Genomic DNA, 144,179 nt, shown 5'->3' on the forward strand with positions numbered 1-144,179 from the left:
TTATTTCATCAATATCAAAACACTACAGCCATCTAGTATTTCTACGCGGTAATAATATTCTTTTTACTTCGCTGAACGCGTCCAATACGCTGGGGAAATCCTCGTCTTTGTAGCGGGTACTTCCAAAGGAATCCCTGAATGAATGAAGTGTAAATAATTCACTACATTCTATTTACGTCGAAAAATAAACATTGGCCTCATTTAAAATATATTAAATTTAATTACGTTGATATTTAATAGTTTATGAGTGTGTTCTGATATTTTCGCGAACGAATAAGACTTTTTTCATATTAACATAAACACTTATTTATACAAAGGTAAACTGAATAAAAAGCTTGTAAAACTATATTTTTTTAAAGGTGGGGGGCCTCATTCAACATCGCCGCCCCGGGCCCCTGACGGGCTTAGTCTTCACTGCTTAATTACTCGTTAATTCCACATAGTATTATATTTTGAACCATTTGTTACATATTACAATAATGACTGACCTTACAATAGACCCTGACTACTGAACTAGTGTTACTGACCTTGAGTTTGAAGTCAGATAGTATATTTATTAAAAACTTGTTGTTGCCCGCGGTTGCACATGCTTTGTATGGGTTGGTCGTCAGGTGTTCAGTTTAAAAAGTAGCCGTTAGTAATTGTCCTTGAAGTTAAAGCCTGCTTCCTATCTAATCTCATCAAATTCGGTTCAGTAGTTTTGCTATGAAAGAGTAACAGACATACAGATAGATAGAGTTACTATCGCATTTATGATTATTACAGATAATATATCTATTTATTTAAACTTCTGTAACATTATTGAATAGATAAGCATTATGGTCAGTTCAGAATATGGTTTATATTTAAATTATTTAAATTACTTATCCTCCTGCATTTCTATTCCAGAACGACCATAAAGAATAAAATGTAGCCATCATGAAAAAAGAAGGATGTCACACCGCAATAGATCCAATCGTTTAAGGTTTTATATCTGCGTTGGCCCAACGAATTGAATGCAGATGTTTTTATAAGATACCATATATATCTAGTTTAGACGCGGGTGATCGTAAAATGGGAACCAATATACGAATGTGAACCCCAGGTTATTCCAGTTGATAGCGTTATTTGTAAGTGTAACTTATAGTTAAGTTAACAAGTATTTAGATATATATCTTACATTCTATAAATATAAATAAAACTTCGGTACTACCTGGGTTGAATGACTCGTCTTTGATAAATCAAACAGATTTAATTGCCTTGTTAACTACTAAACTTAGTCACAGTTCTATGGATGCGATCCTGAGGTCTGGATATGAATTATAATTTGACAACATTTATTCTCTGTCAGTGAAAAGATTGAGCTTGTGCTTGTGCAATAGCTTGGCTCTACAAAATGCCCGTACTGTTAGATTACCACTAAACGACAAATAAGATTTTGGATTTCAAGTATGGACGGTTTTAAACTTGTGGCCGAGCGTTGTGTTGAATACTTCCAATCGGTGGAAATTTGCTCGGAATGAAAAAGAAAAATAAGCATTTTGAAACGGAAGAGTTGTCTCACTTTGTGGATATTATGAATTAGATTGCTTTTTTAACATTTTAAATTTTAATTGATTATCTAATTGACGAATAGATCCAGACATGGCCAAGAATGAATACAGCAGGCATTCAATAAACTAATTTTAAATAAAAAGTTATAATATATTATGTTCAATTGGATCGCGATGTGGAACCTTTATAAGAATATTTAAACTAATAGCTACTTCTTAAGATTCGGAATTTATTGATTATAAAATTATTTATTTTAAAAATCTAATATTAGTTGACATTCTATCTTAAACATTAGTTGCATTACGTTTTTAAATCATACAAATAAAAATAGCAACAAAGATAACAGAGCGACGCAGGAAAACGCTAATATTATTGTAGTTTTACATAATATATTTTTTTATATCATATCTACACATATTTGAGCAATATCGTCATAATTTATTCAATTCCTACCGTTCGAGTACATTTGACCTATAAGTTTTATGTACCTACATGTAACCTCACAGTGGGCGCTTGGCAGAGGTTACGAAGTTTACGTCATTATAAAACCGCTTGGTATACTGGTTTATAATAAACGCTTTTACAATGTCTGTGATATAGTTTTCGACCGTTTAGTAATAAGTAGTTTGAAGCTCGAAAATATTTGAACGCGGGATATTAATTGTGAAAAACTTTCATTCGATATATGAACGGTATTCTGGCGATGTTTTATTTGATAAATCAATGGTACTCTTTAAATCTCGATCTTGTTTTAAGACGGTCCCGACTTCGTCCCAGTGAAATAAGATTTTATTTATTCTTCGATCGCAACGGGTAACTTACCGGGTCCAGTTTAAATCATTCATGGACCCACAGGAATACACATAAAAAAATTCATCCAAATCGGTTTCATCCAGGTTCAGTAGATCCAGGTCCAGGTTAGTAGTAGATGTTAAGTTATGTATATACGTACAGAAGATTTATTTTTATGATATTTACTTTGATTACCTTTAGGTATACCTTTTAACTAAAATTAATAATTATTAGAAAATAATTTGCGGGTATTTTAGGCTGACCATGAGATTTAAATTATTCATTATTCAAGTAGGCTTTTACAAGCACTTTTGAATCGTTATTTAACAAACTATATTAAGTGAAGCTACCACCGGTTCGGAATGTAGATTCTACCGAGAAGAACTGGTAAAAAACTCAGTAGTTACTCTATTTAGACACGAATTTTGATGGGACACGATTACTCGATGCCTTACTCACTCTTCAAACCATAACACAACAATACTAAGTTTTTCTGCTGACTTAGACGGGCTTGCACAAAGCCCTAGGAATATCTTCTAAATATTTGAAGAAACTTTAACTTTAAAACTTAAACTTTAACGATAATCATTTGATTGTCGAACGAATTTAGAAGTTATTTATTTTAAGTCTTGTAGTTTAAAGTCGAACATCAAACTATATAATGTTTAAGTTAAAGATCAATAAATAACATATTTCGACGTGAAATGATCATGTGAATAAAATATTAAGATACTTTTACCTCAAAATGATGGAGCTTAATAACCGACCTCACGGGGGTTATCGACCAAATGTTTTGCGATCAAATATTAAAATCAATATTTAATCGAATAAAGTTTAATATAAAACTACTGAATGTAAATTATTAATTAACGTACTATTTTTATTTGCATTGATAGGTTCTATATTAATGATTATTATATTATATTGTATTGGACATAATGTATTCATGTATTATTAATACCAGCGCAACAGGAAATAAACAGCTCAGTCACAGACGCGTGTCAGTTCCGCGTCCATCGCGGATCTTGTTATTTATTATCTAACAATAAAATAGCATCGGTCGTATTAATTAAATGGCGTATGTCACCGCTCCCCTCTTATATTCATTGATCTACAAAACCCCCACTTTAGGAGGGCAGTCATTGCCCCCCTATAACGGTACAGGCGGGGCTTGTGCCGTTCACGCCAATCGCCGCGAGTGCTGCGCGCGCGCCGATGATCTAAGCGAGTGATCTAGCGTACATGTCATTTCGCGAGCACCCGATTGGTCGATGATAAATTTCGCCGCCGCTCGATTTCGGTGATCTAGTTTTGTGCGCCAGCGCTGATTTATCGCTCGTTAATGTCAACGCAGCTCATTTACGTTCTTGACTTTTTGTCAACTTTGACCTAATTTCATTTTGGAAACGCGAGTCATAAAACTTTATGTCGAAACAATGAGTTTCATAATCGTAAACAACCGTTATTCGACCTGGAAGCCCTTTAAAATAAGCGGACACACCTATACCGGGCCATCAATAAAATATCGAGAGAGGCACCTGCGCTCAAATAAATAAATTACCAAGAAGCATCGGCGGCTCGACAAAATAGCGCGCGTCATACGGTACGTGTTTTATGGTACGACGCATAGAGAAAGTAACGGTAACTGTGGACGCGACCTTCCCACCCGGTGTCCGCGTGCCGACTGACAGATGAGCGCGGTTTAACCTCTGATAATAAGAGGGAGGGGGACGACGATAGATCACGACGGGTGAGCGAGAAGGACAGCGAACGTGTCTTCTTCGGTGATCGTGAAGTGCAAGATGAGTGTACAGTCACACACGGGCCACATCCGAGTGAGCCTCGGGGACGGTTTGAAAAACGAATCGGGTGACTCGCGTTGCGCGTACGCACGGACGCGCGCGCTCCAATTTTGAATTCGCGCGATTTATATCGGACATTTTTTTTGCTAATAATTATAGAAATAGTACAATTACATTTCTGTGTTCCGGTAATTGTGCGTAAAACTAGTGTGAGTGAAAACATGATATGATATAAAACAGTTGAGTGAAAAACGATCAAACTTTTTTTATGAAAACATCGGAGTTGGTGTTGTTACCAGATTTTCCAAACTTCACGGTAAGTTTTACATATTATAATCAACTTTACAACGTAATTATTTCGTTTAATAATTTATTATTGGGTTATTTATTGAATTGATTGATACGTGTTAATATCATTTTATAAATGAAACCTAAAAATCTTTCGATAAAATATTTACTTTATGAAATGAAGTTATTTAATAAAAATGAATGTACGTCAATGTACTCAGAGAGGTAAAAAGTTTTTTTAATTATTTTTTTAATGTTAAGTACATTTGTTTCCTTATTCTTCATTGCTACTAAAATATATCATTAAAAATATAAATTAAATTAGAAAAAAATATACAATTTTAATATCGCATCTTTTCCTTGAAATAAAACACATATGTATTATATCGAAACTCCGACCCTAATATTTCTATTACACTTTCGTGAATCGAATCCGTGACCAGATGTAATCAAGTAATGTTTGCATTGGATAATCCCTATCACAGATCACATCATAAATGATTGATTACGATACCATCGTAAGCATATTACCGTAATTTTTTTACACGTAACCTCAAATTGGCCTTGTAGTTACACAATACTATATCATTTTCAATATATATCTCAAACAAATTGTTTCATATTTTAAAATATGTACTTAGAATATATAGCATAGTTACTTTTGAATTTAAATCAAGAACAATACAATGTTAACAATTCTAAAACAAAGATGCGTTTTATTGTTTATATAAATGTATAATATGTTATATTATAATTTAAATACAACTTTCTATAAGTACAAGTTATCTCAATAGTAAGTTATTTATTCATTCTTGATATAAAAATGTTATTAAAATTATATCTATATTATTTACGTGAAATGGATGTACCGAGATGATGTCTTAGTTTTTAAGACTATACGAGTCACGTTGTTATTTATCTTTAACGTTATTGAAGTACTAGCGACCACGGCGAGCTTCGCACGGGTGCTGTTTATTAATATATAAAATAATATCATACATCTTATACCATATAGCACTCAGGATTAATACAGCTTTCTACGAGTGAAAATAATTTTAGAATCAGCTCATTAATTCCGTAGATTATCTAAGTCGTTAAATCTTTTTAATATTAATATACTATTATATGATGTATATAGATCATATTTTCTTGTGTGTCAGGGTACCAACAAATTCTTCGCTACTAACGTAGAGTATTTTTTTTTTTTTCTTATTAGTAATTTACCCACAAACTGCGCCCGTGGCACTTTTTTGAGATTTAATTTTTTTTCTTTGTCTCATTCCGTTCCGTTAATTTGGAATTTTGTCGTATACATTATTATCTACATATATAATTATATTTAATGTCAATCTTATACTTAAATGTTAATTATACGAAATAGACGTTATTTATGAATAGTTACACGTCAATTATGAATGCTAAAATAACTTAAAGTCACAGCCATTCAATGAAATACTGTTTCTTTCTCTTTTCTTGAGGAAATGGTTTCGAGCCTAACTACCGTGATTCTCTACTTCGTGTTGGTTACACATGAAACAGGGAGATATGCTACATATGCATTCTTATGATGTCTTTATTAATCGATCAAGATATTAATTATAAATACAAATTTAGCGCATGAAAACTCAGTGACGCTTATCTGGATTTGAACCGACTCATCTTCGTTGAAGATTCACGTGTTGTCAATTTACCAATAACGGTAGCAATTGTGAATATTCAAAATATCAACAAATGAAAAAATATTTAAAAACGTAAATAGGTACGTTCCTATTTACGTTTAAGGTACGTAAGTTACACATGAACCTAAAGGTTCAATCTCAAAATAATTTTAAAATTAAATATATCTCCGTTGATTTTTGTAAGGCACATTTCGAGTGTCACGTGAGAATCGCCAATTTATTGAAGCTTTTGATTTTAAATCAAAAGATAAAAAATATTTCATTTGGTATATATAGTATATTTTAAGAATATTATTATAAAAATCATATGCGTATTTACTTTTATTATTAAGATGTATTTTTATAATTGTTCTTAAACATGATTAATATATTTTTACTTTTATTTTATTTAATATTAATAATTGTCAATTGTTAAGATCATTTTATTTAAGTTTTTTCCTCACTTGCATATCGTGGATGACAGTTGACTTACTAAGTGAAGCAGAATACAATTAATATTGTAATATTATTGTTAAGACTCTACAAATAAATATTAAATCATATGCGACATGTTATATTTTAATCTAACTATAAAATTTTATTAAGATATACTAATTTTAAGCTGTTGTTTAAATATTATATGCAAACATTGAGGTTTTAAAAGTATTATAGTTATATAAATAGTAGGTATATATAGTTTACTCACAACTTTGCTTGTACTTTGTAATTTCTACATAAGTCCTTCTTGGTACATACATTGTACATACATAATTAAAATATTGATGAAATTCAGGAAAATAGAAAAGTGAGATTTTTCAAATTAGTTTTCGTCCATTTATTTCCATCTCACGCAATCATTTCAGCACAATTGCACACACTTATATTGTTTGCTATTTGTGACATTATAATCTAGTATCCATACAAAATATTATTATAAGTATTTAATACAAGAACAATGTGAAATATAGATTTCATAGTTTTATTGTTTTTAATGATTTTCGTTTTAAAGAAAATAATATATGTATATATTTAGAATATAATATAACTTATTCTTAATATAACAGCAGAAATAAAGTTGCATATAATATTCCGAATGTTCCTTCTGTAGGAACCTTTCCGCCAACCCGCATTGGAGCAGCGTGGTGAAATATGCTCCAAACCTTCTCCTCAAAGGGAGAGGAGGCCTTAGCCCAGCAGTGGGAAATTTAGGGTGCTAATGCTAATATGTAATGCTTCTGTAGGATTACAAAAAAACTCATAAAATAAACCTATGTCATGATCAATTTGTTCTGGTTAATAATTTTCAAGTAATAATGCTCAATTTTATAATGTAATTCAATTTGTATGGTTATGAATATTGATTTCACAATAAATAATGACCTTACCATATTAGGAGTAGGAACCAGGTGGCGTTAGTCTATAATAAATATTTTATTTATATGTTAAAAATTTTATTTTCATTAAAATATATTCGGAATAAAAGATACATTATTATATTTTCTTTAGTTGTAAAACCTAATGAATTCCGTTACTGCTCTTATAAAATTATGTTACAAAAAATATATTTTATTATAATATATTAATAAGAACTCTCTTAATATATATATCATATATGGCTTTACAGAGTAATAGGTTGCGAACAATAATATGTTATTGTCCATTAATCCCGAGACATTGATATTTTTTTTCAATATAAATAATCTCTTTGTTTTACCTTTCACAATTTGTCATTTAACTTGATCGTAAACTTATGCTGGTAGTCAAGACGAGAACATAACACGTACCGTAAAGTTTACGTTCAATGTAACTAGGCATCGTACATATCGTTCGCAATTACAGAGATATATAAAATATAAACGCTTTACTTTAACGATACGTCGTTAAAATAAAACATTTAAGATATAGAACGCATGAATCAAATTACGCGTATATGTATGTACAGTCATTAAATTATTTTAACGTGATGATACTTTTGATACGATAATTGATTTGATAAAATGTATTTTTAATAGAATTATATATATTACACTGGACTGTGAAATGAAAGGTTTTTGAAGCTCATTTTGTAGTAGCAATATAATATATGTACCAATCATAGCCTTTTAACTCAATATGCTTTCATAAAATCAGTCTTGGATTTTTGATTGATGATCAAACGAATAAATAGATAGTTTTTCGTTAATATTATACGACATTTAAAAAGCGTACGATGAAAATAAAGCGTTGCACGGTAAATGAAGGAACGGCTAGGATTGTTAAGTGCACTTTATTATGATAGCATTACACTTATAAATAGAAATTCATTGGATGAGATCTAAGCGTTAAAAAAGTTTACAAAACTAGTTAGAATTTAGTAAAATATATAATTCTTTTATAATCTGTGTGTATGTGTATACGGAACTTATATCACACTCAATAAATCATAATTTGTCCAAAAATTATATAATGAATAAATCATCTTAAATTAGTTTTAGTTAAAGGTTATCGAATTAAATAACAAGTAGGAGGTGGAGATGTCAAATTGTAAGGTTGTCTTTGAAGATCAATGTTATTGGTTGAGAAAACCGACGAAGATTTTAGTGTCGTTTCGTCTCAGCGTTTGAATCAAAACAAAGGTAACTCTATCTGATTTTATAATCATAGTCGTACAAAAAAAACATGTTTGTTGTTTTAAGTTATTTATCGTAAATTAAAAAGTATGAACAGTTATTTGATTTCGTTTTGTAAATGTATTAACAGTTTTTGATAAATATTAAATATGAGCGCACGTATCAATCTCCATCGTGCCTTCTTCATCAGATTCAGTATTAGCATTATAATTTGTGTATATATAGCTGTAAAGTGATCGGAATATATATCTTTTCAATACATAGCATTGATCACTTTGATAAAATCAGTGATAATCATTGTATGTGCACAACAATTAAGGATAAACTTAGAACGCCAAGTTTCCGACTCCGCAAAGGCAATAAATCATTCTTGGGGCAAGGCATCCATTTTTAACTTTGCCGTTTCATACATTTATGTCATTTGTAAAAAATACATTGGTAAAGAAGGCATATTATTTGATACAAGATTACATAGATGATAAAAAAGCGTGGAGTCAATGCTTGTTGACTTCCAGGCAGGAGACATACATACATATATATTTGTAGTTAACTAACATGACTGTATTTTTAAATGTTGAAAAAGAGTAACTACTGAGTTTCTTGCCGGTTAATCTCGGTAGAATCTACATTCTAAACCGGTTAAAATAGTTAAATGACCAAAAGTGACTGTAAAAGTCTGTTTTAATAAAGTATATTTTCATTTTGAATAACTATTTAAGAAACTTAACAACAGATTACAATTTTATATTACATAGATACGTATCATTTATATACATAAATAATTTATATAAATCAATTTATATTTTAACCCTCATAGCGAAATAGTTTTAACGAAAAATATAGCCCATAATAATTGTATTAATCAAACATTTGACAATTTAAATATCAATATGATGATTAAAACTCGTAGTTATTGTGTATAAACCTTGTCGTTGTTTGACATTTAAATTAATTTACAAAGTTGTGCAAAATTATTTAGTACATATATAATTTTTTTATGCATATTTTGAATTTCTTTAAAGTCATTTTTACCTCTCTTCGCATAACATAGATAAGTTCGGATCGATAAGATCAGGCATAAAAAAAAGATACAGAAACGGAATGTTTTAATGCGGAATGTTTTTATTTATATTAATATTTCAAAAATATTTCGATGTTGTAGAATATTGTGCATCATAATTTAAAGGATTATCAATTTAAAAGGTCAGTCTTGAAATTGACGGAATATGGACGAACGCGTTGAAGTCTTTTATTTGCACAAGCCATTCGATAGCGTATTTAAAACTTGCACTTTGTAATAAATGAAGATATATTATAATAACGGTGTCACTATGAATTATTTACTCGATATTAATAAAGTTCATTTTTATAAAAAATAATATGTGATATTTAATATTAGAGAAATTATTTTTAAAGTTCTTATTATATATTTCAAGAAGGACTACAAGGGTTACTAAATTAACATCTGTTTTTTTTTCATAATAAATTTCGATGACATTTATAAAAATCATCAATATAACAAGATAGTTCTTTTTCACGATCAGTCGTTACAATGTTTTAAAACATTTTTTTTCTTTTTTTAATTATTGATCCGTTCGAAAATATCAGCTCAAATGTAATTGCAATTCCATTAACTTGACTAAACTAACTAAACTGTTAAGTATTGTTATTAAATGTTGACAAAATTATTATTATACCAATGTAATGAACGTAGCTTAAAAGCTTACCTTTGACATAATCACATATTAAGCTATACGTATTGTGTGATAATGAAAAATATAAATTATACAAGTTTAATACCGTAACTTGTATCTAGGAACTTCTTGAAATTAATTCTCATGTGAAATTCAAACAGCCATCAACATCACGACAAGTTTCGAAACACTTAAAAACATTTAGTCTCAGTGGGACGTAAAACTGTCAGTACTCTCACGGAGAGTAATTTTCCAGTGCAAGTTTAAACGGAACCAATAAAAAAGGCCGACATAAAGAGGTGAAAATATGTCCCCACTGACCGACACACCCTGTTGTAAAAACTTAGACGCAAAACTTTCTACTTTGTTCTGATGTGTTTCGTCCCAAGCGATGAGAAATAGCGTTTTAATAAAAATATTCATGTTTAACTAAATATATGCAAATGTTAAAATAAAATGCATCTATTTATATTAAAATTTCAATTGAGTCAAACAAATATGACTATTAAAAATATTATTTATGAATAAACAGGAGAAGGGGATAGAAAAGACCGTCTTACTTTTCTCATTTTAAAAGCCAATTTTGATATATTAGACATAAATTTCTGAACCAAACAGTGCGATTAAATTAACATTTTTTTGATGAAATGTAATTGACAACTAGTTACTTAAAATCCGAAATTCACTCGAGAATTTGCCTGCGCGTGATCTGATGTTAGATACGTTATGTCCTCTTCTGCACCCTAATAACGTGCATGCAAAATCTTGTTATGATATGTTTCGTCGTTAGGGCGTAAAAGCATAACAAACAAAGTGATTCGCATTCATTCGCATTTTGTAGTATTAGTATTAACTATTAATTGTATTTATTTACTGTCTGTTACTTGATTTTGTTGGACACAACACTAAAAATAATACAACACTTCATTTTTAATATATTCTCACTGTGTATTATTTTTATAGCTTTTCACGTATTCAATAAAATAAAAGGTTACATAAATATCTTGTCTCGACCATGATTTGTTTAATTATACATATTGCACGGCAAAAATTATTTAATATCGAAGTCTTTATATCAACGTAGCGTAACCATAATGGAGTCTTTGATTTTATTGACTTGACCATAAATCGCCGAGACTTATATTACAGAATGCCTCAAATTTTAGAATCGAATCAAATCACGTAGTTGAAGCCTCGGAAATTGGTCTAAACCAATAAATTCGATGTTTGGTTTAATTTAAGCGACTATTTGCGTACTTAAACTTCAATTAACAAATAAAATATATTGTCGGCAAGACCAACATTTGGTCAAATATTGATCGTGTTCTTTGCTATAACAAATATGGCTTTGTAAATACGCTACCGATGCGGTTGCGTATCACCAATAGTCACATGTTGGTATTACCAGAAAACTAAATATGCTTCGGAAATTAAGTGAAAGGTAATTTATACAGATATGATAAACGTACCAACAGAATAACTAAGCTTCGCATAGTGTTAACTCTTCTATCACTTATAAACCTATATATTTCTGTTTCATTTTTTGAGTCTAACTTTCAATTAGGATCTTAGCAGAAGGTGGTGAAAAATGTTTCGTAAGTGTGTTGAAAAGTAGGTAAGATTTTAATTCAGATTTTTTTTAAATAGTAAATAGTGTCCAATTTATCAACTGGTATTTTATTTTATCATTAAAATGATTTTAATAATTAATAATATTTTTATTTCACATAAAAAACATATATAAATACAAAAAATCTATAGATTTTATTATATAATACCTGTCTTGTTACATTTCTTGTAGATTAAAGCTAAATAAATATTTTATTATGAATTACAATAAAAATAACAGCTTACAAAACAAGACTATTCTAAATGTATTTTGTTTAAACACCACTTAACACGTAAATAAATTATCTAATGTAATGCAAATGTAGTTTCTGGTTAAATTTATAAAGTTAATGATTTATTAATAAAGCGTAATCCAAATGTTCTATTTGTGTCTATTCTATAATACGCACTATCGATGTTAGGATAATAATTCATTAGAGTTATCAATCAAAACATTGTTATTACCAAACTATTATAGCTATATTTTATATTTAACGCTCCAATTTCGAATCAAATCAGAGCCGCACGTTCACACGTGTCTGACATGCCATGTCATGACACGATCCATCAGAGGTCGCTCTTCGTGAAATATGCACATGACCCGGATCGTTTAGTCAGAACGTTTAAACACTGACGTTATGAAATTAAATTAATATATTCGAAATTATGATTTGTATGTATCAGTTCGAATAATTCAAGCTTAAGTTACCTGAAAGTTTTAAATTATCTAACGAAGAAATCAAACTTGAATCACAACGATGAAGGAAATATATCACGCATTTATATGAGCAATGAGCGTCTGTAGCTATTTGTTTTGATAAAAAATGCACTTTACTCATCTGAGAATCACTTGACATATACTGGTATCATGAGTCATGTTGACCCAACATACTTCGTTGCGCACAGTTAACAATCACTATACTAAGATTATATATATATATATATAAATATTTTTTAATAATAATAAATAAATAAATATTGGACAACATCACATACATTACTCCGATCCCAAAGTAAGTAGCTAAAGCACTTGTGTTATGGAAAATCAGAAGTAACGACGGCACCACTAACACCCAGACCCAAGACAACATAACTAAAGATTTTTTTCTACATCGACTCGGCCGGGAATCGAACCCGGGACCTCGGAGTGGCGTACCCATGAAATCGATGTACACACTACTCGACCACGGAGGTCGTCGTCGGATATTATTATAATGATTCATTTTAAAATGATAAAATGATCTTATTCTGATCTTCTTCCATATTAGTTTTCATTTAATCTGTAATCTAATTTAAATTATATGATAAGATCACGAGAGAAATGTTTATCGTCGAAGGCTAAACGGTATTTTTTCTCCAAGCCACAAGCACACAAGACGTGCGGGCACGATGATGTATCACGTCAAATCTACCAACATTCTAGTGATGGACGAGTTAATTTAAACGATTCGAATGCATCACATTATTTATTTCATCGTATTATTAATAATAATTAATTTTAAAATGTTATGCAAACTGGGAAATTTGCATTTTATGATAAGGGCTAAAATATACTTCCTTCAAGGCTTTTACAAGCACATCGTTTATAAAAACATGTTAAGTGAAGTTACCACCGGTTCGGAATGCAGATTCTACCGAGATGAACCGGCGAGTAACTCAGTAGTTACTATTTTTCAACATTTTAAAATAAAAAGTCATGTTAATTAAATACATTTATATACCTATGTATATAATACATACTGAATAGAAGTCAACAAGTATTAGCGCCAAGCTTTTTTATCACCTATATAATCTTATATTGAATAATATGCCTTGTATTTTTTACAAATGATTTGAATTTATGAATCGGCAAAGTTAAAAATATCCGCAGAATTTTATTATAGACACGGATACCAAGAAGGATTTATTGACTTTGCAGAGTCGGTAACTTGGCGTTATAAGCTTATCCTTACGTCTCGTGCACATGCAATGATTATCACTGATTCTATCAAAGTGATCAATGTAACTGCGAATATATATTAACCATCCCTTACTTCGACAATGCTGCAATCTTCGAAAGTAAGATGTTATGTCCCTTGAGCTCGTAGTTCACTCTTTAAACCGGGGTACAGCATATTAGCTTAGTATTGCTTTTAGCGGTATCTATGAAATTCGATTATAAATAGATTATAAATAGTCTGAAATATATTTATTTAACCCATTAACAACTTAGCTCAGTGCTAATATTTACAATAAATATATATAACAATTATTTTACATAGAAAATGTCACACTAAGTTATTATAAATATAATGTAAATTAAATAAAGCAATGCTAAGCAACTCAAGTTCGATGAATATTACCCTCCGTACTAGGTGAACTGTATGACGGTAGGAGCACATTTCTCGATCGCGAGTCAATAGCTGCATAGTATATCCAAATTTACATGCTGCTTCCAAAATTGTTCTAATAATACAGAACACTTATTTTAATTTAGTATTAATTTGAATATAATATTATATTGATAGCGTAATTTTGTATGTATATGTGTAAGCATTTATGTACATAAGTGCCCGAGTTTTGTGTGCGCGCGTGTGTGTGTGTGTTTGCGTGTAAGAAGAATTTTCTATTTTTAGATGAGTCAAGTTCTGAAATGAAGTCAGGTTTTAACAATTTTTCAGTATCATATGATAAAATTTTAAGAAATTTATGAAGTGATATATTGAGATTATATTTAGTAAGGTCCTTTATAACAATTTCCATAGATATAGTACATAGGGGACTTTTTATCCTCTTCACCTCTATCTTTTATAGAGGCGACGTCTCGGACGAAAACTAGTATATCGTATAAATCGTAACCATTTAAGTTTAATGCATGAGCTCTTTGAATATAAAGACCCATAAAAATGTATTATACAAAGTATATCACCATATAATAATACGAAACTAAAACCAGCACGTTTTTATTAACACCCTGTATCATTTGAATGATAAAAATTATCGCAAAATTGTAAATAGAAAGATGAATTTAAATTTGATATGACAAAATATTCCGTTTACGTAAGTGTGGATTATCACGAAACAATAAAACGATATAGAAACGTCATAAACGGTCAATCGTTATTTTCCTTATTATCTAACATTACAAACATTCGGACGACCACACGTACAATGTATGAAACGAACATAGGAATATTGCACGTTAAGAAAACTCGAGAATAACAATAGAAAAGATCGTAAAACAGTACACAACCGCCAACACTTTCTTTGAGTCGTAAAACAGGGAAACTTCAGGCTTGTAAAATGATACAATGAACCCGTAAAGTTTGTTGCAATCTCTACGCGGACATGCAAGTTTGTACTGCAACTTCGCTTTCGAACATGGAAATGCGAAACTCCAATTATTCCCTGAAAATTTAATAGACCTTAATAAAAATTCTTATTTATTTTAAATTCGGGGATATGTTATGGCTATTGCGATTTATAGAAACATCTCATCAAACTTTAGTAAAATTAGTTTTATGATAATTGAAGAAACAAAACAGACGAATAATTAAATTTTACTTGGTGGTAGGGCTTTGTGCAAGCCCGTCTGGGTAGATACCACCCACTCATCAGATATTCTATCGCCAAAATACAGTACTCAAATATTTTGTTTATAGCGGTTTTAGCTTGAATTGCAGAAAAAGTATTTCAAAATTTGTTCATAAAATAATTCATTTAAGCGTGACAATTAACTTAATATTCATAATATTTTATATTGCTTGGTGTTAAGACACGAATATAATGAGTATTATTTCGCTAAAATGTTATTGATATTATGATCACGACTCAAGTAATAACAGAAAATGGGATACCATTATTTTATTATTGGTAATACGAGTAAATATGAAGTCATTAAAAACGTACCGCAGTTTTGACTCGTCAATAAATTGCTCGTATAACATATAATATTTTAATAAGGTATAAACAACAGATATTTAATAAAAATTAAATATTATCGAAGAAATTATTGAACATTCGTATATAAATTTTCTTTGCATTATAACTTGTGTCGTGTAATTTTATTATAAAGAGGGGTCGCCATGTATATCCCGTACATGACTCCCCCCCTTTATAAGAGGCACGTAAACATGTAAGCATGGAAATTAGCTACCATTTAACGACATATTAAACTAAAATAAACTTAAATCGAGGTTAGGCGACGTCGAGAACCCATCCGACCCGACGGTTATACGTTCGTTCTTTATGGACAAGACGTATGGCGTAATTTATAAACTGTTTTAAACTGTCAGTAAAGGATAAGCATTATTTTCAACAGTTGAGGACAGTTACGTTGCACCCTGAAATCGTTAAAATCTTCTCAATAAAGTATAAAAGATATGGGAAGATTCTAATATATTTATAATAACTGAGATGTCGAAGGATTGGAAAGTATAAATCAATTTTAATATTTTTAATTTTGAACACTTAACTGTAATCTTTTATACATCATTTTGAACTCTATGATAACGGCTTCGGCTTTGCCGTAGAAATGTATCTACTTTATTCTATAAAATTTATAAATACTTTTACATTTTTTTTTATTTTAAAGTATAATATAATAGAGTACTATTTCTATTTATAAATTAATGTAGGTTTAATTCATTGGTACTTTTACTATCACACGAAGCATGGTTTTCATAATTTATCTTAGAAATAGAGATAATTAAGGAATACATTATACAAAGAGGTATAACAGCATATTATACCAACTGCCTACCAATATATTCCAGATATGTTGACCTAGTGCCTAACGTAACCTAATAACCTAACCTAACTTATAGGGCTGTACATCTGAATCCTTGGTATTTTAGTAAAATGCCTATTTGATTTTTATCGAGAAAATTTCTATAGCAGATCAGAATTGGGAAGTCAATGTTTTCATTCTTTCGAGACTTAGAAAGCGCGTCAAACTTATAGTACTTTACCTGAAATCATTGAATTATCAAAGTGAAGGAACAGTGAGAGCAACTGTGTTAACGGATATACTTGTGCACTATAAAATATCCTACGTGTTTGGTTATAGCTATATTCTCTAACGAGGGTACAACCTTAAGATAAATTTAATGTTAAATAAATTACTTTTTAATAAAACAAAAATAATCTAATTTGTAACTTTACTTTTGGTCAAGGGGCTATCATCATTTTAATATATGCATGTATGTCATCATTATATATGTATAGAATTATTTACATATATAAAAGCTCTACCATTCCAATTGACCTCAAGGGGTCAGGGATTGAACCTGCGGCTTAACATCGCTAGGCGTCTCGAGAACCATTGCGCTTTAAACATATCCGTTCCTGACTTAAACCACACCCATTCTTAAGCTTCAACAGCTAACTGCTTATTGTTACGGACAATTAAAGGTTTCCTAATTAGTTTTAGCTACAGTGGCACGCGGTAAGAGTAATGCATCTTGAGTCTTTGAGATCACAGCTTCCCCTTTTATGGAGCTGAAAGATCAGGCCGACATTCACTGTGTATGTTCGCTTAAGTTTATCGCGCAACGATAACCTTTAAGGTTTTATATTAATATTTTTTCAAGGAATCCTTAATTGTCTCTTTATCAACATCAGGATATACGTCATTTGACTCTTACGAGAACTTTTGATCATTTTACATTATAAAATGAATATTAATCCATCACCAAACGAACGCTAAGGAAATTAGTAGTCACTTTTGTATATAGTTCGTTAGTTTCGTTCGTTATTAATATTAGTTAGTTATCCTATATGAAAATCAAAGATTCTAATACGGCGTCGTATTAGTAGTAATAAAAGAGCTTTCTTTTATCATGTATATAAACTTGTAAATTATAAAATATATATTAATATTTTATTATATAAACGAATATACACATATGTGTATATACATATATGTAATATATAAGGATATAAGGAACGATAATGTTAGTATTTAAATGTTTGAAACGCAATGTTGTCATACAAGTTGAAATGAATGCGGTTGTTATTTAAAGTCTCAGTGCGAAGTCTAAGTCAGCCATTAATTGTTTTTTTATTTATGTGTCTTATTAAAACGTTCATAAAGTTTATTAGTTGACTTCAACTTCGACTTCAAGTTATTGATTCAATTAATTTAATTGAGATACGAAATTATATTCAGTTAATTGACTTCAATATTACATTCGTTTTTATACATAACACACACATGTAAGCAAACAGCCTGTAAATTTCCTACTGCTGGCTTAAAACCTCTTTTCCTCGAGAAAAAATCAGCGGTGCTTGCTCGTGATTGAACATACAATCTTCGGTAAAACTTTACGAGCTGTTACACGTTTTAATAATTATATAAATTTAATTTTGTATTTAACTACTTACTAAATTACATACGAAAATTATCACCAGTTTACAAGTCTCAAAGAAGTGAACGTAAGTTTCGTCAATTGGACAGTATGTATTGTAATTTGGCACTTAGTTTGACAGGAACCTTCTTCTACGTCTACTTCACCATTACTTCAATGGTACGAAATATTATGTACCTATATATAATAAGCAATTTCTATTTAATGTTTCATAAATAAATACTTTACTATTTCTCGTAATAATATACTACTGGCTACAAAAACAATATTATTCGGTAAAAATAACAGGTTCAAAATTACATTATTAAGATCAAGCATTATTAGCGTTAGAGTTAATATAATAATATAAGATATAATTGTAAATAATTAATACAATTTACATTGATAAAAAGTGTAACTATATATATATAATGTCATTCTAAAAGCCCGTCGAAAGCTTTTAGAATGACTATGCAAAATTTTAAGAACCAACTTATGTTTTGTATAAAACAGTAGTTTCATCGCAAATAAACTTTCGTGCGTAAATAATGATATTAATTATAATTTAATTCGACATGTTACATAATTAATTCGATTGAAGCGATACCACCGGTTCGGAATGTAGAGTCAAACGTTACGCACCGACAAAAATAAACTCAATAATTACAACTCCTCTCGAATAAAATTGTATATTCAACTATGTACAAATAAATTAATACATTTTATATGGAAATTTACGCATACTAAAATAAGTCATTGTCATATAAACTGTCAATTAGAGTTAAAAAAATATATTGTTAAAAATAGACAGTTAAAAAAATATGTCAACTATTACCAAGGTTTATAGCAAAAGTATGTGAACTATGTAACTGTAAAGCTAGGCCCATACCAGTGACCTCACTGTTTCGTAAACCTGTTGCTAATTACGATAGAGAGTTTAGACCTAATGAAGATCCACTCGTCCTCGGACTGTGAACTTTCTAACATGTTAAGAAGCATATTGTTCGTACGATTTTCATAAATTGAATGTTTCGTTTCAATCGATTTAAATACAAATTACGTACAAAATAAAAATCTGCGTGTATTGATGTTTAGAAGAATGATATTAACATGGTCATATTTGCATAATGGTCGCATATAGTATAAAAGTGAGTATATTCCATAAACGTCCCGCTGAAGAAACGATTCCTCTTTTCAAAAGAAGAATTTTTGGAGCTTATACCACTATGATATTTTACCACTTTTAAGTATTATTTAATTGTCTTACACGAACAGGATACCATACGATGATATTCTTTCAACACCGAGCTTAAGATACAATATAACAACATACATATAATTGAACATAGGTTTGTTTTCTATATAATTTATATCGTGTGTTGCCAGTATAATAAAAAATAAGAAATAAAGATCCGCGCATTTGTCGCTGAACGATTAAATTATCAGTGACTGGTATTTTATTTTAAATTAAGAATAGTTTGTTTTTTTTTAATTTAAATGTCATTGATAGATCTTCTTCTTAATGTAAGTGACAATCAGAATGAACGTACGGGACGTTCGACCTGCAACCCGCGCGTGATCTCTGCTTTAGGGTCTCGTAATGAGACAACGAAAGCGACTCTGTGTTGTACTGTGTTGCAATTTCGTTTGCATTTGACGAAATATTGCGGCTTAAAGATGCTCTGTTGGAAAACGTTTAAGCATTTATTCTTAACATACGACAAATTAAAATCGAATATTAAGTTTAGTAAGTGGGTGGTATGGATCCCGATGGGGTTGAACAAAGCCCTACCACAAAGTACTATGTCATAGGTCACTTTGTCGTGTCTTATAATTAAATACTTAAATGCAGAATTGTAACACAAATTATAATTATTCGATGATATTAACACAAGTTTAGCGTATGAGTTCGATTCGAAAATAAAACCAGTTAAACAAGTAGTAACAGCTAGAAAATACTTAACTGCTGCGATTTACACAGGCCGCTTCTCCTTTTTAGAAGAGAGTGATACCCGAAACATGCCTGTTTCCTCACGATGTTTTCCTTGATGCCGAACACGTGATGTAATATAAACACGACTGAAACAAATGGAACAGTCAGTTTTTCCTTAAAATAAAATCTAATTAATTTAATAGTTTACTGGTCAGTTTGTTTATAAAATATTTGTATATTGTGTTGTGTAATCGCTTCTTTACCGTATAACTAATTAGCTGCGGCTTTACCCTCGTGAAATTTATAGAACACAAACTTCCAACTCCCGTTTCATAAAATCTTATCGGATGTCTACACCCTATATGGAACTGCAAAATTTCAAGTTCTTAGGTGTTATGGTTTCTGAGATTTCAGTGAGTGGTATATTACTTTTATATGTATGTATATAGGTCAAAATATATAAAGCCAGTAGTGTTATTAGGAATTTCCCCTCCAGTCTCCTTTTCTTATCTTAAATCGTTATTTTACTTTATAGTTATGATCATTTTATATGAAGCTTATAAAGATCATTAGATAAATGACATATTAATATATTTATGTCTTTTTGACTCGACTATTTAAACTACTTCTTGAATAATTAAATCTTATTTAATAGACCCGAAGAATTTTCCTTTTACGATATAATATATGTTTAGTTAAGAGATAAAAGCTGTTTTATATATGAGGTAATGTTTAAAGATATTTTAAATAAATACATTTTATTATGAAGCTTTGAAATGAAGTTACGTGTGTTCATTGTGTTATATGTTAGAGGATAACATTCAAAGTGAAATCCGGGTTAAGTTATTTATGTAAAGATACAGATTCAATTTTGACCATCATACACAGAGAGATTAGTTATCTGTATTGGTGTTTTTCGGCTTGAAGGGTGAGTTGGTCAGTGTAACTACAGGCACAAGGGACATATCATCTAAGTTCCCAAGGTTAGTGGCGCATTGGCAATGTAAGGAATGGTTAATATTTCTTACAGCGCCTTTGTCTATGGGCAATTTTTACCACTTACCATCAGGTGGACCATTTACTCGTCCGCCTATCTATATCATAAAAAAACCATGATCAGTACAGACGATCCAGATATAATGGTGGGAATTAAAGCTTTCGCAAGGAATAATATCATGGCTTAGAAACATCTGGAAATGAAAAGCTGACGTGGTACAACGTCAGACGTTAGTAGAGAGGCACAAGATGAAACCACCGCCGTTGAACACGAGATGAATTACAAACAAAAATTAAGCACATGATGTTCAGTGGTGTTAGCCTGGGTTCGAACCTGTAATCATCGGTTCACTCCATCTCTGTTGTATTACCAACATACTCTTATTTCTTCTAAATATTCTGAATTTTAATAATACGACTTTAACCAATAATACGTCTTTAATGTTTAACTTATTTTATGGTTTATTGCAAATATATTATAGACATTTTAATGAAATGAACATAAAAATAAACTATAAGTAATTTAAATTCGTTTAATATTGTTTTGAAGTATCCGCTAGAATATTTATTAGCATTAAAATAAAATGCTTAAGTCAGTGTTAATATAAATAGTATTACTAAATAAATACATTTAAAAAAAACAATATTGAAGTAGGCTTTTACAGGCAAATTATAATACTAAGTACAGTATAATGTTTAAGTTTCGACTTAATATTTGGATCTAGATACTTATCCTAAATTGTTACCGTTTATACTTATAGAATTATGATGTCTATTGATGCGCAGAGGTGAACGACATTAAGTCGATTCAATTAACTCATTTTATTTAAAAACATGCAGTTGTTTTAAAAATATATATAATTTTTATCGGAAAACGATATTAAAAATTAAAAAATTAAAAAATAGGAAGGAAATATTATGGTAAATTTATTACATAATATACAGGGCTTCATTGTTGTAACAATGAGCATAATTTCGTCTTCCCCCTGTTTAGCTTAAATAATATCAATAGTAATATTAAAGATTTTAAAAATTTATGAACTTTGAATCATTTTGGGTTAATTTGTTTACAATGGCGACTTACTTATAAAAATACAATTTCGTTGTTCGGAGTTCACCCCTGGGTTAATCTGGGTCTTATATTAAAAAAATATTGAGATATTCTCTGTAGAAGCCCGAAGAGAACTTGGGAGTTCTTATTCTCCTGTGACTCAGAAGATACGTTACTCATATCCTGAGTTTGAATTCTGTCGGCCATTCGGATTACGAGAGAGAAACTCGTATAGCGTATACATTTGAGTACTATTTACTACGTCAGTTAATAAATTCACATAATTTTATGCATAAAAATGTAGAAAAACTAAACTAAAAAATTATTAATAGTCTGATATTTGAAACACTGACCGCTTGAAAAATGGATATAAATATTATTTAATGGTTTTTTGTATAAATGTATTTGTAATATAGCTGTATTTAACTGGGTTTTACCAAATATTTTTCTTTTGTATAAAATTTCTATAAAATATAACCGAATGGCGTGAAATCTGTCGATTAAAATCATTATTAATTGTTAATATATTATGTTTGATTTTAAATATAGTTTCGTAAATGCCAAAGTGAGCTCTATTTTAAGGGCATAAAATATATTTTGAATTAATATAGAATTGTAATTTATTAATCGATTTAAGTATAAACACCAATTTATTTGCAGGTTAGTATTCGTTACAGATATAAGATATGACTCATCACAGTTTATCATCACTTAAAGTTTATACTTGCGGATAATTTGTCGTACAATAAGATGATTTTGTCTTGACTTTAATGAATAAATAAATTAATTATCATTATACAGAAATTGTTCAACAGATATACCAAAAAAAAAAAAAATTATGTTTACATATATTTAAAGTTATATTAAAATTACAGTAAAGACAAGTTACTAATCATCCAAATATCTATTAAAGGTTTAAGATATTAGTTGAATGAAACACAGGCGACAGTCTTGTCGCTTTGACCGTTCGTATAGGTCGCACTGTAGTAGATCATAAAATGGTATAAATTGAAATTTTATGTTGATCGATAAACTATTTTTGAGTTAGGTTTTTAAAAGGCCTGTCCTCACAACTCATTGGTTGATAACGGAAAAAGGTTACGGATATACAGTTATATAAATAAATTAAAAACTATTGTGTGATTGTGCAAAATCACCTAAGTAATATTATTATATTACAAACATCAAAATTAATTTCAAAAATCCATTCATAAGATATCATTATTGATAAAAAAGGGTTTTGATTTGTGCTGTGAAGGTGAGCTATAAAAGGTAACCTTTAACCCGGGTCGTTTCTGGAACTTCTTCGAGTTTTTATGGCTAATCCATGGAATTCTTCGTTCCGTTTAATAGGCTATTTGACAGTGCGAAAAATAAAGTGTCAATTATTGTAATCAGTATATATTATGAGCTTAAAAATGGAAAATAATAATTAATTTATTCAAAAATCCATAAATAAAAATGCATTTTTATTAAACTTTTGTCACGTGACACAAAACGCTCCTGATTGATCGGGTTTATGATGACGTCACTTGCTCGATAACCTAGTTTGCATACCATATGTGCCGCAGATTACAATACAGGCAAGTGACGTCACCGACCCCATTGCAGCGCCATATTGTCAAAGTAGCGTTTTCGCGCGCTATTTAAATATTGAATTTTTAATTTGATATTTTTCAGCAAATATGTACTAGAATTAACAAACACATTTTACTGGGTTCCTTAACCTCTACTAAATAATATAAACTGGATTTTAAAAACCATTCAAATAGCCTATTGGAAATAGAAAAATACCTCAGATATAATATTTAGTCCGTAACATATTTATTAATATATACATAGTTATGTATATATTAATAAATATATATTATTATAATAATTTACAATCGTCCTGATCCACAGTGACACCTACTATTAAGAAGTCAAAACACTCAACAATAAGATCAATATATACCGGCCATATCTATTCATTTATCTCATAAGATTTAAATTGTAATTTTATTCGGAATATAATTTTTTTTATTTTCTCAAGGATAAGTGCTTTTTAGTTTTTTTTTTTTCTTATAATTTCATTTCATTCATTTAATTTATTTTAATTTTCGTGTGCGCGCGTGTGTTTTTATGTTCGCTCAATAGTCAGGGGCCATCTGAAAATTACTGTTGTGCATTAGCACAGCATATACTGAGATGAACCCCTTGCTACCTGCACTGTATTCCTTGAATTTAATTGTTTCCTTGTGTACAATCGTTGTAATGTATGTATAGCAGAAATAAATGGTTTAAATATATGCACATTTAACATGTGTCCTTACATGGCCTCTGGTCTGAGGAGACTTTCCGAACTGTTCGTAAAGTGTCCGTAATCATTGAGCAAGTACGCTTTTGTATTGAATCAAGACTTCGATTTGTTTGACTGATCATGATGTCTTTTCGCATCCATAAACCGTTTTCATACAAAAATTGTACGCTGGTGATACGCAGTCTGTCCGTGTTAAGACAAAACTTAAGAGACACTCAATATTAGCAAAGAAATATATAAATAAATAAATATTCGTTACATGTGAAACTAAAGCCGTGGAAAAAGAAATTCGAATTAACGGAATAATATTTGGACCACAGGTGGTCATTTATAATATTCATTAAATAATTCTAATGTAATGCGAAAATTAATTTATTAATTTTCTATATCAGAAGATACGAGCTTCGAAATTAATATATGTTTTAAGTGTCATTATAACTATTAATTTACATAATTAAGGCTTTGACGGAACTCGGATCGATTTGGTTCGGAATTGGAATTAATAACGTACCTACTGGAATATGATTATATTTCGCGATACAATTTCATAATACTGTTATCGTACAGTTGTTGTTTAAATATTGATAGGCGAACGAGAAATTGAGTCACCTAGTGGTAGGTGGTCACCACCGCCTAGACTTACGCACTGTAAGAAATATTAACCATTCCTTACATCGCCAATGCGTAACCAACCTTGGGAACTAAGATATTATGTCCCTTGTGCTCGTAGTTACACTGACTTACTCATCATTCTAACTGGAATTCAACAATTCTAAGTATTGCTGTTTGGCGGTAGGGCATTTTATAAGTGGGTGGTATCTACCCAGTTGGGCTGGTATTGAGTCCTATCATCAACAGAAGTACAGCAATAGTGTTATGAATATAAAAAAAAAAAACCCGTGTATATATTTTATGTTTGACGACCTCCGTGGTCGAGTAGTGCGTACACCGGTTTTCATGACTACGCCACTCCGAGGTCCCGGGTTCGATTCCCGGCCGAGTCGATGTAGAAAAAGTTCATTAGTTTTATATGTTGTCTTGGGTCTGGGTGTATGTGGTACCGTCATTACTACTGATTTTCCATAACACAAGTGCTTTAGCTACTTACATTGGGATCTGAGTAATGTATGTGATGTTGTCCAATATTTATTTAATTATTTATGTAAAAAGTGCTTCAATTCTACTTAAAAAATATTCCATCTTTGTACTTTTACTTTCCTTTTCGATCATTTTACTTTCATCGTTGTGTTTGTGTAACTCAAACATTGTCTCTGTACACACTAACATACCTCTTAAAGTGCTTCTAGCACTTAGATGTGCTCTTGACCCTATACTTATCAATCTTCTTATTTTAAATACAAGCTGAAATAAAAAAAATACTAAGGATTGTTTTATCATATATACTCTGTGTATTTTTTATTATCTGATAAAAAATACACAGAGTATATATTAGTTAATCTCAACAAAAAAAAACTTAAAGAGAAAAAAGAAGATTTAATTAGCAACTGCTGTGATCGTGTTCCGAATTGGTGTAAATAAATATAACTATTCCAATTGATAGATATATTACCGCAAAGTACTTTAATGCACTTGTTTTTTGTATGGAATTTTATTGAATATATATTTTTTTTATACTAGTATTTTTAAGGGGCCTTTATAGGCAGCCTATATATGTCGGCCCCATTTTTACACGCATTGAATTATTTTAATAGCATATAATATTTAAATACAATTTTGATACAGTACCACTATTATGTTTATATGTTAATTTAACTGTAAAAGTTCATTGGTTAAGGCTACATTATTTCAGAGTGCAAGAGGGTGTAAATTATATTTATATCCCACTAGCTGAACACGCAGCTTTAACCACGCGAAACTTATAAAAAACAAACTTGCAACCACCGTTTTAGTTTTGTCAATTTCAAATTACAAACTTGGTGTTATAGTTTCTGAGGTTTCGTGATCATTCAGTGAGTTGTATTTGGCGTTTATATATAGATAACTTTCTTTATGAATAACAGCTAATACATTACAATACCATTAAACTGAAATTATATTAATAACTATAAATGATTATCATCACAGAACAAAGTAATTTTCTTATAAAGAAGAATAATAAATATACTGTAATACAGATAAATAAATATTGTATTCGGTCGCAATTAAATTATATCTGACCGCTTAAGGGTTCGCCACGTAAATAAAGATTTACAAGAAAATAACATGTCAATTGTCGACCCAGAAACAGTTCCCATATAAGTGTATAATCGCGTCATACATCACAATCATTGTCTTTTAAATTTATTATAGAACCAGTCCATAAAAATTGACTTCTGGTCTCAACTTCATTGTGTTTAAATGGCGTAATATTCAAATAATGCACTCTTAACCCCGTATGTTACAATATTAACCGCTTCGTCCGAACCGGTTTATTTGTTTCCGTATAAATATATTTTTTATTCATATTGTGTTATTGTAATGAAGGTAATCGGTCGAAATGAGAACGGGGTTGTGAATAATGAAATCTTCACAGTACAAACTCTCGAGTGTCACAAAAAATGTAAACGGGGTTCGTGTGGTGTGTTTTGTTATTGACTAGCTAATGGCCAAGGTTTTTGCTTCCGTGAATTTTGTTAAGATAAAAAAATTAGCCTATGTCACCGTATAGACTGTCTCCTTGCAAAAATCAAGTATAGGTTAAATTATTATTATTACGTACATCCGATTATAATGATCTCTGTTGCCGCGAGAAAGAAAAAACAAAAAAATAATTCTTATCGCATTTTATAAATTTCTAAATTAAATATTGTAAATGCGAAAGTAACCCTGTCTGTATATCTGTTGCTCTTTCACAGCCAAACAATTGAATCGAGTTTGATGAAATTTAAAATGAAAAGACATAGACTACTTTTTGATGTCTAACACTTAACTAACCCCTAAAACGCGAGCGGAGCTGCGAGCGACTACTTAGTGAATATAGGATACAGTAGGATGTGACGATCTTATTAGTGATATAATTTATTGACACATATTTTTCCCAAGCAATGTTTAGTGAACATTAATTAAATTTATAAAACTGTGAACATTACAATTTATAAAATTGTAAGCTGATTTAAATCCCACCTTTACTGTAGATCGTTTTATTGACTGTCTCATTTGATGTTCCTTGTTTATATGAATTCATTGTTAACTACCAAATTCGGAACAATATGACTTATTATATGGAAAGCGGTATATTGTTTACAGAACACCTGAATTCGGATTTAAAGTAATCTTGCAATGTATGAAGTATTGTGTAAGACATATTTACAGAAGTAAGTGTTAAAAAAATTTAAACACCCACAAGCAGTGATTTGCTTTTTTTTTTTAATTTGTAAAGCCACATCTATGACGCTGCATTAATACCTTCGCCTTATTGACACTCGGAACCGTGACGGGATATCTTGTCATTTTATAAAAAGCTCATAGATATTAGTTTTTTTTTTTAGTATAATCTATTATGATTTCATGATGTGTCCGATCACCGTACGACGTCTGTAACGGTTCAAACAACATCAATGCCAAAATCATGTCATATTATACGAACGATTTCATGTTTAGAGAATAAAAGTTTTACTTATGCTTAGAATTCATTTGTCAATTTAGAGACTACTATTTTATTTAGTAGCTTATCAGCTTCATAAAATTTGCTTATAGATAGATAAACATTAGAAGATTTTTCAAATCATCATTCATTTTGCAAAAAATCATCCCCTGAGAGGTTTAAATGGGGAATGAAAGTTTTATTTCTGATGTTAATAATTTAGAAAAACGGTAATATATTAAATTATATAGGCTTATGCTAATGAGTAAATTATAACTGTTGAATCATTTCTGAAAATTCATCATCTAAGAAGAATAACACTTTGAATAGAGGTTCGTCATTTAAGAAGAATCGATCGGTCGTGTCGTGTTATAGGTTTTGTATTCAAAAGATAGATATAGTATTTTACAATGATATATCCCATCGAGTATACATACATATATATACATAAAATAATACCCACCCAAAAGCACTTCTCAATTTGGTCGGCTTATAATTTTTAGGATTATCATTTCCATAAATCGGATACGTAATTATTAAACTTAATAAAAATGACAAAGCAATAAAAATCCAGCGCCAAACAAGACGTAATCATCAATCCTTTGCGAGAATGAATTTAGGGCGCTCTCGATCTGTATCATTTTATTCAACAACAATGGGAACAAATCCATTGTACCGCAACAGGAGTTTACCAACAAACTGTTGTGTCGCGTGATTAATTTTACAAGTACCGCTTTGTGCACCCCATTTCATTGTAAGGTTTTATCATAAAAAGCATTGTCGGTACTTCCAGCGACAATCCCCTCGACTTCTTACAGAATCGAGGGACAATGTTTGAAAATATTTCGTTGTTTACTTAAACTATTGTCGGACGTTTAAAACATTTAAATTGCTGATACGTTCAGAAGACAATTTTTGACATTTGACACTTTCATAATTTTGCTGATTGGTTTTATACTTTTATTGAAAAATAGTAATTTTATAAATCAAATAAAGTAATTGATTATGATATATTTTCATGTGTTCAATTAAATATCTGAATTAATAATTAAAATATGGTTTTATGTACTTGCTTGAATAAAGAATGATTTGATTTGATATGAACATACGAAAGTATTGCAAAATTAATTTAGATCATTATACTAGTTTTCTATTGCATATAAAATGAAAGAAATGTCGGTCTGTTACTTCATAACATAATTCCTTTCAATGCTGTTTATAGTAATGTATATTAAAATCTGAGATTAGTTTATTTATATGGAGAGATATTATAGCGGCACTTCCTCTTATGTTCTAGAAAAAGATAGAAAAACATTGAAAGTTTGTCTTTCATCTGGCAATGTAATTAATAGCTTCGACTTTATCTCAGAGTCTATTTAAATATTAAGAACATTATTTTATTTATAATAATTATTAGCCAGAGTAAGGTTCTTAGTAGCAGCAATATTAATAATACTATTTGTATTATTGCTAAATAAAAAATATGGCGAACTATTTAAATTTCCATTAAGAATCTTGATCATTACTCACCCTAAGGATTTGCACGTCAATTGCACAAAAACAGTTGACGCAAACAAATTGAATATTCCCACATAAGAAGGTGAAAATCCTAAGGTAAATATGGGATCACGTTGATAATAAATGATCATAGATATTATTGATACTATTTAAATCCCTATAACTAATTGTATAGATATCAAAATCGTTTAAAACGATACCAACATCGTTAAGGAAGAAAGCATTAAAGTTTACAATCAAAACGAATTTTCGTGTGATCCACTGAAAAGAATAGTCGATCCGCATGTGTTCTATTTGATTAATGATGTTGCTCTCGAAACATAACCAAAGCCGGAGGAAGCAGGACAATTGTCAGTATAATACAATCGTGTGACAAAAAAGACTACCGTGACTCTTTGCTGTCAGTTACTTAGAACAGCTTTTAAATGATCCTTATCGTCTTGTAATACAGTTCAATTTTCATCTATAGATTTTTGCATAGTTATTTCGATTGACATTCCGGTGTTAATAAAAAAGTTGACTAATGATTTTGGTTTAGGATCAAATATTCATGGATTTTTTTTCAATTTAGCGACTCGTTTTGTTACACTTAACGCTTTTTACTTCGAGCATCTGTTTAATGATATAACGACATTCCCTGTGTTCAACTTTTATTGAATTTACTTTTTGTGTATTTGTTTTGTTTGATTGTTTTATTGCGTATCAAGACATACGTGTTTATTCACGTAGGCTTTAATGTTTAATAGGACGTTTATTCTGGAGTGTAAGGTTATTTGTTTTATTTTAAATTAGAAGTATCATTGTTATTGTGAAAGCCGATACATCATGACGCATTCATACTGTATTTAGTTTGTCTAAATTTTATTCCGGTTTATCAAAAAATACCCAGATTTGAGATTTGGAAGCAAACTCAAAATTAAATTAACGTAGATGATAAAAAATAACATTTTCATTGTAATTTGCTGGAAAACTTACTAATACTTCCGCGCATGTTTGAGAAATTTTATTTATAGCATTGAATGTTAATGACCTTAAATAACTTCAAATTATGGAAAATGCTTATCGATGCTTATGACTTTCCCATCTAAATCATTCTAATCTACATTGGAAGTAAATTGCAAAGATGGTCACTCTCATGTCCTAGTTACCACGGTCTGGAGGCTGAGTCCACTTGAAAACCACAACTTACAAGCAATTTATACGGGTGAAAACAGAGGATCGTATTGCGATGAAATAAAGATCAAAATGCAACAAAAATTTGAAACCACTTTCCATTTTACCGTCACAACTAACGAATACCGATGACAGTGTATTCAAGCTTTATAAAATAGAAATGGACGTAATTTTTAAGATCATTCCGTTTGACGCTTTAAAAAATCCACTTATACTATAACTTAAGATATACGTCTGTAGATATAATTACATATTGTTCCAAGTGAGATTCGAAATACATAATACGAGTAACATCACTTTATTATTTTTTGATCCATTACATTACTTTCCTAAAGTAAATTCCTTCTTAAATTCTTAATTATGAATACTATCTCCATGAAAAATATAAATCTGTCAACTTTTATGGCAATCGATTAAATAAGCGTCGAAGCCTATTTACCTTGAACTTGAATTTATTTTGATTAATTGAAACATAAGTTTTCTGGATAACATTCTATGCTTCAATATTCAATAAAACACCATAACTTATAAAATAACCTCCACCGAAATAAATACTAAGACTTGACAAGTAAATTTGGCGTATTTTAATGAGGTTCAAGATACGGGTGAGGCTCGTAAATAACTGTTATCAATGCTTTATATTTGTTTTACACAATATATAGTAGTTTGGATGCAATAAAATCTCTTATGTCGATTACATTGGCGTTAAAGTGTTTACGTTACTTTACGTGGACGTTGAGTATCGATCAGATTTAAATGGTATATTTTTATCAGTTTCAGCTTCTGGACTTGTTTATTTTGTGGCTGAAATTGACGTTATTGCTTTAATAATTATATATTGTTAACTGTTACATGCATGTATCCTGTAAATTTTGATGATTCATTAAAAAAAGGTTTCGTGGTAAATAACGATTGGTGATTAATGGTTTTATCTGCTCTTGAGGGGCAGGCTTGGAACATATTCAAGCGTGTTGGTTTAATACTTTCTTACGATGCCGTAAGAAAGTATTAAACAAGTAGGCGGACGAGCAAATGGGCCACCTGATGGTAAGTAATCACCACCGCCCATAGACAATGGCGTTGCAAGAAATATTAACCATTCCTTTCATCACCAATGCGCTACCAATCTTGGAAACTAAAATATTACGTCCCTTGTGCCTGTAGTTACATTGGCTCACTCACCCTTCGAACTGGAACACAACAATACTGAGTACTGCTGTTTGGGGGTAGAATAACTGATGAGTGGGTGGTACCTACCCAGACGGGCTTGCCCAAAGCCCTACCACCAAGTAAAAAATCTGAATTTTTTACTTGGATTCAATGAAGATTCTTATATATATATTATTCTTATATATATTCGAACAAGTAGGCTCTCGACTCTAATAACTAATAAACATTTGTAGGCGAACTGTCCATTGACATTGGCGCAATAGGCAATTAAAATCAATTCTTACATCACAAATGCGCCAACAACCTTGGGTACTAACATGTTATGTCCCTTCAAATCGGAATATAACAATACGAAGTACCGCTGATTGACGGTAGCCGATTTAAAAAATATACATTCGATCATTTAACCACACAAACTTGCGGATAATATATTATAACATTAGTAAGTCACATTAAGCCACCTCATGGAATTTATTAATTTAAAAGAACACAGGGAACTTAACTTCATTAATAATGATACCTAAAATTTCAATATTCATAAGCTTAGCGGTCTCATCTGAAGGAATATTAGAATTAACACGTAACATTCTAAGATGCGATATGACCACAAATCTTATATAGAACCTCTTCATAAAATATATGTGACAGGCAACGTATTAGGAGGGAAATTTGTAATTTGTCTCTTTTTAAATTAGTCGGATATTAATGATGCAATATTGTGGGAAATGATAATCTACTTAAGTTGGTACATGTTTTCGATATATTTTATTTATATTCTAAGTAAGCAGGCAATTCATTAAAATTTCTGTTTTAAGGCTGCTTACTTAAAAGAAGATTAAGATGGTTATCCACTATGTTGAATTAATAAGCTTAATAATAACTTGCGTTTGAATTGTTTCAAAATTTTTAGGGTTATATTGAAGTACGACATAAATGACTATAAACTAAACTCAAACTCAGTATTGCTCACTTTATATATAATATGTTTAGGAATTTTATGATTTATTTCTGACAGTTTGAAGTTACTTTTATGTTCGAAACTTAAGGCCTATTAAATATGAGTTACGCTACTTCGTTTTAGTATATTCATTAATTACTGTGAGGTTATTAGGTTTTGCGTTTTGTACGGGAGGAATATAAAGTCTTGTTTTTTTTGTAAAATAAATTTAATTAGTCAAAGTATGCACCGTTGTTATCTATGCACTTTTGCCATCTCATAGGTAGTCTGTTTCTCAATTTTCGTTTAGGGCAGGATATGGCGGGGTCTCCAGGGTTCAGTCATTGGGACGAGCGCTTCCGATTATCGTATAGTATCCACTTTTAATCACAAGTAATGATTCGATTGAAAATCCCTTCATTATAGTGTCGGTTGAGCAAAGTAACACAGCAGTCGATGCGTGTTTGCAAGCTCGATTCACTCAATTCATATTTATTTACTATCCCGATTTGCTTCAAGTGGATTAATACAGTTTTAGCACTTACCCTGAAGCCTGCAGCTATCTCTGAAGTATTTGGTGATGGATCCGCTTCCACAATAGCCTTTAATTCCACTTTGGTCTCCGGCCCTCCACGGGGTTGGTTCTAAACTTAATCGAATCTATTATTAGCATCTAGGTTTAATAACCTTACCAAAATTATCTAGCTATCCGATATTACCCTAAAAGACTTGGACGACTTTATCCTGTACAAAAATGATACGACTCCAATAACCATTATTTCCATAACTAGAAAATTCTTATTGAATTTCCGATACGTATCAAAAAGATTTATAATTTAAATTGGTCTATACGTAATTAATGATTCATCCATTGAAATACAGCGTGGGTTTTTTAATGACTGTCATTGTTTATTGGTCTGTTGGGATAACGCTAAGATTTACTGGTCCATATTTAAGTGGCTGGAGATTACCTAGTGAAAAATATTTAAAGTTAAAAACTAAAGGTTGTATAGTTTTAAATTTGTTTTAACATTTTTATATATATATAGTTTATAAATGTATATTTTACATAGTATATCATAAAGATATTGATATTTTTGGACGTAATTTTATATAAAATTTATTGCAGAATTTTCACAAACTCCAAACCTTATGTATATCTATAAGTTTTTCTCTGAGTTTTGTTGGATTGGAGTCTCCAAAAACGATAGACTTAACGAAGCGACAAATATTTTTCAAATGGAAGCAATTTACGTTCTAACTTTATACTGAATGATTTAAAAAATATATATTTGTATTTGTTTATAACGATGACGAAATCCTTGATATTAACCAAATTTCGGAACTTTAGCAAGTTAATTTAACAGCCTACTTAATATTTGCTTGATTAATGATTTATGTTATAAATGTGGGTGGTCACCTTAAACATAATATTCTCTATAATTTATACTAACGAAGGAAAAAAATCTGTCACCGAACCAATACAACACGTCATGACGGCAGTGCAATTCTTAACCTACAAGAACCTTTCTTCTTTAGAAATATCATTAATAAATATTTACCCGGCATCTGTTAAGTGACAAAAAATTAATAAAAAATAAAATTATATTTAATTTAATATTAAAATATACTTTTATCACAAAATGACCCTTAATACCATCGTAAGAAGGACTATAGTTATCTGTAGCTGATAATTTTCTACAAAAGTTCCAATATTAGAACACACAAAATTAGTTCATAACAATAAATATTCAGAGTTTATTTTCCATTACAAAAAAAAAACAACATTTTCAAAAGTAGTACAGGAGCACCATTTGATAAATGATATGGTATTAGACACGCATAGCGCAAGAGCTTGGGAATTTAGCTGATTATATTCGGGACAAGTTGGTTTTACATCCGCTCTGTTTTTATATGCGGTTGTTTAATATAGTTAGAATATTAGTTTGGTTGTAAAGGTCGCTTTGGTTGCAAAAAAACTAGATCTTGCAACATGCAACTTTATAATTAAATCTTATTTTTGTGGTTACATACATGTTCAAATAACAGTTCCAACAGACTTAATTTAGAATCTTCTGAATGGATCAATCATCTTGTAGAAAAAAGATCAATAAGGATTATTGTTCTATTTTCTACAACTTGATCTATTTATAATATAACAAAAATGTATTCATCCTTTTTGAAAAAAGTTAATATACATTTAAGAATCGATTCAAAAGTAAGGCTCAATACCCTTGCGTATTTAGTTTATTAAATTGTATCTTCAGATATAATAATCAATAAGCTCAAAGATCGGATCGGGAACACTATCAGACGCGTTTATTTGTCTTGACATATAAGTAGGAACTGATACGATAGATACTTTTGAAACTGACGATGATGACAATTCAACAGAGACTAGACACGATACATGAACTAAATCTCGGGCTGATACTAAAAAAATCCCGACTCATCATTTAAATGATTGAATAAAATATTATCGTTTAAATAATGATAATTTTAAACTTAACAGAATGCAACAACAAAACATCAATGTATTATACTTAGGATTACCATTAGAATGATCTTACGTACACTTCGGACCTAGTATTACATATACGATGAGAGTCGTGACCTAATCGAAGCTATATTTATATTCATCGGATTAGACGGTCGTAAAGGCTGAGCAGCCTCGTTACGATCTGCTTAGGCCGTGAATATGTATTGGACACGTATCAGACCATAACCTATTTATTAATAAATTTTAGAATTTAAATTCGAGTCGGTTTTTAAATGATTATGACGCAAGAGGTGGATAAGAATTAATTGAAAATATCTGAAAGTTAGTAGCTAGGTTAAAAATCTGTAAATGTCGTAGCCACATTTACAAAGTAATGTTGAGATATTTGATTTGTTCGATTTATTTTTCATAACAAACAAGCATTTATAAACACAAATTGTTTCGTCTAAGAGAATTATTAATAAAAAATGTTTCCATATTTAAATACAGATATATAAATAATAGTGTCTACACAGATATACATCTAAAACAAAACTTAAATAAAAATAGGTCGTTGACAATAATAAAATAGATAAATTAGATGATCAAACGAACATAGTCAATAACAAAAATAAAATTTATTTGTTGGATTTAAATGATTTATTGCAACATGTTGGTGTAAAAGCAGACCGTAAATGACTTAGTGACAGTAGAATTAATTTATACAAGTGTCGGCGACTGATCGTTATCAAATCTGGAGCGACCATGGCATCAGGCCTATCAATATAAGTAAATACAATTAATCTCATAGTTTATGGTTCTAGAATAAATTATAAAACTCGACCAAATGCTTTTAGCTCGCTCGTAATTCGAATTTTTTCGTCGAATTTTACTAAATTTGTATTAATCTCCGACGAACGACCTCCGTGGTTGAGTAGTGTGTACACCGGTTTTCATGGGTACGCCACTCCGAGGTCCCGAGTTCGATTCCCGGCTGAGTCGATGTAGAAAAAGTTCATTAGTTTTCTATGTTGCCTTGGGTCTGGGTGTTTGTGGTACCGTCGTTACTTCTGATTTTCCATAGCACAAGTGCTTTAGCTACTTACATTGGGATCAGAGTGATGTATGTGATGTTGTCCAATATTTATTTATATATAATCTGTAATGCTTACAGTGTATTTATATTTTTAGTATCTAAGGTACAAAATAGTACGACTCTTTATTGCTGTGATTATTTTCCTCATTGTTAATAATTTAAACACTTTTTATCCTTGAGATATTACAGACAATTTTAACATTGCCTATGTTGGCACGATTTATTTCTTGTTCATTGTAATTTGCATTGCTCTCAGATTTATACTCATTAGGAAGTCCTCGTCTCATGTAATCAAATGTTTGTTCTAGATTATGTTTAGTTCAATACATGAGGTGCACATCTCGGGATATTCGTGATGACTTAGCACGAATTTATGTATTCAACTCAATAGGTTACCGTATCTCCCTTAAACCTAATAACAAATTCCAAATAGATTTCGAATCAAGGTTAATCCTTACTTGAAACCATTCCAATATCTATTCAAATTGCAATTTTAATCCGTTAACAATAATGGAACTTTTATATTGAATAAGAATGAGTGTTTGTTACTTTTAAGATGTATGGCAACTTGTTTTCGTCTGTGGGCTCAACCGCGTGAGATGCAGAGCAGATGTTAAGTAGCGTCCCTGTTAAACCAGGGTCTAGACTATCTAAATTCGAATTTTCATCCAAATCCGCCGTTTTTGCGTGCATACAAATTTTCACGTTTATAATATTGGTAGGTTTCTAATTTGAAAACTTTAAATATTTGTTTGTACACTTATAATAAACGCTGGTTATCGTATTACCATATCATATCTTTTAGATTACCAGATTCACCCATGTAGTGTGGAAACTCATTTAGCCGTCAACTTTAACGCACGTCTACAAATAGGTGAGAATGTTAGCCTAGGATTAGTGTCGTCGGATTATTTAAAATATCGGCTTAATGTATGAGCGACAAGCGGTTTTCTTTGTATATGATAAAATATTTTAGGTTAGCAAATAATTATTGGATCGCCCGTATCAATTAATTGGCTTATTTGCTGGTGACCACTATACACCATAAAAATTCCCTATAAAAAACACATGAGAGTCAATAATCAGTGAAAGTTTGCATGTTCTAGCTACTGCACAATCTCAACTCTTAATCCAGGATGTAATTCGATAAATTAAATATTTATAGTTGTTTACTTTTAACATTATTATCAAAACACAACTAGAAACAGAAAAACAATAGGTCTTGAATCAAATACGTTGTAACTAATATATCTATAACTTTTAAATGAGTTTCCTTCCGCATAATAACAGAACATATTATAATGATTTTATGACATATATTAATTAATCTGACACGTGTAAAACGAATAAAATCTATTTCACGTCTTCGCATTTTCCTGCGAACTTGAAATTCATCGTTAATATAAAGTAAGTTATTTATGATATTTCCCGAACAACAGTTTCCTGAATCAAAGCGTAAAATCAAGGACTACTGCAATGTAATGTAGCAACTTACTAAGGATTATTGTGGCCGCAGCTTTACTTTTGACGATCACACGATCGCTTGCTTTGTTGCGCTGGTCAGTTCGCTGCATTTTCATCTTTTATAACTTATACCACATACAGCCGTGGGTGGTTACGAGCTATAGGAATAAAATCATCATTTCCATTCGCATAGGAATTGAGACACGACGCGATAATCGCATTGACGCGTTTGGCTTATTGACTGGAAACTGGCGCATAAATTAAACATATTATGGCCTAGAATCGCGTAATGCATTCGCAAATTTATATCCATACTTTTCCTGACCGCTTCATAGAATACGTTTGGTTCTTAACGATCTAGCTCACATCGTTTTCCTTTATGATTTCCTAATAATTTTCTCATTAATGTAGTCTCCTTGTCTTGGCTTTATGATTCACAGATAACTTAACAGTTTTTATTTGTATTCGCTTTAGTTGATAATACTGGTAGCGTGATTTCAATTGCATTTTATATTTTTTAACTGAATCTCCTCGGATGCCGTTGGTGTACTTAATACCTTTTTTGTTTTAAGATAATCGTTTCGTATTGAATATTATATTTTTTATTGTTGGTTTATAAAGGTAAAATGACGTATATTTGTGTGCACTTAATTTTAAGTATATTTATAACTATTCAACCTTATCTGTGTTGATTTTAAAATTAACAAATGTTAATAAATTTATATTGAATGTCACTATTAAATCAATTATTTTTTTATTGTTTTTATTAAATGAATTATTATTAGTATGCAGTAGATAATCATCATCTTTAGACTACTTGGTTTTAGGGCTTTATGCAAGTCTCTGTGGGTACGTCACCACCAAACAGCAAAATTAGTATTATTATGTTCGAGTTGGAAGGGTGAGTAGGCCAGTGTAGCTACAGGCACAAGAGACATAACATCTATGGCATTTGTATTGTAATAAATGTTGATAACTTTCGCCAATACTATGAGCGGTCGTGACCACTTACCATCGGGTGGACTATTTGCCTGCCTTCGTAACTATTATATATTAAAAAAAAAAACAAATAAATTTCGATTTTTAAATGAATTAGATCGCAGTCGATCATTGCAATAAGCCTTAAGTGACATACGATCTAAGTAAACATATTACTATGTGAAGTTTTGCCACAATTGACAACAAATACAAACTTTAAAGAAACATTTGTAACTAAATCGTAAATTGCACTCTGTGTTATTAGAATATTTAATAATATCAATGGATGCCCTCGTAAATATGTAAGCGTACAGAAACAATTTTCGCCTTTAATTGCAAACGCCTCAAACCGTTAATTTTACGGGCAAATTTTAATGAACTAGTTTTATAAGGGCAAGTGCAGATCGAGTGTTGATGTTTGAAATTTAATATTAAAATTGAGATTTATAAGGAATAATATGATTTAAAAATCAATTCAGTTTTCCTGTATATCTTGGTTTTATACATTTTTTTTTTACAAATGTCTGAAAATATGACTTCCTATTGACGTTTTCTCGAGTGCACTTGAAATATTTTAGAAGCGAACATTCAATATCTCCAATTAAACTTAAGAGTTTGTAATTTTTTTTAATCTTTCTCAACATGAGATCTCTTTGATATCCAATCAAATACAAATCCCGCTTTATATCCGTTTATGAATTCACAACAATGTTTTTTTTTCGTTCTTTTACCAAATGTATGCATTGCAAGTTGACAATTCAGAAATGAACATATATAAATACTACGACATGGATTGAACCAGAGTGTACAACGTGTTAAGAGGTCTTAAGTCGTGTCACCACAGCCTTATATTTACATTTACAGTCAGTGTGATAAATGACCAGTAATTTTATAAACGTTACAGAAAAAAATTGCCGAAACACGAAGGGTTACAATCGGGAACCAAATCTGTTATTAATACGAGGGTGTGTCGAACGATTTCCTTTCAATGGAACAAAAATTTATTTTAATGGTGTACTATTTAATATCGCTAACTGTATTTTCGAAACTTTGCAACCAACGTCTCTAGTTTATGTAAATGTTTAATTTTAAATTATTTGCTTTTTAAGAGAATATTTTACAATATAAATGCAATTAGTGTTTCGATATAAAAAAAATCAATGCATTTGTAGTTTATCAATTAAATATTTATTCAGTTTATGTGTTGTAACTTTGCATATCATTGGTTAAATTTTGATAACTGCGAGTGCAATTATCAATTATTTTACGTTTTAAATTACAAATGAAACGTTGAAATTTAGATAATCTATAAATCATTCGAGTAGATTAACTATAAGGGACAGTAATAGAATTATCATACTACCGAAAGGTTACGAGGTTAATGGTGGTATTGAACCTAACAATTACATTTTTTCCCGAATCGATATCATAAGTAATTGTTTTTTTTTTACAATCAGGAGTACGGAGGTGTTGATGTAATAAGATATATGCGACCGTTACTTGCGAAATGCTGGTGGTCGAATCGATTTTATAAATGAATCGATATGCAATGAATCGATGATTTCTCTTCGATCAAGCTCCGGTGATTGTATGCACTTTTTTGGACAAGTTATTAGCTCGTATTATCCTTAATGCATCTTTAAATAACTTTAACAATTATTTAGCTTAATGTGATTCTAACAAGATTTTTTATCGATTCGGTTCCAACAAGAACAAGATTATGAATACGGAGTTTTTAAATATCACTGTTATGATGTTTTACAATTTACTGCTTACTTAATCACTTTACTTACGAATGTTTCGTTGATCTTCTGGTACGATCAGAAGACTAAACTATCGAGGTCCAAGGTTTAAACCCCAGATCGGATCGATGAAATGTTAGGTTTGTCTGGCAAGATATTTTTAAAAATCAGTTTGAATTTGGAAGATGAAAATCAGGTAAAATCGTTAGTCCTGCCCCAGTTACTCACTTCCAGTTATGGAAACGCTGATCAATATAAAATTAGCTACTAACTATTCTGCAGTAATCTAACTCGAAATTGGTCAACGGCATCCGAAGACATAAATAAACCAATAAACATACAGATTTTAGACGGATAAGAAAGTTCGATATTGTTTGTCATTTCAAATATACTAAATTGGCGGTCAATGTTATTAATCTTAACAACTAAAAATAACATCTTAACCGATTTATACAGACACCAAAAGTACACTCAACCAATTTGTATTCACGCCACACACAAAGAAATGTATTCTTCGAGAGATAAATCATTGAACGGAAAATGTCACTAAGTTATTTGGTGAGAGTAAATTGCGTATCGGCAAACTTACAAAGTCCATTCCATTTGGCCGTTATGTTGTTGGCACTGTTGGTTTTTCACACAGCCTCGCGTCAACACCGGCGAAGCTTTGAGCTTTAGCAGACGTGCAGTCACATGAACCAATTGGTTACTAAATAAGGTCATAGCATAATATTGCTGCTAAGAACTATTCCGGTTTTATTCATACTACTTGTAGTCAGCTCATACAGCTCAGTGGTTGGAACACGTAAAATTTTTTAAGCGAAGACTGTGTGTTCAAATATGTTTAATCAGCAAGTATTGTGTGCTTGATTTGTGTACCGTGAGGCAACAGGCTTTAACTTTTCTAAAGAAGAATGTCTCGGTGCACATTATCATAGAGCGGAAGATTCGAGAGCACAGCCCTTTAAATTCGGTGACATCGAGGATTTCTTCAACGATAAGCCAATAATAAAATAAATAATATTTTTATATATGACAATGAAACTGATTAAAATTTAAATCAATTATTGCGATTGAATAGGTTATATTCATAAATTGATGTCATGTCAAAGTTGGTTATTCAAATTTAGTATCTATTGAGTAGTTCTATCGTTTTTTCATGACTTTTCGCATACTTACCGATAATTTATGCGAATATTATAAATATTATTAAGTTCTTTGTTTTTAAATTCCATTAAATTGGTTATAAATTCTTTGTACCCGTCTTTATCTTGATGATCATATCAAAATGTGATCGTAAAGTTTATTTGAATTTTAATTTATTTAAGAACAAAAAAATATATTTGAACATCACATTGATCAATCAATTCACTGGTTTATTTATGTGTTTACAAGCTATTAATTAATTTGAATTTAATTTCATGATTGCTTCGACATTTCCCTTATATTATTTTATGCGAATTATATTTTGGATGTATTTAGGCAAATGTTATTAAAATAATTGTTTCTTAATGTGATTTAGTTTAACTATATCGATTTCCTGATTAATAAAAAACTGTAACTACTCTGTTCCTTTGTCGGCTTCTCATGAGAAACGGCATTCCAAGCCGATGGAACTTAAATATTTATCTTATAAAATTACTTTTCAAAATTTTTTGTAAGAATCTTATTAGTAAAATTTCGTAAAACATTCACGTACAAATGTTTGCCGGGTTCGAACGAGATGTCTACAGTGCTAAGATCTGGAAACATCACGAATGGCTCTTATTACATTTTAAAATAACTTATTATTTTAAATAACATCGTAACTACACACAGATTCTATGTTCCAAATAACCTTTTGACTTTGTCTACTTTTTTTATTTACATTTTTTAATGCTTTTGTTTCTAAGCACATTGTTTTACAGATACAACTAACATAATTAATCGCATATCTATCTATAAATATGACCTCTACAACTGTGAGAATTAATTTGAGTAACAAGAAATGGTATGTGATGTACATTACACAAAATTCCACTTCCAAAGTTCAAACGAGCCCTGGAGCAAAAATTAAAATCAATCAAGTATGGTTTGATTTAAACACTAATTGACAGCTCCAATAATTAATTATAATGAAAGAATGACTCAGCCATTTTTATTGATGTAATGCAAATATCAAAACGATTATGTAAATAAAACGTTCTCTAAGAAGATTTATATGAATGCCTCGTGGGTCTAGTAGCTTTAAGCCACAGTTCTCGAAGTACTGGATTCGGGCCACTAAAATGTTATCCGGGTTTTCTGACAATTAATTATCAGTAGACATTAATTTTTTTTATTGTTTTCTGCGCGTGATTTTTTTCGATTCTCTCAGACTTGCCGTACCTTGAGATTCTTGTATTCCATTGTTAGAGGGGTTTAAAGTGCACCTGTTTGAGCACACAGAGTTCTTTAATATATTTCGTATAGTTAACAAATATATCTTGAGAATGGCCGCCGTGTTCGATATCATGGGAGGACATAATTTAGTCATTTAATTGTATCTTCTATCTGTCTTTGTTTGAAGCTTAGAGTATTTTTCTTGAGACTATTCCTTTCTGAATTATATGTATATCATCGTTAGCCTTTTACAACTGCTGTTATATTAATATATTATATCTTGATTAACATTGATATTTAAAATGTTAATAGCTTACATCAGTATTCATTGCATATAACTGATTATTAGTTGTTTATCTTTTTATTTATTGAAAATTGATTTTGTTGCATCGAATTCTCAAAACTCAAAGTGTAAATAATATATATTATGAATATTTTGTTCGTTTGTTTGAACTCACAAATCGAAGGAACTACCAGTCCGATATTTTTCATGGCCAATATTTTGAGGAAGATCCGATTCTTCTGGTATTCATAAATTTCTTCTGGCAAATTTTATGATATATTTAGGGGAAATTAATGTAAAGTTTATTTAATTTATGTATAATTGCCGATAAATGTTTCATTGATGGGTAAAATTCTCTAATATTGAGAATCTAATTCGACCACGTTTTTCCAATGCGGGAACTACTAATATTCTTTTGAGTTGTAAAGTACCCGTATCTGATATAAGCAGAATTCCTCACTATATTCACCGCGGAACAAGAAAATACACAAAACGAGTCTTGTATGAAAATTTAGTGATGTTAATTTTTATTTTTTATATCTATTAATTTATATGCATTTTTAATCAGTTTTAACGATCGTGAAGTCTATCTAGTTATTACAATATATTCATTAATTTTAACATAAGTGAGTCTATCTATATTAATACTACAAAGAGGTAAGGTTTGTATAGAGAGGGTAATCTCCGGAACTAATGATTATATTCTTAAAATGTGTTCACTCAGAAAGCTACCTTATTCCCGTGAGCTATAAGGTATAAATTGTATTGATGTCATATTATTTTGTTATTTAATAAATCGCAGCCAGGGCGTATCGCTAGTCAATGATATAATTGTTATGTACAATTACATTATAATCAAATGCAGTCTTATATTTAAAATGAATGATATTCGAGACAAATCAGAACCGACTTTCGCTTATTAAAAACTGAAGTGAATTTTATTCTCGGTTTTGATCTCCTGGTATTATGAACCTTGGGTTTGATTAATGAATACGTTGGAAATGTCGGTTTGCCTTTTTACACCACGGGTTGGGTAACCCTTCAGGGCAGTAATTAGTGAAGATTGAATATTCTGAGCTACTTTTGTATACATTCAAATTTTGCGGTTTTTTTTTTTTGAGTTACACATTCTTTTCGATCATTAAGGAATATTTGGAAATATTCCTTGTAGAGACAATCAGTTGATAGTTTTTCTAACACAACCCACGTATTTCGAGAATTGGTACTGAGTAACTGATATATTAATATGCAATTTGCGTTTTTCTTATTTGAGTACTTTGTATACCCACCCACCTCTTGTCGGAGAGCAAACATCGTAAAATCCAATATGTTTTACGAGAGCAAAATTCTTCAAATTTTCTATTTGCATATGCAAAGAAACCGACCACAAGTCAAATCGAAATTAAACAAGCATTGTCTGAAAAGTCATTTATCGTATTGTTTTTAGAATTCAAATTCCCTTGCAGTTTAATAATATTTTTTGTCTAAACTGGTGCATATAATTTTACGTATAGGATTGGACATTGACCTTTAAGATTAAACACCACAATACGTGCTAAGATATTAAAGCGATATAATTTGACATTGATGTGTGTTTGACGATTTTTTGTCTAGAAATTATGACGTAATATTAATATAAAAAATAAGCATTTTTTTAAATATTGGAAAACATCACATACATTACTCTGATCCCAATGTAAGTAGCTAAAGCACTTGTGTTGAAGCGTGACTATAAAATTAAGGAACGATTAAGAAACGTTTTTGTTCTCACTGATATTATAAAAGTAATGATAACACACCTTGAGCATGTGATTATTTCATTGTAAATGTATAAATACTACTTGTATTTAACTTTTAATTTACAATTTACATTACACTACCGTTCAAACAATATAAATCACAATACTAAAATAATTCTTAAAATATCTGAAATTTGTTAACAATTTTTTAATACGCTAATAAAAATTAATAATTAAAGTGACAGCACTTTTAACGTATTTACAAAAAGACGTTTCGGACATCGTTTCGGATTACCGGGTACTTGCTTTCGCTTCTGTTGTTTCACAACATTTTTCCGTGCGCTCCATACAAAATTACAAATAACTATGATATAGCAAATGATATCTATCGCTTAGCATTTCCTACAGAATGTACCCGATTTGAACGGTCTATATTTTTTTCTAAGTATCCTAATAGGTGTTTTGTTTTTATGTTTCCGTCAAAGGAACAAATAGTTCACGCTACTATTTCTATAACATTAGAATTCAGAGCGAGAAGCGTAAAATTATTATTTACGTGAGTGTGAAATATGTAGCACTCGTCTTCGTAAAATAACAGTTGTGTTTTAAAAATACTTCGCCTTGCAAAAAAGACGAACGAAAATATTAAGCATGTATACTATAAGGGTACTAAAATAATAATTATAATTGTGAATTTAATCAATATTTACTAATTTTTATATTACATTAGCAGCCTGTATATTTCCCACTGCTGGGCTTAGGCCTGTTCACCCTTTGAGGAGAAGGTTTGGAGCATATTCCACCACGTTGCTCCAATGCAGGTTGGTGGAATACACATGTGGCAGAATTTCGTTGAAATTAGACACATGCAGGTTTCCTCACGATGTTTTCCTTCTCCGCCGAGCGCGAGATGAATTATAAACACAAATTAAGCACATGAAAATTCAGTGGTGCCTGCCCTGGTTTGAATCTGAAATCATCGGTTAAGATGCACGCGTTCTAACCACCGGGCCATCTCGGCTCTTTTTTTTTATACATATATAATAATTCTGAGACTGTAAATTACTTAACTTAATTTATCTTAATAATAATAATAAAGCAGAACCACGCGCGTAACTTAGTAACTGATAAATCACTAATGACAGGCGCATTGCTTGTATTGATAATATGCGAATGCTTTAAATTAATGTTGGAGTTGTTGCTTATGTTTAAATAAGTTATCTACGAAATTATGAATATAGATTTTTTTATAATTCAACGTTACCTGAATTAAGTCAAGAACACAACGTATTCGATATTAAACTTTAGGCAGATGTATTTAGAATATAATATATCATAGTGTAAAAATATTATCGAATTATTTTGTTTTGGGGTTGCACAAAACATTATCTCCAAAACCATCAAATTATATTTACCACTGTTAAAGGTGATTGTAAAAATAAAGGTTTAAAAATTAAATAAAAAACCAAACTCATTTGCATTCTAATGAGTATTTGTCCGTTCGTCAAATTTTGCAATGACGTTGAGAAATGATATGTCTTTACATGAAACAAAAAAGCGACTGTCAAAGGGCGATCCTTTATCAATCAACGGTAACTCTTAGCCGCGATAAATGCCAAGACATTCAATTGAAAAATATTAATTTTAATATTCTAAAATTCAAATTTCGAATCTATTTAAAGATGTATATCAATGCCGTTTACAATCGAAACACTTGGCAGTGAGATTGGAAGTTGCTGGATGATGAATGCTGTGAATGAGATGGATCTCTACATTAATAATTATTTCAATTGTATTTATTTTAAAGAAATAATATTTCAAATATAATTAATCACTAAGAAGTACTTTACGATAAGTTTAGAGTAAGTGACTCGTTAAATTAAATTCATGCTTGTCACGTTAATAATCAAAATTACAGCGAGGGAAATTGTGAAGCTCAACTACTTACATTATAATATAATATTATATATTAATAATATATATATTTAGAGCCGAGATGGCCCAGTGGTTAAAACGCGTGAATCTTAACCGATGATTTCGGGTTCAAACCCAGGCAAGCACTACTGAATTTTCATGTGCTTAATTTCTGTTTATAATTCATCTCGTGCTCGGCGGTGAAGGAAAACATCGTGAGGAAACCTGCATGTGTCTAATTTCAACGAGATTCTGTCACATATGTATTCCACTAACCCGCATTGGAGAAGCGTGGTGGAATATGCTCCAAACCTTCTCCTCAAAGGGAGAAGAGGCCTTAGCCCAGCAGTGAGAAATTTACAGGCTGTTTATGTTATGTTTATGTATATATATACTAAAATCTTCTCCAAAATGCGCTCTATGTTCTGGTATAAGTTTAGTATTTTTTTTTTATAATTATATGCAATTCAAAAAACGTCTGTTCATTTGTTAACATGGATTGTGATGGTATTTAGTCATTTATATCTTTAAAATGTCACCCATTTTTAGCATAATATGTTATCATGATATACATTTTTAATATCTAAATCAGTACTAAAATATTAAAGTATCAAAGAACATGTTCCTTTAAAGGGATCTCGTTAACTCATCAAGTAGACAGACACGTTAAAAACGAAATAAACAAATTGAATATCTCGGATACAAATTTTAATCCGGTAACGAGTAAAGCATCATTGAATTCCGTTTTAAAGCCTTTATACTCGTAATAAAGTATGTAATTACACCTTGATAGGCCTCTGTCTTAAGGCGTGGTAACTTTAAGCTGTCAGCGCTTTCCTTTTACTTACACTGTCAGAATTTGGGTATGCCCTTACTTGTAATTGGTTTAACCAAACATACGTGATCAAATTGTTTGACAGTTGACTTAAATAATAATGTATCGCTTACGATTTTAAAGACGTAACGACGACAGGGCGATGAATGTTTAATTTTAACATCACGTATATTAAATTTAAATTAACATTACATTACATTAGCAGCCTGTAAATTTCCCATTGTTGGGCTAAGGCCTCCTCTCCCTTTGAGGAGAAGGTTTGGAGCTTATTCCACCACGCTGCTCTAATGCGGGTTGGTGGAATAAACATGTGTCAGAATTTCGTTGAAATTAGACACATGCAGGTTTCCTCGCGATGCTTTCCTTCACCACCGAGCATGAGATGAATTATAAACACAAATTAAGCACATGAAATTCAGTGGTGCCTGCCTGGGTTTGAACGCGAAGTCATCGGTTAATATGCACGCGTTCTAACCATTTAAATTAATACATTAACAATTGCTTCTATGTAAAATTAATATACACTTTTTTTATTATATGTGTATAGCTTTTTTATGTATTATTATTTATCTACAGACAGACTGTCCGTACAGTTATTGTATAATATTATTAATAATTATTTTATTTTAATATACCTGCATTTCATTGCCAGACAGCATCACAATCTGAATTTTTGGATTACAAATTTATGTCAAGAGTTTGTATTGAATACGTCTGTATAGTTTAATTGTATAGAAAATATTTTTTGTACAATTTACAGATCGATTTCAATATACTTTTAATGGTTTTTTTTTTTGATGCCCATTCATATTTATTACATAATATGGCACTTGAAACCATTGTTGAATATCGATAAACATTAAAAAAAAATAGTACTTCTTGAGAAATATTAGTTCGTAATTTTATCAAGTCAAAGCAGCACCCAGCTCTACATTTCCTTTTAACACCATCGAATTACTAACTCTAAGCATTAAAATCATTTACTTAATCTTTTACATAAGTATTATATATTTATAATTTTTGTGCCGTATGATTTAAAATAATTCATTGATTAAGGGGAAATTGAATCATGATATTTGAATTTTTAATTATCCGTATAAAATAAAACATATTAAAGAAACACAAAGAACAGCCTTCAATAAAAAATGTTTAGTTTTCGTTCAATTATATTAAAGCAAAAAAAAACTAATGTCCATTATTTATTTAGTAGTGATTGATTACTTCTAATAATTATAAATGTCAAATTAAATTACACCTAGTTAATTTGAGATCATTACATTTTGTAACCGATGCGTAACAAAAAGTTAGTTCAATATTGTAATCATTGAGGGTTTTAATTAAATTTAAAAGGGCATCCTCCAACCATACAGGACGTCAAGGTAATTGTTTTCCGTAGCGTTCTATGTATTTACAACACGTGATTGTTAATTGATGAAATAGTATTATTAAGTTACAAGGTATGGTCGTTTTCGTTTATTATTTTATGCCATATGAAATACCATCAATTAATATAACTATTACATATAATCGTTCAAATAAATCCTTTTTTGTATCGAGACTTTTACAATTATATTGTAATTGATTAATACCATTTTTATAATTAATTGATATCCACGTTACGACTGTTTTTCCTTTTGTGGAAACGTTTACGTTTAAAGCAATCCAGTTAAAACAAATGAACAGGAATTCATATCGCGTTACGATGGTAAGGACAAATACTCGACTATAAACATAATAAGTATATACATAGTTTGTAGAACGTTGTCGTTTTCATATTTCGAATGTAAAATTGATAACGATAAAAAGAAACGAAACGAACGAAACGCAAAAATGTTATAATTTATTTCGTTTTGATATTAAATGTCTTACACTAAATTATATTTATTATCTGTGCACCGAGTTAAATTACAAATAAATAGAATAATAATCATTGAATATTATAGAGGTAAAGATTACCTGACAGATGAGAAGGCATGTGAAAAAATTCCAAGGAACTTTTTTAAATGTAGAATATTTCGTTTGCATTTTTATTTGTTCAATTAAGTACAGTCATAAACAGAATTTATGTAACTCTTAATGACACTAATATAAGGGTTATATTTGGAAATTTTTTGATTACAGTTGACACATTCTCTACTTTAAAATTATCTAATTTCGTTTTAGAGAAAGATAATACTTCTCATATAAATCCACAATACTTAAACAATAGATAATTAATATGTCAATGAAAATAAAGAGAATTGCGTGTAATATTTAATACACCAGATTATATTGATTGTATTGTTAATTCACAAAGTTAATTTAAATCCTTCGAAATTTTCTTAAATTTTTAAGTAACAGTAAAATGAACCACATTGATGTCTTTATTCGTCGTGTTCACTCAATTACAGATAGTGATCATTAATTTGCGGTTAATTGTGAAATTGCCATATTCTATAATAATGAGATTTCTGAAGAAAAAAAAAATTATGAATTTCTTTATTAAAAACGAAATGATTTGTGGAAAAATTTTAACAAGCACGCGAAATTGGTTTAATTGGCCTCCTATTATTTTAGACTTTTTGATTGAGGAGTTGACAGGCCCCTTATGAAGACAGTAAAAAATTATGAGTTATCTTCATCGTTTTATTTAACTTTTCCGGTAAATGTTTTCGAAAGTAAACGTCGAGAAATTTTAAGATTACTAAGTAAACGGAGGAGTAATTATTTCATTGAAGTCCCAATATTTAGTAAAATATTTTTAAAACATGGTTTTAATTTTAACGAAAGCAGTATATTTGTAATATGTTAATCTTTAAAATAATTATGCAATAAATAATAATTTGGTTTTACAATTATTGATTAGGATTATATAACAAGCGGAACTGAGGTCAATGATTTTGTGAAAGAAGATTAACATAAGCTTATACTTAGGGCTGAGACATTTCTAACTGTAGGTCAAAACAAATTTATTCATTCATTATCACTGGTTTGGCATTATTTGAAAGAAAGAAAGAGAACTAGGAAAATTTTGCAAAACCCTTTAGGTAAATACTAACTAAACTTCAGCTGGTGAACCGAATTGATGAGGTGCGTGAGCCAGTTTAATTAAAGGCAAAAGAGACATTAACATATTCGATACTATTGTCGCAGCATGTTAGTTGTGTAAGGAATGATTTACACTTTCTAAAATTCCAATGTCTATGAGCGGACCACCGACATTGGTGACCTTATACTATCAGGGGAAATTGCTCGTCTGCTTTCATGCTAAAATGAAAAAAACTAAATTCAATATCACGAGGGAACATACCTGTTTATCTAACTTACGTCCTTTTGATTGTAATTGGTATAATTTACTAGTTTGAGCCGGTATTTAGAAAATTCCGGTTAATTTTCGTTAATCCAAATCAACTTGACATTTGTCAGTTTTGTTAACAAGTGATCGATTGCTTGTTATCGCTGTTTGAACTTCATTGACACAACATTATCCTAGCAAATTTAGCAGCATATTATCATTATGATTACCTTTGAAAATTACTGCGGTAATTGATATTATTATAATAATATATCTATGAACATGTTTAGGCAATATTTGTTCAGTTTAGGTATAATTTTGATTGGTCTTCAAAACTGACATCGATGTTGCCATAATGTTAAATACTTTAATTACGTCGACGATCTTTTATGTGTTAGCTAGGATCCACTTGCAAGACTAACCTTCTTTTTTATGATCACGTGTCGCCTTTACGAAATTTTCACCTGTATTATAAATCATTCATTCATCAATACAAAAATCCAAATCAAATGATTGAATGGTTCAGTTGCGTATGACCGTTATACAAGAAACGTTCGTTTTCATTTATAATATCCATAAAGATTGGGTTGATTTTTTAAGTCTTGATGTGCAACTAAATTTCGTCTGTGCTATAAAATGGCATATAGATATTTATGACTCTTCAAAAATGTTCTGTAATCAAATGTATTATAAGCAAATAACGGTTCGAAATTTAAAAATTTCGATGTAAAATCGATATATTCGAATTCAAGCTCTTCCAATGCAATACCACAAAGCCTTCTTTCTATGATCTTCTCACGACCTTTTAATCCAACCATTTTTGAATTCTCCGTTTTATATATCATATTAATTAATTTATTTTATTAACGCCACGTTCCATCCCACAATAATTCAAGTGTTTGTGTGCCGTTGATCGTATTATTTATTGGTTGTTGCTTTGACCGTTAAATTTCCATTTATTCAATGTATTCATAATTCGTTAATACGTTATTTATGTTGAGAATCGGTAACGTTATAGGTATTGTTATTGTGTCATTTGTAAGGATTAGACACGATAATTATTTAAAATTAATTAAATTAAATTCCTTAATAACCATAAAAAACTAAATAAGAAGCGGCAAGAATATACTCATCACAAGTTTTATTATCTTTTTTTTTTTAAATATTTTTTTATTTACGACTCAATTCATGTGTTTAACGTCGTTACGTGACTTTTTGGAATATTCCTACATAGTAATTTCTCTAGGAATTAAGCATATTTGTAATCCTAGTTTCGAAGAAGTATCTATTGTAAAAACACGCAATACCGTTCCATAATAATCTATACGAATATTATAAATGCGAAAATAACTCTGTCTGTCTATTGCTCTTTCATGGACAAGCCACTGAACCGAATTGGATGAAATTTCGTATGAATCAAGCTTGAACTCCAAGAAAACATATAGGCTTTTTAATGCCGAATAACAATTCCTAAAATGCTAGCAAACCTGCGGGTTGCAACTAGTATACGAACGTTAAGCATAGGCTTGAATATCGTAAGGCAATTTGGGTTTGCGCAAATATATGTACATGTACAATACATGCGCGAACACATGTGATCTTCCGATTACCAGGCTTACATGGGATTTACACAAGCCTCTCTAGGCAGGTTGCTCCCTCTTAGCTACTCCCACTAATCTAACTTTTCTAACGCAACAACTATAATTATTATTTTTGTGCTGCAGTTTGAAGGAAACCAGGCACCAAAGTATATTGAGATTTGAATTAAAAAAAGCTTATTCATAATAAATTTGACGGGTATGATTCCCCGGATTTACTGGGACGAGTCCCAGGAACCGAACCCGGGACGAAGTAGAAACAAGTTGGTATCAAAGCAGTTTCCATCACGCGGACAGTAATACTGCTTATATCGCGTTAACAAGATTGATGTATTTTATTTAGGTGAATATTTAAGTTTAAATTTTTAAGTCTATAGGAAATGTACAGTTAACCCCAACCACGAACGATTAACTTTTGTGCTATCGCACGTATCATTATTATCTTTTAATGAATGCATACAAGCCGTTTTTTTTTTTTTTTCTTCGTAACATTGTCCCGCCTTCGTGAGATTTATGTCGGTAATCGAGTCGAGCGAAATTAGGTCGACTTCGTAGCAGGTGATAGGATGTATTGAGGTGTTTAAATGAATTTATCGTTACATTCTCGTAAATGGAATATAATTTTTTTTCATACTAAGAAATTTTGGTAATATATTATGTATTCAGCTGATTTTTAAATAATGTTAAAGTTATTGAGGCATTTATAGAGTATAGTATAACTCAGATATTTGTTTTATGTGTTTAAAACAATTAATTTTAGATGTTTGAGTTTCAAATAGTCATGTTCATGTCATACAGAAAATACAACAACTAACTCAACTTGGAAACTTAATATCTTCCCTTGCATTTTTAAATTCATATCAGCAAAGCAGACAAACAAATTGACCAACTAATCTTTCCTTTCATTCACATATCACATTGTAAGAATTTTAAACCACTTCCTACACTGTTAATGCGAGACCATCACGAGAACTAGATGGTCCCTTTAACCTGTAATAACACCAGCTGAGTTAATCTAGCTTGAATAGATTACAAAGTATGTTTGGCAGTGGAATAATATGAGGTAGTGCTCAATCAGATGACTTCACCGCCCTCTAAATTGCAGATATTAATAGCAGACATTCAAAGTCAAAATATACTATATTCAAATAGGCTTTTACAAACACTTTTAAATCGTCATTTTATATACTATGTTAAGTGAAACAATCACCGTCTCGGAATGTAGATTCTACCGAGAAGAACCGGCTAGAAAGTAGTTCCCCCTTTTTAATATTTAAAATACAAAATTGTATTAGTTAAAACAATTATATATTTATATAATATATCCCGCCTTTAAGTCAACAAGGATTAGTTCCACGCTTTTATATCGTCTATATAATCTTGTATTGATTGTCTTGATACGCAATTCGTTAGTTATTTTTTATGTAACATTTACCGTTATGTCCAATTATATATTTTTTTAAAGTAGCTCTGGATTGATCGTGAACTGATATTGGGATCAAGGAGAAAATCATCTTAAGTTTGCTGGCATTTTAACTAAATATAGGCATTTAATTATTCGTTAAGATAACCGATTTTGGTGATTATTTTTACATTGGATAGGAATTCTTAGTATAAAAAAAGTTTCTCGTCATCTGTACGCTTAAATCTTTTAAAATATGCAGCGGTTTCCAATAAAAAAATGATCCAAGAGAATGTTTATATGGATAATAAGCAGAACCATCCAACTTTCCTAGTCTGAAAAAAAAAACAAGTTTTTTTCTTGTTTTTCAACCTAAAATACTTTTATTGTACTCGCGTGAATCCGGGACGGATAGTCTGTATATGAGTTTAGTTTTGAGATCAAAAGTTTTGAAATTATTTATATTTAACTTATTTGATTCCAACACATTCTAACAGCAAGTTGAATATTCGAATAACGTTTTATATAATTGAATGTTTAAAATCAGACGTTAACGCAACGTGTAGGTTAAATATTTTTCTACGCTAGCCACTTATATACTCATTATAGTTGAAAAGGCACTTTACAATACACACATCTTCGAACATGTTACGTTATTTACTTGAAACTATTTGCAAGTAATTCAATGAATGCATATAACATTATACAAGTAACAGAGTTGTGTGAAGAATCAATTTGTAAAGTGGTCAGGAAACTTGCCTTATACTAGGTCAAAAGTTCGTGTTCCATTTTTGAAAAATTAACGTTCGAATTATGAAAATTTATTATTATTATATATGAGCCGAGATGGCTCAGTGGTTAGAACGCGTGCATCTTAACCGATAATTTCGGGTTCAAACCCAGGCAGGCACCACTAAATTTTCGTGTGCTTAATTTGTGTTTATAATTCATCTCGTGCTCGTCGGTGAAGGAAAACATCGTGACGAAACCTGCATGTGTCTAATTTCAACGAAATTCTGCTACATTTGTATTCCACCAACCCGCATTGGAGCAGCGTGGTGGAATATGCTCCAAACCTCCGCTTCTAAAGGGGAAAGAGGTCTGAGCCCAGCAGTGGGAAATTTACAGGCTGCAAATGTTAAATATCCAAATATGCTATGCAGTTAATACTATTTATAAACGCAAGCTATTATCAACCGTTACGAATACAAAGATTCGTCTTTTCGAATTTCAAAGGTCATCGAACAGTAGTCACTTATGCCCATGGTCAGCATAACACGTCTAAACTATACTATATGTTGTCAATATTGTGGTATGGGAGTTGAAATAGCTCTTGTATTAATATTGCCTTGCTCAAAGCGGAACTTTCCAATGAGTATAATTTTCTCATAATAAAAGATTAACATATTTTATACCTTATTCATATAACTCATTTTGTAACAACAGTTTAATTACTTGCCACATGATAATTGTAGTTAAAATGTCGACAATGTAATGCGCTCTTTGTTCTAGTGGCTGGCTTGAACGGCCGCAGGTCTCGAGTTCCTGAATTCAACATAGTTCCATAGTTTAGAATTTTTCTATCGAGTAATAAATTCTCAGTACTAGTCCAGAAGTAGAACAAGAAGCCGTGCCTCACAAATCCAGTCACTTGTCCAATGCTTGGACTATTTCCAGTCCATATTGTCGTAACTCTTCACTTGTGAACGCTGGGGCCCATCAACTTCTGTTTCATTCCTTCAATTTTGAAGATATCATTCTGATAATATACATATTATATATCCAAACAGGATAATGTTAGTCCGATTCTGCAAGTTAGTGTACAAAAAAAAAGCAAACAATTCACGAACTTTGAATATTTTAGTCAAATCAAAACTATAATGATAATTGAGTTTATTACACTAGCCAATAAATTAACAAAAAAATCAGCGAATATTCCATGATTATTTCGTTTATTTTTTTGCTTCAAAATCATCCAACTATCATGATGTCACTGTTGATTTATCAATACGGTAGCTGATATCATTTTTAAATATAAGTGTTACTGTATTACAGCTAAAAAAACGAGAGAACTATCTGTGGTTTAGTTAAGGTAGATACAAATCATTTTGTTTTTAATTTAATATGCAAATTAACATAAACACACTCTTCGAATTTTATTTCATTGTAAGTCAGAGAAATATCCATTTATATTCAAACACTCCTGCAATCATTTTGAAGAATGAAGAACGGGGCATCATAATATCACCGGTATTCTTATACACTTAAAATGAGATCTCGGCATCATACTGACATACTAATATGTACATTAGTAGATAATTGGCAATAGACCTGCTGGTAAGTAGCTATCAGCTTATATAGACATTGTTATTGTAAGAAATATCAACCGTTCCTTATATCAACGCGCCATCGACTATGAAAACGAACGTTATGTCCTTTACGCCAGTGATTTCCTTGGCTCACTCACCCTTAAAATCGGAACACAGCGTTACGCGGTAATATGCGGTTTATTACCTACACAGACGTGCTTATGAATATGTCCAATGTCAGTTAACAGAATATCATCAAATATAGCACAGCTCTAAATCTGAGTACTAAATAAAGTAACAACTCCGAAATAGCAACCGCCAAGGTTTGAAACTTAATCAAACTCATTGCGAACTTGTGAATACTCCTGTGGTAGTATTTCATACGTACAATTTTTTATCACGATCTCCTTAATCACCGAGCAAGTTACAGATATTAAACATAGCACATGACAAGTCGTACCTTCCTCGGACCTAAAACCGTAAAATTCGATTATCCATTAGCACATCTCTTAACATAACTACTAAGACAAAAAACACACTACTATGAAGTCGCTTACAACAAAGTCAAGCAAACATTCCCTTAACGATGCAACAAACAAACAGGACCGGAGTTTAAAAGGCCGTACATAGACCCTCAGGTGCCAGTACGTGAGACGATTTCTATGGGTTTTGATGTAGACTGAATCCGATGGTATGCAAAGCAGGGCACGACGGCCAAGTTTAGAAACGTTTCCTTTTAAAGATCTTTCCTTTCTTGTAATGTTTTCACACTTGTCAATCGTCCCTCTAGACAAACGCGGTGCGGATAATCGCCGGTGATTCCAGCAATTGGAAGCAATTTATTATATACTTCGAATTGTAGAAATTTGAACTGTATTTATTCTGTCATATTTTGAAAATAGAATACGTATATTTGAATTAAAATCGATAATAATTCCCGGCTACCAAATTTTATATCGATTAAAAATAATATTCAAACATGTCTTTCGAATATTATAAATTTGAATTCGAATAACATTCGAAATACTTTAATCATAAGATGTCGAACTTATCTCTTCGGGTTCGAGCTGCTACTTATTTTTACAATAAAAGAAACTCGGTATAATTGATCAAAGGGAGATTACATTTTGATAAATCACAGTAATTTGTATGGTATTTCAAAAAAGGATGACCGTAAGCTCGCGATTGTCGATGCGACCTCGAGTTGTGACCGATATTACTTAATTAACTTGATCACTAAAAGGGATAATCAGATAAAATTCATAAAAATTCAACCCAAATTTTAGACTTTGATATATTATTCGTGTTCAAAGATCGCCGGGGAGATTAAATCGGCACAATTTATATAAGAGTTTGACAGTTCACTCGATCCTTGAGTTTATTTAGTAAATGGTTTTTTTTTTTTTACTTTTTGAGTAGGCTCTTGGGGTTTTGCGTGGGCGCGAAATATTGTGTTGTAACTTTTTACTATGATAAAAGGCCTTCTATCTAAATAGTTTCATTTATGTTTTATATATTTGATATACATATTTCCTTCAATTAATGCTTGTATTTTTTTTAAAATAAAATAATTAAAAAAATAGTAAGAAGTACTTTAACAACAAATTAAAAGATATATTGATCATTATAAAAAAAATATTTAAATATCAGTTAAATAGCCTTATATTTTGTCTACTTCATTTTATAATAAAATTTCAAAAGATACCAGGAGTTCAATAATTATAAAGATGTATATTTAAACAGCTAAAATTAAGGTCAATTGCTTTCAAAAACGCATGTATTATTTTACTAGTTCCGAACTGTCATAGAATTATCTCTAATAGAGGTATTCTATAAGACGCAACTCGAATCTCACTGCAGAACGCGAGCGTGAAATCTCAGAATTTAATGTACGACATTGGCAATAAACATTTTTAGGATACATAAATCAAACCCCGCATTGGAGCAGCGTGGTGGAATATGCTCCATACCTTCTCCTCAACGGGAGAGGAGGCCTTAGCCCAGCAGTGGGAAATTTACAGGCTGATTATGTTATTTTATGTAAATCAAAATGGCGTATAATCGTCAGTTGGCTGTCGAAATGTAATTAGTGAGATACGAAGTGAAATCTTACAAAGTCGCACTGCAGATTATAAGTCAATAAGTATAATAGTTTTAGAGATTGGGATGAAATCACAATATAAAAGCCATTAATAAAAATATTGCGTGTACTTATCTAAGGGCGTTAAGTTATACTTCTTCGAGTTATAAAATTCAAGTTTGATAGTTAAATATAAAGTAATTAAAGTGCGGTTATGTTCCATACATATACTATAAATGTCACGAGTAAACATACACTTTAAATATATATAGATATCTCTCAACACTTCTAAAGAAGTATAACTTAGGTATAAAATACGTGAGCCAACTTATAATTATGTGTGTGTTCGATTACATTCAGTAACGAAACACACACACACATATACAATACTCGGTGCCTTAATGCGAATAACCGAAAACTCTTTACACGTTACTAATGAGTTAAGTAAAAAATGTTATACACAAGGATAACTAATTGATACAAGCGGAGTAATTTCAGAATAAGGACAGGAATTCATTATACCGATGACCTGTCGTGTTCAAGTCCCGTGTGTTTTGGATCTGTCATCGTTAACGTTAATAATAACATGGGTATACTTGTGTGTGTGTTGCGTGAGTTATTTTTTTTTTTATATATAAGACTTTTTGGCAGTCAATTCAACTTTTTTTTTATTAATATTTGAATTTGGAATCGTTACAAATTTCAAAGTTTATTATTGCCTGAATTTAAATTTCTTAAGCGTTTCACTGCTGGGTCGAGTGATCCTTTTTTAAATCGATTCGTTAATTGAAAGTACTAGGACCACAGATCAAAGAAGAAAGTTATAAAAATATCGCACGTGAGACGATACGATGTTTACTGTTCGCAATTATTTAATATGTATTTATGAATAAAAACTAAAATATATAAATTAATTCTTCTTATTTTACGATCCAAAAGGTCAGTGTATTGAATAAAATTAACCTAAAATTAAATTATGGATAAAAAAGCATTTACAAATTTATTGGTTGAAAACAAATTGAATTGTGATAAGATTTTATAAAAAACTAAAACCAAAGGTCACAAGTATCGAATCCAATTCAGTATTAGTATGTATTAGATATAAAGCCTTACTGCAGAAACGTTACAAATAGTTAGCATATGGTTGGGCTTTGTGCTAGCAGTCTGAGTAGGTACCACTCACTGATAACACATACTACCGCTAAGCATAAGGTTTGATGAGTAAGTAAGCCAACGTCACTACAGGCACAAGGGAACATCTCACCAAGGTCGGTGGTGCATTGAATATATATGGAATGGTTAATATATCGTACGCTATGTCTATGGTCAGTGGCTATAACCCACCAGGTCGTCCATTTGCCAGTCTAACAAAATATTAATAAAAAAAAAAAAAATTATATCACATTCTAAAATCAAATCATTAAATTTATGCTTTACAAAATTCGAATTCGTAATTTAAAATTACGTATCTCCTGAGCAAAGTCAAGTAAGTATAAGTAACATTGTCGAAATGAAAATGAGTGATATTATGTTAACAGTACGGAGTCACGCCATCCAGTTAACCCTTACCGAACGTGTTATTAACATACATTTATTTAATTTTTTAAGAAAATATACTGAACTTATTTCTCGTTATTTAAAATTGTTTAGTAAAATACACATTGTGAACACGCGATGCTACCTCGCCAATGTTCGCAAGTCATTTAATTTGATTTAAATAATACCAAAATGCTACGTCACTGCTATTGTCATATCTCGATCATTTAATATCATTATATAAACTGTCTACCGCTTTAATACTAACGAATATAATATTTGTATCACAGATAATGTAACAAGTGAGGCTGTCTGTCTTTTAAACTTACTTCATAATTCTTTCCATTTTTCAATCCATCCGCAGTTTTACCTTAGGCCGTGTGGTACCTGTGTTGGTTTCTATCCCCCTGAAAACTCCATGGTTGAGAAGTTAAGACGTTAAAGAATAACTAATTTTCTTTTTGCGCATATTCTTTTACTAAACTTCTGTAACTATTCGATTCGTCTCACTAGTGAAATGTTGTAAATTCACTTATGAGGATACGCTATTTTGATACGTGTAGCCTATAAGTCTTGTAATTATTATAGTCAAAGTTGCATATCATTATCTGTCATTTCAGTCGTGTTCTCATGTGAATTTTAATAATAGAACAACTTTTTTTTTTGTTTAATTATACAATACTAGTCGTCACACAGTTTCGCTCGCGTTTTAGGGGTCAGGCAGGTGATCGATATAAAACCTCCTTGCTTGCGATTCAAGCTTGTTTTATCTCAAATTTGGTTCAGCGATTAAGCCGTGGAAGAGTAACAGATAGGCAGACAGAGTTACCTTTGCATTTATAATTTTAGCAGAGATAATGATTTGGCACTTACGATTACAAATAAATAAAAAAAAAATATTCAAAGAACGTTTTCCATATTTGAACACATATAGTATAAAATGAGAAAGACGTAATACAAAAGATCATTATCATCATATTAAGCGTACAGTGAATGTCTACACAGAAAGATCACGTGACCCGATACTGATCATATACTTAATAAATTTAAAAATATATCCCGAAATTAAAACTTAATGTATGCCTTGTAATGTGTTATACATTACATTCAATACTGAGACATGACAATTCAAAAGTGTTTATATGGACCTCGATACTTAAATAAATAATATTTTAAGTTTGATATTAAATATTATAACTGTTATGAATGTTAAAATAAAGTTACGTTGACATAATTTAAATTCCAATAAAAACCATTTCAATAAAATCTTAATGTAAGTATGGTTTGAATTTAAACACTTTTCGAAATTAGCCTTTGAAACCGTCACTAAAATATAATTGCAAATTTCAATGGATACTAATAATTGCTAAAGTGATATAAATTATGTATTTATACGACCAAATGAACCATCTATTTAAGAAGGTTATGACTAGCCTTAACAAATCCATAGAAATCGTATTACGTAAGACGACGCAAATGACATCTTTAATTTAATTGTGACATACATTTAAACCTCTTCAATTTACAAATGTATACGAATAAATTGACCTTCAATGATCTCTTCATGCTACTCGACTTTTCAGTCAGCAACTCTGATTACAGAGCAATGTGACCTTTATTTGCAGTGCCATAGGGTACAATTGATAAATAAGGCGTACTGTACACGAACGACGTTTAGTTTTTTTAAGATGTAACAACATAATTTCGGCTCTTTAAAAATCAAAACACTACTCGACTCGGGAGTGATTCAGTGGTTCCGAATGTTTTCGTTTTATTATGGGTGTGTCACGATTTTTAACTCAATACGGTTGTACATAGGAATTAAACGTCACACTTGACGTGGATTGCTGTTGTAGAAATACTTTTTATGTAAATATTAGGTAATGTAGATATAGAATTCTCGTACGATCGTTCGAGGTTCGTTTTGACAGTTATATAAATTGTCAATGGAGATGTTTTTTTTATTAAAATGTATTAAACACACATAGAATATTTAAATATTTACGAAGTTTAATTAATTACCTTTAAACGTTGTTGAGGTGATTCGTTAAAAACGCTATTGTTTAAAGAATCATCAATAGTATATTTTATTCGAATTTCAAGGGAAAGAATGGGATAAAAGTATTTTCCTGAGCACCATTTATAATTGAAGCAGTTAATATATTTAAATATTTGGTTAACTTTTTGGTTCTACAGCGTTATTCTGTAAAAACTCACTTCGTTTCTCATTTTTGAAATATTGTAAATTGACTTAAGGTGATAATATGCTATTTTGATGTATGTGTCATTTAAATTATTAATTTATTATTATAAGAAGTTAGTATCACATATTATTTTTTATACATTCCGACGTTCTGCGGTGAGTTTCGAGTATTGTCTTAGAGATAATGCAACCTTATTTGAATTATTTTATTTATTTTATTGACAGACTTATTACAAAGTTTTTTATACTTAGTGTTAGGTTAAAGTTCTGCTACTGGTTGTTTAGTTTTTAATTATATTTTTTAAAGTCGTTGACCTGAAGATATTTCACCTGTAAAATGTATATTGCAATAATAAGCATAATACAATAAATATATGCAGTATTTAGTGGTTAAAAGGTTTAAACATAAAAATAATAACATTTTAGTTTGTGTGTTTATTATTTTTATCGTTATTTAATTGTTTGTCTTTTATAAATGATTTGCCCCTAACATTCTTTGTTCAGTTTTGGTTGGTTAGTTCAACACTGGAAGAAAATACCTGTAGACATTACTTTTCACCTTGCATAACAAAATTAATAAAATAAATACTTAGTACTGCTAGATGCGTGTTTGAAGAAAACTTAATAGTTTTTTTTTCTTTTTTTCAGATGAATCAGCAATGTAAAGTCTGTGGGGAGCCTGCAGCCGGTTTTCACTTCGGCGCTTTCACGTGCGAAGGTTGCAAGGTAAAATAATCCTTATTTAATATTAAATTAATGAGAAAAATAGTCCTTATTCCGCTATCAATTTTTTAAATTATTTTTTTTATATTTAATGTCATTAAGACAGGGTCCGACTGTCTACCCTATACATTTTACCATCCGGAGATATTTTTCTTGAAGAATGAAGTATTATTTGTGGTAATTTTAAATAATTCGTTGCCTATTCACAAGATAAGATATCAACTATTTAATTTTTAACGTTCTAACAAGCGGCTTGTATTAAAATTATGTACGATTGTTTTTTAATCTTACGTTAAAACGTAAATCACTTCCACTGTAGTTTCATAGCTGAGGTCAACAAAAAAAGTTTGAATTCAACCTCTTTAGGTATTTTCAATGTCTATAAACAGATAACTTATTATTAGACAGCCTGTCTGTCTTCCTTACGAATAAAAACTGGATTTATGCCAACCAACGTCTACTGCTTCCATATTGCCATTCAAGTGTCAATCCCAGGATTCAAATGGTAGTCTAGACATGTTTTAAGACCTACTTCCAAGTCTACCGCATTTTATAACTATAAAAAGGTGTTAAAATATTTGTATGTGGCGAGTGTCCGACATAATTTATCAATCTACTTTTATGTGATGAAAATTTATGAAGTTTTTAGGTAGTTCTTTTTTTAAATTTATCATAAAACCGTGACTCGATCGTTTATTGTTTTTATATTATATTTTATAAGGGCTTATATACAGGGTTATTGGTAATTCGACGTATTCCCGTTAGGAGGTGATAGGGGTGACTATTTGTGATAATTTTAACCCCCATATGCATGATGCAAAAGTGAACCATTTTTTAGGTATCACGTTTTTTTAGATTTTTTTCAAAATAAGTCAAAATCGCAACTTCAAAAATTTATTAAAAAAAAAGTTTCGATTAAAATCTACTTTTTTCTTCATAGTACTTACAGTGTAGTAGTTGACGATGATGGAAGTTAGCGAGAATCAATGGTAGGTAGTCAGACCGTCAAGTTGTATAAATTCGTATATGGTTTTAAATTATAAAAAATAACGTTATTGCATGGGTTATATGGGTGTGAAATTTCCTAACAGGTTCCGTTTTAGTGTTGCAACTTTTGTAACGAGATTTTTAAAAAATAACGTCTATTTTTGAGTCGTTAATTGTATATTTTTTTGAGAAATAATATCATTTATTATACGTGTATAAGTACGAAAAAGAGTTTCACTTCACTTATATACTGGCCGCTCTTAATAAATCTATATTAGCAAACATAATAATTTACAAAAAATATTTATTTCTCGTAAGAGTCTACTTGAATACATTTTATTTTATTTTTTGTATTAAATCTCATTGTGATAAACATTAGTTTATTAATTTATTCAATAATAATAATAAACTGAGAAAATTGCTTTCATTAACAGTGATTAACTTTTGTTGTTATAAATAATATCTTAAGATGAAAATTTTTATACAAGATATAAATTATAGAAACATAAGTGGTTTTGAACAAGAAGTGTGTTAGACCTATAAATTATTATCAAATTTGTTATTGGTCACAAGTAATGTTGTATGATTAATGACTATGTCGGTGCCTTATTACGAATAACGATAGCAAAAGCAAGAGGAACTGTCGCTATTGAAAATTAAAATTATTAAATATCGATAAAAATTATAATTTTGATGTAGGTATATTTTAAATATGTAATTACATTATAATACATAGAAAATTGTAAGCGCTTAGTGATGTGCTGTACGATAAATCAAAATCGATAAAACAAGTATTGAAGTTTAAATTTGTCATACCGAATCTTAGTTATGAATCGTCTTATAAATTAAATAAATAAATAAACTCATAATAAATAAATTCCCAGTTGCTATCGCATTTAAAACGAGACGTTACTCAAGATCAAGGCGCGGCGGCAAATTGTCGCGTCGGTGCGCAAGCAATTTACTACCCCGAATCAATTTGCCAAGTTTTTGTCGCGATAATGTCGCTCGATTCAATTTTCTGTTAAGTGCGCCTCAGTACCGCCCCCTGGGCTGTTTTGCGCTAACGGATCGGTACTAAGCTCTACACAATAAATTATATCTTACGTTCAACTATGTTACAGTTTTGTAATGTAGATTTATTAATACTATTTATATAATGTAGTATATGTTAAACTATCTGACTGATAATTTCAATACTCATTCAAAATTAGTGATAGACAAAGTATAGACTTTGATTGGTATAAACCGGTTCGAAATCGGAAACTAACCAACGAACTAATGCCGAAAGAAATTCTTTATTAATCAAATGTTGTTACTGTTTACAATGAAAGGCTGTTATTGTAAAAAAAAAAAAAAAACTACAAGCACGTATTCATAATGTGACAAAGTCGCTATTGAAAAAAATAGTTCTTTAAAGATGAAAAATTATTATTATTATTATTAATTTGTCAGTGTTTCTATGTTACGAGGAACAGTCGACATCTTTCACGGGGCCATTTCATCTTGATAAATGACGTAACTGAAACCGAAATAGCTGATAATAATATTATTAATACTTAAAGTTAATTTGTAATTAGCTTATAGCGGCACTTATTAACCACCAACTATACGAGTGATGGAAACTTCGAATAATATTCGTACAATAATATATATTAACAGTCACAAAACGATGACAATTTAAAAATAATACGTTACACTTATAAACGCTTAAACATATTCTACTATTAAATTTATTCCTATTATAGCGACGATAAAATAATTTAATACATGTCGAAAAGGTGAAAATACGAATGTAAAACAACACGAATAAAAAATATAAGATTAACTTATTATGAATACAATTTCAATATTTATATATTAAACATGTAATGATAATTAATCAAATAATAAAAGTAATAATATTAAATCAAATGCAAAGTAATAATTAATTTTACAACAGACACGTAATTAGTTATTTCACGTCAATAGTAATTTAAGTTTGTGGGGGACTGGTTCCAGTTGTCAATATAATTATATATTTCCCAAGTGAGTTTCGAATCGTCAATATCAAAAATCAAAATTAAAATTATTACACAAATTTATGATACGTGTAAGATACCATCGGTTCGGAATGTAGATTCTACCGAAGAAACTTAGTAGTTACTCATTTCCAACATTTGAAATACAATTATATGTAATAATATCCTGGTTTAAAGTCAACAAGTCCTAGTTCCACGCTTTTTTATCATCTATATAAAATGTAATTAAATTTAAGTTGCCACCGACTCAGAATTTAGGTTATTCTGAAAATAGCCGGGAATTAAATCTTGTATATATCTTGTCTACAAAATATATTACACATAGTAAATATATTAAAAAAATCTTGACTAATTTATAAATTTATAAGGTTAGCATTGATGAGTCGTTTTAGCTAATATTGCTGTATAATTCTTATTGACAAATATGTTAATTTATAAAGAATCATAAAAAGAATTATATTATTTTATGTGATTGTTGTAAAATTAATTAAGAATTTTATGTGTCAGTAAAATTTATATATATCATTTTATTAACATTAAATATAAAATCAATTGTTTTTAAGTGAACCAAATTATATGATCATTTAATTATAATAAGATAAGGTAAACGGGAAGGAAAACGTCATGAGGAAATTTCTAACCTCAAAAGGAAATTTCTAGGTTTCGGATGGAAATCTGCTTCACGTGTATTCAAGCCTTTAATTGAAACTGGTGAAAAAAATATCAAATCTATTGCCGGCTAAACAGATTGCACCAGAAATCACCAAATCTGAAAAAGTCATTATAATGTAGAGCGTGCTAATTTGATCCCTATCTGAATGATATAAAGTTAAATTTATGTTAACTGTTAACTTTCTTCTATTTATGGCTTCCTCTATCTTGTTTTGATATCAGTAATTAGGTAGACGTTTTGAAGCACCTCACATACGAAATTAACATTCGCCTCCGCCATACTGTCTGTTTGTTTAACGATTTGGGATCGTTATCCACAGATCGAGTAGAGCTGAGCGATCCGATCGAAAGATAATTTTCTTGTGCCATAAAAAAATACAGTATAAATCTATTTTATCAACGAAAAATTTTCACCAACCAATTCATTCTCGACACGGGGTTCGAGTCCAGGATCTAGATTATACAATCTTACAAGTTAGCTGCTAGAACGACTTGCAGGCTTAAAGATTAAATCATGACATCAAACTATCGTTGATTTCTGATGCAATAAAAAAATCATAATACAAATTTATCGCAACGCATTGCATTCATCGTTGATGTGAAACAAACTTTAAAAAACCGCATAGCTCTTGATAAGATGCTTAGCATAATTAAGAATTTATTCAAATTAATTTAATAAAACACAACCGGTGGACAATGAGTGGGCGTATAGGCCGATATGATATGATAAGGTCCGTCCGAATGAGTTCGGTGTCATATTTCATATAATTATACATAGAGGTATGTGCATTTATTAGATGAACATATTTTAAATTATATTATACAGTAATAAAATCTATATCTTATTTCTACTGGATGTTTTTTTATGATAAACAAGCAATGAAAACAAATTACGAAATTTTGAACTGTTTGTTGTTACCGTTACGAATTGACTTTGAGTTACTGAACTTTTTAATTTGACATCGGGGAATGAATGAAAAACGGGTCGACTCTCTATGAATGGTTTCTTCACTTTCATGGAACAGTGGAACAGAGCAATATGATCGTAGAGCCAAGGCGCATGTCATAAGTCCCCATTTGTTTAACGAACCATTAAGTAATGAAGTACATTATACTTGACTTTAGTTAAGTTTAAAAGTTGATTAGAATATCGTTCCGGAATATTTAATTAATAATAATAATTTATTCACATACCTAAAAAACCAATGGACGCAATTTTTTTTTTTTGCTTATTAACTAAATCTAGGGCTTTCACATTATAATCTTTAGTAGTCGACCTCTGACCCCGAAACTAATGCAAATTATCATATCAGAGTCAGCGATTCCTCAACAATTTATTGCACACTAGATTTCTAAATTAGGAACAAATTCAAAAATGTTGTAATAAATGTTTACATATAAAAAAAAAAGAAACGAAAAAAGAGCAAAATAATACACTTAAAAATAGTATAGTTATTAGTGGTTTAGACTTTTGCGTATAACAAAAGATAATTATCTCAGTCACCATCAAAGTAGGTTTATGAAATTTATTTAAAAAAGGTCTCACTAAATCCTGCTTGTAATAGCCGGTGTTTTAGTTTCCTCGGTGGAAGGGCCTCAGGAAACTTCAGGTGCAGAACCAACGGTTTTACGTACAAATTTGGGCTTTGAATTATTTTGATTTATTCGATGGAGAAAACCCAATATTTTTTTCCAGTCCGACATGGGATTTGAATCCTCGGAATCTATTACCTATTGTCTGTGCATGGATATTTATAATAACAGTGTAATTTATATTATTAAATTACGATTATATATATTAACGTGATTTTTAGAATACAAAGTGGGTGTCTTCAATAGCCTAACATTAGCGACCGCCCGTAGTCTCGTTCAGATCACTTTTATCGATTCTAATAATAGTTGAATTATTAATAGTTGAATTATTAATGAGATTATTTTATTTGCAATTTGTGACACATTCTATTTTATAGCTGTATAAATATGACGACGAACATTTAACTGATACATTGCTTATATTCGATGACCGATATAAATATGTCGTGTTATAGCGTTTAATTATATTGTTTTTCTTTATTAATTTCGTTATTTATAATACTTATTACTATTCAATAGTTCAATGAACTTTGTGATGATTTCGTAAATAATCCGATAGCAATATTTTATTCGCGAAATTCGATTGGATGACATTTCAAGGATTTTCAGCTAGGAGCTGTGATTAATGTTAGGAGAATACAAAAAATCTAACGAAGTACATTCGAGTAGTTTTGAAAAAGATTGAGTAAAAGCAACAACTAAGAAATACCTCACTGCTGGACAGAGGTCTTCTTTGGTCTTGAGCAGAAGGTATGGAAATATTTTCTCCAGTATTATCATTTATTTACATAAGAATTATTCAAATCAAATCAAATCAAAATATACTTTATTCAAGTAGGCTTTGACAAGCACTTTTGAATCGTCATTTAATAAACTATTTAAAGTAAAGCTACCGTTCGGAATGTAGGTTCTACCGAGAAGAGCCGGCAAGAAACTCAGTAGCTACTCTTTTTCAACGTCTAAAAATACAGTAATGTTAGTTAAATACAATAATATATGTATGTCATGTCTCCTGCCTCGAAGTCAACAAGCATTAACTCCCCGCTTTTTTATCATCAATATAATCTTGTATCGAATAATATGCCTTCTTTACCAATGTATTTTTTACAAATGACTTGAATCTATGAAACGGCAAAGTTAAAAATTATTAGCACTAAGTCCTTATATATAAATATACAAATATAAATTAAAAATAGGTACTGTATAAATCTTGACCGCGTCGAATGAAGAAGAACGCTAGCAGCATTTCCCCGTTGACTCGCAATTCCGATCCTCTGGGCAAAAAACGAACCAGCCCTCCTGTCAATTTTGTGCAAGCCTGATTGAGTACCACCCATTCTTCTTATACTGCCAATAAACAATATTTAGTATTGTTGTACTCCAGTTTAAAAGTTGGGTGAGCTAGTGTTACAAGTACCAGAGACATAACATATTAGTTTCCAAGGCAGAGGACTCTTCAAAATTTTCCTGTAAGACCTCGTATCATAAACCCAAATAATTTAAAAACTTAACAATGCTTGTACAGGTTTGAACTCGTAATCGGCATTTAGGATTCACGTATTCTAAACACTAGTTTACCTCGACTTTTAAATAAAAATATGACAAACAAAACAATAAGTATTTTTTCAAGAGCTCGATGATTAAACGTTCGTTAAATAAGCAATTAACGCTAAAACGTTTATGATAAGATCTAAATAATACGCAAAAGTTCTTATGTCAGAAATGACTGGCGTCGAATATAGTTTAAAAAAAAAAACAAAATCATTACTCAACACGAGTCTAACAAAGGTTCTTTACAGTATTTTATAATATGAACATTATTTTTAAAATAAATTAATTCATATCATATAAAAAATAAGTTAAATGTTTTTTTTTTTTTTCCTGAAACGGAGTAACTTTTTTGCTGACGTTGACGTAATATGTTATTTAATATTTCGTATCAATTAATTTTAATAATACATTAACTGTTTAACCAATTATGTGTTTTATTCATTCGAGTGTGAAATCAATGATAACAGAAAAGTAAAATCAGTGGTTAACTAAACACCAGTTAAACAACGTTTATAAGAAAAGGCAACGTTTACTAAATACCAAATTACGAATATCACACGAAACGTCAATGAAATTTCAAAACCATACATTAGTTATTCATAGCGTGTAAGCACATTATACATAATTATATCAACCCGATCCCCAATTTAATACACTTATGTTACATAAAGTTTTACACGAGGAAAGATCAAATTATGGTAAAATTAAATTTCTTTTTTTATATCTTATCAAAATCGCAAAAATCAATAAGTTTGTTTTTGTTTAACATTAACAGCAAATGTAAATTTCCCCCTGCTGGGATAACGCCTCTTCTCCCTTTGAGGACATGGTTTGGAGCATATTCCACCACGCTGCTCCAATGCGTATTGGTGGATACGCATGTGGCAGAATTTTGTTGAAATAAGACACATGCACGTTTCCTCACGATATTTTCCTTCACCGCCGAGCACGAGATGAATTATAAACACAAATTAGCACATGAAAATTCAATGGTGCTGGTCTGGGTTTGAACCCGCAATTATCGGTTAATCGATTAATTGGGCCATCTCGGCTCTGAAAGGGAACAATAAGTTAGTTTTTGTTTACGTTAACATAATTAAATTATCTTTAACATGTGCTCACTAGCGAATTTAAATTCCAAAAGAAATACATTTAAAGTGAGCTCATAATACCTTTTAATTGTAATGAAGTACTGGTCCTAGCGAGTAAACAACTATTTCGATAACAGTTAACAAAAAAAATATCTTCAATAAGAAGTGACATGCTTAATCAAAAATCTAATTAGACGTGAGATATCGAACAATGAATCATAAACATCGATTTCAAAAGACATTTAAACACATAAGAAATTTGTATCGGCTCCCGCGCCTGATTCCACACATTTGAATGTCATTATAAATTTATACAAAGCCATAAAAATTTGATATTCATTTGATGATCGGAGTGAAAGTCAACACGCGTATTTGCTGCGAACGATTCGAATTTCGCCCAGTTAAGTAACATCACTAAATCAGACGCAACACCAAATTTAAGCGTGGTTAACGGCATCAATACTTACTTTCATTTCTTTTGTGGACGCTGGGACAGGGCGTACCAATGTCGATCATTCAATCGATTTTGAATCGATTCGTGATTATATCGGATACGAATTATATCAATGCACTAACGGTAGTGATTTGTGATTTTCTAACGCTGATTAGGTCTATTGTTAAATTTTTGGAGTTCAAATAGTATGCTCATTAAAATCCAGGTATGAAACGTGCGCTAGATATTATCGATTGATCATTATTGAATGATTTAGAAGTTTTTTAGGTTGATGGAAATCATAGAATGTTTGCAATTATATTCGATTCTAATGAATAATTTTATAATAGCAATCGTGGTGGAGCTTACTGTAATTGAAATACGGCAATAAAAGGACATACTGTATAACACTGACTAGAAATGTTATCAACTGGTAACAAAAACTGTCGTGTCCCAAGAGAAATATATATCAGTAGATATGTTTATTGCTCCAAGGGTGAACGATTTTAAAAATTAAATGATTAAATAATGAGTTCTTTGAGGCGCTTGAATCCTAAATATTATGAACTTCGATCTATGGATTTCAAAATGTTAAGGAGACTTGAGTTATTGCTCTTTCATATATTTGTTAAGTTTTTTTTAATCTTAATAAATATAAACTAGTTTGTATTATTTTGCTGTCTTTACTCTGCTGTCTCACGCACACTAAGACACCTTGTAGCTCACATACTAGTGTAAGTGCATTACTATGCATGCCGATAAGAATTTAACGTGGAGAATATATATATACTGATATTAATAATTTTAACAGAAATAATACTTTTAAAGTATTTGGCAAAATATTATAGAGAAGTTTTAAATTATATATTTTTATTTTATTTCGTCTTGTAATCATAAAGAACCTGATAAAACTCGTATTCATATAAAAAAAATACATGTTTCATTTATACATATAGAAAATGAAAGTAGATCACACAGAAATATATTTTTTTTTTATAAAAGCTCTGAATCACATATTAGCATGCAAGGTGAAATATTTATTACACCATCAAGAAACCTATTTGCTTATCTGCCTTCCTAATAAGATATTAAAATATTGATTACGATTTTCTACGAAATGTTAAATAATAATGAGTGCTTGGCAAATATTGGCCAAGGCGGAAGTTTTCAAAGGAGACTAGCTAAGTGCCCAGTGCGTAATATAGTGCACATGTGCGTGTGTGCAATTGCACGCTCTCTTCCCTCACATACACAATCTGATGGCACAACGAATCAGACCCGAAAAAGATCGAGCAACAAGACATGCTTGGATTTTTTTTAACAGAATTCCCAATGTTTTTTTATGAACTGGATTGAACTTTTGTTCATTGTCTCAGGATTCGCAGCCGTATAAACTACGGGTAGCTACTAGACCTACGAAATATTAACATTTAAATTTCGTATTATATAAAAACGCAGTTAATCCCTTAATACGATGTAACCAGGTTAAAACATGCTAATTTAATTTTAATTCCATCAATTTCATCACAAGATTAAATATTAATATGAAGTTAGTTGCTTAATAGATCTTATGATTATTGTATTAAGAACTAACAGTAATTTAACTAGGGATGTAAGAGCGCTTACACACTATCGACAAGACGATATTTTAAATTGTCTATTAATTAATTTTAATTTATTTTGCTCAAATGCGAATATAAAACCTAGAAACGATGTAACCTATTTAACGTATATATGATTCAATAACATTTTAATCACTTTTGACACATGACATGGCTTATGACATAGCTGTCGCGTGGCAGTCACTGGTGCCTTGATACGAAATCGGGTTCTTCATACGATCTAATGAAATACATATATGTATATATATATATATATATAAAATTAAATAGTTTTGTTTGTATATTTGAACTAACGAATCTCAGGATTACCAGTCTGATTTGAATGAAACTCATTGGGTGAGATAAGTTCATTTATTGAGAAAGTTTAGAGACTGACATCACGTTACGGTCGAGGGAGTCTGAGCTGTATCTAGATCATATTCGTCAGTGGATGGAGGAGGAAAGGTTAAAGCGTCAAAATAGTAATTTGTAAAATGTTATCTAAAGTTAAATCAATAAACCTCACTTTTTCAAATTCAATAAGATCAGTAGTTACATTTTCTATTTAATGTTTACTATAAATAACTGAATTTTGAACGAGTGGATAAAACTTTAAAAGTTTTAAGAGCAACTATATATTAAATTTTTCGTATTTTTAAGTTTATATATAATTATATTAATCACTGGTATACATCTTTACCTTTTATAAAATATAATGTTAAAAATCAATCAAAATTAAATAGGGCTATCTTTAGTGTCGTAGTGTGTGCGTTAACCTTTAATGACATGAAATTTCGAAGGCCATCGTCACCTTTCTCGGAAAATAACAGGGAATCATAAATAAGGTTGCAGTAATTGTATCAAATTGTTGGCAATCACAAGAGCCGACTCGACCCACCGCCGAGATCCGATCAAGCTCGTAACACTCAATTTTCTTACGAAAATTCGATCGAGGCAAAATTTTGATTAAAATAAAATGGAAAGTTTTTTGGACCTTCGTTTTTTGAATTAAAAAAAAAAACGTAATGACAAATTGACATTTTAAGTCTTGTCACATTTGGAACAATGAGTTAATTATATAAATGTTATGTATTACTTATTTTAAGGAGACGTATAAGTAAAACTAAACTGCAGATATAATATATTTGATTATATAATTATATTGAATTTCGGGAGTCTTTGAGTCAAATGAGAATATCTTGGAAGAGCATATTTGAATAATGTATAGTTTTGTTTGATTTGTATTGAAATACAATAAAAGTGGAATACATATTTCAAACAAAACGTCGAGATGGCCCAGTGGTTAGAACGCGTGCATCGTAACCGATGTTTACTTCCAGCACCACTGATTTTTCCTTTGCTTAATTTATGATTATAATTCATCTCGTGCTTAGCAGTGAAGTCATTGTGAGGAAACCTGCATGTATCTAATTTCAATGAAATTTTACCCTGTATCCACCAATGAGCATTGCAGCGTGGTGGAATAAGCTCTATATCTTCTCCTCGAAGGGAGAGAAGGCCTTAACCCAGCGGGGGGACATTTACACGCTGTTACTTAGGTTTATACAAATAGTGGTGAGATCGTCCAGTAGATAGAATCTCTTGGATCTTAGGCTTGAATTACGCACTTCTCATGCATTTCTATTTTTAATTTAAATTACGTTGACGGTGAAGGAAAATATAGCACGCCTAACCGTAAAGCTTACAAGTATCAAATCAATTACTAAAACATTTTTTCGATAAATATTTCACGTCGGAGCATCGTTTTCGCCAAGCTAATTCAAGTTTTACAAAATATGATTTTCATAATTTTTAAATAACCCGCTAGAATACTACCGTAACCAAATTATATTCTAACAATAATTGTATAACAAAACACCATTGTTACTCAAAAAGTTATAACATAAAGTAATATTGATCACTGAATCGTATTTCAATCAGAAGCTCAGTTACAAATAATCAGTGTGCTCCTCATACTTTATACGACCATCGCATTGATTTTGACATTTTATAGTTTTAATAAGTCGTAAAATATGGTTGTAAAGATGTTATTTATCGTGATATACATCGAATTTCAGTGGCGTCTCGAATCTGTATAGGCGTAAGAATTTCTTCATCAACGGTAGCGGCAGTTATATATGTAAAAATTTGATCGTAGGTGTAATTAAATGCCCAATATGGCAAGCGTGGTAATCACTCTAAACTAATGATGATCGTGACTTTGTTTGCTATTTGAAATATATTAAAGTATATCTACTTGAATTGTTTAGTATTAGTAATAGTATTTTTTTTTTTTAAAGTTTAGGCTTGTTGATTATTTTATATATGTACTCCAGTACAATTTGACAATAGAATTTTATTTGAATCGCAATCATTGACAAACTCAGTGCGTGTTTGAAATCGCTATTAAATTAATCAATATGTTGTTTTTACCTAGAGAACAAAAATCTACTACTCACATAGAACTACCATTGAATTTCTACGTAATGTATTTTTGTTTTTATTTCTTCGCCTTACGAGTATCTACGATGAAGGAAAATATTTAGACAAAATGTAGCATATGTCTGTAATCAAATCGTCACGGTACCGTGCGCAAGCGATGTCGTGATATCCCCCCAAGGGACGGAGTGGGTACTGCTGTTTTTTTAAGTAGGTATTCCGCTGTGCTGGGGCGTACCACGCGGTTTAGGCACCGGCCCACGTATAACCCCACTTCATGAGGGCAAATACGTAAGTGCGTATTTCTAGCGAGAAACAAAATAAAATAAAACCTACAAAAAACATTCTATCTATAGTATTGCTATATTTATGGTATCTGACTATACATATTATATACAATATTGTAAATATTCCTTAAACTGACTTGAAAAAAAATTTATATGTTTTTTTTTATCCGCACAAACACAAATCTAGTCATTTATAGTATTAGTTATGAAGATATCTTAAACGTAGTTTAGCGTTCATTAGGGTCTGATAAAAAAAATTAATTGAAACAGTTTAGAAACTGACCTCACAGCCATCAAGATATTAATCTTAAGGCTTTTTTTCGTCTTAAAACAAAAATGAATTTTATCTCGGAAATAAATCAATAATTAACTTAAGTTTTATGTAAAAAAAATTGATGAAAATGATATAACTACGTCATTTATACTGGTTTTCATATTATAACTATTGAAGACCCAGCTTCAAGTAAATAGGAACGTCAAATAATTAACAATATTTAATATAGTTTACAATATTTATTTTTCCAGTTTTTGTTACAATCATCCATTATCTTCCGCTTTTCAACCCAGATTCACAATTCCTCTGTCAAATTCAAAAATATTCTTCCTCTACTTTTATTATAAAAATGTCAAACCAAAAAGTATTCATCACATTTATATAATTCTGTGATTGAAAATAACTCAATAGCTAAAAGCTATACAACCTTAAATGATTATTTATAAATATTTTATGTAAAATAATTTATAGGCTTACACTATACATATATAATAAAGCATTTTCATTATAAAAAAATAAGCCATATTCACACTTTACAAATATGGTTTTATCTTGACTGCTTCGTTAGGCTAGTAGCTAACTGTAGAGTCCTAGGTTCAAATCCGGATTGGGCATTAATTTATTTTTCTTCTTTGATCGTAAATTCCTTTATTCGATATAGAAGCATTACACTTATTGGTTGTCAAATTGAAAACTACCACCGGTCCGGAAAAGAATATATCCATACCTGATTACATTTTCATGTATCTAGTAGCAGGTCCTGTACCTGAACTCCGTCTAGTTGTTTCAAAATTCCTATCCAATTAATAATATAAGGATTAGAGGAGTAAAGGAATACATTGTACTTAATTTAAAGCACACACTTTTGCAATATAGTATGTCTTGACCAGTGAAGTAGTCCTCTGTGCGAAAAGTTAGTCAGGGTGCCATAATTACGATTAAGTCTGATGCTCCAATTACAAGATGATTACTTTATCCAGCAGCGTAATGCTTACGGACTGATACTATGAAGATACATTGTAAGAAGTGACCTTTGTGATGTCTGTCTGTGTCTGTTCTGCAAATAAGATTGCAAAGGCAACCTTGAGGCCGAATGGTAATTTTCCTTATACTTGTAATTATATTCGTTCACTATATTCATACGGAAAAATGTGCCTCGTTGTTTAGTAGTCAGCTTCAGAAACCTAGTTTTCCACTAAAAATCAAGATTTTCTGTCTAGAAATTTTCACAAGGCCCGTAATACGGATATTGATATTGTACCATGGTCATGGCTAACCATCGAATTATGAGAGTGTATTTATTTTTCCGTACACTCCTGCACTAAACGTTCAGTTTTAAGAACGACCGTCTTGCCTGAAAATCGGTCGTGAAATATTATATTATTAATACCAAATGTGACAATGATTTCTTCAAATGTAAAATTCCTAATGAAGTGTTAATGATATAAATACTTTGATTAAATGGTATATAGCATAAGCACCACGCAATCACAAGGGAGTTGAGAGCGGTGGAGAAGGGGAGCATGTCGGCAGAAGAGAGCCTCATGTCGCGGAAGACAGGCCGATAAATGTTCCACATCGATAAGATTCATTCAATTGAGTAAATTAGAAACTTATTAAATCCTTATATAGCTTAATAATTTCATCAGACAAAATAATTGCTTGTTAATAAAAACAAAAGTAATTTATAATTCAATAGACAAACTGGTCAGAAATTCACGAAGCAGTCGCCTCAGAATCAACGCAGCAGGTGACTGTGTCGTGCTGGGTTCTCGTTGATAATCCCACTGAGACCGGGTACAGATGATAGACGTTTAAAACTAACGTTAAAATTATAATCATTTATGCTTCTAATTATATTTACAAATGACAAATATTTAATTAATTTATATGAAATAAAATAATTATTAATCTTCATGGACATTAAAAAGACCGATAATGTTATTTTCTTATAACAGGAACTTGGAATTCAAGTTGGCGACGATCCCATTTCATTTATTTTTGTCACCCTTATGGATAACTGTACTCAAAATTAAAAAAAAATCGTTTTATAAAAATAATACAATCAATTTAAATACAATAAACATAAAACAATAAACTTTATTGTATTACATACATTACATTAGCAGCCTGTTAATTTCTCATTGCTGGGCTAAGGCCTCCTCTCCCTTTGAGGAGAAGGTTTGGAGCATATTCCACCACGCTGCTCCAATGCGGGTTGGTGGAATACACATGTGGCAGAATTTCGTTGAAATTAGATACATGCAGGTTACCTCACGATGTTTTCCTTCACCGCCGAGCACGAGATGAATTATAAACACAAATTAAGCACATGATAATTCAGTGGTGCCTGCCTGGGTTTGAACCCGAAATCATCGGTTAAGATGCACGCGTTCTAACCACTGGGCCATCTCGGCTCTCTGTATATTGTATATAATAATACTAATAATTAACATTGGTATAGCCTCGATGTGAAGGAATCTGACATTGCAATGGTACAAATAAACTGCCAGCAGGGTATGAGAGAACGTTCTTACTCTTCTGCCGTGAAGTATTTGTCATCGTGGCATACTCTTGCTACATAGATGAGATATTTATTGGACGTGCCATCGAACACAATTTAGAAATTATGTCAAAACATTACTGAGGTTCTGCTTGTGTAGGTGTTTTTAAAGCGACACATTAGGTTGTAATAAATCATCATAATATGTATTTATAACGTTTGGGAATTAATCTTTGTGTTCTATATTCGAATTATGTTTTGACAGTTAAATGAAGGTATGTAAAAAAAAAAATTTGATTTGATTCATTTGATTGTAAATTAGTTGATTTTTTAATGGACTCCGATAATTTACGCGGAGGGGCGTGTCAATATATAAACAAATCTAGGACTTAAACTTTAATCTATTTCCAATTCTTGTAACAATTTATGGGCTCAAAAGTATAATGAGGAAATTAGGAGATAAATAGTGGATCTCTTTAATTTTCAAACGAAACTTAAAAATAATAAGTATATTTGTATAGAAACCGTGAAAGTTGTATAGAACATTAGAACAAAATTGAAAATTGTTCCAAGTTTAATGACTATTTTCAATATCTAACCTAATCAAGGTTAAAATTTCAAGTTAGTTGTCAAATGTAATAAATAAAAATCTCTTGTATTCTTTTTTTGAAATATTATTTAAATATCAGTACCTCTATCAACACATGCCATTTCCATCTTAAGTTCTGTTCTGTATTTCGAACACTTGAATGGTGTTATTTGCGATGTACTTTTAAAATTTATTGTCGGTACCCGATCGTGAAACGTTTATAACTGCGAATGTTAGATCTTCATATATTTTGAATACTATGTATATATGTGTTTTCGTATTCAATTACAGATTCCATATTAAATGTTTATATGTAAGATTTTAAGAATGATAGTTTTTCATTACGTTATGAGTTGAGTTTTACCAACTAACCTTATGATTCTGAAACATTCGTCAACGTCAAATAACTAATTTTGATTTAAGGAGAACGCTCAATTGTCGGTTGTGATCGATGATCTTATTTCTCACTATTTTATTTGCAACTAAAACTTCTTAATTTTGAATTCATTTTATCGTGTAATCAGCATTAGATTAAAGTTATCTTAAAAATGGCCGAGTAGTTAGATCGCTTGCATCTTAGCCGATGATTGCGGGTTCAAGCTCAGGCAAGTCCCACTGAAGTCCCGTGTGCATAATATGTGTTTATAATTCATCTCATACTCGGTTGAAGAAAAAGATCGTGAGGAAACCTGCATGTGTATAATTTCAAGCAATTTTTTCCACATGTGTATCCACCAAACCATATAGCAAACTTTCTCCTTAAAGGAAAAGGAGGATTTAGCCCAGCTGTGGGACGTTTACTGTTACTTTTGAATGAAATCATGCAAGTTGCATGTATTGGATTTCACTACATTATGTCACACCAGCCCACATTAGATCATCATGGTGGAAAAAACTCCACAGCTTTGTTTTAAAGAGTGGACCTTTTTATCGAGGTCTAAAATAAAAGTTTGCATGCATACAATATTATAAAATGAACTAGTTTAATAGCAATTTTACGCAAGTATACCCACGATATGCATTTCATAATAAAAATCACACGATCGTATTGAATTTATAGTAATAATATTTAATTGAAAACAAGATAATGACTGATATTAAGATCTGTTACTCGTCTTATTAGCATGCCCATGAACATTCTACAAGTAAGTGTTTTGGTCATTTACATAATACAAATCTTAATCCATAAAATAACTACTAGTAATATAAACTCTATGGTTACTTTACTATTGTGACCTTTATTGCTTACGTAATAGGATATATTTAAATAAATAATCCGAACTAAAATAACGTGTAACATCTGAGCTACAGCATCGAAGTATAAAGTTGCAAATAAACGTCGTTTTAATTTCAATACAATAATCTCACGATCATGGCAACATTGTAAAGCGATGCACCGTAAAATACGAATAAGCGTATCCGAACACGTTAAGGGCTTGTCGTTTTATTTGAAACGTTTATAATTATTATTGTGAACTATCATCGCCCTGATTTCGTTTCGACTACGAATATCATTTGAATTTTTTTTTTATTGTGTGATGTCACTTTTTGTATCTGGCCAGTATAAAAACTAAAGGCAATTATTGTTTATTGAATGACTCGATGATTCATTACACTCATTAGTCAAAATCGAGTCGAACAGTATTGTTTTGTAATATGTAACTGTTCTTAATAAAAATCGATTATGTACATAATCGGTGTATCTATATTCTACAATAATTTTCAACTGAATGTTTTTTTTTATTGGGAAGGTGGAGCAACAATTTGACAATCTGTTTGATTACCTTGCCCTTAGACGTGACACGTATAAACAACTCATTTCATCGATAATGCGTCACCAAGTACGGGATCTAAGATTTTATGTCTTTGGTGCATAGAATTGTACTGGTTCACATTTTAAACCATATCAGAGCAATAAAAAATATTGTTAAATACTACAAAAACTAAAAATCCAGGAAAACAAAACTGTTTATCTCTATTCTTCGTCAAAAGATTTTCGTAAAATATTTCTTGTACATCCTGCATAACTTTAAGTAGATTTATTATTAAAAAATTGTATCTTAAAACGTTGGATAGAAATCTTTATTGCCTACTTTGCGTAAAATAGTATATCCATAAAGGATCACATAACTTCAAAATTCGTCTTAATTAATATACAAAATCATTTTATACGTTACGATTTCACACGAGTTCCCATTAGTTATTAATGTTGCCAAAGTATCCTACTAATTAATAAAATGAATCACATCAAATAGAAAGGCAAAGATGCTTTGAAAGTTTTAACTATTTGTAAACGTTAAAAACAAGAACATATTATGAATTCAATTCATTCGTATATCTTTAAAACAATATAAATTCCGATGCATAAAAGAACTGTTCATTTAAGTATTCGAAAACGTATTATAATCAGCTGGTAAATTGCTTTTAATATAATTTATCAAGAAAACAACTTAGCTATCGGAAATCGAACTTTACCGAATTGGTAAAACTTCGTATGGGTGGTCCCATTAGTTGGAGACATTGGCTTACTTGCCTAAGCCTCGTTTACATATTCAACAAACATAAATTGTCATTACACCAATCACTCGGTACATTGAATCGACTTCAATCGAGTCGATATCGATTCACCGCTGGGCACCATTAGGTCCACCGCATACATAGTTCACGACAAACATGTTATGTCAAATATGGCTATTGTAGTAGAATTATAATATTATCTGCTCCATAAATGTTTTGTGAAATATATTTTAAACATAATTAATAATAAAAAAAGATTAACAAATTAATATAATGGTTTCAAACTTTATACAATACTCTGCAAAATTCGTTCCAAATTTAAATTTTAATATTATGAATTTTAATTGACTATTCGTAAACTTAGTAGGACAGTCTTGATACTTATATCTTTGTAACGTGTGCGCGAAGCTTTATCGAACTATGCTTTTCAATCTATTTGTCCGTAATATATGATTTTTTATTTTTCTAAAGTGTTGCCGTTAACGTATTTTATATGCACCTTTATTGTACATTACCTGTTTATAACCCTTAATAAATAATGTTTGAAACTATTTTTATCACCGGACAGACTCTTCGAATGAGTGGCGTACATATTTTATTAGATATATATTTGTAATATGCAGTAAAATTTGTTGACCACCTCGATTTCTTATTGTCATCAATTCCGAATGTATTTAAAATATTCCCAAAAAAAAAAAAAACTTCTCTTTATAGGAAAAAAGTGAAAATTTACGATGAGTGATAAAGCTTGGTTGTTACTTTTTGTTTTATTGCTAATTTATGCTAAATACTTTCGAGTTTGAATGTTATTATTTTTCAATGATAATAATTAGATAATTCCTATTTTGTTTTTAATGTTTAGTGATCTTGTTCTTGCATACCTGGATAGCATGTATGAGATGGATCGGGCTACTAATAATCATCTAATTGGAGCCCACTGCAGGAAGGGCTCAGAGAGATGAATGCCTTATGAGAATTTCCTGCGGAAACGCACCTTGGCGCGTCACATTGTTGCACTTTTTTTTTTTAAAGTGGAGACGCTATATACTTTTCGACGAACCAAACGATAGCGTGATTCAGAACTTTTTAAAAAAATTATAATTGTTTTACATTAATTTATAAATAAGATTTTCCTAAACTTCTTAGGCTATTACTTTGGCCAGGAGATATTTTCAGAGTCACTTAGTTAACGTAAACATCAAAACAATTCACAATTGATAAAACGTAAACGAAAAACAATAATGTTCTTATTACGTTACGAACGATCAAAGAACAAATGCATACCTAAATCGTGGATGCAATGCAGAATAGTTTCGATTACATTCAAACCTAAAAAACCTACCGAATAGTAAGTACATTGACCTATTAATCTACTTAAGCTTACATAACAAAGTCGCATAGGGAATAACAAGTGACAATATATTCATTTTTATCGCGTGCTCCGCCGTCATTGTACCGTAGTAATTATCCATGTGCATAAATATTTTAAATATGAACCGTATCGTTTACGAATAAGACTCAAAATCGCTTGATATACGATGTAATATGAGCTGTTTCGAATTGTGTATTGAAATACGTTTAAACTGTGGCGTTAACTTGGATTTGCAGTGTGAATCGTAAATGTGTATCAAACGCCTCTTAAATTGTAATCAAGTATTTACTTGTGTCTACGCTTACCAAGGTGTCGGAGTGAATCGTGCATACAAATCGCCTATTCCACGTGACTTCTTATAAACAAAAACATTTAGCATTCGGTGACTTAATAACAATGACATGACAATGAATGTAACTGCTGGGTATTTTTCTAGAAGAACTAACTATTTAAACATACCTGTCACTTTTGATTCATATTCAAACTCAAACTCAAACTCAAATTACTTTATTCAACATAGAAGCATTACAATTTAATATTGATGGTCAAATTAAACACTACCACCGGTTCGGAAAAAGGAACACCCTGACCTGAGAAGAACCGGCGAAAGAAACTCAGCGGGTCTTTTTTTTTTTTGTCAAATTAATTACATACGTAATTGTCTATGAATAGAAACAGCCAGGATTTGTTATTATTTGTAATATTTGTATGTATATAATGTAAATGCTATTGATTCATATTAGACTGCTAGGTTGACAAATGGACCATCTAATGGTAAAACGTTAACGTCACGTAAGTTACACATCATCAGTTTTTGTATGGTATGGATTCAGATAATGATACTCAATACATATATCAAAAATATAAATAATATTCTACATATATTCAGCATGAGATGTCGCCTGCGGCTTCGCTCGCTTTTTCGGTGTTTGTCGTTAGGTTTTAGGTATAAAAAAATCTATGTCCTTCCTTGGAGTTCAAGCTTAATTAGTACCCAATTACAACTAATTCCGTTAAGTGGTTTTTCAGTGAAAAGTTAACAGACAGAGCTACTTTCCTATTTATAATATTAATATAAATTATTTCAGTTCATTATAACGCTGGTCCTTATTTGTGAACATACGTTATTATATCTACGTAATGTCACTTGCAAATAAGTACAAAAGTCACCTTCGAGAATACTTAAGTTCGGTATCTTTGCCATTTTAATATGATGTCATGATAGTATCAATACATTCAGATAACATTGTAAGTCACATAGCGTTGTGTTTCGCATTTACTTGACATCGCTTTGATAAATAACACTTAGGCCCTTTACATACGAAGCAATTAATAAACGGTTGACCCGAAAAATAAAATGTAATCTTGTTTAAGAATGGTATATAACTCACAATGCCATGCCGCTCCAATGCGATTTGGTTACATGTGTAGCAGAATTACATCAATCGTATGAATCTATAATATTTTCTTCACCGCATAGCTTCTTCAACCACGCGGCTATTGTATTTTTTTGTAAAATATTAATAGGTATTCCCTATACCCAAATGGGCACCTGATTAGTGGTCACCACCGCCCATAGTTATTGGCGCTGTAAGAAATATTAACCAATCCTTACATAGCTGATGTGCCACCAACCTTGGAAACTAAGATGTTGTGTTATTTGTGACTCTAATCAGCTTTCAAATAGAAACATAAACAATCTAAGTATTGCTGAACGCGGTAGAGTATGTGATGATACTTACCCAGACCAGCGTGCTCGATGGTGTACCAAGCAAAATGCGATCGATGGGTACCCATGTGTCAACAGACACTGTATAATCAATTGTTAACTAACCGGTTTTTTACTATAACGTTATCTATCGAGCAATCGTGGCTACATATAAACCGACCAAAATATAAATAACAATAATGCCTACTTGTTAACTTTTGTAACCTTGTTACAGAATTTTGCACGGTTATACTCAATCCGTTGGTTTTATAACTAGTCTGCGTGTAGTCAATTATTTTATTGTCTTATGTATCTTTTTTATGGCATTGGTTAGCGAACGAACATATGGGCCACCTGATGGTAAGTGGTCACCACCGTCCATAGACAAAGGCGCTGTAAGAAATATTAACCATTCCTTACATCACCTATGCGCCACCAACCTTGGGAACTAAGATGTTATGTCCCTTGTGCCCGTGATTACACTGGCTCACTCACCCTTCTAACCGGAATACAACAATACAGACTACTGTTATTTGGCGGTAGAATATCTGACGAGTGGGTGGTACCAAACGAGCTTGCACAAAGCCAAGTGAGTATCTATCAATTGTTTTCGTTGTCGTCCGGGGCCGACCGCGCGCATCGTGCGTGTTCGTCCTAAGGTCAACAATCACATCAATAAATAACAGATGGCGCTGTAAAAACAATAGATTGTGTGATCGACATGGAAATGGTCTCATTTGATTGTGCAAAAACGCCGCGCATTCAAATTCGCACTGAATTCGTAACTGTTGCTGTATTGAATGTTTAAATAGACCAGCACCTCAACTCATACGTATAGTATTATCATATTTTATTATTTTATTTTATTACAAATTACCTAATAGATTTAATAAAAATATTAGCATGCAATTGGGAAATTAATAATATTTTTATTCTAACTATGTAAAAATGGGATTCAAAGTTATATAACATATTAAGTCGAGATAAATCAATGGATGGGACACGTTTATTATATTCCAGAGAACATGGAATCAAATCCATACAAGTTCCATGCATATATCATGTTCTCATTTTGTTTGGAAGAAAACTGCATGTGTCGAATGAAATTCAGCCTCATTTATATCTAACAACCTGTATCAGAATGTTAAGAGTACCACATATGAGTAATTGTTTTTTCAAACTTAAAAAATATATTTAAAGAAGATATTACTTACGTTGTTAAAATAAGATAATTAATTTAAAATATAATCTGCAGTAAGTTTTATGATAGAAAGAATATCCGCTAACTGGTTTCTATCAGGTTTGGCTTGGCCGGGAGGACTGAATACACCCGGGTTGCAATTCCCAGGAACTGCTCGGGATGTCCCTATTTCGTCGTTTCGTCTCAGTAGTCTCTCAAAGTACAATATACAAATTATTCAAGTAGGCTTTTACAAGTAGTTTGGAATCGTCATTAACAGTTTTAAATTAACATTCGGTTCGAAATGTAGATTCTTCAAAATAGATCAAATTTTTATAATAATTTTTAATACAACAGTATTACTCTTTCTTATTGTACTCCTGACCTAGGACCTAGATGGCTAGGTAAATAAACCACATTCCCGTACTATTATAATACGGAAAAGCCACCAACATACTAGGCTTTAAGTGTTTTTCCGAGACAAGAGAGTGTTAACTCCTAGGCACTGGATTGTTATTGAGAAATTGTCGATATAAAAACCCAATTGCCTTATTTACCGACCACGTGTTACAATATTATACAGTGGAATGTAAGTAAAACCAACTTATGATATAATATTTCTGATCTGAATGTAATTGAAAATAGTGAAAGAATGCGAGCTTCGACACTTAGCAGGTGATATAACCACGCAAAATTAATCCTTACTCCCTTATTCGAGACGTACGCTGCTTCAGAATTACGTTTAATAGGCACGCGCGATTTTAGGGTTGCCATTGCTTAGAATATATTTTTTATTATATTTTTGATTTGAAACGTTTTTGGCAAAAAGATTAGATGTGTCGATTAAGTTTTATCGTAAATCTTTTACGTTCATTGGAGTGTTTTATATATGATGAAGTTTTTTAATTGTTAGATTTGTTACATCAGTATTTCAATAAAATAAATAATTAACTCATTGTTTTATATCTCCACGTAGTATAAAACAAAGTAACTTCTACCGTCTTTATGCTTCGATATTTTAAACTACGCAACGGATTTTACTGACATTTTCATCAATAACCAGAATGATTCAAGAGAAAGGGTTATGTGTATAATACATACGTATTATAATAAAGAAAAGCTGTCAATATCAATTTTCCTAGGCATAATAAAACAAGAGGTTTTCTTCTTGTGTGTTCCTCAATCTAAAACTTGTATATAGAACAGCTGATATGTTTTTTTAAATCTTATTTCACTCGGACGAAGTCAGAATAGGCAGCCGATATATATAAAAAAATATTATGACTCATGGCATTACAGAAAATGACTTTTGTATCGTTACAGTATTATAAATAAAATAAGTATTTAGTATATTCCCGTAATATTATTTATTGATTTAGTGATAAATAATCACTCTATAAATAAATAAATTATACCATTGCAAATTAAATAAATTTTAAACTTAATTTTTTCTAAGTGACAACCCTATATCGACACAAGCTGAAGGATATATCGCCGTTCAAATGCTTTCAACTTACCGACGTCACATATACGATTATTCGCAACTGGCATTGTACTGGCATTGTATTTTAATTCAACCCGTGTTAAGATTCAACAAACCATTTGTTCCAACAATATTGAACCTCGAATTACGCGATTTCGGACTCTATTCGATTGATTTAAGTGTCACTATGAGTGTTAATTTAAACTGTTCTCGTAATTGTAATATATTTCTGAGGAGTCAACTGAATTATTATTAAGTCTCACAATAGATTGAGATGAACTGGCTGTATCAACGTTTTATTGGTTGGCTATGAAAAGGGTTCGGTTTGATTTATGTTGATTTAGATTACCGGTCATATATTCTGCGCAGGCGCAGAATTCAGGTGTATGAATGAAAGTTATTGAATTTTGATTGAGTTCATTGAACAACTTATTGCCTATATTATGATTTATTAAACGCGTTTTAATTTTTCGTTTTATTGTATCTTAACGCAGATACAGTTCACAAATCGTCTGAGAATCTTATAATTTCTACGAAGACTATTATTTATAATATATCAGAAACATCAATAAACCAATGATATTAAAATTTAATTATTTACAAAAATAGAATAATTTTTCTATTGTTGGTAATGAGATGGAATACCGGTTGTTTTGTCTGTTTGTCCGTCTGGGTAGGTATCTCAGTATTGTGAGTGAGTCTACGAAATCTTATGCTTCTACCAATTTAATATTAGCTTTTATTTTATAAAAAATAATACTAGTAGCAAATATATTTACATTTATCCGGTAAAGGTAAAATAACTTATAAAAATAACCGTTTACACACACACTTTCACACAGTCACACACACAAACATAATACCATTATTAACTAACTTTATGTTCGACAGCATCCGAAAAGTTCACGCTGGTATTGGTAACAAGCAAACAGACAAATACACAACCGAAGTATGCGGTAAAAAATGTCATATTAACTGATCACACCGCATATTCCCATCTAAAGTAATCGGCCCACCACCTCCCGCGTTGACGACGCACAACAAGAAAATCTTTTCAAAACACTATAACGGGTCACTAAGTGGCCGAAGGTGCAAACAAGGGATATATATATAGTTTGCATAACCTGTACGATCTAACCCACGACACGGCATTGAAATACCAACTGTATTACACTGACAATACGATTGAAAACACCTTACATTTGATGTATATTGTTTGCTTAACTAATGAACGCTAAGAAGTGCTTGTAATCTGTGGTCGGTTGTCATTAAGCTCTGTAGCTTGTTCTTCTATTTGATTTTTTCCAGCCTGTAAACCAGTCGAGCGTTCTTCGAATTAGGACCGCGTACGGTACACCACAGCTGGATGTTTTATAGTATTCTTGTTAGTACCATTCATGTTCATATTTACATAATAAGTTAGATGAACTGTGCGCTATAAAGTTTATACTTCGAAGAAAATAACGTTTTTTTTTTTACTTAGTACGTCAAGAAAGTCATGTATTTTAAATTGGGTTAGATTATAAAATGAATATGAACTGATTTGTATTCCATTTCAAATAATTTCTACATTCCGTATAGAGGCATTACTTATTGATAGTGAAAACTACAGCATCAAAATTAAAACAATAAGTTAAAGGAATCGCAGATTTTGATGAAAAGTACGACATAAAATGATAATCATTCAGAGAAGTTAAGAAACAAAAGTATATTGAATTTACTATTGAATTATATAATGTTAAACAGGGATACCCAGCTAGAACGCATTAATCTTGATCGAATATTGAAAAATATTGAAGTTTTCAAATTCTTAATTTAAGTTATTTCACGTCGTACTCTGTGAAGGAAACTAAAGGGATCCTCATCTCTCGAATAAAATTATGCTGCTGGTGCAATAAGTTTAAACCTTCTTCTCGGGTGGAAATAAGGTCTTTTCAAGTGGTGTCTTGCTTGTTACTTTAATTTTCCTTATTCGTGTTTTGCCTATTATCATCTATGTTAGGAATTTCGTGCTCCGATGGATCAGATCGAAATCTATCCACAATTATAGATCGTTAATAAATATTTATTTCTAGTTGATGACAAATATCCGCAAAAATTCGTGTAATCGAGATATTTCGATATTAAATCAATGAAATTCAATGACAAGACATTTCATCGGGCTGCCATGTTTGACGTTTACGAGTGCGTTCAGAAAGTGTGTTCCAAATAATAATTTCGTTCACGGGTACGGTATTTAGTACGTAATATTTGTTTAGTTTTATATATTTTACCCGAGCGAAGTCGAGTTTGCATCTAGTTATCCGATACTTTAATCATAGCAGTTTTAATACATTTTTTATTATTATGACAACGAAAATAATGACGCTTGATTTGAATTTTAAAACAATTGACTTTTGTAAATTAACCTTAAGACAACTACCGTGCAAAAAAAATATTATAACAATGTACAAATCAAGGCGAACTGGATTGAAACCTGTGATCTTTACGTATTATGTAACACGATGTCCGGCTCAAAATCATCTTCTAACATAATTTACGTTTAATCTATATAAAAAAAAAAAAACAAATTTATAAACAAAACAAAAAAAACAATCTCATATGAGCAAAAACTGAGATGAACTCATTTCAATTAACTATTTTAATATGCGTGAAATAAAATGGACTATTGATTGGATTTTTATACTTAACTGTCCAGAGAAAAAGGGTAATGCTTTTGCTTATTAACATATATGTATATATTTCTTGCTTATTATGTATATATTTGGAAATAAGAACTTCAATAAGCGTGTTTTTCTAAGCATTAAATAATTCAGCAATCCATCTACTTTTTTTTTGTATTAATACCAACATGGGTCAGAAGTTTTAATGATGACAAATAAACCTGGACTTACTTATTTCAGTTATAACATAACAATTTAGTTTATATACATATTTTTACCTTTCTAAGTATAGTATACTCATAAATACACACACATGCAAGCATATCACACACTCATACACACACTCGTACAATCTATCAAAACTTACTAATCGAATTACTTGGTGGTAGGGCTTTGTGCAAGCCCGTCTGGGTAGGTACCACCCACTCATCAGATATTCTAACGCCAAACAGCAGTACTCTGTAATGTTGTGTTCTGGTTTAAAGGGTGAGTGAGCCAGTGTAACTACAGGCACAAGGGACGTAACATCTTAGTTCCCAAGGTTAGTGGCGCATTGGTGATGTAAGGTATGGTTAATATTTCTCACAACGCCATTGTTTATGGGTGGTGGTGACCACTTACCATCAGGTGGCCCATTTGCTCGTCTGCCTACCGATATAATAAAAAAAAAAACATTATTTTCTGGAAATAGGGTTAAATCTATTAACATGTCTGAAGGGAAAAGTTTTTTATTGCTTATCTACAAGTTCCATATGAGCTTAGGTTGCATATATAGGCATCATCATCATATAATCATATCATATAAGCATTTGTTATCTGGACTATAGTGGTTAAAACTAAATTATTTTAGCCCACGTTTATTTAAGGAAAATCTTTAAGGAAATAAATAACTATTTGTTAATAATAAGAACTCATTTTTCAATTTATACAGCAGACGGAACTAAAACCAAACGTATGGTTAAAAAACTTTTAATTAAACTCAGTAATAAATCAAAGCCCTTGTTCATTGATATCAAAGACCGCCTGTGATGTGTATATCGTAGATTTAATTGTCATTCGTAATCATTACTAACTACCTACCTGCCTACCTATAGTATACTACCTATACCTCAGGTGAATTGATGCTGTATCTCTTAATATCCCCTTATAAAACAGTGTATCCTTTTTATTTTTTTAATATATTTTGCTATACCAGTGTATCAAATATATGTAGGTACCTTCTCCTCAAACCAGCCTGGTTAATAAGGCCTTTAATATCGCAAAGGATTCGTTGAGGTATTTTAATATTCACCCCCTAGAAAAAAGAGTTTGGTGAATTAATCTCAGGGCCTTTTTTAATAGAAGAAAACGTTGCAGCAGTGTGACGATTATTAAATGTTACTGTGATGCAGCTGTCGATCTTCCTAAAACAAACACGAAAAGTTCGTTTACGGACAAATAAAAAAAACTTCCATTAAACAAGCTGACGACCTCCGTGGTCGAGTAGTGTGAACACCGGTTTTCATGGGTACGCCACTCCGAGGTCCCGGCTTTGATTCCCGGCCGAGTCGATGTAGAAAAAGTTCATTAGTTTTCAATGTTGTCTTGGCTCTGGGTGTTCGTGGTACCGTCGTTACTTCTGATTTTCCATAACACAAGTGCTTTAGCTACTTACATTGGGATCAGAGTAATGTATGTGATGTTGTCCAATATTCATTTATTATTTAATAACTATTGAACGTTTGCCAATAATTTATAATCGTAATTAAATATCGAAGCCGTGAGAAGACAAGGATTTATGGCGGAAAGTAGAAAGGCAGTGTCAAGAAAGTATATATTTGCGTGTGATTTTATGTTTGATTTTTTTTTGCTTCGACGTCAACGCAATACGATGAATATGAATTCATAGTATTGTATATTAAATATTTATTTGATTGACGAAGTAGATATAGAGGTAGGGGAAGACCCAAGAAACGATGGATGGATTGCGTGAAAGACGATATGGTTAGAAAGAATGTTACTAGTGAGATGACGTCCGACAGAGAAGTATGGAAGAAGAAGACATGCTGCGCCGACCCCAAGTAAAATTGGGATAAGGGCAGGAGGATGATGATGATCGACGAAGTAGATTGTACAGATAACATTACGCTGTATATAGTACTGTTGATTTCTCATTAATGAATTCGAATTTCAATCAGAATCTGAAAACAAATATCATTGATGACGACAATTGTGATATCGCCCTGATTGATCTTGGTTATGGTCAACCTCAGAGGAAATCAGCTACGCGAATTATATTAAAGTGCACAAATACAATGTTTGAACGACACGACCGAAAAAAGTTCAGGAACAGAACCAACCACATGGTTTCCGTAGCACGGGAGTACATACACTTCCTGTATCCAGACTCCGACTATTATTGAGAATTTTTTGAAACCCAATAACTTTTTATCGCATGACTTGGTGTTTGAACTCCTGACTTCGGGTACTGCGGACTTATATATAGACCAACGAGCCATTCGGCATACATACCATTATACAATATACGTCAATATATCTATATTAATGAACTATACTACGAGATCAATCAAACCTAAGACAAATAAAAAAAAACTTCCATCAATTTCCATCAAACAAATTCATAAATCCAGATATAACCGGAATATAAATAACTTAAACGTTTAAAAACTAAGCGAACACCAAAGAAGACCTAATTATTAAATCATAGATTAAAAGTTAATTTATAAATATGTATCGAATAATCAATACATCAATCTCTTATATCGAATCATTTAACCATAAATATGAAACTCTCACGCTACAACTTTTCTTCCCCCATTCGATAATCATTTCGAATCGATTCGACACACATTAATATAATTTCAAATCGAATAAAATCATTCGTAGATTAGCCGTTAAGTCTGTGGTTAATCCAAAATATAAACATAAGATTATATTTCATAATGACTTAATCAAAATTTATTAGTATGATCGTGATTTCGCGTCTTTAAAACCAATTCGTTGTATTGATTAGTTTTTATTAACATATTAATGAAAGAAAAATTAATAATTAAATTTTATTTCGTAATATAAAACATAGCGGACGTATACGAAGGTAACAGTTCATTTTTATTGTATCGAATATATTTTAAGTTTTGAAATAATATGTTTATAATTTTTAAGTTATTAAAACGCGATTGATTTGGTTTTGAGGAGACCGACAGACGTTGGTTTTTTTTTTCTAAATTACTGAGATAACTATTTCATTGATTGCTTAAATCCTACGTTAATATGATAGCTTTTAGTATAATATATTACATGTGATTTTAATATAATATTTATCGACAATCTTAATACCTAAAGCATCAATACCTTATGGAGTAATACATTTAAAAAAAGAGCGCACTTTTGCGCATCCCACACTTATAAATTAAGGTGTTCTTCTTCCGGATCGTCGCGGCTCAACGATGGACAAAATGTTCAACCATCTATCTGATCGTATCAGTATAAAAAATATTTTCGATTTCATATAAACGGGAACCACCATGTAGTATTCGATACATAGTTATTAAATTAAAACCTACCATTAAGGCAATGATTGCTAATTGCATCGTTTATATTTTAACGCCTACTATATACGCATATGAAATTCATTATTCTAAAGAATTACTCAAATATTATCCGTCCTTAAACATAAACGTAGTGTTTTGTTAAACACTGATCTCTTTATGTCATTACTGAATTTACATTTGAATGAAGAAGATAACAGTTTTCATTAACTTCATTATTAATATCTAAAGATTATACAATGAAAAGTTATGTAAGAAAAACATTAATTATTACTTACAAATATAAACTTATTATTAAACATATTACTAACTTACTTGTAACTCAATTTTTAGATAACATTTGCTTTATTTCAAACTGTAAACCTACCGCTGTTGATTCAGGTATTGATCCTATCATTGGATCGTTAAAAATGAACAATAAAACTAACTTACCGACAAATTTGAATACGAAAACCTTTGATTATGGGATTTCAAGTGGTAGAGTATAGATTAAAAATTATCTACATCTAGATCCTTAAAATAGTAAACACGTTAATAATACAGGCTGTACTAAAAGCAGTTTCTGAATTTTCAACAAAATATAATAATGTATTTCAGCAAAAACAAAACATTATTTTGTAAAATTAACGTATCAAATACATGAGTATTTTAAATAATCAGTTCCTTCCGATTGGTCATAGCCTGATTATACAATCGATCACCAAAATAGACAATTAAAAAAAAAAAATCGTTCATATAACTGTTCGATTCTATAATATTAGTGCATAGGTACTTGAACACATGAAACAAAATACAATCGGTTTCTCCCATTGTAAGTAATGTCTCGTTTGCTTGCCAAAGAAATCTTCGCCAATATATATTTTTTGTAAGCAATTTCAATGTACTGTTCCGAGATTGCAACCACGTCATAGCTTTTTATCTTACAATAATCTGATAAACAAAAGTAATACTATTTTTATTTTTAACTTGTCGTCGCCCGCAGTTTCGCTCGCGTTATGGAGTTTACCGTCAGTTGTTAGGCCTATGTGCTTCGTTGGGGTTCAAGCTTGCTTCGTACCAAATTTGGTTCAATGGTTTGTTCGTGAAAGATCAACAGACAGACAGAGTTATATTCGCTTTCATAATGTTAATATATATTAATCATAAATCTTATTTAAGGTCCAGATATGACAATTATCGTCCAAGGTTTGAGGATCGCATCTCTGACTTTCATAAAGCAAGGCGGCGCGTATACCATTGAGCTATAACGGGTTTAAGTTCAACTAAACATATAGCAAAAGCAAGGCAGTATTTATAAATTTTACTTTTAAAATTCAAAAAACAATTATTGTTATTAATCTAAAAAATATACAAAGGAGATCTAATTAGGCAATCTATTCAGTATTTATTGTGAAGTCGAACAAAATTGTCCAAATAAGCGTCTAAAATGTACTCACGATAAATGTACTAATTGCAAACATACACATATTTTTGTTATTTTATCGAAAAAATAAAAATACAATCACCTATCGCGTCTTGTCAAAAAACCACCGTTATATCTGAAAATAGTAAAGTAACCGAACCGACCTGACTTCCCACGACCTCAGCGCTTCGCTGTGCTCTATCCAATTTTACTTCCTAGTATATTCAATAATCGGTCTTATCGCCCGATCATAAGGCTTAAAGTCATTCCAGCAAACCTAACACCCATTCAAAAGCTATGCCTCGTTCACACATGCATGGCTTGACACCTTCGATTTGTGTGGGTGATGATCATATTTTGAACTGCAATCTAATTTGAATTTTATTATCAGTGATATACGGCTCATATTTATTTATATTTATAATTACATGTGTGCGTTTATTGACCAATAGTGTATCATTTATACGTAAATCGTAACTTAGAACAATAAAATATAGATGTAGTATGTCTGCGAGTTGAACTAACCTTAATGGCAGGTTCGTATATTAAAATTTTGCTTACAAACTATAAGTGTGTTGAAACAATCTAGACTATTAGAATTGAATATTATTAAATAAATATATTTTATTAAGACCTCTATGCCTCATAAATGTATAGAATTATATAAATATATACCGCGGTTTTCGTATACACGCTTTTAAAATTTAATTATGTGAAATATTAAACGTCTAAATAAAGTATACAATATAACATAAGGAACTTGAAAGCAACTTGACACGATCTACTGATATGGGCTTTAACCAGGTTAAATTACGTAAGAACATTTAAAAAAATCACACGATATTTTTCTGTAACGATCATACGTTTGCAATAGAATTAAAAAAAATGTAGAAAAACTAGAATTGTTTTTGTCGTAGATCTGTGAATTTATATTCGTTGTCGCTTCCAGTATAACCTCTGTTCTGAGGTCGCGGCAGGTGATATTACGATGCTCTATAGACTGTGCATGTGTAGAGTCGGAGTATACCTTTAAGATTGCTACAATAGCGTGCGGGGATTTTTGTATCTCACCGACGTAAAGTAACCGAAGTAATTAGAACCTTTTTTTTTAAATGATTTAATCTTGATTGTTTGTGCTTTAATAAAAACCTTATAGGTTTTTGTTGAACATTTTTGATGGTTTTTATTCAGTAGGAATAAATTTAGATATTACTTATAAGGTAAATCGACATAACCGGTAATAACCGGTTAGATCGATAATTTATTAAGCATTTTTAAAAGTAATATTATAATGATTATGATGCATATTCGTGTGTAAATACACCTTTACTTGTGACAGTGGGCACGAGTGGCGCTGCAGGTGAACTTACGTTTGTGTGCGTGAGGTCACTGTATCTGTACACAGTTGTCATTCGCGTGTGTTTAAAGTAAGCACGTGTTCATATAATAGCTCTCACACTTTGAATACAATGTATTTGATGAAATTTTTTTGATTGCAATATAAGTTTACAATGCATATTTATCTTGTATACATAAATAATATCTGATCAAAATATATGTTGTCAATTAACCGTTAATATAAGCAAATATCCGTATTTTAATTTATTTATTATTGCAGCAGCATCGTTTAATGTGTTTTAAGACTTCTTAATGGCAAAGTAGTAGACTTTTGTTAAAACCATCCCTATTAAACAGATATAAGAAAAAAGAGAAAATTGTTGTATTTGTTTATGGCACTGGTAGTCGTATATGCGAATGGTCCACCCAATGGTAAGTCACCACAGTCCATAGACATTAGATCCGTGTGAAATTTTAACCAAGGCATCTTAGGAACCGAGATACGTCCCTGTATACGTACAAGGGACGTCAAGATATACTGTTTTATTAACAACTAAAACCAGAACAAAAATACTAAGGACTGCTGATCGGTGGTATATATATATATGATGGGTAGGTGATCCCAATCTAAACGGGCATGTACAAAGCTCTACCAGCTCTTACATGTAAGTAGACTTTTGTCGCTATTAATTTTATACCGTAACAAAGCAGTGAGTATTTATACAATAATATATAACTGCATCTATGCCATATCTGAACCAGCATTGCAATTTTCGCCTGGTTTATATCCACCAATCAACAGTGACCTTCAGAATATGAAACTATTGTTAAACAGTAAAACAATCACGGGCTCTTATTGGTGTTAAATAAATCACAAACTCATACAAAACCCCTTTTTAAAAGACAGTGCGAACTAATTCACACAAAAAAAATATATAAAACACGACCAATAAATCATTTTCAATAGCAGTTAAGTATACGGTGTTAAATGCTCCGATTATTATTTTCTACTTTGCAATCAGTAAAAACTGTTATACACGTTTCTAATACCATACCGATAATGTGATAGAGCAGCTTCAGTCGTAATGAAAGCTTTGCTATAATATATCAAAGCTATAATATATCATTTTTATATCTTTTACAATATTTCAAGATCTTCTTTTTTGTTTATTTTTGTTTTTTATATATATTTGAACTACCGTTCTAAGCTACATTTTTAAACATGAGACCCGATACATTTATTTTTTTGCGTTTTGTTATCTGTATGACTTTGAATTAGTAGATTTATTTTATTATGTTACAAATATAAATGCATTTTAGTTGTATCGAAGATTTTTTAGTTCTGTTTTAAAAAAAAATAATAAGTTTCAAAACCCATTGTAATCTAAGTAATTGTATTAACTTACCAAACGAAATATTACTGTGCCAGCTATGCTATGCTTACTAAAGTGCCAGCCAGTGAGTCATAAGCTATCCTACCACCAATCAACAATACTTAAGTTTTTTTGTGTTTCAGTTTTGTTGTGTTTCAGTTTGCAGTGAGGCCGAGTATTACTTATTACCTTAGCGATTGTCAGATCAAAAACAGTTACCAATTTAATGTTATCTAGAAAATATAAATCCTACCAAATGAAACAACAATAAATTTTAAAAATCGAATTCGAATTTTATATGACATTTTCTTCAATAGCATATCCGAACATCGTAAGTAATATCTTAGCTTGCGCAAACAAAGACCAGACGATCGTACATCTAATTTCACGTAACAACCGGTTGTAGTACTCGGCTTCATAATTACAATATACATGCTCATTAAGTGTTACTTTATAATTTAGCTAACACTGATTGAGCCGTCCGATTGATAGACATGGGAATTTCTTGATACAAGCACGATAAGACATAGTTACGTGAATCTTGAAAATCTACGAAATTAATAAGCATTTAAAGAAATATGCAGGGAACGTTATGATTGTTCGATTAGATCTTTGTGTACAATTTTAATTGGACACTGAAAATTTACATCTAAAAGACGTTTGTAATATTTACAGTGATTTTATCAATGACTACGAGAAGAGAATCTCATCATTATTTTTTTTTACAGTTAAGAGTAAAGATTTTCTTAGGTTTTGGATTGACTAAGAAGGCATTACCGAAGCTACGACTTCCACACCGATGCCCTGAAACTGCTGAGATTTATTGAGACTTAAATTTATTATTTTTACAATGTTGCGTTTTGTATAATTAAGTCCTTTGTGTTGAAAAACATACAAACATTCATGTTTAAAATTTTCGTCACTTAAAATTCATTGTAAAACGTTGTATAATCCAATATTGCACAATGATTTCCGTTAGCGTACAAACGATGTATTCATGACTGTAGTTTCTTGATATTATGAGAAACGTAAATAACGAAATAAAAAAAATACTTAAAAAGAATCAACAACTGAGAAATGGTGATTATTATGATTTAAAAAGATGTATTGTTTTTAAAAGTAGTGGATGATGATAAAATCTATTTCTATATTAAAAATATATATAAAAAAGACTGGCTGATGGTCACTGGTCACCGCTATACATAAAAACTGCCACTGTAAGAAATATTAACCGTATTTCATATCGCTCCACCAATCTTGGACCCTAATATGTTAGGACCTTTGCATTTGACAGGTGATACTAACATTGCTGTTCGTTGGACATATATATTTATTTCTTCCGTGTAATTTCGAATCATAGAAATTCTTCAACATTTGCTTCAAAATGTAAAATAGGAATCAGATCAGCCGTCCATCTGCGTCAGATATAAACTCCTATAACATTAAATACATGTAATTAACCCGTCACCCAAATTCGCCGCTTGTAACATTCTGCTTCCATAACATCAAAGATTTAATAACATATCATTCAAAAATTTAAAAGACAATTATCAGAAATGAGGGTCTATCATTATTGAATGATAAAAGAAGTCGGATCTCTACATGGTGTTGAGTAATTTATCATTTCTGTATCTGATGAGATTGATATCTTTTTTTTTTATTAATAACAGGAGGCAGTTGCTACCGAAGCGATTGTTAACGCCCGCGGCGATTTTCTATTTCAGTTTCTCTCTTATTCGATATAAATCGATATATTTCTGATTTATTCGATTATTTGAAAGCCTTTAACGAATTATTTAAGGAACGTAACTAATTCGCGATGTTTTTTAAGATTAATCGATTCGTTAATGAACTTTTTTTTTTTAATTTCGAATCAATTAACAGAACTGTAGTATAATTTTTATAACTCTTTTCGTTGATACGTCTACAATAATATCGGCTTGATTAAGTTTTAACGAATCAATATAATAATTTTTAGCGATTGATTTTACAGCATATTTTATTTTTACGTCTAATTTATTTTTAAATGTGTACTGAAACATGAGTGACATTGAAATTACTTTAATTTAAATTGAAAACCAAATAATTAACGTATTAAGTATTATTACCTAGTTTCATCTGATTAGTTCAAAGTACAGTTTATTTGTAATATAGGTTACGCACCGGCTTATTTAATCTTTTTTTTTTATGAGATAATATGTATGTAATTGTTAAAAGCGTAAATTTATTTTTGTTTAAAACATTAATACAATTTTTATTAAGTGTATACTTATGAATTTTTAATAAAATAAGACAGTTAATAATTGTACTGCTCCATTACTCTATAAGAACACATTTTATGCCTTTTTTCTCAAACCTTTACACTGCAGTAGGATACTTACGTTTAATTTTATTCCGACCTTGCAAATCCTCTTCATTCTATATTTTTTGTTAGCATATCCCCGATATATATGTCACAGCCAACTAGTCTAATTAGCCGTTCAATTAACAGCTAAGTAGTTTTATCATGCGGCGCCGTTCAGCCAGTGGCTGAATGTCATTAAGCCATCACATCTTCTTTTCATAAAAAATAATAACATGCTTAACGAATATAAGTTTAAATACAATGTAAAACTTTAACGTAAATCACATTTACACTGTAAAAAATTGCAGTTCGAGAGTATGCCCTTCTCAGCCCTCTGATTGATTGGCTCAGTGAAAAGGCTAGGCTGTCAATTGGATTATCTGCCATATATGTTTTACAATATTTGCAACCTGATGTTACAGTAGTAGAAAATCTCTACGCAAGTGATGAACATAGATCTACAAAGTTTCAACACAATCGAATGAACCCTAACTCATTAGACGGAGAAAAACAAGCATTCATTTTTATATATAAGATTGAATTTGATTGAATTCATATGTATTTTACGATCCATCTATCATTGCTCTGTTACGTCACTTTAAATCTCCTCGTCCGAAGACACAGACAATCCATGCCTCGTAGCAAAATATCGCCAGTTCAATTTTACGATTACTAATATAATTTTTTATCTCATAATCTGTAGGATCGAATCGCGGTATTCTTTGATATTTACACTTCATTATTGAAGTCACATCGGCAGCTGTTTAATCCCATGTAATAATATCCAATTAACAATAAGACACGCTCGATTTTCAATAGACAGACTGACAAGCTGAAATATTGTAATAAATGTTTTATATTTTATGTACGGTGGAAACAATTGCCACCGTGATCGGGTGTGGTGTGACTTAAAAGAGTTCGCGGATCATTAAACTAATTGATTAATTGTCTGCTTGACTAATGGTGTGGGCTTCCGTATGGAAAATATATTATAATAAAATTCGTTTTAAAAATTTATGTCGTTAGAGAAATAATTACTGGCTTATAATAAAGGCTTTATTATACTACTTTTTTACGATATAGGTTCTATTGATTGTTTATTAAAAATAAAAGAGCAATTGTAACGTATGGCTGGTGATAAATAAGAAATATATATATATAGACTAAGTATACGAATACAATCCATATCGAAAATTATGCGAATAAGGTAGCGCGCTGTTTGTTCGCGGAATATTAAAACGCTTTCAGTTTATAACTCGGCACGCCCGAGAATCGTATTTAATATTTCGTACACGTATGATTGATTTTGAATTGGAAACGAATTCTAAAGTGTTTTTTGACGGTCGATATTTATTATTAAAGTGAAGATATTTTTTTTTATTTTACAAGTAATTAACGCCTTGTTAAATCTTTCTTTCTTTGAATATATTTTTATTATACATTTTGAAGAAACTAAAATATTGTAAATAGAGACTCACCGATGAAAAGGCTTCATACTGGCATACCTTATAGAAAAGAGATAGCTATATTTCGCATTGCTGTGTCCCGGTTTCAATTACAGACTCAATACAAGACATAATTATATATAAAAATATAAATGATACTGAAATAAAAGTATATTTGTTTTAAGTATACTCAGCTAGAGTAAAATGTACATATATATCATTAGCGGAAAGGAAAAACGGCGAAAGCGCCAAAGTGGTACTTTTGGAAAATGAGGTTTAAAGTTTTAACTTTAAATTTTTTTTTTCCACCACTAACGAAATCATGTTACTTTATTATCTAAAGTTTAAATCTTTCATCGTTTAAATTAAATACAATCGTACAATTTCTCTACGATAATTTTTTTAACCTAACATTCCACTGATACGTAATATATATTTCTATAGCGCTGTGTATCGTTGAAATAAATTGCCTTTAAATGACATTCAATTACGGATACAATAAAAACAACGTTTTTAACATACCACGTCAATGTCCAACGATCGAATATAATGATTCGAAGAATAAAAGTCGTCACCAATGTTATCAAATAGTTTCATTGAAGATAACGATGTACACATTCTAAATAATTTATAGCAATTTATAAGAGAAAACGACTTAGAATCTTGTTGCTTCGTTAAAGTTTAAGTTAAGTAATCTAATTAAAAATGTAAGGAAAGCCGATAGTTCAGTTATCTGTGGTCGAGCATCGGCCATTACTGCGAGGCAGACGGTCAAAGGTGGACGAAAGTGCCGTAATAAGCGGAGCGGGGAGCGTTTTAGGTCGATATGTTCAAAGGCAAAGTACAGAGTATTATTATATCAATTTCATCGTATTTTTGACTCGATGAAGAGTGTTAGATATTTTAAGAAATCACTTTAGTATAATAAATTTATATAAATAGTATCTTACGATCATTTTAATGACACATAAAACACTCAGACAGATTATCAAAATATATAATTATTTGTTCTAAAATTAAATTATAATTAAGACAAAAATCTACTATATATTATTATCGCCAAATCAGAAAATAAAATAAAAAGGAATAATTTTACTATATTTAATTAAATTTAATGTTAACGTCGATTGGACTGACACCTCAAGTATATATATATTAATTAATTTATTTATTTATTCATGTACACACATTTTTTGTTTACATTTTTAATAGCAGCCCTGAATTCCAAACTAGCTATCGCTGTGTATTGGAAGTCAGTTCCTTCCCAGATTTTAGGTACATATTTCTATCTTATTATATTAAACAAAAAAAATAAAATAACCAATAACATAAGAACTTTTTTTACCTATGAAAGTATTAATATGACAATTAATTTTATCTGGGCACGCATGCGTGTGTAAGATTATGTCTGTATATTTGTATTTTTGTGTGATATGCGTGGATTTATATATATATGAATAAATGCAACAATTACTTAAATTTTATTTTAGTTTTTATTTTTATTTTAAATACAATAGTCGAAGTCAACAACTGCTCAGTTTCCTTATAATCAAGGTCCGTAAGCCGTCCTTTAATTACTTTTTTAAATTGAAAGTTAGACAAGTTCCGCGTTTTTTATACTTATGTTCGTAGCCGAATATCCAAAAATTATGTATAATATCAGACAAATTTTTAAATCAGGACAAATAAACGATACAGTAATCATAGTTATAGTTACTAAGTTCGCCCTATGGTCGAAATCTCATCATTAATAATTATTGAAAATTTTCAGTCAGGCACATGATTTTTTCTTTTTCGACTAACATATCAAACATCTCATATGGACGGATATCTCTTCAATACCTATCAAGTACAAAAACATCGGTTTACCGTCGAGCAGAAAAAGGCGGTGAACTGAACCGCTTCTCTTGTTACTGTGATCTCCGCGCTCTCATGTAAGCTTTAACCGTGTTAAGATAACACTTCACTCACTTCACGATTTATAGCTCAGGCAATTGTAACATTTTACATTAGGATGCGTAATTACTTCTATAATTTGTTATATAGTCGATATAAGCTGGAAAGTGCGAAGTAATGATAAAAATATGTATTAAATCAAATTCAACAAAAAACAAATCGCGGCTTTGCTTGCGTTTGAGTAGGTGGGAGTTGGTCAGGTGTTGGGCAATTTAATTTACTTAATCAATTTATTTTAATTTTCTTATAAATAATAATTAAAGCCCTGCCTCGTTATCTTGTCTGACCCGCGCGCCTTACGAATTAAGTGCGTCTAGATAGCATATCAAGACAAGTTATAGCGGTCACAATTGTAACGACGCCCTAATCTTGCGACGGAGCTAGATTGTGGAAATTCTAGCCTCTGAATGCCTCTGACTGAGCTTTCTAATTATATGAACGTATGAGAGATATTTTTGGTATGTTGTTTATGTTATAAAACCAAATTCCAAATTCAAATTAATTAATTTAATATAGAATTAGAATTGATAATTTAAAACTAAAACGGTTCAAGAAGGTAATCAGAAAAATGAATTGAATTTTTTTTTTTTTAATATTTTTCTTCTGCTTGCGTGATAATTTTCTCTTTACTGTTCATAAATATATTTATAACAACTAAAATATTTTTCAATATTAAAAAAACTAAGTACGCAATTACAATTGCATTGTATAATAACCTTCAAAATTATTTACTTAATTTAAATTTTCTATAATTTCTACAATTATGTTACCGACGATGTTTCAATTTTTTCATTTAACTTTCACGTCCGACTACAAATGTGTTAAATAAACAATAATCCTACTAAGTGATGTCAATGACCGGGTCAGAATATAAAAAAACAAAACCTACGACCATATCCTACCGCGTTCCATTACCACCTGATAAGGCACAATAAATTTATCACCGCACTAGAAAGCATTAAATCTTGACAATCTATAAAAATTACAATATGGAAACGCTCGTGTCCAATGACCCTAAAAAGAAAAAATGGCCATAGGATCATGAAACTGTAGGTTATATAACTGTAGTGCATGCGTGCATTAGCAGCCTGTAAATTTCCCACTGCTGGGCTAAAGCTAAATTAGACACATGCAGGTTTTCTCACGATGTTTTCCTTCAACGCCGAGCACGAGATGAATTATAAACACAAATTAAGCACATGAAAATTCAGTGGTGCCTGCCTGGGTTTGAACCGGAAATCATCGGTTAAGATGCACGCGTTCTAACCACTGGGCCATCTCGGATTAGTTGATTTATATGGTGGAAGAACTTTGTTGGTTAAGTGCGTTCAATAACTCATGAAGATTTCTTTTTCCATTATAAACATATGTTAAACTACTTGATTGGGCTTAGTTCAAGTCCATCTAGGAAGGTACCACTCACTACCAACATATATTTTACCGCCAAGCAGTAATACATATAATCGTTGAATTCCGTTTTGAAAAACGAGTGAACACATTCAGACGCTATAATGATCATATTCTGCAGTGAGATTCAAGAGTTCGTATTAAATATTAGACCCAAACATTCACTGAAAGAACTACATATTTTTCTTAATCGCTAGCTGAAATATAAGTCCTGAGTTCAATTCCAAGGTTGGGTCAGTAATAGTTTTGTTTTTTTGTCTAGATGTACTCAGTAGAAGCCTGGAGTCTTGAAACTAAGTTAGTAGTGTTTGCAATTGGAAAACGCCTAAAGTTTGTCCTTCGTCTAACTTATTTCCCTGCTTGTCGGATTCAGTGTAGCACTAGAATACTGGTAGAATCTTTGCGCACACATTCGTGTACTATATCTCCTGTGCAGCTGTAGGATAGGATACCATCGTATCAGAAACCGTTCAGATTTAATTCACCTATACATATAAATTGGAGTGTCTGTCTGTAATACTAAAATTATCGCTTTTTACTAAATGACAATAAATAAATAATAAATAATAAGACACATACACGGTACATATACAAAAATCACATTTTGTTTACAAATTTTTGTCTGTCTGTCTGTTTGTTCCGGCTAATCTCTGAAATGGCTGGGCCGATTTTGACGGGTCTTTCACTGGCAGATAGCTTATGTAATAAGGCTACTCTTATTTTAAAATTAGTGTTAAATTCAAATGCGCACGAAGTCGACCGCACAGCTTGATCGAGGATATAATTTTTACTTTTTAAATTTTTTATTGTTTTCTAGGCCTTGAAGATTGACATATTTCAGTGACTGTGCCATGTTGGCTGTCATATTCACTATTTGTTTTTTTTTTTAAATAAAGCTCTTATTAATTGTACCACACAATAAACGTCACTCTATCGACTCGTGCGGGATACAAATAAAAGTGAACAAAAAAGCAAGACGCATGAAGGAGCTGAATTAATTAACAGAATTTTGATGTTGACCGCAAACGGGACATTTCACTGACATACGACAAATTCCTTTAATATGTACGGACGGTGTCATGCGAGAAGTGTCAATCTGAATGTATTCATTACCTTTTAATTATAAAACATCAAATTTACATCACGACTTCGAATATTTCAACGCAAACAAACATTTGTTCGAATTTATTCATAAAGACCAGCGGTGTATACAAACGATTTTCAAAAGAGGAATTTGAATCAACCTCAAAACCAATGCCTATATCTGATCGACTCTGTGAAAGTAACTCTGTCTGTCTGTCTGCTTGCCGCTCTTTCAGGGACAAACCACTGAACTGAAATTGATAAATTTAGTGCGAAGCAAGCTTGAACTCCAAGGAAGGACATAGGCTACTTTTTTTGCCTAACGCATGACAACCGACCCCTAAAACACGAGCGAAGCCGCGGACCACAACTAGTTTGATATAAAATTTCAATAACATGCTTGTTTATCAAACTAGAAGTTAATTTATTAATTTAAAATAACACAAATATCGGAACATATTTCAAATATACCAGGTAATTTATCATCAAACATCGAATAAATATAAATTAAAAATTAAAAACAATTTAGTATTCCATTAATCATGCTGTTGGCGTTGCATACAGCGGACCCTGCCCACGCGCATCCATATTGTCAAATCGGATGCTTACCGCGTTTATAATGTTTATGAGTATTTATACTGTTCAGCATATTGTAAAACTCCGACCGTCGCCGTGAGCGGATAAAAAAATAAATTTTACTGTTTAACTGTCGAATAGAGTTACGAAATGTCGTGAGGGTCATTTAGTTATTAAATGGATGTCATGTCTATAAATTTAGTATATCTATAGCAAGGCCTTATGGAATATATTTTTTTTGTAAATATAATTTCTCGAGAACGTTGTTACATTGCATCAATAGTATACGGATTAATTATTTTATTGTTATTAATTGTACCTAACCCGCACGTGTAGCTAATTAATTGTATACAATTTAACAAACAATGGCGAGATGGCCCAGTGGTTAGAATGCGTGCATCTTAACCGATGATTTCGGGTTCAAACCCAGGCAGGCACCGCTGAATTTTCATGTGCTTTATTTGTGTTTATAATTCATCTCGTGCTCGGCTTTAAAGGAAAACGTCGTGAGGAAACCTGCATGTGTATAATTTCAACGAAATTCTGGCACATGTTTATTCCACCAACCCGCATTGGAGCAGCGTGGTGGAATATGCTCCAAACCTTCTCCTCTAAAAAATTATCTAATATATAAATAATAAAAATAATAAAAAATAAAAATAAAAATAAAAATTAAAAATATAAATAATAAAAATTATCTAATAATAATCTCCTCCAAATTTATTCATGAAATTCTTAATTCGTTAACTGTCATTCTGATTCTTAAAATACAACTCATAATTTGTGCTAGGAACGGAATCGTAATCTAGTTTGAACACCATTTTTATTTTATTAACTGGATTTTTACATAATGATTAATACTGCGATATGATTCAGAGAATCTCGATAGGAAATCATGAGGTCAGCGTAGACAAACGCATTTATTAAATTTTTTGTTTTATATTATGTTTTTACCTGTCGTGTTTACTACAGCGCTTATCTATGTAAAACTGTAAAACTATGCTCGTGATAAGTATGTCCCATATGAGAGTCCCATATCGTACTGGGTGTGGTATGGTCCATATACCAGCAATGAGGTATTTTTAATTAGACCTAAAGAGACATACTGGTCTTTGATATTTTCACCAGTAATATTTTTTTTACTATAGGTGGCAGAAGTAAGAAAGATATAAAAGCCAAAAGATAGCTAAGTATGTAAAATATACATATAGGGGGCACATACAATTATACAAAATAAAATAACAAAGTAAAATAATGAAAAAAGAAATATCCTCTATAAAAAAAATCAATAATACACATATACAATTCTATAACAATTTATGACACACTTTATGACATTTCGTAAAAAGTAGGTATCCTAAAGCCTATACCTACACAAACATATATTATACCAGTTGTCGCCCGAAGCTTTACTAGCTATCTTCCTTGGATTTCAAGCTTATTCGTACAAAATTTCATTAAATTCACAGACAGAGTTACTTTCCCATTTATAATATTGGTATCTATTGTATGTACTAAAACCATAATATTGTATTAACTCAGTACCAAGTTAAGCAACGTTCCACAAATTAGTATCAATAAAAACACACTTATCAAATAAGCGTAATAATAATTTCATAATATTCTTGAACGTAAACAATAAACTTCAGACTTTCTTGAAAGCAGTGTCTTGTTCGTAAACACTTTACGATGTTGTATAAATGTTTAAAAAACCTCCCGATGGGTTTAATGAAGCATTAATTTGAATATGCGTTATAAATCCCTTGTTTTACATTTTATTGCGAGTTTACACGGCACGGATTATTAATATGAAATCATGGATGGTTTCGATATTACACAACAACAGTGAATTTTGTTTTGATCATGTTAACAAAGTTTAATACGACACGTAACATCGATGATATTTACTGTGAATTAATGTTTTTGTGACGTAATACTTTTTTTAATAATAATTTTAAAAATAGAACGATATATTCGATATAAAAAGAAATATAAGAATGTCTTAAGACTGTCTTGTCTATAGTTTACGCTTGCGTTGTTTTTGTTGAGTCATCGGAATTTCTACTCCATTTGACCATATCTAGATACTAATCAGTCACGTAGTATGTACATAAATCGTTACATATTACGAGCTCGATTCATGGAATAGTGAGTTCTTTGAGCGACTGCATAGTGCTCGGGGAACGAGGATAACATGTAAAAACATGCACATGCTTTTGCATGTTTTTGAAATCGCAAAGGCGCCGGTCGTCAGCGTTTACCTGACTATAATCAGTAATCTATTCAAAGGGCCGCGAGATTTATCTGAACCGATATTACTAAGTTAGATAGAGTTTTGATAATATCAAAATGTTTATCAGAACAAAACATCAGGGTACGTTCTAGGGAATTTTGTAGCATCATTCTTACATAAATACATAAATAACTCCACACGGTTACATCCTTTTGAACCCATACTGCTTGGGTACTTGAGGTTGTAATGTGGTATTTTTGTATATAGCCTTTCTCAATAAGTGGGCTATCCAACACCGAAAGGATTTTTTCAATCCGACTGGAAATCGGAGATTAACATGTGCGAACAAACAAATTACTCCGTCATATAAAATTGTATGAATATAAAATGCTTTTACTGATTCATTCATAAAAAAGACTGGTCAATATGTTTTACGCCCAGATTTTGGAATTTTGAAGTGCGTACACTCCTGTGCCTTGGAAAACACGCCAGGCCTTCCGAGGCATCCATTGGATTTGCCATCGCATCACATTATGAAAGCGAAGGAACAGAGAGTACCTGTCTTTGCGCACACACTGATGCAATCTCAATATCTCTTGCGTCTGAGACTGATACATTAGCAGCCTGTAAATTTCCCAGTGCTGGGCTAAGGCCTCCTCTGCTTTTGACGAGAAAGTTTGGAGCATATTCCACCACACTGCTCCAATGCGGGTTGGTGTATACACATATGGCAGAATTTCGTTGAAATTAGATACACGCAGGCTTCCTCACGATGTTTTCCTTTACCGCCGAGCACGAGATGAATTATAAACACAAATTAAGCACATGAAAATTCAGTGGTGCTTGCCCGGGCTTGAATCCGCAATCATCGGTTAAGATGCACGCGTTCCAACCACTGGGCCATCTCAGCTCTTGATCATCTGAGACTGATAGCCGTGACCAATATCGGTCGGGTCAACATTATCATTATTACACTGTCTTACTTTATCATTTAAAATAATTTGATTTCATAAATAAAACTTAAACATTTACGAAACGAGACTTTGATAAACAACAATAAAATGGAAAGCGTAAAACACACCCAATTTGCATACATCAAGCATGTGTAGGCGCAGGTCACAGATCAAATGAAATACCATACAGATTTTTTGGTAGTTTGCATCGAATTTGTTTTTTAATGCTCCAATTCACTTGTCCTCTGTCGAATTTGAATTTATGAACCTGTTGCTCTTGGGTTAAAGCGAAGTAGTTTATCTTATATTTTTAATGGTGTTACATAAACGTTTTGTAATATATCAGGTCGCTAATGTAAGATTCCTGGTAGCACAGTGGATATTTGGTGGGTGATTTAAATAAAGTAAGCGAGTACATTTTTAAATTATATGTTAAATTATGCTTGCAAAATGTTGTATTAAGCAGTGCCTATTTCAAATATGTCACCTGATGGTGATTGTGAGAAATATTTGTGATTCTATACAGGATATGAGCCCCGGTGATCTTAGCTGAAGAAAGTGGGGTTTGATGATTAGATTTCTAGTGTTGATGAAAAAACACTAGTGTCCAATCAAGAAACGAGCTATTAATGCAGGAATTATTGTGAAGAACAAACCCTAGGTAGGATTATATGAAAGCCCGTCTGAGTAGGTACCACCCATTCAACGTACCATCTATCGCCAATAAGAAATACCTAGTAGTTGTGTTCTGGTTTTAAGGGTGAGTGACCTAGTGTAAATACAGACAAAGGATTTAGCTCCAAGGTCGATGGTAGATTGTTAATATTTGTACAGTACCACTGTTTATTAGTAGTGGTGATCACTTACCTTCGGGTGGCCTATTTGCCAGTCCACCTAAATATATGACACAAAAGAATTGTTTTTAATCTGTAAATTTTTTAAATGTATATTTTAACAACTCCTTAAATGGCGTTATATTTAAAGAGTTCGCTGGTCATGTATGTTTTATTGCACGCAATGTAGATATTAAAATTAAATATTTGCAAGCACTTGACTTCGTATGTGTTATGTAAGTACATTACGTACACAAAGTTCAGTTGTAACGAATATTAAAAATAATGCACCTAAAATTTACCTTTTTTTAAAACTAATCATGACTGTTTCGCCTGATATTATATTGACTAATAAAATTAATGCTCATGTTAAAAAATCATTGATAATAATTATAAGTTATTATTATTGTGTATTTTTTATATGTAATCGTGTATATCTATTTTTTTCTTTGTGCGTAACGTGAAAAGTACTGAGTCTTTGTCTCGATATGGGATTATGACCAACGTGGAATCGTCGTCAGATGGTTTTTTTTTTTATGTTAGAGGTGGCAAACGACCATGAGGCTCACCTGATGGAAAGTGACTACCACCGCCTATGGACATCTGCAACACAGGGGGGCTTGCAGGTGCGTTGCCGGCCTTTCAGGAAGGAGTACGCTCTTTTCTTGAAGGTTCCCAAGTCTTATCGGTTCGGAAAAACCGCCGGCGAAAGCCGGTTCCACAGAGTGGTTGTGCGAGGCAGAAAATGCCTTAAAAATCGCGCTGTTGCGGATTTTCGGACATCTATGTGGGGGTTAGAGGCTTTCTTTTATTTAATGTCCAGCGAAGCGGACGTGTATCAGCTACTTAGTATAGTATAGTAGTTCTTTATTAAAATTATTTTATTAAATCAGATATTTTATCATAACTAAAAAAATTCAAAGGTAACATCTTCATAAAAACGATAACATTTTTATCAATACATATGTTACGTTATCTATACAGCGATCATAAACGTAATATTAGCAACGTCATATCAATAAACAAGTCGCGCGTTCGAGTCGTTAATGTGTAAAGAGATTTAACCGTTGGTCCATCGGTACGATAACTGAGGCAATGATTTGTCTTCCATCGTGAGAGTATCAAGTGACGTAATCATATTCGATTGCGCTATTGTTTGTTCAGTATTTAACCGATGTATATGAACTTGACGATTCTTGTACATGTAATATTGTATGTTGATATTTCCTAGTGGGTTATAATGTATTTATAATTAAACGCATGTAAAAGCTGAGATGGCCACGTGGATTTTAAAAGGTCGCGAGTTCAAATCCGGTTAAGCACCATTAAGTATTTTAAGTGCTTAAGTGACTTATCTCGTTCTCTGAGGTGAAAGAAAACATCGTATAAACTTACATTTTATCGGGAGAAATTCTAAAAAAAATCGAGTACCGCGTTTTACTATTTTTTTCCTTAACAGGCTTTTGATCAATAGATAATCCTAAACGGTATAATTGTAACGTAATTATAATGTTTTAAAGTCAACATTATTGTGCCCAGCGCAACCAATGAAAGCATTATTCAAATACGGAATCAAATTGAATATCGAATTTGGAATACCGTAAAGCAATTTCGACAAATCTCACACCCTTTCAAGCACGAGAAATACATCCAGGAACTAAATATACGGACACGACCAATACGAACATTTACGTCTCAAAGATTTAATATCCAATGTGGTTTAATAAATGTCTTGTTGGTAATTCACCATCGGGACACTTACAATCTCATCCGTTAGACCTCTAAACACGTGTAACGAGACATCTTTGACATTGCCGTACATCGCAAACCTCTGGCAATAGACGCCCAGACATTGTATTTGGAATTCGAATGTTCGAACTATACAAATCAGTATTAGCTTTGGTATCTCCAAATATTCCTACATTAAAAATTATCCATGATATTGTAATTCGTTCTAATGTTTGGGAAGTAAAGAAAATGCTAAATAGCCCCAATGTTCTGTAAAGGCCTCTCATAACAGCAAACTTTGTTATGAGAGGCCCTTTCGATTCATTTAAGTTTAACTGTAACTATTTTTATTACACTCTTTTGGTGTTGAAGGAACCGAATATACATATTTATATTATAGCTGTATGCTTGAAAATCTCGATTTTTAAATATTACGAAAATATTTTAAAGTTATTTCTTCCATAAATTTAAAAAATTATTGATTTATGCTAAAAAAGTTAACAAACAGCTAGTAAATATCACTAAGCTGGACAAAGACACCCATTGCCTCTTAAGAAATAGGTTTGAAGCCTATCAATTTTATATATAGATTAGTTAGCCACGACGCTGTTCCAACAAGGGTTGGTAATCCACCTCATGTCCAGCCGGGCAAGTGAATTTCGTCAAGTACATGTACATTTCTAACTACTTGAATATCTAGGCTCTTAATCGCTGTTTAATGTACTTGTTATAAATTATTAATCGTGGAATTATCCCCTTTAATATATTTTGTTGACATTTCAACATCTCATTACTTCAATCCTGTGAAAGGTTACTAGTTTTTACACACAGCGATCGCCATCTGACATCTCAGCGACCTTTGACACGACAAGTTGTCTGCCTTTAAATGACTCGTAATAAACGAAGTTAGGAAATTTTCTTAATTATTAATTACAAACTGCTCTGCCCGTATTTTTTTTTATTTAGCTAGACAAATTGGCAAACGGAACACCTGATTTTAACCCCCATAAAAATTGCACATGTTTTACAAAATCAATTAACATGATATTCCATCTAGGAAACTAAGATGTAATAATGTCTCTTGCGCCTGGATATACTTGCTCTCTTCCCTTACAAACTGGAACACAACAGTATTATATATTACTATTTGGTTATATAATATGTGATGAGTACATACATAAGACGGGCTTGGACAAAAACAATACCGCCAGCATTGTCTTACGTTTGAGTACTTTTCAATTCCTGAGTTTAGGAATTTCATTTCAATGAAGATGCCTTTGCAAGAATTCTTTATTCAACATTTTAAGCCGCATTTATGGATTTTCAGAGACTATTTGATAGGTTGTATAACATTTGTTCCTATATGAAAGTATCGACATTGCCTTAAAGTTTACAATGGTGAAATATTAGCGACCAATAAAATACGCCAAAGGTGAAAACCGAAAATATTATAAAAAAGTGCTTTATTATTCAAAGGCCGTGAGAAACAACGGCACGCCTACAGCACGCACAAACAGAATTCTTAGAACATTTGTCATACTGTATGTGAATTATGCTATTCGAATTTGTCGAGATGAGCGTCCAACTTAACGGATTATTTATGGATATTCTTCACGCGATTTCATTCAATATTTTATGAATTTAACGTTACGATTTTGTAAAGTTTGTAGAATGAATAATGGACATAGGACATTTTAATTTTAATTGATCGAATGTAATCCAAGAAGTTCGGATCTAGATAAACTTAATATTATTTACTCACTGAAATATGAGTAATGAATCTGGGAATACCGTTCGTTATTTGATTATTATAATAAAGTTTCATCATAAAAGATATTATAATAGGTGATAGACGTACAAAAAATACATTAGGTCTAGACTGATTATGTTGTATTTTAACTATTTAGATTAAAGCTGATGTCCAAAAACCAAGTGCATAAATTCGAGAACAATTATGTTATTTATTCATATATAAATCTTCATAAGGAACATGATGTAAAATCTCCCAGCTCTTAAATAGACTGCACGATAAACAATATTTTCAATCAGTTAAAGCATCCATTACATGCTGCTAGCTTGTATAGCTTAATCTAGATATCACTAACTAGCTCGTTGAAGGCAGCAAAATTGTTGCATTCATAGATCAAGGCTATAGAAATGGTACTTTCAACAAATACTAGTATTATTTTTGAGTCAGTCATACCAAAGTTATCGTATATTCGAATTAATTGTTTATGTGTTGGGCATGTTTTAATAATTTAGTTATTACACGATATTTTTTGATTCATTGATTAATTTTGATGTGTTATTTTATTGGTATTAGATATATTTACTGATCATCATTAGATTTTGTTTATTTTTGATGTGTACATCTTTTCTTTCGCTTTTCTGCAATCTGTGGGAGAGATTTCTTGAAAAGATACAAAAATGTGTACCTGAATGGAACTGCGCACTATTTGATTTGACCGATGGGTGATATTATTTCATTTGTCGGCTGTCAGATGGCACCAACTTATTTTCTGAGTGGATATAGTATTAATTTTGCTCATTACCAAGATGAAATGTCAAAATCAGCGTCAACAACCTTTAATCAATAAAGAATCGTTATTGATAGTCAGGTGTTGACACAAAATATATGAATACTGTGAGGCTCGTCTTGTCTTCTTTATTGAATAGCGTAAATCTCAAAATCTCCCATATAAACGTGACCAAAAAATACAATACCAAAACTATGTAAACGAAATTTCTTCGCCAACAAACGATTCTGTATTTATGTATTGATAAAATGAATGAATGTAATTACAATGGATATTTCCAAACTATTATTTATTCTGTGATTCCCTCGTCGACGAATCTTGTAGTCTTTTTATTAACTGGTGAAATGTGCGTTGACTAGAGTTTATGCAAGTCGGATTTATGTTATTGCATTTCATGGGTGGTATGGCCTAGTTTCAACTTAAACGATTTCCCAGGTTAGGCAATGTTGAGCCGAGACTCAATGAGGGGGGGTCTAAATTTTCATACAATATGTATGTAAATAATTATTTTTTCCAATATATAGACAAAACTAGTGGTCGTTTGCGGCTTCGCTCGCATTTTAGGGGTTAGTCGTCAGGTGTTTGATATAAAAAAATCTATAGCCTTCCTTGGAGATTCAGAATTTTTCATACCAAATTTCATCAAATTTGTTTAAGTGATTTGGCCGTGAAAGAGCAACAGAGAGATAGTCACTTTTTCATTTATAATATTAATATATATAATGCTGTAATAGTAGAAATCTATTCAAATAATTAAACTCAAAATATACTCGGTTAAAAGCCCTATATAATATATTAAAATATTATATACATTTACAGAAAAGAACGTCAGTAGTTATTCAAATTTTTTACAAATTATCCACGCTCATTTTTATTATTAATAAACTTCAGCGAACATCCTAAAGACGATGCAAGTTAAAATAATGACGTCCATATGTTATAGCGATGTTTCATTCAAGAGATAAAACACAACATAAACAAAACATGGTAATAGAAACACAAATTTTACGTAATTTTCACGTCTCATTCAAAGTTAAGCCTCGGACGGGCTCATAAATCGAGTGCTACTCGGAATGGCTATTTTACCTCATCTCCATACTCGTTGATCGCAGCATCCGTGACACGTGATGGACGCTATAAATTCTTTTTAACTGAAGCTATCTTTAACATCAAATCAATTTGTAAAGTTAAAAAATAACGATGTTTCAATAAAATATTTTTAAGGCTACGTTTTTTGTTGTCATAGTGAGTCGAAAAGAATTGTTAAAACTAATCATTAGTTCATTGATATTTTTATTTTTAATAAAAATATAATCTTGTCGATTAAGCATACAATTTTTTATAAAATATTCAAGTTTAGAGAAAACTAAAATCAAAAACGAAAATTTTATATTCAGTGTCAAGCAATTATATCGGTCAGATCAATATCTCTGTATAAATTCAATCGTGCTGAACTGTTTTAGGTATTGGCACCCAACCTAGGAGTAACAAGACGTGACAGCTATCCATTATTCATATTTCCATTGGAATAATTCAAAACTATATCATTTTACTGCATATAACTCATATCATTATGGTTTACTGGAATACTGGGCTTTTTAATGATGTGAAAAAATAAACTAGAAATAAATAATCAAATTCTGCAACAAATTACAGAAACAATATAGATTTTTATCTTTAACCTTCCGTGAATCACGTGGATAGATAGAAGTTTCGTCTACGTCAACGTTACGTTAAAAAAATGAGTGCATTTGGAGTACATTTCTTATATATGTAACGTGGAATAATGCGTTTCTAACGCACACGTTTTGTACAAAAGCAGCCTAATAAAAAAAGCCATTGTCTTTTCTTACAATTGCAAATCGATTTTAATATTGTAAAGCTGAAAAGTTTGTTTGATTGAATGCGCTAGTCTCAGGAACTGCTAGATGATGTGAAAAAATCTTCCAATGTTAGATATAGCCCATTTATTGAGGAAGGTTTATAAGTCTATGAATATAGTCTAGAATATATTGTTATGACAAATAGGAGCAAAATCATGTACGACAGAATCTTTAACATAGCCGAGCGAAATCGGGTCGAGCAGACAGTATGTGAGATACGCTTACTGTATGCTTATGCCGTGAAATAGACCCCAACCAATGCCAAAAGTGAAAATTTCTTTCCGTAATTACAATTTAATCAAGATGTTAATCTTTACAGAAATAAATCATTCCATACGCCGTATCACAATATGGGCGGCAATAAAAAACATCCTGGTACAATTATCGCTAACATTACCACACAGCAGAAGTGAATCGAGTCACGTAGCAAGACTCTCAATTAGAGGGTCGTATCTGTAACGCGAGATCCGCGCCCATAACGAAGAGGCACTTATCTTAAATTTCTAATCTTGTGACTCATATTCATGTTCGCGAAATTACCTCGCCTCACTAACTGGACATAGGTTATTTGGAAATTGACATTACATCACGTATTTTTAGGCGTCTCAGATTTGGACCACTAGATGGAACAGTTTTGATCCTAGATTAATTACTAGAATCGTTTCCTGAATCAATGTTAGTACTGCGTAATGTAGGTCGAAGCCAACCATTAAACAGCCATAGCTGTGATTCATAATTTGAATTATTATCTAGATCGCAACTTGTATGCTTACCATAAATGCAAATGGTGGGTGTTAAAAGTCATAACTGACATTTAAATTAGTACAATGTAAATGAAACTATGGTTTATTTGACAAAATAATACATTTAGATATTTGTGAAATTATAGTTAAGATAATATATTTCACATTCAAAACATTACTTCGATAATTAAGAAAGGTATAAAATATGATCATATCTTACTTTTCATTACATAACTTTAATTTTTATGGTTATTAGCAAGACTGTAAATTTAAGAATTAATATATGCAAAGCTCAAACTACACAAAAAAGGAAATGTAAGGAGATGATACAAAAAAGGGTTCCGGTCAAATGCAGTATGCAATCAAAAATATTATTATAATCCCAAATAATGTGACAGATCGTAATTTTGCATAAAAAGCATACCGACCACACTGAGAAACGGTGAAACTGTAGCACAATGACATATTTTACGCTTTTGTACGAATTTAATTGAGTAAAAAATGAGACGAGGCCGCTCTCAGCGGGGAAACATCCAAATTTAACCAAAAAAATCTGAGAAGCACTCCCATTATTTACGTCGGGGACGCAACAGGACGTAAGAGTGCATCTGCAATATTAAGTGTGAGATATAACCTTTTCTGCGTTGACCCAGATTTCGATACGCCGCGCAATGCTCTTTATGATGACTTTTTGAAAAATGTACTTTTTAATTCCGACCAGAGATGGTCTCGTTCGAACAGGCCCGCATGCGACTTTTTAACTGTAAGGCCTATAAATTGCTATTTTTTATGCGAGAGCCACGGAAGCCTGTCGATATTTTACACTAAATTAATGCAGCCGAGTTTATAAAATCGGTGCCGTCATTTTTTTTATACTAAATCGGATGCCCTTCTTTAATTTTCCTTTATTAATATTGTAATTCTCTCTTGTTACAGTCGTTCTTCGGGCGGACGTACAATAACCTGTCCTCGATTTCTGAATGCAAGAACAATGGCGAATGTGTCATCAATAAGAAAAACAGGACGGCTTGCAAGGCATGCAGGCTACGGAAATGTTTGCTAGTCGGCATGTCCAAATCAGGCTCAAGATACGGGAGAAGATCAAACTGGTTTAAAATACACTGCCTTTTACAAGAACAACAACAACAACATATGCAACAAATGCAAACAAGTAAATCGCCACCCACGTTCAATACATCGATAAGTCCATCTTTTCTACCAAGTAACCTTTTGCCAGCAGCGGCTCTTGCGGAATATTATAAAAACTCAGAGAAAAATGCATACACTGAAGAAGTAACGAGGCAAAGTGTGTCTCCATCTGATTCTGGTGCATCATCAGCCGATCCAGAGGATGATAATAGCTCTAGGAGTACTAGTGGCTTAAGCATTTTTAGACCAGCATCGTCACCCAGTAGTGAAAAAGATATACGATTACACGCAATTAGACATCAAAATAAAGACGTAAGAAGAAAAAGGCCACCCACTATAATACCATCAGCATTTGGCACTATCACAGCTTCGCCAAGTTTTGCTCCAAGGAATGGTCCATTTTTACCAACACCAATGCAAAACATGAGACCTATACCGTCAGGACTCGCTTGGCCGAATCGCAACGGGGGAGACTTGCTGCTACATTCACCAGCAGTTGCAGGCGTTGCAATTGAACAAGACCAACCTATAGATCTATCTATAAAGTCAACTGCTGTACTATTCAGGAGTCCGAAAAACGAAGAAGTTAGTGATTCAGAACCGGAGCTCAGCATCGATCTAAATGATGACAATGGCAAGGATATTATGAAAAATCCTCTAGATCTGAGTCTTGTTTCGAAAAGAGTAGAAGAAGTTCCCATGACTGGTTAAAAGAATTCTTACACTAGTATTAAATACGTGATTCTTCACAGCCATGTATTTCGGATTGCTATTAATATGTAAATACGTAATTTGGTTATTATTCCTAATTAGATAAAAGTTTCATTACTTCTATTTTGTTTAAAATACTCCGCCGTACAGTATTTAAGTGATTCTTACATTCCTTCTTTTTAGATTACCTGATCTTGCTACCATAATGTTGAAGTTGTTTTTATATTTAGTTATGTAGATAGTAGATAATTATATTATTTGAACGAAGTTGTAATTGCGAGTGATATAAGAACGTGTCATAATTTAAAGTGAGGAGTTGATGTCTATCTTGATAACATATATATTTTATACAAATCCGTCCATTTAAACTGATATATAAAAACATACATAATACATCTTTTATACTTAACCTTATAAGATAACTATTAATATTTAAATCCGTGCATTATAAGTTACGTTTTCATAAGTTTTTACTACATCCGAGTGGTTCAGAAAAATTGAATTATATTCTAACATAATTATTAATGATAGCATCATTTCTCGCTGACATTCCTTTTAGAAAAATATATATTTGTGCCAGTCTTCTAAACAATGCCAGTTTTAAGTATATTACCATTTTAGTTTAATTTAATGGGATTACGGCCAGTCGATTATGAAGCTCAAAATTTAAATGTACAAATAATTAAGAGAACAATTGTATGATATTAGATGATTTGCTGAAACAGAAATTATCTAAGTATTTATTTTAGTTAGGCCAGTTAATTGAGTCATTTTAGTTTAAGTTATAATAATTTTCTATTTCATAATTTATATTGGTAGATAGTTCATTTTGTGTTTGTCCCGTGTTATGTATTTCGTTGTTTGTTTGTAGATTTATATAAATGTACATTTATTTCGTGATGATGCTTCGGAATGGGCGTTATCGTTTGGACCGTCATTTGTTTACCCTTTCTCCTTTTATTTAAACTCAATTACTAACTTATGATTTTAATATTTCGATTTGTTGATTACGTATCGTTTCAATGGCCATTATGTAGCGTAGACATCATTAATGTTATTGAATATATTTTATGCCATACGTCGAATTTCATACGAGAATTTGATGAATTATTTGTTTCTATGACAATTAGATATTAGCTCAAATTTAGTAATATGAATGTGAATTCCTATGAACTCTTAAATATGTATATAAGTTATATAGTTATTTGTTATCAGTGTGATACAATATTTTTATCGACGTGTTTATATTTTTTTACGTTTATAAAATCTTAATATATTTGAAAGAATAAATTGTGAGTGCCTTTAAATGTATGTTTTATTTCATTTTCATCTCCTTAAGTGTTTTTTTTATATTATTAAAAATGTTTGTACTATTTTATTTCAGATAAGTATATTTATTTTTTAAATATATCTAAATCAAAGAATTTGATTACTAAGAAAACAAAGTTAAGATTTTTTCGTACATACATATTTCATAAAAGTTTATAAAACACACTTAAATTATTGTAACTTCAAATGAAATCATATTTAAATTGGAGCCAATTTTTAATGTCAACAATTCACAATATGCTTCTGAGAAAGTAAAACTCACAGGCGATTATTTGAAGGACAACAACCCGTACAAATAGAAAATACCACTTACACATTCATACCGGACTACTAAGTTGAGCATTTCTTAAAACATCTACATTGTTCTGCATAAACCAATACAAGTTTCGTAACAAGCAATTATAAGTCTTGTTATATTGCTCTATGGGCTAATATCGCGTACAGATATGTCTCGAAGGGTAGATACACATTGATTTACATTTTTAAATTATTCAGTTTGGCTACTGTAAACTACTGTAATATTTTGGTGGTACAAAAACAAATAGAGACCCTTATTAGTCAGGTTTGAAGAAATGAACAGTAGGTGTTTGTTTGGTCATAGGATTTCTCACAGTTGTATTAGAAGTTGAATATTAAGTGGAATTATTAGGAAAACTTAATCGCTTACTAAGAGATACGGTATAAGAAATATATCAGTATTACATTGATAAGTCGCAAATGGGTTGCCCAGCAAAGTCACGGGGCAACACTGTTAAATAATACAAAGTATAATTTTTTTTTTATCGACTTTATTAATGATGAAAATCGATCATTTATCGAAATGAAAGTATTGGTTGTCTAAAATCGAATCAAATCAAAATATACTTTATTGAAGTAGGCTTTTACAAGCACTTTTGAATCTTTTGTCGTTTAACAAACTATTTAAAGTAAAGCTACCACCGGTTCGGAATGTAGATTCTACCGAGAAGAACCGGCAAGTAAGAACCGAAAAGAATAGGTACACAAAGGTAAACAGGCGTTTGTTAGTATACCTTCAACGATTATTATATATATTATATATTAACACCCGACAGTATATAAGTGGCCCTAAAATTTTAAATGTTAAGTTTTAAGCAAAATTATGAAGAGTAAATAAAGTACTGATATAAATAATTAAAAAACTTTTTTAGTGAGAATATTAATTTGATAACTGTCAAATGTATTGCATTGTATGTATTTTCATTAAAATTCTTACGTAAAATACGATCGTTTAAATACTTTTAAGTGACATTTTACAAGAATAAACCGAATATAACCATCACTTCAAATTGTAAGAAATACAGAAGTTAATGCCGTATTTAGACTCAATAAATTAACTGATTATAATATCATATCCCTAGATGAGATCCCATAATTAATCTTTATTCATCCTATTTTTTTACATTATACAATGTATCTCTTTTTGTATTACTGATGTATGAGTAATATTCAAATAGAAAAATATACATTTAAAAAGAGAATGAAACATACACTTTCGTAATCCATGTTATATATATGTAAATAGATTATATACTGAAATTAAATTATTTACAAAAAATATAATGAAATGATTGAAATATCTAAGCAATCCAATTTAAAAAAAAAACAACCACATTATATACAAAGGCAGTAAATGAAGTTAAAATAAATGAAAAGTAAATATTCACAAAAATTATAATTATATAAAAATATTGTTGTTTTAATAAAACTTGTTTCAATTTTAACTCATTACGTAAATATGATGTAAATATGAGTATATCAAGAATGTTATTGTCAATAAATTATAGATATGATTTAATTAAAACCTTTTTGGTCAAAGGCACCGGCAGTCGCCTGCTCCCATTAGTTAGCGCATAACTGTATTCATACTAATAAGGCGAGCACAATAAACCCTTAACAGATTTAATTGACATTATTAACTCCTTCCGTTCTCAATCCAACACCTTAAATACTCAATACGAATAAATAAAAATCAGCTTTAAATCAAACGCTTTAAGTCGCTATACAGCCGTCGTCATCGACGATATTTCTTTTGACAAGATTTTTGTCACTCAATTCACGCGAAGTCATGCCGCGGCGCGAAGTAACAAATCATCATTTTTTCGGAATGCCCGGCGGTCAGTCATTCCCCCATATAGCCGGCCGTTTGCTGGCGAAAAGAAATGTTGCTCGTTAGTGCGCATAATGGCCGCTTTGCATTATTGAGTGGTGAACATACGTGGAGAAAAGTGCTATAGAAATACCATCTCGTCCGATCCAGGTGAGCGATGGATTATCGACGCACTCACGCATTTCTGAATACTGAATAAGGTATTAAAAAAATGACAACTTTGCACGTGATTATGCCTTAACTACCTAAGATAGGGCGTAGTTAAGGAAGTTTAAAATAACGCCCCGCTGAGCTTAGACGATTAGAAATACGAGATCGACCCTGTCAATAATTCTAAGAAATGAAACAAAAATGGCTGACAATATTACAAAGTTGTATGCAATGAATATTACAAACAGTACTGTCAATGTCCACTAACTCGATACGCAATGGATTTTCCTCAGTCATTTCATTTCAGGCTAAACGTTTATTTTTAAAAATATTTGAAAACGTCGATCGAATGCAATTTGCGTTTAAATAAAAATATAAAGTATCGCTTATCGAATTTCTCGCGCGATGATATCATCCAAAAGGTTCAGCTCAGACCGATTTTAACGAGGAAATATATCGCCTTAATTGAGATTACACCTCGTATAGGAGTCCAAAAAATCATGTCATTATAACCATACATGGTCCTGATTTATTATGACGTCTGCCAAATAGTTACTTCGAAATTGGAGCAGCGGATTCCTATGGTATTTTTGTTCTACTCAAAGTATTCACTCTTAATGAAGTAATCATCTTGTTTACTGTTGAATATCAAGTTGAATTCCACTTATCAAGAAAATTAAATGTGTGCTTATAATTCAACTTGTGTTGGTGAAGGAAAACGTTGGTGTAATGAGCTCGAAGACATTATACACGGAAATCTTCATAGGTATTTTAATATAAAGTCCATATATTATACAATAGAATTACTTTTGTAAATAACAAAAAGTTAATACATTAATTATCGTAAATGTTTCTAATATAGTCAATTATTTTCGTTTATTTCATAACATTACATTACATTAGCAGCCTGTAAATTTCACACTGCTGGCTAAGGCCTCTTCTCCCTTTGAGGAGAAGGTTTGGAGCATATTCCACCACGCTGCCCCAATGCGGTTTGGTGGAATACACATGTGGCAGAATTTTGATGAAATTAGACACATGCAGGTTTCCTCACGATGTTTTCCTTCACCGCCAAGCACGAGATGAATTATAAACATAAATTAAGCACATGAAAATTCGGCGGTGCCTGCCTGGGTTTGAACTCGAAATTATCGATTAAGATGCACGCGTTCTGACCACTGGGCCATATTGGCTCTCATAAGGCTTTTTCATAAGACTATTCTAAATTGAGACAATTGATAAGGCTTATGAGTAGGTATTTATTACTATTATTATTTTATAAATAAATCTAAAGTGGATCTACTTAACGGATATAAATTTAGTTTGTATCGTTTTCTTTCAAGCGGCCATGGCTATAACATTTTTCATTTCAACGGGGATCTGTCACCAGCTGTCACTTAGCTACTGTCAGTTGCTTGGTCGCACAAACGGACGTACGACTTTTTCTTTGATGGGATCCAATAATCTTAATCGATTATCGGATACATATGAAATATATTAATATCAATTTCTGTACAATTATTATCAATAAAATCGATTTTTTGACTCGAATAAAATAAAATGAAAAAAAATTAACATATAAAAATTAAATAAATAAGTGTCTCCATATAATAAATTAAGTAATTTAATTTAATTAATTACTTAATTTTAGTAATTTACGTTTGGACATTTATGTTGAGATGTTTTACATCTCAACTTAAATGTCCAAAAGTAAATTTGTTCAGATCTATTAAATTTAATTTATAATAATCTGAGGAACATCATCTTTGTATCTCCAGATCCATAGGACATGCTGGATATTCTTCATAATAATCAGCCTGTAAATTTCCCACTACTGGGCTAAGGCCTCCTCTCCCGTTGAGGAGAAGGTATGGAGCATATTCCACCACGCTGCTCCAATGCGGGTTGGTGGAATACACATGTGGCATAATTTCATTGAAATTAGACTCATGTAGGTTTCCTCACGATGTTTTCCTTCACCGCCGAGCACGAGATGAATTATAAACACAAATTAAGCACATGAAAACTCAGTGGTGCCTGATATTCTTCTATAAATAGTAATATAGAAGAAAAACTTAACTACGTTAACCTAGCAAACGTTTTACGCGATTCCAAGATGCCTTACAATTAAAATACATTTATCTAAGATGAGATCTAAATGATTGCGAACATTGTATATCCTTTGATCTAGAAGACTACCGAATGGATTGGATCATTAATATCACTTATACAGGATGCACAAAAAACATCCGAGCTCGTTTAGCTGCGATTCAAGGAACACTTTTTTAAGTGTTAAATGCATCTCATTGATTTTTAATGTTGCTTAATTGATACTTTTAATGGTTTCTATTTCTTGTATTAAGTTAATTATTGTATCTATTTTCTGTACAGCCTTTTCTTTAGTTAGATCTACTTGTATTTTTTCAACAATAATTATCTGAGTTTCTAAATGTTTATGTTTAACGGTTAAAACGATTACTCGTAATTGAAATTATTTACCTTGTAAGGTAATTTTCCAATCGATGTAATTGCTTTATAAAAAAACTAATGTCTATAGTTTTTCTTTAAAATTTAAACTCAATAAGATAAATGTTTAAGGAACGTAATAGTCAATAAAGAAATATTATCTTTTATAATATATACATACATTTATACGTAGATAGATAAAATATATTTCAAATGATTATTCATCATTTATTTGGTAGTAGGGCTATTTTCAAGCCCGTCTTGGTAGGTAATATCTAAAAATAATATATTCTACCGCCAAACAGTAATATTGTTGTGTTCCAGTTTGAAAGATAAGTTAGTCAATGTAACAACAGGTAGGTACAAGGGACATAACAACTTAGGCTCACAGGTTGGTGGCATATATTTGATATTTGATAGTCTATGAAATAATACTTCTTAATGTTTATAGATATTAGTGACTCTTGTTAGCTACTTTAGATATATAATTGTTTTAATAAATCACAAAACTATATTCAACAAATATTTAAGTGTCTCAATTGATTCTTTCCGTTTCGATTAAAATATTTATTTCGATTAATAATATGGTTTTTATTTTGACTAGAAATTGAACTCTTAATAAAAGTCGAATAACCAGCCATTCGTTTGCTAGTTACCGCGCAAGAAAGGTTTTGCTGGCAAATAAATAATTATAACATAAAATTTGTAAGTGTCTTCAATTATAATTGAAAAAGTAACGTTGAACCCAAAGTAAAGTTGAATATTGAAAAATAAAGTGTTGTGCAGTCTGTTTGACTACGACAATAAGAGAATACTGTAAAACTATTTACCATCAGGTAACCAATCAGGTAGCATTTGCCAGTCTGACACTAGATAACATAAAAAAAAGTAAAAGTGATTTATTACATTTATTAAAAATTCTTTATTCTAAAGTTTACTTGAATAAAATACATTTGATTCGACACATTTAAGTATTTGTGTAATGTATTTCATATAACATAATTCGTTTATGTTTGATTCTGGTCAAAACAATTACATTCGTATCACGTAGAGCCTTGGGTGTCATATAAAATTAAAATATACTTAAAAACAGCTACCAATATTCTAAATGACACTTTACAATATAGTGTTATGAGATTCGATCGGTTTAAATTAAAACTGAAATCGGTCAAGAACGAATCGTAACGGATTAAACGTTTATCAATATTAACGTACAAGGTAATTTTTCTTTGATGGGTTTTATACGAAAAATATGATTACGATACAATTTTTTTTTTTTTACTTGTCAATATATATGCATCGTTTATAATGAATTCTAGTAAATTATAAAATAAAATTCTCAACTAAATTAATAATTATTATTATAAAGATCATGAATGCCTGTAAAATTTGAAGTTTTTTTTTTTTTTTTGAGCTAGTAGAGCAAGCATTATTAAGTCTTTATTGAAATCTTGTGCTTCGAGTTCTACTGAGTGGCTCTACTGCACAATTATAACTTCTATATTTAAAGATAATATCTATATGTACATTTTTTACATTACGTTAGCAGCCTGTAAATTTCCCACTGCTGGACTAAGGCCTTCTCTTCGAGGAGAAGGTTTGGAGCACATTCCACCACGCTGCTCGAATGCGGGTTGGTGGAATACACATGTGACAGAATTTCGTTGAAATTAGACACATGCAGGTTTCCTCACGATGTTTTCCTTCACCGCCGAGCACGAGATGAATTATAAACACAAATTAAGTACATAAAAATTCAGTGGTGACTGCCTGGGTTTGAACATCAATGTACATAACATAACATAATCAACCTGTAAATTTCCCACTGCTGGGCTAAGGGATCCTCTCCCGTTGAGGAGAAGGTATGGAGTATATTCCACCACGCTGCTCCAATGCGGGTTGGTGGAATACACATGTGGCAGAATTTCGTTGAAATTAGACACATGCAGGTTTCCTCACGATGTTTTCCTTCACCGCCGAGCACGAGATGAATTATAAACAAATTAAGCACATGTAAATTCAGTGGTGCCTGCCTGGGTTTGAACCCGAAATCACTGGGCCATCTCGGCTCATCAATGTACATACAATATGTATTTGTACTGTTAGAATACTAAGGGTCGAAATATATTTATTGTAAAATATACGATAAACATTAACATTAAAATATCACATAAAACGACGTGAATTTTTGAATAATTTATTTTTGAAACAAAATAATTAAGTCTTTGAATATTCATAACAATAAAAATACAATAAAAACTTGGTAATACGCGGCTGATCATAATAAAATTATATCTCAGAATATTTTTTTTTTATTATATGCTATAATTTATATGACTATATTAAATTTAAATCGTTTGTTTGTTTTTTATCACTAATATTAAGACGAGTGAGTCTATTTTATTAATTTCAAAAATAATATATAAAATTTTATATTTAATCGTCAACGAAAAGGAAGAAAAGCTAAAATGACAAACTAGTACTTTTGGAAAATGAGGCTTAAAGTTTTAATTTTTAAACTCACCTTCCAAACGTACAATTTTGGCGTTTAAGCGGTTCTTCCTTTCCATTAAAATATAATATTATATTGACTTGATGGTACTTTGATTGGCATAAAAATTGTAAGAGGCACCCTCAGATCGCAGTTTATTAAAATGTCGGCTTTTTTGAACCGAAGATTGGATGTTAGTCACTAACAGTTATGTCTGAAAATAAATTTGTCCTGTGCTGGAACTCTCTCAGGTCATGAGCGAGATAAACAGTGCATATGCTATGCACAAATTTGTGCATTATAATATATTCGGTACAGGTGACTAAATTCTATTGAGATTCTATTTTGTGGTAGGACTTTGTGCAAGCCACCAAGGAACCATCCATTCATCACATAGTCTGCTGCTGTAGTTGAAGGATGAGTAAGCCAGTGTAACTACAAGCACAAGGGGCACAATTTATCTCCCATTAAGATAGATTAGTGGCACATTCGCTATGTAAGGAATGGTTAATATTCCTCACAGAACCCAATACATTATTAGTCTAAAATAGCATGTTTTATGAAATATTAAGAGTTGTCCACTAAAAAGATATTTCATTATATCTTTGAGTTATGTTTATAATATGAAGAACAAAATTAAGCTCCTTACCTCTATAACCAAACTGTACTTGCTTCATAAGTTCACGAAAAGTTCATATGTTCATACGCTTTCAACAAACATTAAAAAAGTATATCAAACTAAAGGTCACTATTAAAATAAAAAATATTTGGAACACTACAACTTAGGATTAAACAGATTGTTTCCAAATCTCCCGTAATCCTGTCGAGGTGCTTTTTCGGTGCTCAGGTCTGAGATGTTAATCAAGACGGTGTAGAGTTCTGCAAATTAATAAACATGTAAGACTTTTGTGTTTGCCTATTATTACTTTAAATATAATTGGAATGAAAATTATAACCAGTTATCTGAACGTTACTGATATTATAGGTATTTGCTAGCTGTATAGATTCTAACCTTAACTAACTTGTAGAAGGTAATGCATGTGCTTTCTATCAATTAATGTTGAAATATACTTTAAGATAAAGTTTAATAATTGATAATATATATAAATAAAAAATCTACAAAATTTTTTTTTGAATCACAGCACAATTATACAGAACATGGAATTCAAGCTGAATCTTGTATCAAGTCCAAATTTAAAGCGGTTGTAACTGCTAAGCGGTACAACATATATATTTTTATTATATACTAAAACCTTCTTCGAATCACTTAGCGTATTCTGTTATGAGTATTACATATATGAAATACTCGGCATTACTTTTTCAGCATAGCATTACAGAAGTCGTATTCTCATATATAAATATATTTTTATTAAATAGCAACCCTACTACTCATTCAAACCAATTCGGTTGCGAAATACTGTTAAATTATAAAATTGTTTTAAATTAATATTTATAATGATATAAAAATTTTATTATATTCAAATTCAAGACAAGGTCGAAATCGAAAATATATTAATGCCAAATTATAATTTACACAGTAGTTATATCGTCCACTTTGACCCGGATATGAAACAGCACGTAGTTTTTATTAATATTACATATTATATAATAATTTACGTCCTGTTAACGTTCCTCTGTTAGAGGCGTCCTCTTGTCTTAAGGAGAAATATGAAGATATATAGTTTGTAAACTAAGTAACATTTTATTTGTCAACGACAGGGTTCCTCACAATGTACTCCTTCACAATCAATTATAATAATCTATATTATATATACTTTGACGAACTAAGTGTTTGAGTGTGTACACCGGTTTTCATGGGTACGCCACTCCGAGGTCCCGGGTTCGATTCCCGGCCAATCCGATGTAGAAAAAGTTCATTAGTTTTCTATGTTGTCTTGGGTCTGGGTGTTTGTGTTACCGTCGTTACTTCTGATTTTCCATAACACAAGTGCTTTAGCTACTTACAAATGGATCAGAGTAGTGTATGTGATGTTGTCCAATATTAATTTATTTATTATTTATATTATCAAATGAGAAGACGTTTTATTGTATGCGATAACTGGAAAAACTGCTGAACCGATATACATTTACTTGGTGGTAAAGCTTTGTGGAAACCCGTCTGCGTAGGCAATATCCAGCTATCAGATATTCTAGCGCACAGCAAACAGCAATAATTAGTACTGTTGTGTTCTAGTTTGAAGAGTGAGTGAGCCAACTAAAGGCACAGGGTAGGTTTTATGATCTTAGCACCCAAGATTGGTGGCGCTGTAGTGTTGTAAATATCTGTAGTGGTGTATCACTGCGTCGGTCCCAGTACTTTTGATTGCATTGTTTTTGTGAATATGCCAATGGTGTTTCAAACAACAAAATATAATTTATTATACTAGAGACTTGTATTTCCGTTTGTAGTATATAATTCATGACAGACGTCTTCCGTCGCTTTTGTTTATACGAAAATATAAATAAAAATTAATCCAATATATGTATACATTTACATACATTAACAGCCTGTAAATTTCCCACTGCTGGGCTAAGGCCTCCTCTCCCTTCGCGGAGAAGGTATGGAGCATATTCCATCACGCTGCACCAATACGTGTTTGTGGAATACACATGTGGCAGAATTTCGTTGAAAGTAGACACATACAGGTTTCCTCGCGATGTTCTCCTTCACCGCCGAGCACGAGATGAATTATAAACACAAATTAAGCACATGAAAATTCAGTGGTGCTTGCCTGGGTTTGAACCCGAAATCATCGGTTAAGATGCACGCGTTCTAACCACTGGGCCATCTATCACGTATTTATGACTTTAATCAGCATGTCAGGATTCAAATACTTTAACTCCTAGTTTAAACAATTATACAAACGCACACTATACTCAAGCACACACAGCTTCAAGGCATAAAATATTCTTTCCCGTTTTCTAATATAAAAGCCTAGTAATATACATAATTTCAACATATATTATCCAAAGGTCAAACTTCATAACATGCTCCGGGGGGTCCTTTATCTGTTTCCAAACCAATTCAAATGTAGCGACGCCAGCTTACTAAAATATATATGCTGTTTGATCACACATTATAATCGCATTAAATGAATGTCAAAATAATTATAATCATTAATAATTTTATTACGAAATAAATGAAGATAAAATATAGCACTAAAAATAGTCTATTTTAATCATTCCATAAAAATAACTTTGTTATTTTAAAAATATTCGATTCGTGCTAAGATATTCAATTCGTTTTAATAAAATGTTTGATAGTTTTATTTTACAGATAGAGCGCGCAGACACCACCTACAAAAAAGCAGCAAAAGCGCACCTACAAAAGCGAATACAGATTTCCGATACTGCGAAACGACGCGTTTTTGTTAAGACGTGTAACGTTCTGTCAGATTATATATATTATACATTCTACAAAAATGTTCCGTAAGCGCCATCTGCGTTTTGTTATAATCTGAAGATATTCGTAAGGAAATTGTAACTACACGCATAAGAGACATTACCTCTATCTATCCTTTTACTTGGTGGTAGGTCTTTATGGAAGCCCGTCTGGGTAGGTACCACCCACTCATCAGATATTCTACCGCCAAATAACAGTACTTTGTATTGTTGTGTTCCGGTTAGAAGGCTGAGTGAAGTTTAATCACAGCCACAAGGGACATAACATCTTAGGTCCCAAGGTTGGTGGCGCATAAATGATGTAAGGAATGGTTAATGTTTCTTACAGCGCCTTTGTCTATGGGCGATGGTGGCCATCAAGTGGCCCATATGCTCGTCCGCCAACGAATGACACAAAAATATATATATATTTCAAAGGTTGGTGGTGCGTTGGCGAGGAGAGGTTTGGTTAATATCACAGTGCCAATGTTGGTGGTTGGCTGGTGGTGCGTGGTATTAAGTGCCCCATTAGCCAGTACCTATCAAGACAATGGCATCATATAGAGTCAAAAGTGAAACCTTTATGTACCATATTTCTTGAATTATTAATAGGTTTTGTTACAACTATCACTAAAAATATAATGTTTGCATCCTATTTTTGGCGTTATATTGTAGTTTATTCAGTAGTATTATAAATATACTTATATAATAGACGTAAATTATGACGTATGAAATTTTGTACAGTTACAATTTATATGGAAAAGTTTTATAATACATGCTTAGGAAATACATTAAATTAAAACAAAAAAAAAAAATTAGTTATTTCTATTATTATACTATTTTTATTATTGTACTAAAATAAAGACGGAGAGGGTTTACAATAATACTTAAATTTAAAGAAAAATTATTTTCAGAAAATTACGATACAGCTTTAAATGATTACAAAACGAATTTCTAATAAAATTATTACACAGTATATATTGATTCTTGTAAATAAATAAAAAAAATATCAAACATTCCTTTTTTTTTCTTCGTTTCTTCATATACGTCTCGAACAATTATTTCCAAACATTATTGGTTCACAATAAAAAATAAAAATTCGATAAAAAACAACCAATCGAAGTTCAGACAAATCGTTTATCCGCGTCTTTGTATATTTTGCATATTTTATGCATTATACGGCCAAATATCTTTTAAAAATGACCACGGGTTGATCGAGATCGTATCATGAATCAATGCCTGCAATAAGGGTGTATCACACGAAACTGATACGCTGCTATAGGTACGATGCTTCTCAACAACAACAGTGAATTGAGAGTATAACAAGGAATTATTACTTGTCTTAAATATTTTAACTCGGTGATTTGATATTGGGCAAGCCACGCCCATTCGTGATATATCCCACCACCGAACAGCACTTCTTAGAATATAAAGGGATAGGTAAGGTATAGAATATTATATGAGGGATATATTTTAGTTCTCAAGGTTGGTAGTGCATTGGCGATGTAATCGGCGGTGGTGACCAGTTACAATCAGGTGGCTCATATCTATATTAGTTGCTTAGCATTGCAGTTTTGATGGACAACAAACTTAATGCTTGAGATTGAGCGATTCATTCACATATAAATAAGATTGCTTGACACTAATAATTTGTCAAAAGAATATTTATTTCATTATAAAAACACCAACTCGACTCAGTTTTATAGGCGACTTTAAACGCGTTAGTGATAATTTATTAATAAATTAAAAGCAATGCAATGATCATATTATGTAATAAAAGAAACGTATCCATAATATATATATATATATATAGCATATCGAATGATAATCTTGTTTAAAAATAATGAAAAATGAAGCGTAGATTTTTTGTTTTGGGTCACCGGTTGCTTTAATGATGCTGAATTGCGTCGATTATGTTGCTAACTTCTGAAAGTTAGCAACATAATCGACGCAACTAATCTTGATACTTAAGACATGATGTAAATAAGTCGTTATGCTTGATAAAATATGTTGTTTAATTGTGAAGGTAATTTTATAGTGTGCGCAAGTTCATATACAACCTCTGTTCTATGATACTTCAACCCTGGGACATCATCTATATTGAATTCATTGAGAAATTGTCCTTTTGGAAATTAGTTATAAATGACAAATTTTAAACGGTATTTTCTAAAATTATTAATTTGGCGCTTAAGCTTTTCTACCTTTCAACTAATGATGCATATAGCAAATCCTAAGGTAGGTCAAATAAAAAGTTAGTAGTTGCTTATGTCGTTGGTGTCTCGGAAAGTATGTAAAACAATTATTTCATTATGACCGTTCATGTCAGTACAATCAATGTCATCTATACTAATTTTATTAATAGTAATATTAACTTTGATTACTTGTCTGTCTGTGCCTCTTTCAGAGGCAAACCACTAAAGAGAAAATTTGGTATGAAATTTGGTATGGCACACACGATCTCCTAGGTAGGATACGATGGGACATAGGCTACTATTTATATAATACATGAGGACGGACCCTTAAAATGCGAATGAAGCCGCGAGCGACAACGAGTTGGTAATATATTGACGATATCATATCACTTTGGTTTCCACAAACACTTGCGTACTTTAATAATGATGTCCTGTATTTCATGTCAAATAAAAAAAAAAAATATTAGGAATTTGTGCAAGTCCGACCACTCATTTCATATTTTACCGACAAACTTCATAATTTTTATTTTATGGTTAGAACGTGAGTGAGCCAGTGTGACTACAGATACGAGGGACGTAACATATTTGTTCCTAAGGTTAGTTAGCAGCATATTGGCGATATAAGGAATTTCTCGCAGCGCCAACATCTCTTTAGCGAATTCTGTGACAATTTAACATCAAAGAGCGCATTTGTCCACCCAACTACTTCAAAAAAAAAGTTCTGTTTGAGAGAGTCACTGCGGCCATGAGATCGTAATGAACAATTGAGTTTCCTGTCTTCTTTTTCTAGTTCTGTCTAGTTTTTTTATTACGTCACAAACACTAATAACAGTACGTTACGTAGCTTGCATATACTACAATAATATTCAAACTAATAAATCAAGTCTTTTAAGATGCTTTTCTTTTGTGTCCATTAGTTAGAATTTCTAGTCTGTATTATCTGTCGCGGTGAATACATTTTCACATAAGTTTTCCTCATACTAAGCATATTTTACTGTCGAGCTCAAAAGACCTAACGAGTCATCCTATCAACTACTATTATTACTTTGAAATTGTTTGTCCGTTCATACCAAACATATAATATAAAACAAAAAAAAAAACTTAAAAACCGATAGATTAACTTTTTATTTGTTAGAGTTAACCAATACCATAATATTTGTCCTACAATATAATTGTTGTACTTCGACCCTTATTCATCGGGACCTCAGTGCTAATACCTATGGACAATAGTGATTATTTACAATTATTGGAACATTTGTCTGAATGCCTCCACACTTAGCGAAACAGATAAAAAAAAACTTCATATTGATGTTGAATATTCCTTGAAGGAAAAAAGCTAGCATACTTTTGGATTTTAAAGAGCCTACTAAAGCTGAATAAGCTAGCCACTATACCAAAGAGTCAGGAGCACTCACTATGTAAAATATACTACGAAATAAAACTACCATATGAAAATATTAACGATACAATTTTTCAAAGAAAAATAATAATAAATCCCAAACTACTTAAAAGAGATTTAATGTTACAAATATAAAGATGAGCACTACACACAATTCGTAACAAACTGTAAAAGTACAACTGCATCTACGACCACCCTTCCAGTTAAGGAAAAGTCTAGAGTTTATTCCATAACATTGCACCACTGACAGTGGTTGGAAATCAAAATATGGAGGCACACTGGCAAATAAAACACCTGATAGTAAGCAGTCGCCCCCACCCATAGACTTTGGCACTGTAAGAAATATTAACCATCCCAGTCAACCCCAGATGTACAGAACGTGTCAGAAGTAACATTGGCTCATTGGTTAAAGAACACATCAGAACACAACGATACTAATTTCTGTTTGCTGGTAGAATATGTGATGAGTATGTGGTACCTGAGAGGCTTGCACAAAACCAACAATATTGCAAAAACAATTAAAGGTTACATTTAAAACAAAGTCAGATCATAATCTCTAGTTCACCACAAAAGCATTATACACACGAAAAATCCCATATCTCCAACAGTAACCTGTTCCAAATCGCGGAAGTGTAGACCGTAGCATAACGATTAATTATATGCGACACAGATTAGTTTGATAGCAGATAAGGCATAGCATTTAAATGTTATTGTCGTTCAACTGTAATAATAAAGTTTATCTTTTACATATGGAAAGAGCATCAGTGTACAAACTTGATAGTTGGATGGTTTATTTAAATGAACCGTAAAATACATAAGGCATCTCGGTTAAAATTCACTTTGTCTTAAATGTCACTATGAAGAGTTCTGAATTAATTTAATTAAAATGATTTCATTGTTGTTATTGCAATTCAAAATTTAGAATGGAATCATAAGAAAGTTCTAGTGTTTGAAATGTTCTTTGACAGATAAAGGAATCGATCAATAAAAGTAGAGTATCGGACTAAATGTGCTATCGGAGTCATCAGTAGAGTTATTCTGTAAGTAGAAACTCGAAACTCACTTCAGAACATGAACATGAAAAGTCAGAATTTAATATGCGACATTGACCATAATAATTAGAAAATTTATATGATGAATATTACCTCAAGTCGGTATTCAACATTACACGAGTGAGATACGAAGCGGATTCTTAACGAATCGCACTGCAGCTGTTGTGACAAAACATACATTAAAGATTGTGTTTTTTCTAATATAATAAAAAATGGTAATAAGTATTTTAGAGTCTACATTTTACAAATTTAAGTAACTGAAATGTAAAGTTACCACTACTGTACATTACATCGTAATAATTACTCTCTCTCTACAAACCTCACCTTAAAATGCAAAGCATCCTCAGCATTGGTGGGCAATATAAAAGGTGCAGGATTGATTCTGACTTTGTAGTCAAACTCAAAAGCCAAAAAATACATACTGTATTCAAGTAGGCTTTTACAAGCAATTTTGAATTATAATTTTACAAACTATATCAATTAAAGCTACCACTGATTTGGAATGTATATTTTACTGAGAAGAACCGGCAAGAAACTCAGTAGTTGCTCTTTTTCAACAGTTAAAATACAAACTTATGTTAGTCAAATACGTATGTATATAATATATCCTTCCTGGAAGTCAACAAGTATTATTTACAAGTACAATTACAAGTATTATTAGTCTATGCTTTTTTATCATCTATATAATATTGTATTGAATAATATGCTTCTTTTATTAACTCACCGGTTAACAAATAAAATCAACGTATTCATCTACTCCTTATAAAATTTTTACGCTCAGATACTTGCAATTTGCTCAGATATTTACAATTCCAGATTAAAACCTACATGCTATTAATAAACATACATAATATTCGATGCTCATATTATTCAGCACTCAGAGGCTAGACGTGTTAGGCATAATACGAGAAATCAAAACCTATTCGTTGCCTTATGTTTATCTATGCCAAGCCAATCACAGCCATCTATGCTCAATAAAGGCAGCTAATTACAATACTGTCGACACTCTTATATCTTCATTACCTTAAGTTGACTGATGACTGTACTTTGATGTGCCGTTGGAATTGGTCCGGATTGTTCTCAGAACAGGGATTACAATGGACATGGTATAATTGCATCAACAAAAACGCCAATATATCGAATTTTTATTTAGTAGATTGATGATTTTTCTATTTTCTTGGCTACTATTTGTTTACCACCAAGGACAATGGGCGTTGTGCAGGTACTATCCGCTTATTTTATCCTTAAACAGCAATAATAATGTTGTGGTCCGGTTTGAAGGGTGAGTGATCCAGTGTAACTTTAGGCACAAGGGCTTATGATATCTTAGTTCCTAAGGTTGTTGAGTAATTGACGATATGAGAATGGATGTTTAAGATGCTTAATATTTCTTTCTGTCGATATCAGAAGTGGTTACCAAAATAACATCGAGCGGCCTATTTACCAGTATGCCAAGAATTTTAAATTAAAAATCAAATGCTTAAACAAGTAGAGCCATCATTCAAAATTTTAGATAAATAAAATCGTCTGCAACTCGCTGGTGTGAATGGTCTTTTGGTGGTAGCATTTAACACCACCGATGCATGCATATGAAGTCCTAAGATGTGTCGGTTGAATTAATATAATGAGGATTTTTGAGCAACTACATCTCCATAATACAATTTGTCAAACTAAGAATCTTGTTATTTTTTTTAACACACCAAATAGCAATAGTCGATTGTCTTCTTATGGAATCAGCAAAATTGTTTCGATACATACAATTGCTTTCGATTTGAAAGCAATTATTTTATAATAAAATTAAAATGAAAATACTCTTAACTCAATTTGGCTCATAAAAGCACTTTTCAATCGTGTTACGGTTGAATTCAATGTAAATATATCACCAGTAAATTTGTGTTTATAATTCATCTCGTACTCGGCGGTGAAGGAAAACATCGTGAGGAAACCTGCATGTGTCTAATTTCAACGAAATTCTGTCACACGTGTCCACCAACCCGCATTGGAGAAGCGTGCTGCAATATGCTCCATACCTTCTCCTCAAAGGGAGAGGAGGCCTTAGCCCAGCAGTGGGAAATTTACAAGCTGTTGATGTAAAAAAATGTAATATCACCAGTTCGGAAATTAATTGAGAAGAATTTCCGTAGTTTATCTATTCAATCATTTTAATGGAACTTCAACGTCTTCCCCACTGCGATACCATTTCTTCGTGCTGATCTGAGGCTCTGCCTGCAGGAAGGGCATTGAATAGACTAATGCGCTATGCCATTTACACTACACCGCAATGATTCGTGGGAAAAGTTTACTGTGTTAGAATAATATTACGCTATTTCTTGGAAGTATTGATGTAAATCAATATGAAAGTTGAATGAATTTATATTTATTAGGGATCATTACGTACTACTTTGAAATTAAACATCCTTGTATTATATTTAACGTGTTCACTTTCTTCAAGTAGTTTGACATACTACCCAATGCTTTGTGCAAACCCGGCTGGGTAAGTACCACCCACTCATCATATAATCTACCGTCAAAGCACAGGCACAAGGGACGTAACATCTTAGTTCCCAAGGTTGGTGGCGCATTGGTGATGTAAGGAATGGTTAATATTTCTTACAGCGCCTTTGTCTATGGGCGGTGGTGGCCACTTGCCATCAGGTGGCCCATATGCTCGTCCGCTTACCGATATCATAAAAAAAATTGTAAAACATCATCATATACACGTATAACATACATCATGATACCCTCTTCACACCCCTCCCTCACCGTTCTATATGAAAATTCTCGGTAATGCAAACCGACTCGTAGTGTTGTCAATACGTCAATAATTATTGATAATTATAATTACAGCACTTTTGACGTATTAATAAAATTACGTGTAGTTTTTGCACTACAGGGAATTTTTATTCGCCTTAGATTTTTCTTTGTGGCATTGGTTGATGGACGAGCATATGGGCCACCTGATGGTAAGTGGTCACCACCGCCCATAGACAAAGGCTCTGTAAGAAATATTAACCATTCCTTAAATCACCTATGCGCCACGATTTTGTATTTGCTTTTGTTTCTCCACTTTAAAGTTCCGTGCGCTCCACCTGCCTTTTGTTACATAGGCAGAACATATTTATAAGGGCTTCCTTTAATTATAAATGATTTCAATTACTATTTATTAACAAAGACATTATAACACACAAATAGACGCGCGTAAGCGCATATTTATGTATACTTGTGTTATTTATTTTATGACATATAGTTTAGTATTATGCAAATGGAAGAATCGTTAAAATATACATTACATTATAAACAAAGGGCTTGTAAATAATATGTAATAGCAAAGAATAATGAGTTGGCTTTAAAATGCATTGAAACACTCACTATTTACAGCTGGACTATTTCTATGACCTATAATAATTGCAACCGTACATACGACAGGAAGTCGTTTCGGGTACTATAAAACAAAGGCTATGTTATGCCTCAGCCGCATAAGTGTGGTTGTAGCATTACAACGTAATGTTCGCTTTCATTTGATTTATTAGGTATGTCCGATGCTTTATTAATATCAAAGAACATTTAGCAAAAATGTTACAGAATTTTAATATAAAAATGTTACTATAATACATAATTCTATCTGTTTATAAATACTTGTATAGATAAAGTTTTTTTTTTGCTTATCTATACTAATATTAAAATTGAAAAAGTAACTATGTCTGTCTGTCTTTCTGTTTTGCTTTCACAATATGAAGTAACCTTAAACCCCAAGGAAGAACATAGAATACTTTTTTCGGCGAATCCAGGGGCGAAAATATGTTTCAAACATAATTGTAATTTAAATGTGCGGTAGAGTCTCTCCTGTTCTAGGGAAGAGGGTTGAGCGTTCATTCTATCACTATGTTACAATAAGGTATGGTATCCCTCCCTGACAATATTCCCTTGGCTGTTTACATCTCTCTCTATCTATCTAGATCTGCATTTACCTGTTTTCGCTCTAAGCTTCTATCACCAAAGGTTGTCTGTGAGAAATCGCTACAAGCGATAAGACCGGCTTTGCGCACCATTAGACAAATATTTTTTTGGTTTATTTTATATACTCATGTTTTGTATTTAAAATCCTTTTTATTCTGTAACGTCAATAATCCGATGCGAAACGTCTATAAACTATATATACTCAAAACATTAAACTTCATTTTTTATAAAATAATAATTTTGAAATAACATATAAAATTATTTGTTATTTCAAATTATTAATTATTACAATCATAAAACAAAAAAAGAATCATAAATACGTCAAACTAACAACATTTTCAATTTTGTAAAATTGACATTGAGTTATGAACAATTTATTCATTTATTTCAATAAGAAAGTGCATTTATTATCTGTTATTCAATACGTAAACAAAACACTGGTTGTGGATATTTCTTAATACGATAAGTTGCCCTTTTTCGAGCGCCGCTCCTCCAGTCAGGGGTCACAAACATTTATCCGCCATTAATCTGTGCGTCGTCATTTATCACAAAATTATAATTTATTGTGTACGGATAAGTAATCGGCGATGCTTTCGTTATTACTTTAAATTAATTATCAGTGGTGAGAAATTTTCTATTTCACTTTCTGGGACTGCAACCGCCTTTTGACTTCATAACAATTACTTAGTTCTTGTGTCTACTATACTCTGTGTTGAGTGTTGAGCCTATAAAAGGTGCAGTCAATGACAAAAGAAAGTGATATGTTTATGATAAATAATTTGTTATTATATTTTAAAAAGTTCGAGGTCACCAGTAATTCAAAATGGCAAACAGTCGCAAAAGACATTGTAATAATATTTTTAAACGATGTCTTGAATATTTATAATCTATTTATTTACAATGTAATGAATGTATTCTATTAAAATAACTTCAGTTAAATATGATTTATGCGCGGTAATTCAAATAAATTAGAAAATAATATTTTTCTTTTTATACCTATATATTGTTTCATAAACTCGAATATCTTTCAAGCAATATGAGAATATTATATACTTGGTGTTAGGATTTTTTGCATGCTTGTCTAGTCTTGCTAGGTTCCCCCACCCACTCATCGCATATTCTATGCCAAATAGGAATACTTATTACTCCAGTAACTACAGAAACAAGGAACATAACATATTAGTTCTCAAGGTCGATGGCACATTGGTGATGTAATTCCAACAGCGCCAATGTCGACGGGCGATGGTGGTTACTTACCATAAGGTGTTACATTTGTCCGTCCGCTGGTATTACAAAAAACGCATTTATTAACTGTTAGTTTGTGTGTAGGAGAAAATAAAAAAGAATTATGTTTAAATAATAATCAAATAAAAAATATTTTACGGATTACTCTTAAAGGTGACTTTGTCTAATTATTGAATAACAATTTTTAAGATTGCCAATTACAGTATTAAGCTTAAATAAAACATATTATTAATTAATTGAATACGATATACGATAAATTAGAGCTAACATAAATATGAGTAAAATAAATAATGAGACTATATTTAATCAATGAGAAAATGTATATAATTGCTAATTAAATATTAGTAATTAGCAGACCCGACAGACCCGTCCCGTCTTAGCTATGAAAATACTATTTGAATTGAAATAAGTAATAAAAAAAGATAAGCCGTGTTAGCTGTAAGCAATTTGATTTGATAATAAATAATTTCGCACAAAGTTGTTTAGATTGATTAATCAAAATTTTTACATATCTATATAAATTTATAAAATTAGAAATCCTTTTTAAATAAATAACACAAGCTTTTAGTGTCTCGTGTATTCACTTTCAAAAAATCTTTAACAGTATTTGCCATTAACTCTTAATATTGTTGCCCAAATTTTCGTGTAACATTGTTGTTCATGTAATTATAGGCACAATGCATATCTTAGATCTTATGGTTGGAACGTTAACATTGATGCTATACTGTAAAGAAATGATGAGATTCACTCACACAAGCACAAAAATACAAATCAGCATACCTCTATTGAAAAATCCTTAACATAATTATATAATCGATAAACGATTCCTGCTTAATAAATAACAATTTGTGAACATCGTAAGTTACAAAGTAATGACAAAATTATAGTTCACCGCGGAAGCTAAATAGTATGAAATAATGCCCGAACATGCTTATTTATGGTGAAAATTTAATCACACTACGTGATAGACGACTTGTGACTTCAGGTCAAAGATCAATGACTATATGATCAATGAACAGGGAAATATTGCTTCTTAGCACGTCTTGTGGTGTCTAACTTATTTAACAATTGATTAATAACGATTATACAATTTATCACGGTATAAATTGACAGGACGTATGACGATATTTTTATTATTACTACAATTGCAATTTAATAGTTACGACGAAAGAAAAAAAAATGTACAAATTCGAATTTTAAAATTACACGTTAAAGTGACGTAAGATTTTGACTAAAAAACTGCTCTCAATGTAATGTAGATATACAAAGGTTGAGCGCTTCTGACTTCGTGCACGTCGACTTAATTTTCACGATTCACCGTGAGCACGCAACACGGTAGCCGAACAGTTTCTATCACTATTAACAGGTTTAAACATTGCTTTATTATGAATTTATACTTTGTTGAGATATAATATTTATTTGAATTTATTTAGTAGTAAAAAATGTTTTTGTTTTATGCATTATTTATTTTATGAATTCAAACTCAGTGACACTCTTAATTGCTTACTAGTGATAAATTCAATATTTTTTGTATGTAATCAGCATTATATTTTCATAATTTGTTTAAGCCTTAAACATACATTACCAAATACAGTAAAATAGTGCAATTACAAGAGAAAATAATTCTATCAACAATATATATATATATATATTATATGATAAAATAATTTGACTATAGTGTAATTCCTATATTAAATACTAGTTGTCTCCCGCGGTTTCGCTCACGTTTTACGGATTGATAGTTAGGCTTTAGGCATAAAAAAACCTATAGTATATAGCTTAGTTCCTTACTTTGGGTTTGAGCTTGCTTACGAAATTTCATTGAATTCGGTTTCGTGGTTTTGCCGTAATAGTAACAGACGGAGTAACTTTCGTATTTACAATATTAGTATATATTCAAATTACAGATGTCATAAGTTATACAGAAGTTATACAAAAGATAAAGAGGGTGACATCATTGTATAAGTATAACTGTTAAATATATAATCGATCAACATTAATTATTGCGCTCTGAAGATAAGTCTTTTAGTAACAGAAAAGACGGATTGTTCACATGTGATAGATTTTTCATTCGATACATTCAAGTTCGTTCACGATGTTCTTCGCCGGCGAACATGAAATTAAAAAAAGATTAATAATATTAAAAAAAATACTGTATGTATATAAAATTTTTTAAAATTCATTTTTTTTATATTTTTGTTCAATATGATAACGGTTGGAAAAATGTGAACATTACCAGTCCGTGAACAGGACGGTGATTGGTGCTTCTAGTGATTCTTAAAAGCGATTTATTAGTATTTGACCGGTAAAATATTTAGCATATAAAGTATAAAGAATAGTTTAATTCTTATATCAAAATAAAACTGAAGATGAATAACAATGATCACCAATTTATATTATTTTTTCTTTGATTCTTGAACTTATAGCGTGAAAATAAATATACAGGACAAAGATCACTAATACTTTAATAAAAATATACAATCTGTTTCTTGTGACTAAATTTTACGTCAAATATGAATGGACCGTTTACGCATCTTCTCGTTAATGTTGTAATTTTAATAAAACCCAAAAAAAATGTGCTTGCCACGGTTGTTAACTCAAAATCATCCGTTAAGTTTCCTTTGCTCCAATATCTCGACTTTAAGTTATTAATTAGCAACAAATAAAAAGAAATTCAATGACTTTGCGTATTCGGAATATTATTTGTATGAAATTATTTAAAGTGACAGTCGGCCAGCATCTCGTCAACTAAGATGTTCTTATCTCCCTTAATTTTTTCCTTGCAAATCAAGCGAAATTGATGACCCACAGTCATCTGATATCACTAACAAGCAGTAGCTGATACGCACGTGAGATTTGCTTGATCACTCCCCAAGGATGCCTCTGCATAATCAGACACATGAGCGAAATTTCTTGATAGAGTTTTGACATTTTCCTAATTGTAATACAGTACATTTTGGCGTGCTCTATTTTGTTATATTGGGCCACTATCACGATTGTACTGACATTATGAACTTTATGTTTTCGCATATTTTTGGGTGCGTTTTGCGGTCAGTGATATTCTGCATGTCATTATATTACGCTCAATTTTAAATGTCGAATTAAATGGATAATAGTATATATATATATACTCTATTATATATATATATGGGATAATAGTGACTAGAATATATAATTAGAAGACTTAAACGAATTTC

The 144,179-nt window shown here is 31.2% G+C and overlaps 1 protein-coding gene across 1 annotated transcript; it reads left to right on the forward strand.

The window, feature by feature from the left end:
- The first annotated feature begins 3,708 nt into the window (after window positions 1-3,708).
- Window positions 3,709-120,499, forward strand: LOC113396157 (protein embryonic gonad-like). Its single transcript, XM_064217348.1, has 3 exons — window positions 3,709-4,443; window positions 62,912-62,989; window positions 118,269-120,499. Exons 1-3 carry the CDS (start codon window positions 4,396-4,398, stop codon window positions 119,190-119,192), a joined length of 1,050 nt encoding a protein of 349 aa, XP_064073418.1. The 5' UTR covers window positions 3,709-4,395; the 3' UTR covers window positions 119,193-120,499.
- Window positions 120,500-144,179: the final 23,680 nt, after the last annotated feature.

This window comes from Vanessa tameamea, chromosome 16, assembly GCF_037043105.1.
Source record: "Vanessa tameamea isolate UH-Manoa-2023 chromosome 16, ilVanTame1 primary haplotype, whole genome shotgun sequence".
Classification (NCBI taxonomy): Eukaryota; Metazoa; Arthropoda; class Insecta; order Lepidoptera; family Nymphalidae; genus Vanessa; species Vanessa tameamea.

What these genes read in the sequence shown, in the direction of transcription:
- LOC113396157 (XM_064217348.1), top strand. Translation starts at nt 4,396, where the DNA reads ATGAAAACATCGGAGTTGGTGTTGTTACCAGATTTTCCAAACTTCACG. An exon ending in CAGATTTTCCAAACTTCACG is followed by an intron (nt 4,444 to 62,911) that starts GTAAGTTTTACA and finishes TCTTTTTTTCAG; the next exon opens with ATGAATCAGCAATGTAAAGT. An exon ending in TCACGTGCGAAGGTTGCAAG is followed by an intron (nt 62,990 to 118,268) that starts GTAAAATAATCC and finishes CTCTTGTTACAG; the next exon opens with TCGTTCTTCGGGCGGACGTA.